The 132,850-nt window shown below is 43.1% G+C and overlaps 1 protein-coding gene across 1 annotated transcript; it reads left to right on the plus strand.

The window, feature by feature from the left end:
• The first annotated feature begins 12,271 nt into the window (after nt 1–12,271).
• DCAF5 (DDB1 and CUL4 associated factor 5) lies at nt 12,272–99,705 on the plus strand. The gene is made up of 9 exons (XM_075927343.1): nt 12,272–12,606; nt 26,388–26,531; nt 30,013–30,049; nt 33,561–33,700; nt 42,181–42,310; nt 63,087–63,300; nt 79,106–79,172; nt 84,512–84,639; nt 95,928–99,705. Exons 1-9 carry the CDS (start codon nt 12,393–12,395, stop codon nt 97,743–97,745), a joined length of 2,892 nt encoding a protein of 963 aa, XP_075783458.1. The 5' UTR covers nt 12,272–12,392; the 3' UTR covers nt 97,746–99,705.
• The last annotated feature ends 33,145 nt before the right edge of the window (nt 99,706–132,850 follow it).

Below are 132,850 nucleotides of genomic sequence, written 5' to 3' on the forward strand. Positions count from 1 at the left end.
ATGTGTGGCCTTTATGAAAGGAGGAGGGATAGCTCAGTGGTTTGAGCATTGGCCTGCTAAACCCAGGGTTGTGAGTTCAATCCTTGTGGAGTCCATTTAGGGATTTGGGGCAAAAATTTGTCTGGGATGGTACTTGGTCTTGCTATGAAGGCAGGGGACTGGACTCAATGACCTTTCAAGGTCCCTTCCAGTTCTAGGAGATAGGCTTGGGTGGTTTCCATATGCATTAATCTCACTTATAATATCCCATGGTATAAGGTAATATTTGTTTACTTTGTAACTGCAGTAAGTGTTTGCTATGAAATTGGAAACCACACAGTTAGGAGAGAAATATTTCCACATGTGAAATAATACTAGTTTACCACAAGAGGTATCATTTCCTGATCAAGAAAAGAAGGCACACAGACGTCAGACAAACCATTGTGGAACATCAGTAGACAAAAGACTTTGTGATTGCTCCCCCCGCAAACCCATGAAGTGGAGACATGCACAAACACTTGTCCCATCAGCTTAAGTTCTGGGGAAAGGAAAAATGTTGCCACTACGCTGCTTGAAATGTGGAGATGGCAATATTTCTAAGCATAAGCAAGGCAACCCCACGTTGCTTAGTTTAGGGTAGACTTCCAGGACGTAATAAAACAGTTCCCACTGTTTCCTTTTGGAACCTAAGACTAACACATTTGTATGTGTATGTTTACATGGTTTAACCTTGTAATTCTCATTCCTTTTTCCTAGTTAATAAATCTTTAGTTTAGTGAAGATTGGCTACACGTGCTGTCTCTGGCAAGAGCTCTAAAGTACAACTGACTGGGATAAGTGATTAGTTGTTTGGGATTGAGATTAACCTGAAAATTAATTTTTAGCGTAAGGGACAATCTATCACAAAGGAAGGCTTCCCTGGGTGACAAGATAGACTGGAGAGTCCAAGGGAAGTGTCTGTGGCTCCATGATAAAGTTGTTATAGTGTTTTAGGAATTCAGACTTGTTACTTTATTCTAGACATCTAATTCTAGAACAGATAATCAGTATGGGGTTTGAGCCTTTTTCCTTGACAGTTTGCTCTGAAGTTGGTACTCATGTTTGAGAGAGACTCCAGATAACTTGACAGGAGTATAAGGTGGTCCTGATATTGAGCTCTCCATGGGCTGCAGCCTGGGATTTTTGAACTTGTAGGTTCAAGTATGGTGCATTTATATTTGCTAAGAAGCCGCATTATGTCCTGATGTATCACTTTCTGCTTTTCCTGCTGGGCCTTTCTCCTCTCCATTCATTCCTTCTCCAGGCTGCCTGCAATGTTCATCCTCCAAGCCCAGTCTGAAGCAGCTCTGGCTTGCAAGGTCTCATTGACCATATCATCCTGAATCCTCTTCCACCTCTTTATCTGTCTCAGGCCTTCCATGGCTCTAGAGTGAGAGACCGTGAAGGCCGCAAAGGCAGCATCAGAAAATAAACCACACAGAGACACCATTGTCAGTATATTTCCTTGCAGAAAGCGAAACTTAAAATGCTGAATTGTTACCCAACATTCTTTGTTACCCAACATTCTTACACATTTTACATTTTTAAGCAGTTTAAATTCTCACTTCTGTTTAGGATTGCTTGTGCCAGTCACAGCAGTAGCCATGATGAGTATGGCCCACCATTGGATGGGGAAATGAGGAAGAAATTGCTCAGTTGCATGATTCTATTAATATAGGGAAATGGCACTGAATACTGGCACCATTTTCCACAGGCAGTGGTAATTTTAGCTGATTTCTCACTCTTGAGGATAACATTCTAAAGGTCCCTGGGCCCATATGCTGCTAGCCTATGTTCTGCAATAGCATCTAAGAAGTGTTTATCACTGAGTGCCATAGGCACCAACTCCATGGGTGCTCAGGTGCTGAAGCATCTACAGAAAAAAATTAGTGTGCATTTAAGCATCCACTGGCAGCCAACTCCTTTCTTTCCTGTCTGTTGGGGGAGGGGCACTCGTTTTGTTGTTGATTTTTTATGTCCTCCATTTTGTTTTCCTCTTTTAGATGGAAGCCAGCCTCCTGGTTACCATCTCCTGTCAGAAAAGAGCAGGAAAAAAGAGGAAAAGTGGGGAAAATGGGTCACATGACTCTAATCTGCCCAGTAACCAGATGGTTCTTAAGGGGAGTTGACCCTGCCCACAGGGCTCTCTGTGTCCATATCATCAGTAAACCCAGTGGTGCTAGGATGACAGCTAGCAGGCTGTTTGGCTTTCTAGGCCATCTGGGCAGAAGCCAGCCTGGTTGCTGACAGCCCTTTGTGGTGCAGCAATCCAGTTTCACAGCTGTAACGACTGCTAGCACAAAGTTTATTTGTTTTAGTTAGGAGGCTGCATCAGGGCCAGTCACACACATACACATACATACCATCTTGTCCTCCTGTCCGCATACCGCACGCAGGACAGCATGTCAAGTATAGAAGAAAAAAGACCAGAAGCAAGAAGAGTGTCCACCTACCTGGGTCTCTGCAACTCCGTCCCGTCTCTGCTTGTTCCTTTTCCTCAGCCGGAAGACATTCACCTACTTCTCTTCTCCAGACATCGAGACAGTGGTAGGACTGTTAAACCATTCCTATCTTGTGTTCTGGCCTCATGCCAGGCTTCATTTATGACAACCGGATTTTATATTTGCCTTCTAAGTTTAGTATTTTGTTAAATAAAGCAGTTGTTGTTTCAGCCATTTCTGTTTGATTTGATTAATGCCCAGTGATACAGATATGGTACAGGTGTAGAACCTGTGTTCTAAAAAGCAGGATTCAGTCCTGGTCTAACACATCCACTGGTGGCCCCATCGTCAACTCCTCTCTCCCTCCTAGTGCCTCCTATCTGCTGCAAGCAACAGTTTTGTGGTGTGTAGGAGGCTCTCAAAGGAAAGGGGAAGAGTAGGAACAGGGCATTCTCAGGGGAGAGATAGGAAGAAGCAGGGGCAGGAAGAGGCGAGGCAGTGGCAGAGACTTGAGGGAAGGGGTGGGATAGAGAAGGGATTTGTGACTTGGGCTCTGAGGAGGTACCCATGGTGCTGCATTGGAGGGACGTGACTGTCTCTGCCAAGCATGACATGCATCTCTTTGTAAAAGCTGCTGGTCTGTGTCTTAGTACCAGGTCAATTCTTGGCTTCCCTGGCCTTCTGACGTACCTGTCACAACTCCTTGGCTGTCTGGTGGCACTGCTACTATACTGGTCCCTGTTGTACCCCTTCTCCTGCATCCCCTGAGCAATCTGCTCATAGATGTCCATGTTTCTATGCCTGGTTCAAAGCTGTGCCTACATAGCCTTTTCTCCCACCAGACCCAGGAGATACAATATCTCCTGTCTACTCTAGGAGTGTGTTGCTGGGCATGGTCAGCTGGGCAATAGCACACAACAGTGAAGAGCTGCTAGGTATGCTCACCAAGCTGGGCAACAAGGAAACGGAATTTCAAAAATAAATTTGCAGAACTATAAAGGGAAACGATGGAGCTTCCAGTCTCCATGACAGTAAGGAAGTGGAATTCACAACCGTGAGCAGAGCAGTCAGTGTGGGGCATTGTGGGGCCTGAAGGAATTACTGGGGGACGGTTAGGATCTCTACATATGCACTGTGTTAACCCTAAGTACATGCACTGTCGTTCTGTGCCACTCCAGGACATGGTGTTCCTGTGCTGGTATAACAGGACACTTATTGTGGTGGATGATTGTCATGGCTCAATTCCCCAACCTGATACTTTGAGTGTAGCTATGGGGGCCGGCTAGCAGAATAAACTCTGTAAGGACCTGTCTCTGTAATTCCCCTGAGACAAACTTGTCGGGTCTCAGTTTCCCTGAGACCCCGAAGGAAGACGATCAGTCACTGCCACTACCCAAGTGAAGTGAAAAAATAAAATAAAATAAACCCTTTTCCAGGGAAGAGAACTCTTGGGAATCCCTTCCCTAAGGCAAAGCTCTCCCCCATGTCCCAATTTCCATTTTGCTTGGAATTGGGAAAACAGAGGCAATCCGCAGAGAACAATGGGGCTTTGCTCCTCCCAGGTTACAGCCACATAGGCTTAAGGACACAACAATCAGCCAATACTGGTTAATCAAAACAAAAAGGAAAACACCTTTATTATCAAAACAAAACTATTGTTGCAAGCATAATAAATGACTGGGTGTTAAAAGCCATGGAGCGAAATAGATTCAGGGGAAATCTCTGGGTTGTAAACCTTAGTTACAAAAGAGAAAAACAGTTAACCAACACTGACATGATTTTCCAACCCCCAAACAAGTAAAACAATCAAACCTGATGGACTATCTAAACTTTTCCGTACTTACACATTTCAAGGAGTCCATTCATAGGAGAGCCTAACTCCCTTGTTACCTAGGGGAAAAACTGTTCTGATCTCAAAAAAAAAGAAGAGAGGGAAAAAAAGCCCCTCTCTTGGTTTGAAATTCCTATCTGCATTTCATTGGCTTAATGCCCGAAGTCCCTTCATTCAGGTGCATTTCCAGAGTTGCTTAATCCTTTCCTCACTCTTCAGATAAGTCAGATTTTCCTTAGCAGCTCTCATTCATGACAGTGACCAATTTGACTGTGGATGTATGACTGCCAAGTTGATGTAAACCACAGGTGGTGCGTGAATCATTCATTTGGGTAGACTTGTATGCGACTGCTGGAAGCTCCCTAGAAGTAGAGGGGGCACCAATGCTTGGACAATGGCCCTGTACCACAAGGTCTTGGTGCACTTTGCCTCTTTCCTTGAGATCTGCCCCCACTTTACCCTCTCACCCACTCCTCTTTTGCCTTTTCCCTCAAAGCGCTCTCCAACCCCTTACCTGAGCCTAACCAAATGAGTAAACATTAAATACACACTCATTCTTATTTATGAGAAACCTATTTCAAGCAGTTAACTGGAACCTTTGCATCTGTAAGCAGTAGGGCTGCCTGGTTAGCTAACAGAGACTCTGTCTTTCAGTAGTCTGATCTGAGATCTCTGTGCAAAGGTTTTGGCCAAAGATCCCGGGTTTTTTTAAATAACAGTATTAGCTCATTCCTTAATGGGAGAGAAAAATGCAGTATGACTCAGTATTCAAAGGAAAATCAATGGTAACCAATAATCAAAAAGAGGCTCAAATTCAGAAATATAAAGGGCTGTTAGTAGACAATGAACAAAGAGCCATATGTAATCCCACTGGTCCACTGATAATTAAAGTACATATTGGTTGGGGCCCAATCCTGCAATCCTCATCAAAATCTCATTTTAAGAAATTGTAACTTACTTTTTAAGTCAAAATGTGAACCAAGTGTGATTACTGCAGTGATTCTTGCCTAGTGTTTAAAGAGAAAATGCCCTATTTTCCCACTGAGGAATAGATTAAAGCATCAACATTATTAACTATTTTATTGCACATGTAAGAAATGAGAGGGTTGGTCATTTTATGAAGATTTGCAACTTTTAAGTGACATTGGATCTAAGAGTCACCAATAGAAGGTGCCTGGGGGAAGACCACTTTTTCCAGCTTCCCCTGTCTGACCTGTGAAACAAACAAGCCAAACAGGAAGAATGGAGCACATCAGGGATCTGAACCCCACCAAGAAGGAAATCTGTCCCAGAAAACCCAGAGGGATAGTCAAGCTCCTTTACAAGGAATCAGTTCCACACAGCTCAATAGGGCACTGAAGCTCCTCAAGAGGAGGTGAAACCAGCAGATCTGAACTACACTAAGAGGAAGCTTAAGTTAGAAGAACCCAGCACAGAATGGGTTATCATATGTTCAACATCTGCACAATCTACTGTGAGTGACATCTTGTTCTGGCATTTCAAGTGGGTGGGGCTTCATTTACTTACAGACGCAGCCTGGGTTGCAGGCAGAATATAGAATAACACAAGCAAGCTGTTCAGCTGTCAAGATAGAAAGGAAGTGGTGGATTTTTTGTATGTTGTAAAAGAGGGAAAAGTCAAAGGATTTTGTCATTGCCCAGTAGGTGGGAACCAAGAGCAGCTCCTATGTTTTGGGTCAGAATAAATTCAGAATTACTTAAGGTAATATAAATGTGCTGTGCGATCCTCAGAAAGCTCTTGACAGTTATATAGGTGCAAGTGCTATTATTATTAGAATGATCTCCTATTTTAAAATGCCCAAGTAAGATCTAGAGATCTAAAAGTTAAAATGTTTTTTTTCCTCTTTATGAACATTTAAGAAAAAAATCCTATAACTGCTAAACTGAGCAAATCTGGTACATGATGACAGAGAAATAATAAACAGAGTCAATGTTAGTCACACTGCTTAACATATTTCTGGTTCATGCAGTTCAGATATTGCAGGCATGAAGACAGTAGAAAAACTGAATAAACTAGACTAGAATAAAACTTCACTCTGCCCTTTTTGTGGACACTTTTCAGAATGGAACTACATTTAAAAGAAACCTCTTAATATAAAATATTGTTCTGAGTTCTTTTTATTGTTTTGCTTACATACAAACTATGAAAATTAAATATGTACATCCCAATATTACAGAATTTATTAATACAATATAACAATACAGTCTGTCAGTAAAACATTCAGTATGAGATAGAAAATAGTAGGCAATTCAATCTCAATTGTCTGAAAAGTAAATCGGGTTTTGCATCCTTTGTGCAAGGCAGTGGCCATACCCATAGGTATCACTGGGTGAAATCATGCCCTGATTGAATTCAATGGGAGTTATACCTGTGAGGTCAGGACTACCCAATGAATCCAGGTCTACAAAAATGTAACTATTAGTAAGCTAACCAATTAAATCTCTTATCAAGCCTTCCCCACTTCAACTATAATTCTCTAGGCAGGCATTAAGACTCCTAAACTCAGACATGTCAAATGTAACTTGTTGGGTACAAGGCTCATTCATTAGCATGCTATCTCATTCTTGCACACATTCATAGCATCTCTCAGTCATTCTGAATAAATATATAAAGATTTTAAATATTTTTACTTGCGTGCTGAAAGAGACAACAATACCTCCAGGGTCTCAGGCACCCCTTAAAGTAAAGGTCACCAAACCATGGGACTCAGTCACCCCCCTAAGGGGGTGCAGGAAAGTAAAAGAGGGAAAGGCATGGCAGGGCCCAGGTCAGTCTCTACTGGGGGCAGGTAGTGAGTGCCACCCAACCCCATTCTACTCCCAACTCTGCTTTAGCCCCTCCTCCAGCTGCAGCACTGGCTCCTTGCCCCACACTCAGACTCAGCTCTGGCCAGCCCAGAACACCTCCAACTGTGGCTCCAGCCTTGTCCTCCTTACCCCTGTCCACATATCTCTCCCCTTCCCAGAGCCCCAGTCCTGAGTGGAAAAGGGCATGACCCTGAAAAGTTTAGAGACCATTGGCTTAGAGCTTGGAAAGCTGCTGTCCAAGCTTGTGTACTGTGGTAACCATGGAGACTACAGGCCCCTGTTTGATACACATGCAAGAGAAGAGAGAAGGCTATGTAGGATTTTTTTGTGTGTGAATATTTGATGGTCAAACAAAATATGAGTTTATCCAAAAATGAGCAGGTGTTCAAAATTGAAAACCACACTGGACAAAATTCATGGCCCTTCATTGTCCCAGTAGCCCACAAGACTTATTTTTTTAAAATATGGTCAAGTTCCCATTACTGCCCAGCTTTACCAGTTTTGCCCTAGTTTTTACCCCACTCACATGCAGGAGAAGAGAGAGCATTTAGTCTTGTTCGAAAGAATGAGACACCTTTCAGACCTAACTCTGGGCTACATGGGACACTGCTTTCTATTATCCAAGTGTCGCTGGCAAATCTTCAGCAATGATTCAAGTTTGAGCCACCAAAAGAAGTTATAAAAATAGCAAAGGGGGCTACATGACAATATAACAAAGCACATTAGAAATTAAGAGAAATGTGACATCTGAATCTTTCGTCTATGATTTGTTAGCTTCAAATTAATTACATTAAATTATTTGACATGCATTTAATATTTCATTTTAATTATTTTGTTTTAATTTATTTTGCATGTATTCATTTTGAAATCTGATTATTTTAGTTTGCTGTAAATGCAATAAATGAGCAATAATATCCAAACCAAATATTATTTGTACTAGAAAGTGTTTTCCAAATAGATGGTCACTATGACAAAGTGATGTGCAAAAATAAACATTGTATTGATAAAACACTTTTCTTTTTTTGTTAGGTTTATATAAAAACAGTTTATTATTAAATATGTATCTTGTTCTGTCCACTGACTGTGTGCCTAAACAAGGGGTTATTAACTTTGGTCGTCAGGGATCTCCAACCATCCAGACTTTTCCAACCAGCAAATAATTGGTTTTATTAAAATCCACTGGTTTCATTGCATGTGTCTTATACCTAATATGAATTAGGACATTTAAGCATTTTTATGCAATATTAAGCAGTCTAAATTTTGAAACAAACTAATAACGGCTGATTGGATTAAAAACCAGGACTACTGGATGTCATCCAAGACAGAACTCCCCTCCTGTATTAAGCAATGACCTAACACACGCCCCTGGAAACTCACTCTTTGGCCTTGAATCTCACTTGTTGAGGCTGGAAATCTCTTACAGACTGTCAAACTCTTGGCATCTCTGCAAACTATTTAAGCCATTGAAAGTTGTGCCATTTCCACAGTGGTTGCTGGAGCAGGCCTGAAATACACAAAAAGAATCTTCCCCATAGAAAACACTACCTTCTATGTTCATTATGTTAGCTGCCACTATTTCTCTAGTGTAGGGATTTGATGAATTTACAGAATATTTCAAGCCTTCAATTCTCAAAAAGATTGGTGTGTCTGTTTTGGTGACGCAGAATAAAAAGCAAAATCCCCAAACCCATCAACCAAAACACGGTGTCCTCAAATGCTTCAAGTGGTAACCTGATAAAATTCAAATGGTCTGATGCAGGAAGTTTCCCATCCTCCCCAGCCTGGCTTGCACAAGTAAGCCCTGTAATATATTCATATTGATCAGACTGAGGTAGTCAGGAATAAATACAACAGAATAATCTTCTCAAAAAGCAAAATGTGCCCTGCTCCTACTCAGCAACATAGTTAATGATAATTATTTAAAGATTATAATTCTACTTTTAAGATCATTCTCAGAGGAAATAGGGTGAAAAACAAATCTCAGCATTTTTTATCAAACAAATAATGAATTTAGACTTTGTGAGAAAAATGACCTTTAGTAGCACTGGTGAGTAGCTTTGCCATAATTTTTCTTTCAAATAAACCCATAGGTTCTCCATGTAATATTTTCCCTCTCATCACTCACAGATTGTTTTCTACAGATCAAAACTTCAATTAGGTAATACAGAAAAGTTCTGGTATATTTTGTTTTGAAGATAACCTTTACATGTGCTCATCTGTACAGAGCACAAAGCTTTTCCTTGGCATTGGTCCCAGACTGCAGAACAAACTCCCCCAGGAACTGAGAACTACCATAAAATTTACCGTCTTCCTCTCCAAATTCAAGGCACATGTACATATTTATTGTAAAAAAACCCTAAAAAGCTACCAATACTTTACTATGACCACACAATTTCCCCTTTGGGAAGAGGATGAATGAGAAAATGAACCACATCTGATATAAATGAATCATGTTGTTTACCATTTCCACTGGAAGATGCTCAGATGCTACAATGATGATAGCATTAGAATAGAATAGAATAGAATAGAATAGAATAGAATAGAATAGAATAGAATAGAATAGAATAGAAAGTGATGGAGACAGTTTTGTGCCTACAGAGGAACTGAAGTAATGTCACTAAAGGATGGCCTACTCAGGGAATCTTGGTTATTAGTGACCAACCACTAATTCAACTGTAAAAGGTGCAAATCTCTACTGTAGACAAGCAAAACTGCAATAAACTATAATTTTCATCAGTGTAGTTTATCCATGTCTGAAACTAGGGTAATTTGCACTCATGTAAATCATGACTCTTAGCAGCTTTGCTTGTCTACACTACGAATTTGCACCAGTACAGTACATTACTTAAAGCTGCAAAGAGGGAAAATTCTGGAAATTGACAAGGCCTAAGAAAAGTTAGGTATTAAATATGAAATCCTCAATATTAATATTGTTACAGTAATCACCGTTTCAAAAACATCCAGTGTTGGCTGGATGTTCTTGTCAAATTACAATTATGTGTTTATTATCTTTTGGGTTCAAACTGTATTTGGAGACATTTTCTCATACTGACATTTCATTTGTTTGGAAGAATGCTGTCATTTCATAGCACACTTTTAATAGTCCAATCTCAGATTTTATTAATATAATTGAAAGGGTTGTTGTTTTTTTTAAGTAATGCTTATAGTATTGTTGGCTAAAAAGTGTGGTTTGTAGGGTTTTGTGGTTTTTCTATAAGTCTTAGCCAAGAGGAATCCCAAAGCATTTTACTGACTTTATAGAATGAAATAATTTCATCTACTACTGCAAAGCATTCACCTTTAAGGTGGAACATGGCAGATGTTTAAGAGTATGCAATAGTGCAACACAATTTTGGTTGTGAAGTAAAGAAAGAAAACTTTTTTCTTGTTTACACTAGGATTTTGGGGACTCATAATTACTAACAAAGGCTGTTTTACCTATACAAGACTCAGACTAGGTCATGGATGTTTCCCACCTTCTTAGCCTTCCCTAAACTTCAACTTCCACAGGTTCTATAGTCTGCACCAATTGGGAATTATGCATCAAAAAATCCTAAGGCTACTTAAAGTGTATAGAAGTGACTTTGTGTGTCTCTCTGCAAGATGGGGCAGTATTGAGAATGTCTATATTGTACTTTAATTGCTGTTAGAGTTATTTTCCTCTATAAACAGAAAATAAAAATATTTCCTCCCCCCCTACTGCACATATAGATACTATAGCAAAGCAAATTGTTACACCAGATTTGAGAAACAAATCCTGCTGAATTTCACCACATCTCATAGATTCACAGCAATCCACTAGATTGGAAATGGAAATCCTTGCTGAAATGTCAGTTTTCAGGGTAGGGGAGAGGAGAGAAAGGGGCATTCCCCCCTCTCAAATATCACCATTTGTTGACAAAAGAGAGTTCTGTAGAAGTTTACATTTTGGAGGGTAGGAGGGAAAGTGAAAACCTTGCAGAAATTCACAAGCATTTTCCAGTACAAGTCCCAAAGGTTCTGCCAATTTTACCTCAAAATCTGCTTCCCAAGGAGCTTTTAACAAGTATCAGAACAGGCTGGAACTCACTTCAGAAAAGCCCCTTTCCTCATGCTCAACTCCCACAATTTCAAGGTTTTTTCTAAAAAAAATTAAAAAATTGGCACCCCCCCCTTTATTATGAGCTTCTATGAAAGCATCCCCACTAATGGTAATAAGTATCAGAGGGGTAGCCCTGTTAGTCTGAATCTGCAAAAACGAGAAGTCTTGTGGCACCTTATAGATTAACCGATTTATTGGAGCATGAGCTTTAGTGAGCAAAGACCCACTTTGTCAGATGAAGTGGGTCTTTGCCCACGAAAGCTTATGCTCCAAAAAATATGTTAGTCTGTAAGGTACCACAGGACTTCTCGGTTGTTTTTACTAATGGTAATGTTTGTCTCAAGGGGTTATTTGGCAGCTTTGTTGGAAAAAAAAATTTCTCCTCCAGGCTCATTCTGGAGCGGACCCACCTTTTCTATTCATAGCCCTGAAGCTGTATCGACACCCAAGAACTTACCATGATGTTAATATATTTTTATCCTTCCCTTCCCAAAAATTAGCTGCATTTCCGCAATTTCCCACTACTAGGAACTTCATGGAGGGGAAAAAAACCCCCTGGGCAAAGGGGAACGAATTCCAGGGACCCTAGAACCAAGTGCTGAACTCCAGGAAATGTAGTGCTTTCTGACGCTCAGCCATGCAATTGAGAGGCAACAGATTCCCGACGTCAGGCTGCCCCCTTTGACACCCTGATCACGCACTCCTGCCCCCATCCAAAGGCGCTACTAGTGCCGTCAGACAGCAACCCCCTTAAAATGGGAACCCATACGACACCTTGCTCCGTAATGGGAGAAGAACGTACTTCCGCAGAGATGTGCTGGAGGGCGGGGAGAAGGAGGAGGGTTTGAAATAAGTTCAGGAGCAAAACCAGGATGCCCTCCTAAGTAAGTCTGCGAGTAATTATAAACCAGCGTTAGGCATTAAACATCCACATACGTTGCCGCCGTCATCGCCACCAACAGTCAAACAAACCCAGGCAGCAGCAGAATTGCTTTAAGAAAAAGGCTGCAGCTGTGGATCAGCTGCTAGGGGGAGGAGGGGGAGGAGTTTAAGGGGGATCAGGAAGCAACGGAGTGTCTAACACCTCTCTCTGCTATGGCTGGCTAAAGAAAAAAATCATCATAACCATAACAGGGGGGGAGGGGAGACGGCAGAGAGTGAGGGGGGTGGGAAGCAGCAGCAGAGGCAGCAGCATGAAGAGAAGACTTGGGCTGGGGGGCAGCATGAGGTCCGTGGTGGGCTTCTTGTCCCAGCGGGGCGTGCAGGGGGACCCGCTGCTCACCCAGGACTTTCAGAGGAGACGCCTGCGGGGCTGCAGAAACCTCTACAAGAAGGACCTCCTGGGCCACTTCGGCTGTGTCAATGCCATTGAATTCTCCAACAATGGAGGCCAGTGGCTGGTCTCAGGTAAAGGAAACATTCTCTTCTCCCCCCCCCCAAATCTTTTCCAGCTCCCCTACCCCGGCATCTTGCCTCCCTCCCCCACGCTCACCCAGGGAAGCGGGGAGTGTGATGGGGTTTCCAGTCCCCCCTCCCCCCAAAAGGACTAGTGCTCCCTAAGGAGGGATCTAAAATGGTTGACAGGTTCACGTGCCATTTTTGTTTTATTTTATTTGTGGGCAGTGGGGGTGGCATGAATCCCCAACAAAGTTTGCAGGAAAGTGTTTGGTGGTGGGGGGGGGCAGCACAGGGGGGGTACATTTGCTTTATTGCGTGGTGAAGGTGTTGGGAGCCAGCTGGGCTGAAATTGTCAGAGCCCAGTGATGTGCCCCGCAAGCAGTCGGGGCAGAGGCGAGTGGGGGTGGTGCTGTGGAGCCGGTCGTTGAGTGGGGAACAGGGTGGGTCCAGTGGGCTGCTGGGGGGCAGGCACATGCTGTGTGTGCTGGGGGCCTGCCCTGGCTGAGGGGCTGCAGTGCGGGACCCTGCTGGGGTGGGTGGATCTGGGTGGCGTGGGACGCTCCTGAGGGGGGGAGGGCGCTGTTGGCTGGAAGCCCCCCCCCCCCTCCGTGGTGCCAGTGCCCGGCTGCGGGGAGGCCGGGGAGTGTGGCTGGGGAGCGGGCACTGTCAAGTAGCAGGAGAGGGCGCTGGCTTGATTTTAACTACCACTGGGAAGGGGGGAGCGGCCGCGGCGTGCCGTGTGCGGGTCCCCCCGGGGCTGCTGCAGGTGCCTCCTCCCCTGCGGTGCTTCAGCCGCTCCCCTCCGAGCGGAGGGGCAGGGAGCAAACTCCAGGCCGGGGCTTTGCTGGGAGCTGCAGGCCTCGCTCTCCTGGGCTCCTCATAGCGACAGGCCGGGGAATCGATGGCCTATTCCGCCCAGGGGAGGGGAGGCCGGTGGTTTGTAGAGAGCTGCTCCCTTGTAAGACGTGGTACCGGTAGCAGTTTCTGATTTGTAGGATGGCGAGGAACGGCTCCTATAACATATTGGTACCAGAAATAGCACAATCCTACAGGTAGCCCTTGCAAAAAGCGGTATGTGTGCAACTGCTCCCTGCAGCGACGTGCTACCCATAGCAGTTTGTGATTTGTACCATTGTAAAGCGCCTGCCACGCTCACCCGGCGCCCAAACCCTCACTGCTGGGGCGGGGGTTGCACTTCCCTTCCCTAGACCGAGACCCCCAATGCTGGGAGGGTCACAGCGCCCCGGGGAAGGAGGAGATCTGGTGCCCGTCTGGTGTAAGGAAAGGGCAGGCACCCCTCGCCTGCCCCAGCCATAGACCAGTGACTAAGAGGGTAAATGGGAAGGAGTCATGGCCCCCCACTGAAATGCAGGATCCTCCGGACTCGAGTGTGTCACAGCCCCCCACCTTTCTCCCTGTATGTGTGTTGGCAGGGGAAGGACAGAATCATCGCTTTCCTCCTTGCCAGGCAGCCAAAGTTCCCAAAATGGGGACACTGGAGACAGGAGTCACACTTCCCCTTCCTGACAGTAAGGGCCTTCCAAACAGTGCATGTTGCACAAAGTCCTCTACCCCATAGGGATGCAAAAGGGGATTATACCTTTTTTCCAGAATAAAGTTTGCCCTCCTTCAAAATGGGATAAAGGGAGAAGTTATGTTTTCCTGCCTCTCTGGCTTTCTGCTAACAATATTAGCACTAATAGCACATTGTGGGGATTTATGCCTCCGAAGTGTAAGGCCTTGCAGCCTTTGCTTTAAGAATGGATTCTGGTTTGTGAGAGTCCTAACATACTTGGTGCAAGCCAAACTGGGGAAATGTTCAGGATTCTTCCTGGGCACTACTTGATATGCTGTGAACAGTAACTGGAGACACTGGAGGGGGGGGGGGGGAAGGGTAAAAGGGGTGTTTTTTGCCTAGCCATAGTATATGGCAATAACACTTGTGCTTGAAAAACCCATTTGACTGGGCTGAGAGAATCTTTCCCAGGCAAATGCTATTAACCGCTGTGCAAATGAATTAAAAATTCTAGCCATAATGGTTGGAAAAGAGAACTTAAATATAAACAGGGTCTTGTCTACACAAGGAAATTTAGGTGCATAATTATACTGCTGTAACACCATGGTAACTCCCCATGTGGACATTTACTCTGAATTAAGTGTGTTCATGAGGCCAGTTGCTGCAATATAGTTGTTTGTAAATGTCTCTGTGTGGACAAGGCCTAAATCCACCAACAGCTCAAGTGCTGCTGCTGCTACTCTCTCATGATCTGTGTTAGAGCACAAATGACCAGTGTGTTGCTGCTGCTGCTGCTACTAAGGAGCCTATAGGTAGCAAGAGAAACTGACACACATCATATTAGTTTCACATTACTGCTGTTTGGAAAAGTCTTAGGATGTGGGTTCACAAATATTTATTAAGGCAACCCATTAATGGCATTTTGTCCTTTTGCGGGACCTCACCATTACATATATGCACCCTTCGCTCTGGCATCATAACTCTAATCATGGCCTGGTGAGGGGGTGGAGCCCAGAAGGTTGGGAGGTACATTGGAGAGTGATCTTGCCCCATATTTAGCCCACAGTAGTGGCTCCTGCTCTGTGGGGTTGGACTGGACTCCCCACTCTGGGTGTTGCCACTTGATGCATGGACTAATAACCGTAATCATTCAGGCTTTGTCTACACTAACACTTCTCATTGGTCAGGATGCTAGGGGGAAAAGCCACCCCCGACTGGCATATTTTTCATTATCAAAAGTGCAGGCATAGACTGTGCAATGTTGGCAAGAGAGCATTTCCTGATGACTTAGCTACTGTTGCTCATTGTGGATGGTATAAATGTGCCCATGAGAGAACTCTGTCCCACAGGCATAGAGTGGCTACACACTAGACCTTGCAGTGGTTCAGCTGAACTGCTCCAAGGTCCATAGTGTAGACATAGCCTTAGATTTGGACCTCTGCCACTCTGTCCTGGCCAAATTTTGAGTGAGTGGCATTACTGATGCTGGGAGATGTTCTCAACACTGTAGGACAGGAACCACTGCTGTGGGGTGAATGTAAGGCAGACTAAGTCTGTGGTGTCAGTGCATGGTAAATTTAGCCCTGGTTGTGGTGACCCTTTTTTTGGAATCTCTCTGACACACAGCATTTGGGAAACATTGCTTTAGGAGCCCCTTAAGTTTTATGGTGGAATTTATGTAGTTCCCTCAGTGTGTATCCCGTTCCTGGTTAGGGCTTCTCTTAAGTAGATATTTGTAGATTCATAGGAAAGGATAGGAATTCCTCATCTACATTGTTAATAACATTCGCAGAAGGAAATATCCTCTTTTGCACATCTTTGGAGGTCTACAGAAGTGCATAGCAATGGAGCTGTATTCTTTAGACCTCAGGAAATTATCAGGGGAAAAAATCCTTACAAGAACAATGTAAAATATTTAAAACACCAATTTTTAATTGACTGTTGTGACTCTAATGCAGTGTTTCCCAACCAGGTTTTCGCGGAACCTTGGGGTTCCACAGACCATCATCAGGGGTTCAGCGAGAAATCGTGGAATTAATAAATTTTTTTTCTTACAATGTAAGCAGATATAGCTATAGATAACAGCTCTTTACAAATAAATTTTCTTGACAGTAATTTGGCAGTAATTGAATTGCGCTCCCTGCTGTCAACTTTTTATGGCCAAGCAAATGTTTTCATTTGGGTAGGGGTTCCTCCGGATATGAAAAATTATTTTAGGGGTTCCTCCATGGGGGAAAGGTTGGGAATCACAGGTCTAATGGTTAAGGTTAAATTTACTAGAAACTCAAGATATTAGGAATTAGGATAACTTACACTAGGTGTACAAACCTACCTTAACTTTGTCTTTGTATTGGTAGTCTGAGTTTCTCATTTTTCTTGGGGTTTCATAGCCATTGTTGCAAACTGTTTCCCCTTATTAGTGACCATAAAATCAGTGTTTTACATTATCAAGTAATGGCAGACAGGTGCTCAGTTGCTCATTTAACAGTTAGATGTTAAAAGGCAAAAGCATTTATGGATTCTACATTAAATTCCATATAATTAAGTATAGACTTTATTAAAGCTAAACTAGAAAGAGCATGATTATTTTTAAAGGTATCGTTAATGTTTAAACTATGAACAACAGAAGAGGCAGGCAATGAAATTCATTGGGGAGAAGGACTCAAATGAAAGCTAAGGGAGGTTAGCTCAGGCATTTCTTCCTCTAAAGTTTAACAGTCAGGATGCTGAAGTAGAGGAGATGCTTACTGATCTAGTAGTAGCCTGGGAATGAGAACAGAGGGAATGCAAATAGTAAAATTCTGCAACTGGAAAACTGTCTTGATATAATAATTATTTTAGTTCTCCAGTTATCATAATCTGTCTCTCAATTTGGCAATTGAATTGTTTGTAACTTAGACTTCAAATGAAGCACAAATGCATTCATTCTACAGATACTGATTGTTAGCACAGTTCTCTGCTCTATTATTTGTAATGTCCTCTGGGTACACATCCCATGCTTCCTGACACAGTTATTAGAAACAGTGGGTCCTAAGGGAGTTTGCAAGGCTGCTTACTGGTTCAGTAAATGCATTTGTGATCGCCTAAACCTTGTTTACATTACAGCTCCAACTGGTTTTCCAGTTAGAATATTTGGGAAGATTTTCCACTGTGGGGACAGGGATTTGTTACCAGTAAATTTTAAAATAGGATTTCAATGAAACCATTTTACTGTTATTTTAAATCTTAATTTAAAATTTGATCATTTGTCCTGTATATGAGATTTTTATCTAGACTCATCCAGTGAAGTAAGTTCTTTCATTTTTAATATTACACATTTTTTTTTGTTGGGCTACAAAGTGTAAAAGCCAGTGAGTTTCTTGAACCCTCGTGGGACCCTCTTTCCCCTACCCCCCTTTTTTAAGGGTGACTACATTTGGAAGCTCCATGTTGAATTCACTTGAAATGTAATGGGTTTGGAGCATTGCTAGAAGTTTTCTAACTGTTAGTCTTGAGGTTCCTATTCTTTTTGTTGTGTCTTTAACTTGTTGACTTGTTTTACTGTCAGATTAATAGTGGCACTTCATAGAGAGGCAGAAGTGGAAAATACATTATATAGGGAAATGAGAGATGTAAGGGGGGGTAGAGGAAAGAAAAGAAGGACGCACACAGATTCTGAAGACCACTGCTTAGTCTATGTACATGTGGCTCTATAGTTTGGATTATGAGGGAGTAAATTGTAGCACATATGGACTAAGAATGCTAAGTAAGTAGAGATGTTAGCTAGCGTGTAATTGAATAGTCGTGTAACTGCATAAAATTGTAGTGGTTACATGACTATTCACTAGTCCCCTGGGGGCAGACCAGCAGCCAGTGCACTCTCTGCCTCACTCTTGGGGAGCCCTTTGCCACCCTGCGTTGCTGCCTCTCTATTAGAGAGGCAGCAGCGTGGGGTGACAGGTGGGAGCCAGTCCGCAAGGGGAGCTGGTTTAAAAACCAGCTCCCCACACAGAGTGGCTCTTGCTTGCTGCCCTGCACTGCTGCCTCTGATACAAAAGCTGCTCAGTGTCAGTCTCCCTGCCCCATGCAGAGCTACCCCCGTACACAGGCTTCTACCTGGCCCCCCAGCCTCTTTGGGAGGTAGCAAGGGGGTGCGGGTAGCTTTGTGGAGCCAGCTTTCAAGGTGGCGAGCCAGCTTTCAAGGTGGCGAGCCAGCTTTCAAGCTGGCTCCCCATTCATTTTGGCTCCCGCCTGCCTCCCCCAGCTGCTACTTTTCTGCTTGTGGGTGCTGATACACATGGGGAGGTGGCTTGAAAACTGGCTCCCCGCATGTACCAGTTACCACCTGCCCCCCCAACCCTCCATCCTGCTGCCTCTCTTTCAGCAGCATAAGGATGTGGGGGAGGGGAGGTATTGCCATAGGATCTGGTGCTTGTGGGGAGCTGGCTTAAATTGGCTCCTCACAGGCAACAGCTCCCGCCACCCCCACACCCCGGGTAAGGAGGGAGGTGTGGGTGTAGTCAACAGGATTAACTGATAAACCCTGGCTAATCTGTTAATCATGTAGTCATTGATTGATCATGTAATACATTGACATCCCTATAAGTACCTTTTTAATTTGCACCTGCAGCATCCACTTAGGGGAATTACAGTGCCGCATGTTCACACCCCTTATAGTTGGAACTGTGAGACCATATAGACAAGCCTTTAGACAAATGCATCATGATTTACAGTTGGAAAGACAATGCAATGTTGAATGGATAGGCCTAGCAAATAAGGAAGGGATTCAAGTGAAGAGTGGCCAAATACTATTCAGTGAAATGAGCTGAAGGATTTTGTGGGGAAAGCCCTTCCGTAACTCATCAGATATTATTTGGTAGATGTATTATTGGACCATTAAAACTGAAAATTTTCAAGCTTATTCAACCTTTAGTCTTCCTACTTTTCTAACATCTCTGAAAACATGTTGCATGTGGTCAATCAGTCAATTCTCTTACATTTAAAAGTTAAGTGTAGCACACAATAAATTATACCATTTGATTTCTTAAAATTGCAGATTGAGGTTTCTGGAGAGTGTGGCTTTAAAGTGGTGAGGTGGTAGAGACATCCTAACTAAAGAACTTTATCCTTGGCTAGTAGGTGTTACATAATGTGTTTGCAATCTTACTTTTGTGTATATTTTCTTGTTGGCGCACTTGCCCATGTGCATCCATGTTATCTTTGATAACCACAAGTATGTGTTTATCAGTGCCTCTTAGTTTCGTCTGATTTAAACCAAAAGAATTTTTGGAGGATGTTATGGTCATAAGTTTCCTTAATTCTTGTATGAGTTTTCCTGCTCTTTTTTCCCCCTTGTCTGCTGCTCTTTCTCCCTCACCAAATAATATTGAAGTGGCTCCTATGATTGTAAGTTTTAATTAGACACTTGTAGGTATATGAGTGTGTTGCTAATGTACCTCTGATTCTGTTTCCAGGCAGGTCCAAAGGGTAATTAGATTACCATAGTGACAGTAAAGCATTACCTCTTTTGTTAGGGGAACTATGACTAGGTCCTGGTGGCCCTTAATACATTTAAAAAGCAGAGGCGCAGCGTCTGGAACCAGGTGCAAGTTGGGGATCAGCTGTCCCAGCTCGTGCCCAGTTCCCCGCTATGCTTTTGCCTCCCCCAACCCTCTCAGAGACAGTGCTGGGGGGAACTGGCTTTTAAGCTGGCTCCCCCCAGCACTAGCTCCTGCTTCTCCCCACCTCTCTCTGATAGAGGCAGGAAGTTGGGGGCGAAGCAACTAGTTGAGTCACTTCTCAACTTCCCGATAAGACTAGCTGCTTACATCCCTAGTGGATACAGAGGAGTTGGGTTGTAGGGAAGAGTGACTTAACTTCCCAGAGGTGGATGTTTCTTGGGCACTCTACATAGCTGACAGCTTCATATGGGGAGTGGGGGGGGGGGGGGGGGCTGAGGCAAGAAGCCAGAGTTTGACTAGGGTTACCAGGTAGTCTCAAAAAAAAAATGCGGGACACACTTGATCGGGGGCGGGGGGGGGAGGACCGGCCAGCAGGGGAGTGGGGCTGGCCCCGAGGAAGGGGGGAATGGGAAGCAGAGTTGGCGAGGGCGGGGGGGGGAGAGGGGTCATGGGCAGCAGGGCTGGCTGGGGGAGATTGGGAGAGAGGAGGGGCGGCTGGCAACCAAAGGCTCCCAGCGTCGATTGTGCCCTGTCTCACAGCCACTCCTCCCGCCCCCGCCAGGCTTCTGTCCGGTGCCCCGCCAGAAAACACCAGACATTACACATGTCTGGTATTTTCTCAACTTTTTTACTGGACAGAGGCCCCCAAAACCAGATTGTCTGGTAGAATACTGGACACCTGGCAACTCTTGTTTGACCCATAATGAATAAAGGCCTTGTCAAAATTTAGTGTTTAACAAGGACAAGTTTAAAGAATCACTTCAAAGGCTATCTCAAAAGTGACTAAAAATGGGCATTGTGTGTGTGTGTGTGGGGGGGGGGGGGGGGAGCCTATGCCCAATCTGCAATTTTCAAACTTCGAGTCTTGCAAACATAACCCAGGATGTGAGAGTTAAACTTGAGTTCTTCCCATTGTGCACATAATTACTACTCATACAGGATCAATAGTGCAAATTAGGCCTCTGGCACCTGTTCAGTGCCTTTGTCTGTAGTGGCACAGTTATAACTGATTTGGGATTTTAGTTACTTCTTGTGGAACAAAATTGTCAAGGGAAATACACTGTATCTTAGCTGTACTGGTTCAGCAAGTGCTGAGGTGAGTAAAATGCTGTAAAGACTTGTGTACTAATTTAAACTAAATGGATGGGATATCTGGATACGCTCAGGGAGAGAAGTTCTATTGAAAATGAATGTGCCTTTGATGTCGACCCCCGCGCGTCCAGACTACCGCGCTGAGCCGACAAACAGCTGATTGGCTCAGCGTGGCAGCCATGTAAATTTAAATGAAGCAGCAATTATTTAAATCACCGCTTCATTTTCCTATGCCGGGTAGTCTAATCTACATGCCTCTGGCGACAGAGGCATGTAGTCTAGACGTACCCTTATAGTAAGGAAAGAATATGGGACATTTTAGGAGGAGGAGTTATGTATCTTTGACACCTCATTGCAACATATCTTTATAGGAGCAGTACAGTGTCACCATTCATTTCTGTCCAGGGCTTGTTCCCCCATTAAGTCCAGCCTGATAAAGTCCCTGCATATGATGTCTCACCATCTAGTTGGCCGTTTGTCTTTAGGTCAGACTGACCTCTGTTGTGCTTGCATTATTTTTTCTGGCATCCTTTCATCTGATTGTCTTCTGCATTCTCCCAACAATTGTAATATTTTCTATTGCTGTGAAGCCAGTATCACGCCTTCTCATTTGTTCTCCTCCTAACTTCATTTGTCTTAAAATCATTCCACTTCACATCTGCCATCTTCTGAAGAATTCTCATCTTTCCTGTTTCCAGCTTTCTGATAAGTTTCATTTAATACAGCTGCTTCAAAACCATAGAATAATACTGGTAGTACACTCATTTAATGAACTATCACTTTGGTACCAAATGTGCTGTTTGTATCCATTTCATGATTTCATTAATTTCTGCAGCACTTGCAGGTAAAGTAATTCTCCTTTTAACTTCTTCCTTTATGAAACCATCAGAACTCAAGTGTCCTAGGTGCATGTATGTGTGTGTTTTTGTTTTTGTTTTTTATTATGCTGCAATTTTGTTGTATTTCAATGCTTTATGTATTGTCTCTATTCCAAAATTAAACTAAACAAGTTTTCCAAGGTAAAGAATAGAATCACTAATTGAAACATATTTGCTAGACGTATGTCATCTGAATAAATAAAAAGCTTAACTATAGAGTGCCATGCCCTCGAGCTTGCTTACCGTCCTTGACATCCAATTTAAGAACATGAAGAAAAGTGATGGGATTCTAAGTCTCTTTGTCTTAATTTTCCACCAGTTTTTGTGGTACTACAGGAGTCTCAGTACATAACTTTCTTTTGCAATTGCAGTTACCGTATCTGGAATTCCATTTGATTCTACTACTTAGTGCTTTCCTCCAAACCAAATCAAATGTCTTCCTGAAGTTGATTAAAAACAGTGGACATCTTTGATCCCCATTCTTACTCTTTTTTTTTCTGTCAATTGGGTGTGACTATCTTGAGCAGTGTAACTTTGGCTTGGTTTGATGTCTCATTGTTCCTTGCCTATTAGTTTCTCTAAAACTGGCCTTACTCTGTTGACAATTACCCATTTTATTTTTCCCTGGCTAAAGGCAATAGTTACTGTTCCTGAATAAAAGATATCTTGCTGCTGCAAATAATAGAGAGCTAAGCTTACTAGGGGGTTGTGCCCTCTGCTGGTCATGTGTGCCACCCTCCTCCCCCCCACTCTCCCGGCTGCTACACCCTACCACCAGCACCCTCCCAGCTGGCCAGACACCCTGCTCTCAGCTTACTCCTGAACCCTTCCTTCTGGCCAGACTCTGCATCCTCACTCCCTCCTGCACAACACCTACCATCCAGACCCTGCACTCCTATCCCACTCACTGAAAGAGATGGGGGGGCACATGTGGCTGGGTGGGGAGACAGTGTGGCTGAGGGGGGAGAGAGGTAGGCGGCAGCGGCTGCTGGAGGGGGGGGGAGGGAGAGAGAGAGAAATTGTCAATAGAGTGATTCAATGGATGTTGGTTGGTGTGTGTTTGTTTTTTAAATAAAACTTCAGAATCCTTCCTCTTCTGTCTGAGAAACAGCATAGCAAATGTAAACTCAAAAGGAATTTTCATCAATAAATTTACATGGGTAATTCAAATCTTATCTATAATGCTATTATGATACTGTAAAACAGTGCTGGTCATGTTCTACTAGTAGTTTTTTTAACCCAATGTTTTAGATGGGAAGGGGTCAGTAATATACAAACTCCACACTTCAGCATCTATCCATCCATTCATGCCACCATAGGCTCTTCCAGATGTAACTTTGGCAATAGGTGTACAAGTCCAGCAGGGACTCTTGGACTTTCTTGTAGTGAGCCATGGGAAATTTGCCTTCAAAGAGGAGCTAAAAGCTGTATTTCTCAGGCAGCTTTACCTGTAAATATGAAATCTCTTTGCCTTTTTCCACCATGTCCTAAGGAAAGGATGGTCAAGTGGTAAGGGTGCTAGTCTGTGATTCAGACACCTGGATTCAATGTCCTGTTCTCCCAAAGACTTTGTGACTGCGGGCAAATTGATTCTTAGGCATTGTCTACACTAGAAAGTGTTTGTGGGTGTAACTTTGCTAGTAAGATACAACTTATACTGCCAAAACAGTTCTCTTGCCAGTATAACTTGTAGCAGTTTCCCAAATGAAATAAGCTTTACCAGCAAAAGGACTCTTTTGGCAGTATAGCTGCATCTACACTAAGGCTTTCATAAGCATAGAGGTGCTGGTTAGGGAGCACTGTTTCTGTTTCTCCTCTTTCTGCTAGTTGATATAACTTGAAAAACATAACTGTATGTATAAAATGATGGGTTCTAAATTAGCTATTGTACTCAATAAAGAGATCGTGGAGTCATTGTGGATAGTTCTCTGAAAATGTCCAGTCAGTGAGCAGCAGTAAAAAATGTGAGCCGAGTATTGGGAATCATTAAGAAAGGGATAGATAAGAAAACAGGTCATATTGCCTTTATTATAAATGCGTAATATGCCCATATCTTAAATACTGCATGCAGATTTGGTTACCCTATCTCAAAGATTAATTAGAATTGGAAAAGGCTCAGAAATAGACAACAAAAATGATTAGGAGTATGGAATGGCTTCCATGTGAGGAGAGATTAATAATACAGGGACTTTTCTGCTTGGAAAAGAGACCCAGTAAGTGGGGGATATCATTAAAGTCTATAAAACCATGACTGTGGAGAAAGTAAGTAAGGAAGTATATTTACTCCTCATAACACAAGAACTAGAGGTCACCAAATAAAATGAATAAACAGCAGGTTTAAAATAAGCAAAGGAAGTATTCATACAATGCATAACCTGTGGAACTCCCTGCCACAGGATGTTGTGAAGGCCAAAATTCTAACAGAGTTCAAAATAGAACTAGATAACCATTGATGGACCACCTCTCCATGAATTCATTAGCTTGGATGGGTCAGAGCTAGAAATGAGCAACAGGGAATGGATCACTTGATGATTACCTCTCTGTTCATTCCCTCTGACTCATGAGGCACTGGCCACTGTCAGAAGACAAGAAACTGATCTAGATGGATCTTTGCTCTGACTCACTATGGCTGTGGTAATTTAGGGATGTTAACAAGCATTTATTTTTGTAAACTTGCAACTGCTGAAGTTTACAGCAATTACATGTTTACACAAGGTGGGAGGGAGGCTTAAAAGCCAGCTCCCTACAAGCAATGACTTCTGCCTGTATCAGAGGTAGCAGCACGGGGAGGTGGCTCTATAGGAACTGGTGCTTGGGAGGGAGGAGCTGATTTAAGCTTGCTCCCCATGAGTATCTGCTCTTGCCTGCTCCCCATACTGCTACCTCTGTGGGAGGCAGCAGCATGGGAGGAGAGGCATCTCAGCGGGAGCCAGCATGCTCGGGGAGCTTTGGCTTGCCTCTGATAAAAAGGCAGCAAGAGGAGGGGCTGCATGTAACCATTAGTATTAACTGATGAGCTTGGGCTGTTGGCAGTCAAGGCAAATTTATTTTACAGATGAGCATTCGGTGTGTCCCTGGATATTGTGTCATGCAGGTGGTAAAATGTGAATTGAAATTGATGGAAGTGTGTGTAAATGTTGCATTAACTGTTGATTGACTTAACTCTTCAAGTTTGTATTGACAGGGAAAGCACTCTTTTAGCTGAACAGAATTTGTGGGAATACAGGGTTGCCAGGTGTCCGGTTTTCTACCAGACAGTCCGGTATCTGCACCCTCTGTCTGGTAGAAAAATTCAGAAAATTCTGGACATGAGCAATGTCGGGTATTTTCTGAATTTCCGGGTGGGCACCAGATGGAAGCCTGGTGGAGGTGGAGGAGTGACTGGGAGGTGGGATGAGATTGGCGCTGGGAGCCCTGTGATCACACGCGAAAGCCGGGTGGAGCGGGGGCAGTGGTGGGAACTCCCAACCACTCCTGCCCCCCGGCCCGGCTTCTGCACACAACCATGTTTTTAACATGTTCTTGTCATAAACACTCCACATTCAGTGGGCATTGTCACATGCTATTCAGTCGAAGTCTAATCACTACTGTTTCAGTACTGTTTTTAGAAAATCAGCTAATATTTCTTTCCTTGTCAACTTCTCTGTCTGGCAGATATTTGAGTGTGGATGTGAATGGCTTATTGCCCTTCAAAATAGTGACCAGGTTAATGGTCCAAAGTACAATGAGTTGCCCAAAAAAAGATTTTAAACCTGCATTGTTCTATTGACTATCCGTATTAACCAGCCTGTGACAGGTATTCACCATGAAAATATATTTTTTTACCCTTTACAAATATTTAACAGTAAGTTGAGAGGGCATGCTGATAATCTGGATACTGTATATCCTGTCCTATAGCCAGCCCAATTTATACAAGGTTCTTTTGGTGTCTGCAGCCTGATAGTACCTGTAAATTGGGGTGGCTTTTTTGGTTCAGGGGCTGCTGACCTACAGAAAATTCAGTTGGGGGCCACACACAAGTGAGAAGCACAAAACAAACAAACCCCAAGACAAAAAAAAACCAAACCCTCACTGACATGGCCCCCCGATTGAGGAGAAAGACACTCCCCGCATTACCCTCAGACAACTGGGGGGGGGGGGGGGAGAAGGGGGAATCTAGGCTAGTTGATTTTGTGTGCTCCAGCAGTGCAGGAGGGAGTGGGTGTGGTGTGGTGGGGGGAGAGCTGGAGCACCAGCGTGGGCTCCCCAATGCTGTTGGGGGAGCCCTGAACCTCAGGAGCCAGATCCAGGCAAGCCGGGGGCCACATCTGGGCCTTAGGTTTCCATTGCCTGCTGTAGATACAGAAAGACTCTGCCCCCCCTCCCCTGATGTCATTTTTTTTTTTAGACTTAACCTGCTGTCTTCTCTGCTTTTCATAAATTATAACCAAATGTCCAGGAGTTCTCTTGATAATATTCTTTATATCCATTAGTGTACTCAGCCAATGAGGGGGGGAGGGTAAATGGTCTGTGTGGTAAATTAATCTGGAGTCAAGCAAAGCCTATGTGAATGCTGACAGTGTTAAATACCTTATTTTTTTTTTCGTCTATCACTTTACATTTTGTTCGGTCTGTCACATGGACTTCCTTTCCTTTTTTTTATAGGAGGGGATGACCGCCGGGTTTTGCTTTGGCAGATGGAACAAGCCATCCACTCCAGAGTCAAACCAGTGCAGCTGAAAGGGGAGCATCATTCTAACATCTTTTGCTTGGCTTTCAACAGTGGTAACACAAAAGTGTTCTCTGGAGGTAAGGGAAGAAAATAAACTTGATATAAGGAGACTGTTTTTATCTTAGAGTTTATAATCCAATGAGCCAGATCCTATCCCACACACAGGCTCACTGGCCTACCAGAGCTGTTCTAAATTGGCCCCTGAGAAGTCCTCAGGATTAGGGAAATTTGTGGATGTATCTGAACTGACATCCGCTCTGTGCCATTGCTCCTGACTCTTCCCGCAACCTGGCATAGGAGGCTGTGCACTCTGAAGTTTCCAGAAGTAATCACTAGTTCCCCTCCCCTCCTTTGAATATTGGAACTTTTTTCAGAGAAGGGGAGGACGACAAACATGCTTCAGAAATTGGATATTTGCATATGTATCAAAATCCATGCAGATCATTCCTTCCATAGTCCGAGACTAGTAAAGAAGAAAGAAATGAATATCCTACATCTAACCACCCTATAGATATACAGTTAGGTTTTTGTACATTTTTTTGGAGCTCTTGACTTCCTCCTCCAATTGAGATTTTTGTTGACTTTAATCAGTGCTGTAAACCAAGTCTCTTAACATCTCTATTTTATGTCCTTTTATAAAATGGGGCTAAACATACTTTATGACGTGCTCTATCATACCTTTCAAGGATGTCAGAAGTGCAAGCGGACAAGTTTTTTCCCTGTGCATTATAGTACTGTAATTTGAATTGAAGTTCAACTACAGAAAATCAGGTAACTTTTGCAAATTGAAAAACTAAAATATGGGAACTTGAGTAAGATAAGTGGACCTGTTAGTTCATACTCCTTATCTTGAAAGTGTGTTTATTATAGATTGAGGCAGGTTGCTCTAAACAGGTATATATTTTTAGACAAAAGATTTTATATATAAAAAGTTAAGTGTGTGTGTGTGTGTGTGTGTGTGTGTGTGTGTGTGTGTATAGATAGATATCTATACACATAGATATCTATACACACACACACACACACACACACACACACACACACACACACACACGTAGAGTTTATTATATCAAGCTGCTTCTAGAATGGATGGCAGCAGCTGAATGGATGAGGAGCCAGCTGCAGAACCTACAGCGAAGCCTCCTCCGCAGGAATGGGACAGGCAGCTTTGCTGCAGGCTCTGCTGTATAACACTTAGTTATTTAAGCATTATATTGCAGAGCCTGTAGCATGTAACTGCCGAGATTTTCAGTGGTTACACGGTTACCTATTTAACCAATGTTTAACATCCCTAGTGGTGCTACTTTTTTAACAGTAAGCAACTACTATGGTGCCTTATGTAACCCAGTCAACTTGTGGTTCTGGCCTCGTCCTCATGTTTTCTTTCCACCTTTGAAACTGAACCAGAGGTAGAGGCAAGTCATGTCCATTTTACATTCCCATCTTACCCGCTCTACTCCTGCAGCTTTTGATGTGAGAGGAAAACCGGTTCCTTAATAGCGAAGGAATTGAAATTAGTCTTACGTAATGGCTTCCTCTCCCAGGTCATCTGAGACTGTTGGGTGGAGTTCGATGTCATTGGAAAAACTAGTACAAATTCATCATTGGTGTAATTTCACAGACATCAGTTGACTTTAAACTAAGTATTTCATGTGTAAATGGCTTGATTAAGGGACCATGGAAACAAGCCACTACACAGTAATCTAAAAGCATGTCTATACCTATAGCTCTGCATCACCTCTGTGAATGGCAAAAGCAGACAGTGGGAGACGGTCTCCTGCCATTATAGCCATGTGCACATGAGCGCTTATCTCGGAGTGACTTCTGTCAGTGGGTGGTTTACTCATACCCTGGAGCAACTCAAATTATGCTGATATAAACGGAAGTGTAGACACAGCTTAATGCTGGTACATGAATGATGGTTCTGTGTGTCTGTTTTCCAGGAGCCTCTACAGAGAACTTGTGGATGTAGGAAAATGCTTCTCTTGCATCCATTTAGTTACATATAAACTTCTTTCTCATTTTTGTTTCATGAGAGCAAACAGATTTTAAACATGTATAAGATAAATCAAAATTTGGAGTCCTCTTTACATTTAAAATGCATATAATAAATGGATTCTCATGCCTTTTGATCCTTTTTTGTTCTCCTGAACGTGTCACAAGCTTCAGTGCTTGACAGCTGGCATCATATTTATGGGATGGATAGATCCACTGAGACTAAGGCTAAGATCCTTAAGTTATTGTTCTATACTTTCTTCTTTCCACTGCAAACAAATGGTAATATATAATGCTGTATTGAATATTTTGTAAACAGAAGTTGCTAACCCTATATTTGCTAGTATTTAATACAGAGAATGGGGGAAGAGGAACAACTTCCAACCCTAAAGATTGTGGGTACGTGTGGGGGAGCAGGGGTTTGTATAGATGCAGTCCCCTTGGCCTGTGTTCATATAAACCGTTTGACTTGTATTTAACACACACAGCTCCTTGATTTATCTAATTTTTTTATATGAAAGTAATTGTGGTCACAGTGTCCACACCCCTGCATAACTGACTATAGCCCAATATACTATCACTCCAAGAGCACTGAGCATTGTGGTACTAACATGCAGAATGCACCAGGCTCACAACTCAAATGCTAAAATTATGATAGCATCTAGTTTGTCCTTCCTCTGTCTGTTGTGACTGCTTATGTTGTTACATCTATCTTTGTGAATTGCAGTGGAAGTATCATGGTGATGGGCATTGTCAGGTCTCATAAAGATTTCTCCACTAGGGATGTTAAGGATTAGTAGACTAGTCAATTTCCCCCCACCTTGCTGCCTCTTCAAAGTGGCAGTGCTGCACAGCTGAGCCCAGGAACAGCTGTGCGGTGCTGCCACACATGGAGCCTGGAGTCAGCTGGGGATGCCCAGCTGATCCCGGTCTCCAGCAGGGCATTTCTGCGGAACCTGGGATCAGCTGACCCTGGATTCCTCATGGCATTTCAAAGCTGGCACGCCACGTGCAGCCCAGACTCAGCAGACTTCCCGCTGGCCCCAAGCTGCACATGGAGTTCTGCATTCCTCCTTCGTTATGTACAAGAGCCCCAGCAGGGGCTTTTGTATCTTTCAAAAGAGGAATGTGCAAGTGCCTATTGACTAGTCGATGGAAATTCCATCGACTACTCTACTAGTAAATTAACTGTTATTTAACATCCTTATTCTCCATCCATGCATGCACTGAAATTTTGACTGAGACTGGTCAGAGCATTATCAGCAACACTCCTTAATTAACTGAAGTGTCTGAGCAATGTCAGCTATGCCCAATTTAAAATATATTGCCTTGATATCACTTTTCACTCCTGTGAGGTGGTGGTGTCTATAGTTAACAACCAGAAATTGACTCGGAGCCTCTGTGTAGATGTGTAGGGTGTTGACACTTGACAACCAGGTTGGTCCTCTCCTCACGGTGCTTTTGTTTTCAAAATAAAAATTGCAAAAACTTTTTTTTTTCATTATGAAGTTTTAATTACCAATATGTGAATTTTTTTACATGTTTTTGTATTTCTCTTTATAGGCAATGATGAGCAAGTTATACTCCATGATGTTGAAAGGTAAAGACATAGTTTCCATTGTTGCTTCAGCTTCCTAATCATAGTCACTGGAGGCATCCAAACTGATGTTCTAGACGACAAAGCCCATTTTAGTCTTGGTTTAGAAAAACAAACAAACCCACGGTGACATTTTGAAATAAAAATATTACATGGTGGTGCAGAGGAGTTTCCCTTTCCTTTCATGTTATTTATTGAGGGGGACAATGGTATTCTCTCAAAATCAGTAGTATGTTCCAAATGAACAATTATAGAATTGAAGGGCCACACTTTTTTTTTTTTTTTAAAGATATCTAGACCCTAGTGGGCTTTGCAAGGGCACCGAATTCTTCTGAAGTCCAGGGTAGTTAAGTGCCTAAATACCTTTTAAATATCTGGCTCCAAGAGCCCAATTTTTACAGACTTGCAGTGATACTAAGTGAGTGTGAAATCTTACAGGTGTAAATAACTAGACAAGGTTCAAGGCACTGGGGATTCACACCTGTAGGATTTTACACCCACTTTGTATCAGAACTATAAGGCTGTGGAGAATTGGGCTTTAGAAGTCCTATTGTGAGGTCTTGATAACCTTTCTGTCCATGTTTATATTTAACGTAGTGGTATCCTGTCTAAATACTAGAATTGAACAATCAGGATAGTGTATGCTTTTTCTGAGTTGGATTTGATTTCAAGCATACAACCTTGGTAGGCTAATGTTTTGGTTTATGTGTTGTTTAGCTCCCACAAAGTGTTAAATAATAAAGATTAAATAACATGAACTGATGAAAGGACGAATACAAAGTCAGAGAAGGCAGGAATGGGCCTAAGAATAGTGAGAAATATAAAACCTTAAATCTGTGTTGCCTGAGTCCTGGTTAGCATAATTTGGAAGATCTTTGTTGCTAAGGTTGTTCAAAAGTCTTTATGCTGAATAAAAGTCCCAAAATAAATGTTTCACCTGAGTGTTTTTCCTCACATTTGACTGAAGAGAAAATATAACAGCAGCTGTATGTTTTGCTGTTCACATTCATTGTTAGAACAAATACTCTACATTTTTGCTTGGTTTTGTTTTAGGTTGCCAAGTCAAAACAACTCAAATCTTACACAGCTTTCTTATATATCCTTCTTTCCACCCTAATTTTTCACAGGAAGAAGTCTTTGTCATTGGCATTTTTTTTTTCGTAGATTGTTCAAAATATAGTGCTTCCTTTATTTAGTTTTGGTATGAGCTTTTGTTACAGATTGGATTTTCTGATTAATTATGTCCAGTTGCAGCATATTTGTCCCATTCCTCCAGCACTGGACTAGTTATTTGCACCATTTTCTGTGGGGAATAAAGTCATTGTGATACTTTTGAATTCTGGTTTTAATTTTCTAAAATTTCACTCTTTAAACTTTATTTTTTATTCTGGCTGCATATAGATTGGTTCCATCAATTTTTTTTTTTTTTAATATATGCAACTGGGACTTTCAGATGGTTGGTTTCTCTCCCCTTCTCCCCCCCCCCCCCCCCCCCCCCCCCATCAAAACTGTTTTCCAAATTAGTCATAGCAAGTTAGGTACAGCAAGTCCTTCAAGGAAATCTTGTCTGAAGTTAATCAGCTAATTGTGTAGTCAATAGAACTTCCATTGATTATGCAATTAGTCGATGGGGGGGAGGGCACTTATTACTCCTGCTGTGACTCTGCATTTTAAATGTAATAAGAGCCCACTAGTAGGGTTGCCAGGTGTCCGGTATTTGAGCTTTCTGTTTGGGAAACAAATTGCGAAAATATAAACGTCCGATATTTTCTAAATAAGATGTAATGTAGATTGTGATGTCATGTCAAGTGTGTACGGTATTTTTGTTGAAACCATCTAGCAACCCTATGCACTAGGCCAGTCTACTCAACTTTGGAAGCCCCAGGGGCCACAATGATGCTCACAGCACGTGCCGAGGGCTGCAGATTAAGTGTGGTTGCATATACTTGCAAATATACATGCAAATAGCATCTTTCCCACTGACAGGCATGAATACAAAGATTAAGGCAAGAGTACACAACACACAGGCCTCATTTAAGTCTGTTCTGCTGATATTAATAAAATGCAATGTTTATCCAATTTCCATCTATATGACCACTTTTAATGAGCTATGACAGTCCAGAAATTTAACTACTAAAACACGTATCAACAGAAGACCATTATATTGACTCCTTTTTTGTTTTGGCTCCCACCCACTGGCCACATGTTGATCCCTGCTAAATCCAAACTGTACACAAATGGGCCATGGGCCACATGCAGCCCGTGGGCTACGTGTTGAGTAGCCCTGCACTAGGCTCTTACTATATTTTAAATGCAGAGCCACAGCCAGGTTAACTCCAGTGGTGCTGACTCCGGGATGCTGTGGCTCTGCCTCTCCTCCACACTGCAGAGATGGTGCTGGGGAAAACTGGCTTTTAAGTCAGCTCTACCCAGCACTGGCTTCTCTTCCTCCCCCGGCTTCCCCCGCCAGCATATCCTTATCGGGTAGTCGATTACTACCTTACATCACTATCTATACCCTGGAGTTTTTGATAGACTGCATGTAGGTTGTTCCCGAAGAAATATAGCAAATTCAGCAGCCTCCTCATATTAGCTGTTCTAACTTTTAAGTAGTTCTTCTGGCCTGTCTTTTCTTGCCTTGCTTGCTTGCTTTGTTTCAAAGTGACATTCAAAGGTAAGACAAGAGAGGAAACTCTGCTTGAGTCCTTGTTTTGCTGCTGTATGTTGGATAAAGCTCACATGTGAGGAAAGGCTGTTAGGAGTTTGGGAAGTCTTTTTTTCAGCTTGTTTTCCATGTCAGAAATTCAGGTGTAGCCTATCCTGGAAGATAACTGTCTGAAGAATTAGTGAAATGACATACCAAAAGGAAAGCTGTGTAGCTGAGACTTCTTAAAACTGTTCTTTTTAACAGTCAACTAACTCCAGTGATTGACAGATCTTTACATGAAAGCAAGCTTGTATTTAAAGAATCAAGACTCCCTACTTCCTTGTCCCTTTTTAGTTAAGAAATGAAAACTAGGTATTCCTAGGAAGTTCTTGGAATGTAATAAGCTTCAGAGCTGTTAAGAGCACAGAATGTTAGGCCAAACTCATTTCTCATCTTAAATATTATATGAATTTATCCTATTTTTAAAATATTACTTTTATCCTGTTCCCATTAGTCACAACTGAGTATTTTATATTAATCCTGTTTATAATTACTAGTATATTAGTAACTTTTAGCCTTTAAAAGACTGAAAAGAAAAAGGAACTGACTTAACATAAGTTTTGCAATAAGTAAGCTATGCAGCCTCACTCTTGTAGCCACCTGCACACTTTGAAGGCTTTTTGTGATGGATATGTAGGTATTTAGTTAGCAAATACTGTTTAATTTAATCATAAAAACTTCATATCTAGTTTGAGCAGTGTTAATCTAGTTGCTCAATATTGCCAGGTGACAAAGTTATGGCTAGCAATTGCCTCCTGAAACAATGTACAGCAAAAGGAAGGAAAATAATGTGTGTTTGTCTTGCAGCACTGAGACCTTGGATGTGTTTGCACATGAAGATGCAGTATATGGCCTTTCAGTGAGTCCAGTGAATGATAACGTTTTTGCCAGTTCATCTGATGATGGCCGGGTTCTCATTTGGGATATCAGAGAGTCTCCTCATGGAGGTGAGAACTGTAGGCTGAAGAGAGTATTACTGTATAGAAAGAGCTCTTGAATGAAGAAAATCTGCTATTTTGGGGGTGGGGAAGGTGTGTTGTACATGACTTGTGTGTGGTAGTGATTTGCTGTTCTGTCTGGGTGCCATTTGACAAGCCCTGATATCCCTCTTTTCTTTTTTCCTTCTTGGATCTGTGGAAAATGTTGTAATCCTAAGCAGAGGGAGGGAGGCAGTGCTTTGGGGTCAGCTGCTGAAGCTGGCCCCTGGGCCAAGCTACTTGTGAGGCTTGCAGGTGGTAAGCCAGGTAGTGTTGGCTGTGCTGCTGAAGACTGCAAAAGATTGGGGCAGGAACTTTGGGGGGGGAAAGTGGAGTAGGGGCAGGGCCTCAGAGTCTGGTTGCCAGCTATTAGAAAGATGCTAACCCTAATATAGCACAGGATTGCCAGCCTTCATGGTTTCAAATATCTGACCACAAAGATCATGTTTAATTTAAAACTTTTTTTTTCTACATGTATGCATTCAAGGAGCCTATCCCATCTCCTAACAATTGGAGCATGTGAACGCTCCTTTTTCTTTTCCCTCTCCTTTTGTCCATTTTTAAAAGCATGTTAGAAAAAAGAAGTGTCTTCTAAAAATCAGTTTATTCCAGTCTGAGATTAAAATGCTTTAATTATAATCATATGGTTATTGCATGGTGTTACTACACAGCTGAATAAGATTGTGTAGGTGCCCAAACTGTGCTTCCATATCTTAACGTGTTCCTAGGGTTGCCAGGCATTCTGTTTTAAAGCACAATGCCCAGTCAAAAAGGGACCCTGGTGGGTCTGGTCAGCACCACTGTCTGGGCTGTTAAAAGTGCGGCTGGTCCCAGACAGGCTGGGTGTGGGAGGGAGTTCAGAGTGTGGGTGCTGGGCAGCGTTCACCTCCAGCACGTCACAAGAAGTGGTAACATGTCCCTGTGGCAGACGTAGCCAGGGAGGCTGCACATGTTGCTTCTGAGTGTTGGCTCTGCCCCTACAGCTCCCATTGGCCATGATTCCCAGCTAGTGGGAGGGTGGAGCTGGCACTCAGTGGCAGTGCTTGGAGCTTCCCTGGCTGACCCTGCTTCTAGGAGCCTCAGGGCTTGTAATCGTTTCCCGGGAGGTGAGTGAGGAAAGCACTGCCTGGAGCCTACACCACTTCCTGCACCCAAACTCCTTGGAACCTAAACCCTAACTCCTTTACCCCTGTCCAGAGCCCCCTCACCCTCCCATACCCCAACCCACCACCTTCGTTTGGAGCCCTCTCCCTTATTTCTGGCCTCACTCAGAGGCCACACCCACAGCTTACCCCACCCCAGCCTTTTGAAAATGAGTGAGTGAGGGTGGGGGAAAGCAAGCAACAGAGGAAGGCAGGGGGTAGGAAAGAATGGGGCAGGGAAGAATGTTTTCTGCAGATAGGAAATTGGCAATGTTAGTTCTCTTTAAATTTCATTTAAATATGAATTTCTCAGTGATATAAAGATCATTTGGGAGATAATTACAATATCCTGTGGTATATCACTCTAAATGACCATTTTATATTCTCATCCTTAACTCCATTTTAAAATAGTTTGTTTGTCTGGAAATTTAATTCAGAATGTTCTACCGGCCACTGCAGTAATTATTTCCTTTGTCTCCTCCCTGATTTCACATCAATTTCCTCTTATTGCCCTCTAATATAACTTATTTTAGCATAAAGTAGGGATGTGAAAGTGTAACCATGTAGATGGTTAATGGATGAGCCTGAGTTTTAGTTAACATTCATTGTTATATTCAGGTTCCTAGCATGCACTGTCTCCCCAGGAGCTGTCTCCCTTCCTTCCCCACTGCTGCCTCTGTTTCAGAGGCAGCAGCATGGGGAGGAGGGCAGACAGGAGCTGGCACTGGTTCCCATGGAGCCAACTGCTACCCAGTATGTATCTGTGTAACCACTGAAACTTTGGGGCAGATACAAAAGTAATTTGGTTCCAGAGGGAATACACTGAACTAGTTAATCTGCTAGTGATCCTGCCCACTAAAATATCAGTGCCCCCCACTTCTGGAGTTAATGCAGCTGCCAGTGACTATCAGGGTTGCAGGCAAACCCCTCTGGCCTGCATTCTCGGGTTCTAGATTAAATTGAGTTGTTGCACTAGATAAGAGAGACCATCAAAATTACCTATACTAAATGCAGTTTCTGTATGCAACTTGAACTAAAAAATTTCCTTTTGAGATTACTGAGTCATTAATTTGACTCATAAAATGTTCTGCTTCTTTATTTACAGTTTCTTCTTTGAAAAGGTGTTTTCTGTGTATGTGTGCTTATTTTGTGTTCAGGTTCTTTCCTATATTCAATTTAATGTGATAGAACAAGTACTTGCCTGGGAAATTTTGCTTTTTATATGTATATGTGTATATATAAGTGCCTTAACATAGTACTTTTAATAGGGGTTCTTGCTTTTAAATCTTTGCTAAACAAAAATATAGGTAGTATCTCCATATATATCTTGTAGAACTGGAAGGGACCTTGAAAGGCCATCAAGTCCAGTCCCCCTGCCTTCACAGCAGGACCAGGTATCATCCCTGACAAATTTTCCCCAGATCCCTAAATGGCCCTCTCAAGGATTGAACTCACAATCCTAGGTTTATAGCAGGCCCATGCTCAAACCACTGAGCTATAAACCATGCTCAAATTAAAATCCACAACCTTTTTTGAACCCCACATAAATGTAAAAATATTCTGTGGTATATATGCTGAGTGCTCTATACAGCTTGGTTTAGTGAAGATGTCTAACATTTTGATCTAGGCTTGATTCAGTTTTCAAACTGCGTTTCCTCTCCCTTAGAGGACCTGCAAAAAGTAGTGAAGTTTGATTAAAACACTTCTACTGCATTTGGGGTTTTGTAAAACTATTTATTTTAATCTTCAATTTTGGAACTAAACTACTTGATAGTGTATCTCTAACAGTTCCACTATTGGGTAAGCATACAATTAGGCTTATTAAAATACATTATATTGAGTGTACCTCTTAATCCCTAACTAAACAGGTAGGTAAACTAACTAACCAACCAAACAAAACCCATCCTCATTTAATATCTGTTTCTGAGCAGTTAAGCCAGGTCTACATTATGCAAGAAAGTCGACCTAAAATACTTAACTCCAGCTACACGATTCTTGTAGCTGGTGTTGACGTACCTGAAGTTGACAGTTTGTGGTGCCCCACTGTGAGAGGTCAACGGACACCTTGCAACCCTGTGGAGTACTGGGGTTGACAGTGGTGCCATCAGCAGTTGATTTAGTGGGTCCTTGCTAGACCTGCCAAATCAAAACTCTGAAGATCAATCTTCTGAGCATCGTTCTCAAGGTAAGTGAAGGCAACCTCTCAGACTGTTAAGTCTTGTTTGAACTGGGAAAACTACCTGTTGCTGACAATAAGTGTTAAGAGATGAAATTGTATTTAGCATGTGGCTCAGCTCAGTTTTAACAAAGGCTTTTGAAATCATTTGTACCTGCATGTGCTTGCAATTAAACCATTAAACTTCAGCTGTACCTGTCACTGACACTCATTTAAGAGATGGCCTTTTAACCAACCTGGAGCATGATTGCACTGGAATCATTTGAGACCATTCTGGGCCCATCTCTTAAGAGACTGATTGATAAGAATGGTCTTTTGTTCAGAGGTTATTGGGTATCAGTATAAAGTCTGCATGTTTTCTAGTGGTTAAAATAGAAACAAATGGGCTGTGTCTACACTGGGCCACTTATTCCGGAAAAGCAGCTGTTTTTCCGGAATAACTTGCCAGCTGTCTACACTGGCCGCTTGCTTTTCCGGAAAAGCAATGACGATCGACTGTAAAATTGTCAGTGTTTTTCTGGGAAAAACTATGCTGCTCCCGTTTGGGCAAAAGTCCTTTTCCGGAAAAACTATTCCAGAAAAGGGCCAGTGTAGACAGCACAGTAGTCTTTTCTGCAAAAAAGCCCTGATCGCGAAAATGACTACCGGGGCTTTTTTCCGGAAAAGCGCGTCTACATTGGCCACGGACACTTTTCCGGAAAAAGTGCTTTTCCGGAAAAGCATCCTGCCAATGTAGACGCGCTTTTTCCAGAAATACTTATAACAGAAAACTGTTCCGTTTTAAGCATTCTCGGAAAAGGGTGCCAGTGTAGACGTAGCCATGGTGAACAGGAGCCTCCATACATATTTAAGTCCTGAGCCTGCAATCATTTGCTACAAGATGTAGTGCTCACCACTATAAGGAATCTCACCTGACTTCAATGGGACTACCTATGGTAGTGAGCACTATGCCTGCTAATAAATGTATGCAGTGTCAAAATGCTTAATGTCTGGAAAACTCCTTTAAAATACCATCACATATAAGCTGCTATTAAATATTCTGTTTTAGCCAACAGCCATAGAGTTGAGTTGAATTCTTCTTCCCCCTTCCTCCCCCCACCCCAATCTTTTGCATACCTTTTTCCCTTTAAAAACCTATTTCCTCGTGCTTTAGAAGGGATGGTATTAAACTTCTCATGAAAGGAACAAACCTTTTCATATTGCTATGTGTAAGAGCTGCAAGTGTGGAAATAAAGCAGAAGAGAACAATAACCAAATTAGTCGATTTAAATGAATAAAGATTTAATTTGGATGGTATAATCTGTTTTCTGTAAATTAGGAGAAAAAATACCTGTTGAAGTACAGTAGTTTGCCTTTAATGCAGGTGAAACTCCAGTGGTTAGTTATAGTAATTTGTCCAAGTGTATATTTGCCAAATGACAGGGTTTTTTTTGTTTTGTTTTAAATTTAGTAGTCTGACACTGTTCCAGTATCTCCATTCTGTGAATGGGGTCTGTGTGTCTTAGTGAGGGCTGCTGTTTTAATGATACAGCATGTAAGTGCCAGCAGGGACCAGATTTGATGATGTAAACTGAAAGGATCAGCTTCACCATTTAGTCTGCTTTTCAAACTGTCTGGACTAGAGCCAGCCTTAATGCTTTTGGATGGGCTTGCAAAACAAATGTTTGCCCCTCTTCTCTTCCTCAACATAATCCTGATTGTTCTACTAAGCACAGGATAGTCTTGGCCAGAGTGCTCCAAATATAACAGATACTCTAGAAAAATGGGAGGGAGAAATTTAGGCCTGCAGCTTAAATTGTGGACTGTGCTTAGCTGTCACCAGATTTAAAAAAAAAAAGACACTTAAGGACCGTTCTCTAGATCATATGCTTTAGAAGCTGTTAGGCCTGCAGTCACTAGAGGGTTGTGTGCACCTCCCCAGTAGGATTGCCAGGTGACCGGTTTTCACCCAGACAGTTTGGTATTTTGGCCTTCCGTCCAGTTTAAAAAAAAAAAAAAAAAAAAAAAAAAACGGAATACTAGACATGTAAAATGTCTGGTATTTTCTGTCTTCCTCAGACGAAAGGCCAGCGGCATCTGCGAGAGTAGGGGGAGCGAGGAGCGTGGCAATTTAAAGGTGCAACGGCTGAAAAAGATGGGGCTTGCCTGCCAGGGGATGGATGTGAGAGCAGAAGCAGAGGGAGATTTGGCTTCCTTGGGGGCGGGGCTCCCTTGCTCTGTCTCCCGCCCTCCCCACAGCCCTGCACCGAGTTACAAAGGGAAAAGAAACTCGGGGAGGGGGAAGGAGACTTTCCTGAAATGAAAGTGAAATTGGCTCTGCAAGACTGTGACCAGCCCAGCTGCTTGGAACTCGCCGGCCATGGCCAGGGAGGCGCCGTGCCCTTCCTGGTGCGGGTGGAGGTGGACTGGGGGGCCCAGGGCTCCCCAAGAGCCCGTGGAAGAAATTCCTGTGTGAAGCGATCTGGGGGGGAAGGGAGTGAGTGAGATCCAGGAGCGGCCCGGCCAGGTCCTGGTTTGCTTCGCCCAGCAGGAAGGTAGTGGGGGGGGGGTGAGTCCAGTCGTTTGGCTGGGTCTGTAGTTTGGGCCACAAATGCCTGATCAAACACATGTATCTGGAACCTAGGGGAGTGATTGTCCTGCAGCGCAAGAGAGTCTCTGGCTCACGGCCCATCCCTTGTCCCAGGGAATCCCTCTCAAATGTGCCTCCCACCAATCTCGCCTGGGAGCCCGAGCTACTGTCCCCGTGTTAGGAGCTGTGCGCTAGCCTGGCCTTTGACTGAGGAGATGGGTATAAGAATGGTCAGACTGGGTCTAGGCCAGTGTCCTGTCTGCCCACAGCGGCCAAATTGGGTTGCCAGGTGTCCGGTTTTTGCCCGGACAGTTCGATATTTTGGCCTTATGTCTGGTAAGAAAAAAAACCAGCATGTCTGTTTTTTTCCATTTTTCTTGGGTGTAAGGCTGGCGGCATGCGCGGGCGGAGGGAGCGAGGAGCATGGTAATTTAAAGGCGCAGTGACTTCTCTTTTTTTTGTCCCTCAACCAATTTTTCTCTGCCTGTTCAGGATTTTTTTGTGAAGGTATCTGGCAACCCTAATAAACTGTAGCACTTGTAATAGCTTTTCATAAACTTGAATCACCAGAACAACACTATAAAATAGAAACAATTCCCAGACTGTAAAATTGAAATAAGTTGGAGGCTGAGATTTGGCCTAAGCTACAAGGGAGTCTCTATTAAAATACTGGATCCGTATCTGTCCTGTGCTTGGTGAATTAGACTAGGCTCCTTTTGTATTCTGTTCACCTTTCTCCCGGTTATGGCTACAGGTTACACTAGCTGTTCAGAGGAGGCTCTTGGCTCAACTGCAGGTGTCTTACATATATCATCAATGGCAGCCATTGACGTCTGTTGGGCTGCAGAATGGTTAAAAGTATTCCCAAAAAACAAGTCCATTTTGTGAGCACCAAAGGCCTGTTATGGATAACCACTGGGTAGTACACTATGAATAATCTGATCATTTGGGATGAAATATAGCAATAATTCTCAAACCTAGTGATCAATGTTTGATATCCAGGCTTTAATGAATAGGTTTTGAAACTTCTTTTTTTTTTTTTTAAAAGCAAAACAAACCACCCCTCTGGCTTGAAAATAACTCCAATCTTTATAGCTTTCTAAAATATTTGATTGCTTGCAAATGGGAAATCCAGAAGTCAGTCTGTTTAAAGCAACTTATTCTTCCATTTCCAGTGATTTTATAATGGTGGAGTAGCTCCTCTTCAAACTGGATGGCAGAGACTTGTGTTTCTTTTAATACTACACTTCTCAAACGTCCCAAATTGGTTAGGTGCCACATTTGTAGCAGGTAGTATACAGACACTGGGGCTACATCTACACTGCAGGCGTTTTGCGCGAGAACTGCTTTGCTCAGGAGTTCTTGCGTAAAAGTACTTGCGCAAGAGCGCGTCCACACTACCATGTGCTTTTGCGCAAGAGATGTGCTTTTGCACTAGAACATCCATGGCAGTGTGGATGCTCTCTTGCGCAAGAAAGCTCTGATGGCCATTTTATCCATAAGGGTTTCTTGCTCAAGAAACCCATTACCCATCTACACTGCCTTCTTGCACAAGAGGGCTTATTCCTCATGGGGAGAGGCATAACTCTTGCACAAGAAACCCTCTTTTCCAACACTTTACTGTAAATGTACTTGCGCAAGAACACATGTGCAGTGTAGATGCTCCGCAAGTTTTTCCACAAGAACAGCCAGTTTCCCTGGCCAGCCCCACTCTCCCCGCTCCCCTCATCCCAGCTAGCCCTGCTTCCTGCCGGCCGGTTCCTTCCCCCAGTCTCCCCCGGCCAGCCCCGCTCCCCTCCTGGCTGGTCTCTTCCTCCACCCCTCATCCCCCCTCCCCCACCCCATCTGAGATCAAATGTATCCGTGGTGTGTGTGTGTGTGTGTGTGTGTGTGTGTGTGTGTGTGTGTGGTGTTTTTTTTAATCATCTGGTAACTCTAATTGTGATCTTTAGAGAATTTCTGATGTTCAGAATATGAGCTAGTAATTTGTGGAGAGATGGCTTCTCACATGGTTCTTACTCTTCCTGCATGTTTCTAGATGCTAAATTTAATTAAGTAATGTTACTTTTTCTATGTGAGCAACTACTACATCTGCTTTCTGTGAATAGGGAGGTCTCAAGGAAATCTTATTCCTTTATGTAAATATGTGGTTTGCACTGTGAAATTTTTGAGAACTGCTAATTTAAGAAGAAGCCCCTGACTTAAAAATTCTCTTATCTGATAAGCTTGTGCCTTCCATCTTAATGAGATTTGAAATTTTGGCTCTGTACAGTGTTATGGCCTTAAATGGTTCTGTTAAAATTCTCTGTGTAGGATTCTATGTGGAAAATTCTCCTAAGGGATTCTTTTCAACATTGAGCATACATGACATGTGGGAGGATTTTAAAATATCATTTACATTGTTTAGATTGTGTTTAGCTTCAGAATCTGCGGGGAAATGTTTCTATTTCCAAATAGTGATCTGAAAATACAGTATAGTGAGTTGTAAAATCATTGCAACAGAACAGTTATATGTGGTGTGTGTTCGTATGTTTGAAAACTGCATTTTTTCCCCCCCCATTAGAGCCCTTCTGCTTGGCAAACTATCCATCAGCCTTTCATAGTGTGATGTTTAATCCAGTAGAACCCAGATTACTGGCTACTGCCAACTCTAAAGAGGGTGTGGGACTTTGGGACATTCGCAAACCACAGAGGTAAGAGCTGTTTTTATTCTTATAGTATATTATGCTGTCTTTTTTTTTTTTTTTAATTTAATCCTCTTTTCCTGGGTACTGCCAAGCCATTCAGCTAGCTGTAGCCCACGCGTGGGGTGGTGAGAGGACCTGAATGAGACAATAAACATTGTAGGACATTAAGTTTAGCAATAATGAAGAATAATTTTTTGGCACACAGGTCTATAACCTATAGCTCTAGAGCCAAATATGGCTCAGTATGGAACCAAATATGGCTCTTTTGTCATACCCAAAATATATGCAACTTTTAAAAATTAACTTTTCATTTTAATTCAAAATTTTAAAAACACCATAATTACTCATGTCGAGATGGTGTTTTTCTGGTCTATTTCACCTTTAACTGTTCATTTTAACAACCATCCATCCTCTCCCCCTCATTAGGGGCCATGCATATTCTCTTTTTATTTGGTCAAGAAATCTTTCCATCATCATTCATGATGGTGAACTCAAACCCCCTAATGGTAAAAATGGAGAAGAGAAAGATATGATGAGTACTGACATTTTCAAAAGGAGCATACAGACTTGTATGCATTTGTGGTTAGGTCTGGATCTCCACACTTTCTCATTTGTAGTGAGAGACAGTAAACAAACCAACCAAGAATTTCATGACAGAACCAGCAGCATTTGCTACAAAATACCCTGAGGGTGAAGCCCGGAAAAAAGCCTGCAAGGAGCTGCAGTGAAAAATGACAACCTTTTGGCATGGTCAAAAAAGGTGGGAGCTGAAGCTCTGCAAGTTTTGCAGACTCATACAGCGTTATTTGGGGACGCCTTTCACTGACGGGTTTATGTGAAGAGATGAATGCTAAAAATTGGTCTTGAACTTTTGATTAATTTCACAAGGACAAAAATCTTACAGAATATTCAAGACATACCATTGACACAAACCGTTCATGACAGAGCTGTGAAAATGGCCCATCAAATTGACAAGGAACAAATGCAAAATTTGAGTACAGCTACTTATTTTTCATTTGCTTTGGACAAGACAACTGACATGTGACGTTAATCAGTTGTGTATTCTGGGATGATAAGTTTGTGGAAGTGCTGTGCGCAAAGAAATGATTGAGATTACCAATTAAAAAAATCAAAGAAGGGGCAAAGACATTCCTAGAACTAAAATGAACTTTGTAAACGAGAGAAATACGGTTGGATAATCTTGTGTCTGTGTGTATGGACAGTGTACCTAGCATGGGCAACACATACAGGGGATTCTTTTATCTTGTCAGAAAAGCTAAACCGCCCACGTTTGAACTTTCATTGCATTGTACATCAGGAGGCACTTCGTGTGCAATCTTGTGGAATTGACCTTGGAAATGTAATGGGACTGGTCAATCACACTGTGAATTGAATTCTTACCTAAGCCCTGATTTACCATCAATTTCAGTCACTGTTCAAGGAAGAAGATTCCAAATACCCTGATCTACTAATTCACAATGTTCGCTGATTATCTCATGGAAAAGTTTTGTCTTGTTTTGACATCTGCATTAATGAGAATAAGTCATTTTTGGATATAAAGGTTGTCAAACACGTCAGGCTTTTAGACTTTTTGACTGGTTGCTCAAGTTTTACTATCTCATCAATATTACCAGTTATTTGACTGAGAGAAACCTTAAGCTACAAGGGTAAGGAAATACAGTCCTGACCCTGCAGCAGGCAGTGTTTCGATTTTCAGTCAAAATGACTGTATTTATGAAAGATATTGAGTGGCACATTTTGGAAGATTAGAAAAGTTTCATGATTCGTATCAGAAAGAGAGAGTCCAAATAACTGCTGTGATTTGCAGGAGCTTGCCGGGTTTATTTCTGATCTCCTGATGGCATTCTAGTCTTGTTTTGTTGACTTGCAAACAACAGTGTTCTGTTTAAGTTTATGATTTGTCCACAAAGTGTCCAATGAACTGGATTCGACAGTCCATTCCAGGCATCTGTCAGCAATTTGCAAATGAAAATAGATTTCAAGGAGTCAGATATCTGGGTGGAAAAATTAATCAAGCTGAAGTCTGTTTTGGAATGCCTTGCTTGACAACGTGCAGAATTGGCAAAACTGCACAAATAGTCTGACAGAAGAAAATGGAGCACAATGATAATCTTTCTAAGTTTGCAGAATCAGAACTTCCTGTCACATACAACACCATGCAGAATGTTAGTATGGCCTTCCTTGGAATGTTTGGCTCCACCTGTGTGTGAGCAGGCTTTCTCTCATTTGAATCCCATCAAAGGTAAATTGCACTCACAACTGACAGCCTGAATGCATGGATGAAGCTGAATTTGATCAGTTATGATATAAACTTCTAAGAAGTGTGTGTGGGGGGGGAGGGAAATGCAGCAGAAGTCCCATTAAATAAAGACCTTGAGTACAATGTTTCATTTATGCTGCTATTAATAATCATGTCAATTATTAGTAATATTAAGTTGTATATTTTCAATCCTACAAATGGGCATTCTTATACTAGCTCTTTGTTGACCACTTGTTCTGAATTTTGATGTAGTTTGGCTCTTTGGCTTGAAAAAGTTGTCAACTCCTATTTTAGCGCACATAGTAGAACCTTGATTCTACAAAACTCCTTTACAGGGCTTTGTCTTGCCAGGAGTTTTGGAAAGCTTCTAGGGCTCACCAAGCTTTTACGATGGCATCTTAACTTTGATGCACTAATATACTGGTAGAATGAGCAGCCTCAGTGGAAGCTAGTTGTTTTTGATTAACTGGAGGAAAAGACATCAGTCTTCAAAGTGTCTGGTTTGGGTGTGCTGACCCAGCAGCAACTCCCATTTAGCCAAGGTTTCAGATACTCAGGAAGTCCTATGGATACAGAGAATTCTATTGTATAATTCTATCTAATTTACCATTATTTTATACTTCTAGCAAAAATCTCATTTTAAATTTGTACTTTAGGGATGTCCTTAAGATAAACTAATGTGCAGCATCTGAGTGTGGTATGTGTAGTTGGGCTTTTTCTGTTAGAGCTGCTTGTGTGTGTGTGTGTGTGTGTGTGTGTGTGTGAGAGAGAGAATGTTTTCTCCCTTTTTACGAATTTAACTTTTTTTTTTTCTTGATCAGCATAACATGAGAATTCTTTTGAGCGGTTCAAGTAAACATACAAAATTTCCATTTGTTTTTTTTTTCCTGTTTTGTTTTTGGAAATATGCAAATATCATGAGTAAGAGTAAGGAAAATTGGCACATGCAGATTAATAGAGACTTCCAAGACCATGAATTTACAGTGACTTAGTGTCTATAACCCCAGATTTACAATTTTCCACTGACAACTGCACATTTTTGTATTTGTTGCCTACTGGTAGGGCAGACCAATCTTCATCTAATGGAGTTAGATTAGGACTGCCTCTTTAGAAAACTAATTTAAGACATCCATTGTATGATAACAAATGATGGACGTGTGTGTGCGTCCGTCCGTCCGTGACCTAGATTTGATTGGGACTTTCCCAGCTATGGAGCTCTCATTTGGAAGATCTATGAGAGTCTATCATTGACTGATTGTCTTACAATGTCGTCAGTTACATACCAAATATCTAGCCAGAATAGAGTGAAATGTGCTCTCCCAAATGGATGGATGGGATGTGCAGGGCTAGCATAATGAGAAAGTAGCAAAAATTGTCATTAAGGCAACAGAAACTACCTTGAATAAATGTGCATGATCAGGTTTGGGTAAGAAGCTGCCAGCAGGCCAGATCCGGCTCACCAAGCCAGCAGAGCTGGCCCATAGCTGCCTCGCTGGGATCTTAAGCATAGCGCAGCGGCAACCGCTTTAATGTAATGGCTCTATTTTGGGAGCAAGGAGGGAGGCTTTGTACTGTCCCGCCCCTCAGCAAAATCGCTCAGCTCTCATTGGCCAGTTTCTGACCAATAGCAGCTGAGATTTTGCTGGCAGCAGGGGCAGCCTCCTCCCACCCCATCATTCTGCCGGAGCAGAGCCTCCTGGAGCAGCTTGTGACAGCTAACTTCAGGTTCCTGCAGAGCTGCTGATTGGGAGCTGCTTAGGTAAGTGCCTCCCAGGCAGAACCTGCCTCTGGTGCGCGCACACACTCCAATTACCTGCCCAAGGCCACCACCCAAACTCTCTGTATCCCCTTCACCAAGGTCACAATTCCCTTCCATCCCTTCCTAGAGCCTCTCCCTCAGGCCAGAATCCTCTCCTGTACCCATACTTCCTCCTGAACTCTGCACCCCAAGCCTCTGCCCCAGATCATAACCCCCTCCTTTACCCAAACTCCCTCTCATTCCACACCTCCTCCTGCACCCCAGTTTCCTACCCCAAGCTCCCTTCTGCATCCAACCTCTGTCCCAGACCCCAACTCCCTTGGTAGAAATGTGGCCCTTGATGACTTGCCAAAATCTTGGCGTGGCCCCCATAAATTTATTGCCCATTCCTGTGCAAGGTGGTACCATTTTTTATGCATGTATTAACTTTTTTTTCTGGCCATAATAACACACTCTTGCTGGTCATTTTCACATTTAGACATTTATTTCCATTTTGTTAGGTCTCTTAGGGTAAGTCTACACAACAGGGCTTAACTCAGAATAAGCTATGCAAACTGAGCTACATCAATTGTGTAGTTTATTTAGAAATAGCTTATTTTGAAATTGGGAGCATCTATACAGCACTTATTTCAATATAGAGCACTCTTCCTCTGACTTCCTTTATTCCTCCTACAATGAGAGTTACAGGAGTCGAAATAAGAAGTTCTCCAGCTTGACAGTATTTCGAAATAACTGTCTGCTGTGTAGACACGGACTATGATATTTCGAAATAACGTTGCTGTGTAGATATACCCTTAGTTGTTATCTAGGGATTAAATAATGACTTCCTCTGAACTTGGTGTGCTGCTTTGTCACCAACTTCTAGAATAACAAAGATCTATAATCTTAGGACACTGAACTGCCTCACTGATTAGCCTTAGTGATATGTAATTTACTGCAAATTGGAGAGGGAAGGGAAGGAATAACAACTTTGGATGTGATTTCACAGGGCACTAATTTTAATCAACACTCATACAGCTTTGCTCTTGCTGAGATCCAAAATTGTCATCTTGGAACATATTCAGATTGGTGACTGTCCTTTAGCTCCAACTTATATTGTTCTGGATTTAACAGACTATTATTTTGTTCAACTATAAAATTGTACAGGGAGAAGCTGAATCTGACACATGAAATCCTCATTTAGGATACGTTTCTGCATCCTTTCCTTAAGAAAAATTCCCATAATTGACTTCAGAGAGTTTTTTCACTGACTAAGGACTGCAGGATTGGACCTTGACTGGACTGCATATGTTAAAAGCAGAGTGTAGTAGACCAAATATTCTGTTTCGCACATGTTTAAAAAGTTAAAGTAACTCACTGAGTTAAGCATGTGTTTAAAGACAGGATGCCTTCTCTACACTAGACTCTTCTGTGTTGGCTAACTTTCTAACTACCATATTATCGCATCCTTAAACTCTAGTCTATACAAAACTTTTGTGTAATGTCAGAATTACACCTCACTTTTTCTAGTTGACTACACGGGAGCATGTTTTGTGATATAGCAACTAGGGATGTAAAAATTGTTTAAAAAGGTAAGTTCATCTGCTAAAAATCCTAGTAGTTACATGGTTATGTGTGCTGTGGGCACTGCTGTATAACTTTTTATATTTGGCTTTCTAGGAGCCGGCTGCTCCCAGGCAGCTGGTGTGTAACTGTAATGGAAATAGATAAGCTGCGGCTTATCAGTTAACTGTTTAAATGGTTACACATTGCTATCCTTAATAGCAACTCCTGCCTTCCCCCTCCCCCTTTCCCTTCTCTTTTCCCCCCTCGCCCCCCTTGACTCCCTAGCTAGCTGGGATGGTGAGAAGGAGTCAAAATAGAGTGTAAATGGATACATCTAGGAACTAAGAATGAACTCCATTCAGGATGGCGTACTCTATCCACCATCACCGCCCTCATAGATTTCTTCAGTCAGCTGAACATGAACTCTCTATGTGATGCTATGGCCAAAAGAGCTATTGCAATCTTTGGAGGTAGAAACTGGGCAAGTGTGGAAGGAATACGGTTGCTATATTACCTCCTGTACTTCTCACTAACATTACTGTCCCTAGAATACTGCATCCAGTTTTGGTGTCAACAGTTCAAGATGACTATTGAATGGACTGGTTTAGCAGGCAAAAGTATTACAAGATCCAGTGACTAGCAATTGAAGCTAGACAATTTCAGACACTAAATAAGCCATAGTTTCTTCATTACCACAAAGTTGTTCCAATAGTTAGTTGTTTCCCTATAACTGGTGATTTTAAAATACATGCTCTAGTTCAAACAACAATTACTTTGGGAAAGATCTATGGCCTATAGTATAGAAGAGATCCTAGATAATCAGGGGTCCCTTCTAGCCTTACACTCTATGAATTAGCTGGGTTATGACCACAGGTTATTTTGTTCCAAAATACAACAGTTTCCATTTCCTCTAAGGAGAAGGAAGCTTTCTGTTTGTCAGCCCCAGAGAATATAACAACCATGATGCTACAAGAAGCAGCACTCTTCACCACTTCTAACTTAATCATAAAAACTGTAAGGTATTTTTAAATTTCTGTTCTGCTGTATGAGTACAACTTGTCCTTAGCTTTGAAATAGATCGGCCTTTGATTTAGCACAAGACCATAACGGTTTTCTAACCATTGCTGTGCAGTGATAAAATGAAAAGCCAACCTTTCCTCTAAATATGTTGGGAAAGATAGGGGCAGTTACAAAGCTTGAGATAGGACTCAACAATTTCATTGGTCAAGTCTTAATTTTATTGTGTGCTGACTAAGCTAAATTAGATCCTGTGTTCCCTGTAAGCTGTGGGCTTGTGTGGCTGCTCAGCAGAGATTCCAGTGCCACCCGATGATTGGGTGAGTGCCCACAACTGGGTTTGTTTATGTCCTGGTGGTGCACATTGGCACATAGCTCAGGGCACATAAAGAATTTATTCTGCATATGAATGAAAAAAATCTGCACATAGATTGAAAAGATTATAGGGAACATTGGTTATATCCTATATGAGACTGACAAATAAGAAACCAAGAGAAAGAGCTAATCCTTTATATACAAGTCAAGTCAATTAATTGCTTTTCTTTTGGCAAACTGCTTCAACATGACAAATGCATTTAGGGAGTCTTGAGTATGGTACTTTGGCTCCTGAGTCCTAACCTGTGAAGTGCTGATAAAACACAGATAACACTGTATGAAGCGTAGCTGAGGCATAAGGTTGTTTTGTTAAAAGAAACAGATTTCCAAAATCATGGGCCTTACTTATTTTCCCTCTTAAATAATACCTTAGTACCACTGCCTTTTAGGAGTAATCAGCACTACTGTGGGACATCAGTCTAAGTGGGGGCAGGGAACCTTTTTTGAGTCAGGGGCCACTGACCCACAGAAAAATCAGTTGGACTACACACAAGTGGGAAACGGGGGCAGGCGGGGGGGGGGAGGGAAATCCTTCACTATGGCCTCCAACTGAGAAGGAAAAAGACATTCCCCTCACACACCAGAGCCTAGGGCAGGAACGAGCCTAGTAGATTGTGCGCTTTGGCCTCCAGGGGTGCAGCAGGGGGGCTGGTGCACCAGCGTGTCCTCCCCAGTGCTGGGGGGGGCGGGCGGGGCCCTGAGCCTCGGGGGCCAGATACAGGCAAGCCGAGGGCTGTATCCAGCCCCCAGGCCTGAGGTTCCCCACCCCGGTCTAAGTTATGCAGCTTCAGCTACATTATTCACATACAGTAGATGAAGTTGATGTACTTATATCTACTTACCCTAGTGCCTTCACCGCAGTGAGTCAATGGCAGATGTTCTTCCGTTGGCGCTATCTATGCTTCCCATTCTGATGGAGTACCAGAGTCAGTGAGAGAGCTCAGCAGTCGATTTATCACCTTATACTAGCTGCAATAAATTGACATCCCCCCACCCCCGAATTGGTCATTGGTGACATGCCCACAGTGAGCGCTACAGGGGAAAATGCTCCTCTGCTTTTGCAAATCCTGGAGGATGATTGTTCAGATTGAGCTGTCATAAGGTGCTTGTGCCACGAGGTGGTGTATAGAATCTATGTTGCATACCCAAAAACCATGTTTGTGTCTCTTGAAAATAAAGAAGTGTAGTGTACAGAATTGCCTGGAGTAAGTGAATAAGGCAGATTAGACCTGTCCAAAGCAGCAAATATGTAATTACACAGTGTTTTTTAAACTCTCAAGTTTTCTACTTTTTAAAACTGGAACCCAAGGATCTCCTGTTAAAAGGTTATATGTTTTTATTTCAGTTCTCTCCTTTCAGTATAGTCAGATGAGGTTTATTCTTATCTACATCAACTAATTTGGGAATCACTTAAGATCAGAATAATTTAAGCACCTCTTACTTTTGGCCATTTTCCACTTTTAAAATGATCATCAAGTAAAGTGTTTCTTAGTGCTTTGGTACTGCTGTTCATGATTTGGATGCTGAGCTTGTGTGCCTCATTCTTGAAGGGGGAATATTCTAAATGCTGTCCAGGAACAGCATGTCTCATGTAGTTGAGTGAAAGTGGGAGGAACTGACTAATTTCTTGAGGGGATTTGTTACTGAGATACGGAACTCCTCCTCTATAAGAGACTGGTTCAAATCCAACTAAGTTTGTAGTAAGTAAAAGTTACCATCTTATGGCTGTCTGTACTATGTCTTCTAGCTTGTGTCACAAGTCAGTCTTTCAGTTAGGTGGCTATTCACATTAACACAGTAGCTTTAACTACCACTTAAAAATCAAACAAAAAGCAACTCCTAAAATCAAATCCTCTCTTAATTGCTTGTAGACCACCTTTCCTCCGCTAAGAAAAAGCTGTTGGCTTAAATAATTGTTTAAATTAAGCTGAACCTGAGATGATTCAGACAACTTAAAAAATCTAAACTAAGAGTGGTGGCCTAATGAATCTAATCCAGTGGTCACCAACCAGTAGATTGGGAGCTACTGATAGATCTTAAAGCCTTTGACAGGTGATCCTGACAGGTTTGGCTAGGAGGCTGGCACTTCATTTGCCCCTCAGCACTGCTGTGCTGGTTCTGCCCTTTGCCTTGGAGCTGCCTCCTACCGCCTGGGAGCCTCCTGCTTGCTGTGCAGGGCATGGGGAAGAGGAGGGGATGCTGATATCGGGGTGCCCTTCTCCACTCTCCCTCTCGCCCCCATACCCCATCTCCACAGAGCAGAATGAGGACAGGGATGAAGAGAGTTTTCTGATTGCTTTTGGGAATGGTGCAGGGCTAGGGTAGGGGTGAGCCTATCTTAGCACTACTGTACCACCATCCAGAAGCCACCTGTGGTAAGCACCCTGAACCCCCGTTCTACACCTCAACTCTCTGCCCCAGGCTCAGCTCAGAGTCCCTCCTACACTCCAAATCCTTTAGCCCAAGATAAGAGCCTACATCCCCCTCCCTTCACCCCAGCCGTCTGCTTGCTGCCTGATAAAAGTGAATGAGGATGGGGGAGGGAAGGAGGATGGAGTGAGCAGGGGTGGGGCCTTGGAGAAAGGGTGGGAAGGGGGTGGGGCAAGGGTGTTTGGGTTTGAGGTAAATCCTGGATTAAATTTAAGCACAAGATAACTTTTTGAATTTAAAAAGGTTGGAGACCACTGATCAGGCTCCAACTCAAGATGCTAATATGGATTAGGTCTTACAGCTTCACTCATATTCCAAGCCCAGGAAGTAATTTGCAACCCTGTAGGTAGGGATTGCCTCACATGGTTCAGTAGTGATTAGTTAACTTTCCCATCAATTAAAGATCAGCTCCTTTAATTGGACTTCACAGATGTTTCTTCCTATCTGAATGTCCTGGAAAGGTGGGGGCTATCATGTGAAAATGTAACAAGTGGGGTAAAATTCAGTGTGCCTTCAGGACTCCACTGAAGTCCAAATGAGCATTTCTCATCTGGCTTTTTGAAAGAAAGTACTGAAAAAGTGGCTCTATAGCTCAAAACCAGAACCACTTGTAGAGAGAGGGGGAAGAGAGTGAAAGCATCCTCTTCAATCCCAGAATGGACTCATCCTAACGGTATTAGTGGGAGAAAGGGGAACATTACTGTCTCCTTGATCCACAGTGATAGAAATGTAGCCGTGTTAGTCTGGGGTAGTTGAAGCAAAATGCAGGACAATGTAGCACTTTAAAGACTAACAAGATGGTTTATTAGATGATGAGCTTTCGTGGGCCAGACCCACTTCCTCAGATCAAATAGTGGAAGAAAGTAGTCACAACCATATATACCAAAGGATACAATTAAAAAAATGAACAAATATGAAAAGGACAAATCACATTGCAGAACAGAAGGGGGATGAGGGGGGGCGGAGGGGGAGGAAGGAAGGTAAGTGTCTGTGAATTGATGATGATAAAGGTAGGGAGAGTGGGATGTTTGTGAGCTAATGGTATTACAGGTGATAATTGGGGAAACTGTCTTGGTAATGGGTGAGAAAGTTCAAAGTCTTGTTAAGTCCTTGTTGGCAAGTGTCGAATTTTAACATGAATGACAGTTCAGAGGATTCCCTTTCAAGTGCAGATGTAAAAGGTCTTTGTAGCAGAATGCAGGTGGTCAAGTCATTTAGAGAGTGTCCTTTCTGGTTAAAATGGCAAGAAACTGTTTTCTCTTTGTGATCTTGTCTGATATCTGTTTTGTGGGCATTAATCCTTTGGCGAAGTGTCTGAGATGTTTGTCCAATGTACATAGCAGACGGACACTTTCGGCACATGATAGCATAGATTATATTTCTGGATGCGCAGGAATATGTGTTCTTGATCTTATAACTCACTTGGTTAGGTCCAATAATGGTATCAGCAGAATGAATATGTGGACAAAGCTGGCAACGGGGTTTGTTGCAAGGGAAGGTACCAGGGTTGGTATTAGTGTGGTATGTCCTGTGGTGGTTGGTAAGAATCATCTTGAGGTTAGGTGGTTGTCTGTAGGAGACTATGGGTCTGTCTCCCAGAGCCTCTGAGTTTAGTATCCTGTTCCAGTATAGGCTGTAGTTTATTGATAATGTATTGGACAGGTTTAAGTTGGGGGTTGTAGGTGATGACAAGTGGTGTTCTATTGTTGATTTTCTTGGGTCTGTCTTGAAGTAGATGGTTTCTAGGTATTCGTCTGGCTCTTTCAATTTGCTTTTTTATTTCTCTGGGTGGGTAGTTGAGATTTATAAATGCTTGGTAGAGATCCTGAAGCTTCTGGTCTCTGTCAGTGGGATTAGAGCAGATGCGGTTGTATCAAAGGGCTTGGCTATAGACGATGGATCGTGTGGTGTGTTCTGGATGGGAGCTGGATGCATGTAGGTAACTGTATGAGTCGGTGGGTTTTCTGTAGAGAGTGGTGTCTAATTTTCCATTGTTGATTTGTACGGTGGTGTCCAGGAAGTGGATCTCTCGTATAGAATGGTCCAGGCTGAGGTTGATGGTGGGGTGTAGGTTGTTGAAATCTCTGTGGAATATCTCCAGTGTTTCTTGGCCATGCGTCCAGATCATAAAGATGTCATCGATGTACCGTAGGTAGAGGAGGGGTGAAAGGGGACGGGAGTTGAGGAAACGTTGTTCTAGGTCAGCCATAAAGATGTTAGCATACTGTGGGGCCATGCGTGTACCCATGGCTGTGCCGCTGATCTGGAGGTATAAGTTGTTCTCAAACTGGAAATAATTGTGGGTGAGAACAAAGTTACATAGGTCTGCTATCAGGTTGGCAGTAGTGTCCTCTGGGATAGTGTTTCTAATTGCTTGTAATCCGTCTTCATGTGGGATGTTGGTATATAGAGCTTCTACATCCATGGTGGCAAGGATGGTATTATTGGGGAGGTTATCGATGTTTTGTAGTTTCCTTAGGAAGTCAGTTAATCCTAGCTGTTAGAAGCCATTGGCTTTCAATTAACTGGCACACCTGGCATTAGGCTGTAGATGTGCACCTTTGCAGGGTGTCATTTGTGCATACTAAATTTGTAAGTCAGACTGTATCTTCTCTTCAATAGCTTAGTTACGCTCCTGGGAAGAGCTCTCACTGTGTGGTCCTAACAGTCAGGAAGTTCATCTGTGAAGGTATTCCTGTGAATGAAGCGACCAACTCGGACAGTTGTGCATATGAAATACTTTGGGTTAATACAGGTTGGCTCTTGATGTAGCCCAATCAGCAGTAATCTGTAACAAGCTTGCCAGAAAAATACTATTGGAAGCTGGCTTTGGTTGGCTGTCTGCAAGCTTGCACAACAGTAAACTGCCATCTCCCAGTGATGAGCAACACTGCCACCAAGTGAAATGGATGGGAACTTCAGGTGATCAGTATGTCTGAAAATCCAACCCTTAGCTCCTGATTGTTTTCCTTTTTGCCTCAGTCCTGACTACCTGGTGGCTAGGAGCTAATGGCAACTTGAAGAGTTAACTCCCATGATGCTGGATGCAGTGTAACACCTCTGCTGTACTCTGCTATGCAGTACTACATTTCCCCCCCCCCCCCCCCCCCCCCATCTGGCAAATAAGCTTACTATGGAACCTTTGTTTTGAATGCCATCCATTATATAAATGAGATGAAAGAATAATTCTGATTCCTAAGGGGAAAACCTAGTCTAGATTGTACAGACTTTTTTCCTAGTTAAAATTAATGGGGTGCTATTAATCTTTGTATTACTTTCCAATGGCTGTCTCCAGTACTTTTTTTTTTTTTTTTTCTGGTGGGCTGTAAATGACCTAAATCTCCATTGTGAAAGAGCGCTTTACGTTGGATCAGGATAACCTTAAATAAACAACAGCTGTAATGTGCACTGATTTATTTGTAGAAGTAAAAGATCTGCATATAGTCTGAATTTATGACTGTGCTGTAAGTAGAGCTTGGCTCATAAAAGGACCTATTCTGAGGAAAAGGAACTGTGTGGATTTGTTAGTGCTTCTCTGTGACCATATTGTGGCACCAACTTCATGTTCCATGGTGCCAAGTGATAAGAGCTGTGGCATTCAAATAGGGAGGAAAAAATTGCTAATCTCAAGAGCAGACAGTGTGGTACCAACAAATAAATGCTAATTTAGAAGTGTTGGGATTGCAGAAGTTCTTTCAAAAGTCCAAGAAACCCCAACCCTTTGCTTGGCTTTATATAAGTGCCGTTTACTTGGTTCAGTACAATTTTGTGAGTGAGTGAGGAAAAAAAATATGAATGAGATGTAAGAGTTTAAAGCATTAGTTTTACAGGTTAAATTTCAGGCATGCCCTTGGAGCCAACTTCACTGGCAGCCCATGGAGCATTTAACCTGTGACTGATTGAATTTCAATTGGCTACATGTTTAGTTTTGTTTAATTTTACATTCCGAATAATATATAAAGTTTGTGTTAAAATGTCTGCCAGTCTTTTTCCTAAATGAAAATTCTGCTCCTGTGTGTCTCTTCCCCCCCCTCCTTCCAAAAAAAGGCCGCATCACACCAAAACAATCCTAGCAACTATTACTCATCAACCTTTTTGACAATTTACTTCCTCCTTCCCAGTCATTGTGTCTCTTGGTGTGGGTTTGATTAATTTTGTACTTGTTGACAATCATGGTATTAGTTAGACCCAGACATAGGACAAGCTGTGTAAACTCTCACCACCACAACTTTAAAAAAGCATCTCAAATCTGACTTGTAGTCTACTCCCAGTCACACAAATGCATCTTGGGCTTTGTCTGCAATGTCAATAGAAAGATGACATTTTTGTTGTTGTTCACAGGTGCTTTAACCACTCCCGCCGCGCCCCGTGCTCCCCATTCCCCACCCCCCAAAAAAAGTTTTGTTACAGCAAGTGGCAGTGTAAAAGGCTTGTCAGCAGGAACGCTTTCGTGGGAGGGTGGAAATATTTTGTCGCCAAAAATGCTGACACAGCATTTTACTTTTAATGGCCCTTTGTTGCTAAAAATCTATGTAGTGTAGAGAGAACCTGTCCTAAATTGTAGCTTCCTTTTACTCTGTGTATTGTACCCACAAAAGCTCATGATAACATCTACATGTTTTGTTAGTCTTTAAGGTCCTTCTCTAGACTTTAAAAAAAAAAAAAAAAAAAACCTAAAGTATAGGCAGTCCCCGAGTTACGCGGATCCGACTTATGTCGGATCCGCAGTTACGAATGGGGCTTTTCTCGCCAGGGAGGATGCAAGCGGCGGGACGCCCAGATGCGCTGTGGTCCTGCCGCCCGCGTCCTCTGGGGCGAGAAAAGCTGCTCCGCGTCTCCCTGGTCTGCTGGGGGGGGAGCCGGGGCAGTGAGCCCCTCCCCCTCCAGCAGACCAGGGAAACACGGAGCAAAGCCACGGAGCACGCGGGCAATGGGACAGCCCAGACGCGCCGCGGCTGTCCCGCTGCTGGCATCTTCCGAGGCTTTGCTCCCCGTCTCCCTGGTCTTCTGGGGGGAGCCCCCCCCCAGCAGACCAGGGAGACGCGGAGCAAAGCCGCGGAGGATACGGGTGGGATCGCGGCGCGTCTTGGTGGTCCCGCCACCCGCGTCTCCCTGGTCTGCTGGGGGGGGGGGCGCAGCTAGTGCGCCCTCTCCCCCCCAGCAGACCAGGCTTTTCTCGCTGCCGCCGACACTTGGGGTAGAGCAGCTGGGGCACTGCCGGGTTGGTCCCGTAGCGCCGCTCCTCGGGACTACTGGACCAACCCGGCAGCACCCCAGCTGCTCTGCCCCAGGTGCCCCCAAGTCAGCCGCTGCTGAAACTGACAAGCGGCTGACTACAGGAAGCCCGAGGCAGAGCTGCTCCGAAATTTATTTATTTATTTTTTGCATGGTTAGAAGGGTCTCAGGCTACATCTACACTAACACAGATCCATACTCTGAGATCAATCTGCTACTGGTTGATTTAGTGAGTCTAGTGAAAACCTGTCAAATTGACTACAGCTCACTCTTCTGTCAGTTCTGATGATTTATCCAGGATGAGACAAGTAAGGGAAGTATATGCCTTCCCTCAAGTCCCTGTGGTAACTCAACTTGAGGTGTGTGGACTCAGCTACATTATTCACGTAGCTGGAGTTGTGTAGCTTAAGTTGACTTTCTGCTGTAGTGTGCCATGTAGTCTCAGGTTAGTGGTTACAGAGATGCATACAGATGGCATGTGATTGTGCATTAGGCATTTTGTTTTCCTATTAGTTATGAGCATTCAATTTTTAAAAAAATTCCTGTTAAGGTCAGTCTCTTATTACATTATCTTGTAAATAGCCTGGCCTGAAATTATCAACACTTTCTCTCCCTTCCTTCCTTCCTTCCTTCCTTCCCTCCCCCACAAATGACTCTCATTTCCTAAAGACATTGACTGTAATATATTTGTTGCTTATCAAAAGGAATGTGTATTGAATGGCTACATTGTTTATCCTAGGGCACTTTTTGTTTTAAATGTCCCCAAGGTCTTTATGCTATTCTTTCTGTATCTGTCACCACTATGTGTGGCCAAACTAATTTATGAACAACTCAGGCAAGCATATGCTGACTTTTTTTTTTTTTTTTTTTTTAATGAAATGTTTGTTTAAACAGGACTCTTATACCTGACACAAGTTGCTTTGTTAAACTTTGCACACACCACCACTCCTCCCCTTTGGAAAGGAAGCTTTGAGCTGATGCAAATACTGTGTCTGGCTCTTCTAGATCCCCCACTTCCCCTTCTGGACTCCCCACCTTCTAGCAGAAATTGATTTATTTGCACTAATGGTGCTGATTTTGGTTTGAAAGCCTTTTATATTGTTCATCTGAGCTCCGTTTGGTTAACATGTGAATGCCGCCTGTATGTAGTACATTGAGCTATGGGAGTAACATTTTTGCATGTAACTCTGTCAATCTCTCCTTTGCCCTGCCCCCAATACAATATATTGTATACTTTAGGATTAGATTAAGTTCAGAGGCAAAATACCTTTCTCTTATTTTTGCCAGACCCACTACCACTGCTAAAAAAGTTCATATGTGCGTTTCTTTGTTTCCAGAGCTGTGCAGCAATGGCCAGCATTTCAAATGTGTCTCACCTCATTGGCAGTGACAGCAGATGAATTACCAGGGTAGTTCTGAATAAATGAGTGAAGGAGTTATTGTTTATGGCAAAGAGTGTTACCTTGCTCATTCAGATATTCTCTGTCAAGGGTTGCTCTGGTTGTGTTTGGTATTACCATGGCTGCTGCTGATGATATCTGAGGGTTGACTTTAGGTATCTCATTATTGGAGATGGTCTTCATCTCTCTGAGGGATGAGGGTTGCTTCTAGCTAGTTATACTCCTAATGCTTTCCTGATGGCAGCAGGAGGATGCCACCTCTGAGAACTATTCTGTGAAGAAAAGTTGGGGGGAGAATGTAAGTGTGTGTGTGTGGAGGGAGGGGGGAATCAGTGTTAAAGTGAGCAAAAACCTGCACTCATCTAATACTCAACTTTGTATCCAGGAAGTGACACCTCTTCACTGAATACAAGTGAATAGTTTTCTGTGCCTTGTGACTGGATCCCTCTGGGACTGTGGGACCACTATACATCCGTCACTCTCACCAGGCTGGACTGTCTCTCACAATGCCTAGCTAGTGATCAGCAGCAACCCCATCCAGGTGCTGTAATCCCTAACACAACTGTATGTGAAGCTCACCACTCAGCCAGACTGCATGAATGCTCCCATGGCCACTCATGAATTTCTGAGTAATGCACCAGCCAGATCATCCCCCTCTGCTCTCAACACTATACTTCAGGGTATTACCATCTAATTTATTAATTGGCTCACCCACTTCATCAGTGGAAAGTGAACGTATGCCTGTTTTTGTGAAAATTGAGCAGATCTGTCACATACTTTATACAGACTCACTGGTAAAGATAAAAAGTAAAATAAGTTTGATTACAAAGATAGAATTTAAATAAGTTTTAGGCAAAAAGTCAGTAGTTACTGAAAGAAAAGAAAATAGAAACCTACAATCTAAACTCTCAGCCCTATTAGGTCAACTGCTAAATCAAGCTGTTTTTCTCACCCCCCTGGATATTGCAGTTCATAGTAGGGATGTTGACTATTCAGTTAACCAATATTTGAGTAACCTCATGAATTCTTATCGGTTAGTCAACTATTCTGTAGTCCCCGGGGTGGGGCTGGCAACCAGTGCACTCCGGCCGCACTCCCAAGGAGCTCCTGCCACTCTGCATGGGGTGCCAGGCAGGAGCTGGTCTGTGAGGAGAGCCAGTTTAAAGACTAGCTCCCCTTGCAGACCAGCTGCCTGTTGCCCTGTGCTGCTGCCTCTGTAGCAGCAGCCCCTGTCCGGGGAGATGCGTGTAGTCTATAGCATTAACCTATAAGCTTTTGCTTATCGGATAATGGGTTAATCAACTACACTATCACATCCCTAGGTCATAGTACACATTTCACCCTTGAAATCTAGGCCAGTTCACCTGTGTTGGAGTCTTCAGCATGTCCTTTGTTGCTTACAGCACAATGGGGACAAAGGCAAAGCAGTAGCCCCAGTGTTTATTTTTTTTAAACCCTCTGTCTATGTGCTTAGAAAACACATGTCCAGAATGTCTGGGGGCATTGTTGAGTCAACCTTGCCTGGGGACCAATTCCCTTGGTGTAGCCTCATGCAAGTGAGTGATCACATTGTAGCTCCTTTGCTGGACAATGGATGTTGACATGCCTCCTAGGCATTGGTTAGTCTCCTTGCTTTTGTCTCTGGGAAGCTAATATCTGGTTGATTTTCCCCAACTTACAGCATGTTTTAGTGACAACCAGACAACGCATTCGCATAATTTCATAAACATTGATATTACGTGTGTGAATAGAGGAAATGACTTTCAACAGATCATAACCTTTCCCCGATACCTTACAAGCTATGTTTTATATGTAAGATTACAATGGTATAAAAATGAAGAATGACAATGATGAGCATGACAGGGCACTCCCCCAGGATACGATCACCTTTCTATTACTTGGTGGCTCACATGGAGGGATGCCCAATGAGTGTGTATGGTGATCTGTTTAGTTTTGGGGGGAGACTTTTGTCTGCTCCTCTAGCTGCAGGCAAGGTTACACGATAATTAACAAGTGAGGGAAATTCAGGGTAACAGCAATGATAACCTCAAATCCTCTAAAAGCCATTTTGAAAAGTGACTCTAAAAGACTGATGTCTCTCAATAACTCCAGGACAAATGTAACAATATACAAGTAAAAACAGATGATTTTTCCCCTGCCAGTCCTTCAAATTCACTCTGGAGTCTGAGACAAATCTGAGGACTTGTCACAGATTGAGGTGTCATTAGAGGAGGTTTTGGAATTAATTGACAAACTTAACAGTAACAAGTCACCGGGACCAGATCGCATTCACCCAAGAGCTCTGAAAGAACTCAAATGTGAAATTGTGGAACTATTAACTATGGTTTGTAACCTATCCTTTATATCCGCTTCTATACCCAATGACTGGAAGATAGCTAATGTAACGCAAATATTTAAAAAGGGCTCTAGAGGCGATCCTGGCAATTACAGACTGGTAAGTCTAACGTCCATACTGGGCAAATTAGTTGAAACAATAGTAAAGAATAAAATTGTCAGACACCTAGAAGAACATAACTTGTTGGGCAAAAGTCAACGTGGTTTCTGTAAAGGGAAATCGTCTTACTAATCTATTAGAGTTCCTTGATTCTAGTACACATGCAGGTATTCTGCAAAACTGTCTCTTTTGCAGATAATTTTTTTTTCCTGGGATGTTTGTGGCTTGGATAAGTTCAATGGGCAATAGCACAGTTTAGCCAGTATAACTACATCTACCTTAGAGGCTTGTCTACATTAGAAAGTTGTACTAACTTAACAATACTGGTATAGACAAAGCAGTGCAGCTCCTCTTGGTGTAAACACCGTTATGTCAGTTGAGCTGTTGCCCTACAAGAAGAGGAATAAGCTATACTGATATAAGACATTTTTGTTTCAGTAGAACTGCATCCATACTAGAGCTTCATTGGTAAATAACTATTACATTTTTTAAATGACACTATAATGGTACAAAAATTCTGTGTAGACCCAGGCCTACAAGCTCTTTACTGATACAGTATAATGGTATAGCTATACAAGCAAAGCCTTCCAAATGTAGACTTCATCTTAGTGATGATAAAATTAATGCTTGCTACTGTATTTAAGTACCTAGAAGTGTTTTGTCTTAAAAAAAAAAATCACTTCCCCACCCCTCCCCAAAATTTGCTCCCTTCAAAGTAGGTTGAAAATGGTTTCAATTTGTTATATTAAAGTTTCCATACTACCATTGTCTTAGGCTTCATAAAGAAATTAAATACAAAGGTGACTTTCAATGATTTGTAGGTTTAATATTTAGTAGTAAAACCTATGGAAACAATTTCAAAAGGGACTGGTTATTTTTTGGGGGTGCTTAAATTGATATTCTTCAGAAAATGCTGAGCACCTGTTCTCTGAACATTAAATCCCTTTAAAGCAATTACAGTGCTAAATGTCAGAGACATTAACCACTTTTGAAAAACTGGTCTGTAGTTTCTTCATGGTAATTCAGCTCTAACCATTTAGAAAAAAAACTGAGCACATTTCAATTACATTTTAATAGGTTGTTCCTAAATCTAACTCAAGGGCAAGTATCTGTTCAGTTCTACAGTGTGTCAGGATACAAGGCATGCTTAAACCTGTGTGGAATGCAGATTCGCTTCCATGGGGAGTGACTCACTTTTATAAAGTCTTGGCAGAGAACTGTATCTGAAAAATATGATGCCTTAAAACCTAGGAGTCCACTTCCTCTGAAAATGTGAGGTTTTTGTATGCACATGCCTGTTAGATACTGAGGGTGGACAAGGTTCACAGCAGAGGATAAATCATCTGGTAGGTAAGGACTCCCCCAAATCCATGAACTAAAAAGGTCCATCTCAGATGCTGCGTCAGGAGTCATTAAATCCCTCAACATCGGACAGCGCAAACAAAAGATTTTCCCCATCAATAGAGTGATGCATTTGGAAGCACAAAGGAATCCAAGCCTCACAATCTGGATTTCAACCAAGTTTCTACTATCCTGGGCTCCTGACAGAGACAAAGAGCTTGGTCTTCCCATAAAGAAGAATCTTTGCAGTCTGGGGACACACTACTCCATTTTTTGTCTTGGACAAATACTAAGAGCTGATATGGGTACATTGATTGTGATCACAATCCTGGGTGAGGCTATGGACTTCTACTATGTCAGAATGTTAGATAATAGTGTTATGTAATATAAGCTTTTTGTCAATTTAACAGTATTTGTTGGTGACACGTGTTTGAGATTAGCTAACTCTTATCCTATGCTTTCTCATAGTAACTTTTAAAGTATTGTTTTATTTAGGATACCTGGAGCTGATGGTAGTGACTGCTAGTGGCAGAAACATTTTCTGATGTGCTGAGGATTTGTACTGAGGATTTGTCCCCATGCAGGGAATTTATCTGGGGGGGAGGGGAGGAAAGAGGAATAAAATCTGTCTAAACTGAGTACTTTTGATAGCTTGTCATTCAAGCATTGAACCAAATTTGCTGGAGAATGGGTGCCTTGAATGTTTTTCTGCAGAACTTGGACAGAGACTTTATTCAGATGTATAAAATTGTTTATATTGCAGCACGATGAAAATATTGGCACCTTGAGCAAAGATCATTCTGTAAAAATTCCTCTTCTCTCTCAAGACTCTGACTATACTGGCTGATCACATGTATTTTAAAAATTGAAACACAATTGTTACTCTTATGTACATTTTAAATCTAGGGCAGCCTGGCTGACTTGTTCTCTCTTCCCCTTCCTAGTTCACTGCTTCGTTATGGTGGAAATCTCTCCCTTCAAAGTGCCATGAGTGTCCGATTCAACAGCAACGGCACCCAGCTGCTGGCATTGCGTCGGCGCCTTCCACCGGTGCTTTATGATATCCATTCCCGACTGCCAGTCTTCCAGTTTGATAACCAAGGTTACTTCAACTCCTGTACCATGAAGAGCTGCTGTTTTGCAGGCGACCGTGACCAGGTAACGGGCAAGTGGTGCCCTCCAGGCTCACATGCTAATTACTCAGTGCAAAAATAGACACTTTCATGAGCATTTGAAAATAACATTAAGAGCCTTCTTTGATTTGGAGAGATGATTATATCCAGAACACACATGGGTGAGATGTGGGAGAATCCTTAAAAATAGTGTGGCACTGCAACAGGAAGAAATTAAGTGAAAACTAATGCACACCAAGGAATATGGTAAATTTGACATCTGAACAAAGTAATTGAATATTATAAAGTGGTGTTTTCAAAAGAAACATGTAAAAAAGCTCTCTGAAAGGTTCACTTGACTAGTTTTCAGGCCCATGAATTAGACAGTATTGTCTGGGTCAGGAAACTAAGTGAACTTGCTTTCATTTAATGTTTAAAGCCAGGAGAAATCTGTAAAATCAAACTTGGATTTTTTTTCATTCCCTTTATCTCTGTTTATATGTCAAACTTTATTATTTTACAAGTTTAAAAAATTGTTTTATAATTACTGGCATCACAAAACCTGCCCAGTATTTGAGACTTGCTATTATTGAGAAATCCGTAATAAAGATTCTGGAATCACAACTTGCATTTCCATCCTATCTCATGCAGGAGATAGAACAGAGTCTCTTGTAACTGTAAGTGGCTATGATTAAAAAGCATATGGAGTAGGTATGTTTGTGCACTTCTAATCAGAGTGCACAGAAAGCAGTACTGAAGGTAATTTAAAAATTAGGAATTTGTCCTAAGGAAACTTAAAAAGGGCAAAGAAATATATTGAAGCAAATTAACCCTTTATACATTTGGATACACCCTTTCTTATGAGTCTGTATGGAGCAAAGCTAAAGATGACATTAGTCTTTCTCCTCTAGAGGTCAGAGTAGAACTACTTGAGCTTGGTGGAAGATGGCTCACCCTCTCTCCAACTCAGGAGCCAGATAGACTTTTTAAATCTTTTTTTAATATATATATATATATAATTCATTACTTTATGGGAAGAATTGTGGGCATTCTTCACTGGGCCTGTTCTTTGCCTTGCAAAATTCTGCTTTATGTAATTAATACTTATGAATTATTGCTCTGAATCTTTTTGAAAAACCCAACTAAGAGCTTATTTGGTTCAATTGGGGAGCTGTTGTAGAAATATCATATGCACCATGAAATCTCTGAGCTATGGTAAATGCATTTCCTGATGAAACTTAGAGCAGGGAAGGAAAGAGGGAAGCTGCGATATAATATGGATCATTAAGTGGCCATTCCAAAATGCACACTTTTTGAGGGATGATTACTGAAAACCTATCACTGGTGCCAGAACATGTGCATGTAACTTAATCTTTCGTGTGGAGAAGTCTGTTAACTGCAGGAATGTATCCAGTATAAATGGCCATATTAATGTGTTTGCTTGGATGTCAATTCAACCAAATTGAGGAAAACTGCAATTACTCTCCTCCTTCCTCCCCTACCATTTATTTAGAGGACTCCAAAAATAGCTAATTGGAATATGAAAGTTCAAGAAACTATACAGCAAGGCTGTGTCTACACTGGCACCCCTTTCTGGAAAAGGGATGCTAATGAGACACTTCGGAATTGCAAATGCCACGGGGGATTTAAATATCCCCCGCGGTATTTGCATGAACATGGCTGCAGCTTTTTTCCGGCTTGGGGTTTTGCCGGAGAAAAGCGCCAGTCTAGACGGGATCTTGTGGAAAATAAACCCTTTTCCGCAAGATCCCTTATTCCTACTTTAATAAGGAATAAGTAGGAATAAGGGATCTTGCGGAAAAGGGTTTATTTTCCACAAGATCCCGTCTAGACTGGCGCTTTTCTCCGGCAAAACCCCAATCCGGAAAAAAGCTGCAGCCATGTTCATGCAAATGCCGCGGGGGATATTTAAATCCCCCGCGGCATTTGCAATTCCGAAGTGTCTCATTAGCATCCCTTTTACGGAAAAGGGTGCCAGTGTAGACACAGCCCAATAGTTAAAAGTAACTGGATATGTTTCAAAATATACAGTGATAGGAACTGGACATATAGATAGTCCAGAAGGACTGTCACTTCCAACAGGAATTGCATCCTGGTGGGGCATATCAAGACATGAAGATAAGAGCTGGAACCTGCAACCAGATCCACAAGAGGTACAGGAACAGTGTTTCCTGTTAAATTTTTGCATCCATGAGTGGAGTGAGTTTGGTCATGTGCTCCAATATTAAGGTCATGTGCACTTTTCGGAAGTGTGTCTCAAAGATTTGAACAGGGTTCAAAAAAGAACTACATAAATTCATGGAGGTTAGGTCCATCAATGGCTATTAGCCAGGATGGGTAGGAATGGTGTCCCTAGCCTGTTTCAGAGGCTGGAAATGGATGACAGGAGATGGATCGCATAATGATTACCTGTTCTGTTTACTTCCTTTAGGGCAGGGTTTCCCAACCTATGGGTCGTGACTCAAATATGAGTCGCCATTACATTTCAATAGGGTTGCCAAGTGTCTCCCCCCAGGTGGCTCTGCCCCCTTCCTTCCCCCCATTTTTGAATTGCCTTGGGTCACCAAGTCTTCCTGAATTGTCAAAATGGGTCCCCATCTGGAAAAGGTTGGAAACCACTGGTCTAGGGCATCTGGCATTGGCAACTGTTGGAAGATAGGATTTTGGGCTAGATGGAGCTTTGGGCTGACCCAATATGGTTGTTCTTATGATGTTCTTATGATTCATATTTAAACATAAGTCTGGTTGCTTCTATAAAAATAACTTTTTAATAAATTGTGTTAGGGTGAAAGTTGTGTTTCATACTGAATAGAAACTATCTTCCCTGAGTCCATGTATGTGTTTTCCTTAATACGGGCATTTTCATTAAAGTTCATTTGAAGAATACTGCTGGTAGATTTCTTAAACTCTGAAATGTTCCAGAACAAAGGAAATACATGTGGGGCTTGGACTAAAGTTATCACAAAATGAAAGTTTTAGTTTCCTCTCCTTTGTAGAGGGCTTATTTTAATTCTTGCCACTATCAACATGTTTACAGGAGATCTATAGAGTGGTCTAGAAATGTGTCTTTAAAATAGTGCTTTTAATTCGGCATAATACAGATCTATAAAACAAATATACAAGCGTCTCCCCATGGTGATTCAAAAACTCCTCAGATACAAAAGAAAAGGGGCAACACGATTTTCATGTTGTACTTTTTGATCTGAGGAAGTGGGTCTGGCCCACGAAATCTCATCACCTATTAAACCATCTTGTTAGTCTTTAAAGTGCTACACAGTCCTGTGTTTTGTTTCAGCTGCACCAGACTAACATGGCTACATTTCTACCACTATTATACAAAAGACTCTGTAGGAAGCAACCCTATGTTAGTAAGAAGAGACAATATTTGATCTAATCCCCCTTTTTCTATCTCCAAGTAAGAAGGTTCTATGGGCCTGACCCAAAATCCATTGAAACCAATTGGAAAACTTCTGTTGACTTCTGTGGGGTTTGGAACAGGGATTTAGAGCATAATTTGGATTTTTTTTTTTAAATGGGTAGGTTGACTACAATTGACTGACGTGTTAATGTAAACAAAAAAAAATCTCAACTACAATAGACATATTTGTAAAATGTCAGTTTCCCCCAAAAGCCATTTTCCATCAAAATATTTGCCCAGAACAGTCTAGTAGAGACTCGATCTGACTGAATTATTCATTGCAATATATTATTTTTCTTTCAGCTTTCAGCTTATTTGCAAACTGCTCTAATTTCTGTAAGATTACTACTTATTTGTGAGAATTCTTCAAACAGTTCAAAACACATTTTAGACTCAGATGGTCATTAAGTTTTCAAGTATGCACAATTATCTTTTAGTGGCCAGTGATTGGTCACCTAAGTAATCCATTTTTCTGCTTTCTGATTAGAAGACACTTTTTTAAAAACACGAAAATACTGAATGAGTAATCAGACAAACAACTCTGCTCCCATTGACTTTATGGGAATTTTTGCAGTGCTATCTCAATTCTGAGCTATTTTGAAAATCTCATTCTACATTTTAGACCTTCCACCTGCAAAAACTTACATAAATGGCTAACTTTACCCACGTGGTCAGTTCCTTACAAGTCAGTGGGACTATTCTCATGAGTAATGTTAAGCAGGTGCATAAGAACTGTAAAATAAGGGCTTAAATAACAACCCACTTCCCAGCCTAGTGATTGGTAATGTGATAAAACCCATGGAAGTCAGATCAGACCCTAAATAAAGCCAAGAGTTAACAACTGAAGATGTATAATTAGACGCACACAAAGGATTTGGTAGTAAGACGGGGAGCCAGAATCTTACTTTGGTGGTACTCTGCTGCTGGCCGGGGCCTCCAGAACAGCTGCTGGCCACCTGTGATGTGGCTCTGGCCCTGACCAGGGCCACTGGAGCCCTGGGGAAGGGCCACGGCTATGTGGTGGCTGCCCAGCTGAGCAGCCACTGCTGTAGCTCTGCTGAGGAGGTAGGCAAACCTCAAATTCTCGTTGCATGCCCACACAGGCGCACATTTTAGAGGGAATGCAATTTAGGAGTCTTCTGCATCTCTTTCTAAGGCAAATTCTGCACTTTTGCTGGTGTGTTGGAGTTTGTTTTGTGTGTGTGACACATGTCCATTCATGAAACCCAGAAAAATTACAGAATTTACAGAAAGAGCTTGGAAATTTGATCCCATCTGGTTAACTCAGGCCAGGTCTGTGCTACGGAGGAAGGTCAGCTGAAGCCAAATTTCGGTGCCATTTCCACAGTGGGAGGTCGACAGGAGAAATGTTCCCATCCTCTTCCCTTACTACTTGTGACAGCAAGATGTACTGGTGCTGACAGGGATGCCCACAGCATTCAATTTACTGGGTCTTTACTAGACTGGTAAATCGAATGCTAGAAGTTTGACTGCTGCAGCATCAGTCTTCCTGCAAGTCTAGACATGGTCTCAGAGTGGTGTGCTGCATCTCGTCACTATAGTATTTTAGTGCCTTCCATGTAAAATCAGCAAAGTCCGTAATGAGCTTTGTGGAGTGTCTGATACTTTTTTTCCCTTTTTTGGAGTCAGAACTCTGCTTTGGGTGCAGATTTCTTATGGGGATAAGATGTGAGGAAGGGTTTGGAAAGAAAGGGATGTAGGAAGGTTATCTCTAGCTGCACTCTTATTTCCTATCTTCTGATGTGTGCTAAGTATACAATATGAATGGTTCAGTCCTCATTTTTAATGTTCCAGACGTCTTAAGCAAGTAAATCAGGGCTTAATATTTCATATTGGACCTAGTGATTAGTACTTCATATCTTATTCCAATTTTCATTTAAAAATACTGAGTATTGTAAAAGTTGAGACCACCTGACAAAGTTGTATTTGATTTTAAAAGTTAGAGATTGGACCTCCCTGATCCTGCACCCTCTGGACTTGACAGATCCTTAATGAGGGAGTTTGATAGAACAAGGAAGGTCAATTCTGGTCCCCCTGCCACCAGCCCCCCAGCCCACTTCCTCTCCCAGCTCGGCTGCTGGTCCCTCCAACTGGCCTGATGCAGGCTGCCTAGCGCTGGCCTGCTGCATGCTGCCAATCCTGGCAGGGCTCCCAGCCATCGGTCCTCCTGCTGCTGGACTCCCAGAACCAGTTGTGGTTCTGCCGGACCTATGGAAGCATCCGAATCATTCAAGTCTGAATACTACCATAACCATTGTCCTTATGAACCTATTATAATAATAATAAACCGAATATGCAGGTTTTTTCCTCAATGTCAAACCATAAATCTAGTTTTCTCCAAATATCTGCCTCAATTTTAGCTTTTTAAATCACTCTAAATGAATTTCCATGTGTTTGGATTATAACGAATGATATTAGGATCGGATTCTGCTACACTTATTCATTAAGTGGTACACTTCTTTTTGTCAAATAGCTAGTTTCTTGTGGTGATCAAAGGTAAGCTGAAAACTTTTATGACTTGGAGCCACACACAATTCTTCCTTAGATCTAGTTGTTAAATATGAATTCAATGTTCACATATCACTTACTAAGAAACCTCTCTTCTTCTTTGTACAGGAGCTCTGATATTGATAAGTAAATGAACACAATATGGTGTCGTCTTTTGTCTTGAATTAGGAGCTCATCTTGGCCCAGCCTAGCTGCAGTCAATCACAGAAGAAAATAAGGAGATATTGGGAAGGCAGACTGAATAGGCCAAGCATTGCCCTTAATTACATCAATGTATTCTATCAACTTTAGATGTATTTGCCTAGGTTTAAATGAAAAGCACAAATTGTATCTTAATATAGGGTGGTGGTATAAAACCTGAAGATAGGTTCTCTTCCTGCTCATGAATTCCAACTACAATACATGGTACAAATGAGCAGAATGGTAATAACCAGCTTTTATTTCACACTGCATATATTTTGAACCACTCTAGAGCCTGTGGTAGTAAATATGCAAGCAACAATCAGATGTCAAAAAAGGGTTAATTTGAAGTCTGTGAATAAAACAAAAAGTGTCTTGAATCTATGGCATGCCCTCAGACATTACATCACCACTCAGCCTCTTCTGTTGACATTACACTGGAGGGGAGTTTCAGGAATGCACCACTTGCAATATTGCAGACTATTCAGTCTTCCTATAAAGCTTCAGTTTTTGGAATGTTTAACTCTGCATACTAAACTCTGGTTAGGGATAATGTGATTAGTACCGATCAACTAATCAAAATGTCAGCAATGCTCTCTTTGAAAGAGGATTAGTTGTATGGTTGCTAAGTTCCATAAATGTAGGTGTGTTGCTGTTGTATAGAAATCTAACTTTTGTACTTTTTTGCATATTTTCTAGTTAAAATGACTCTTTTCAAGGAAGTGGTACTTATTAATTAAAAGGGAAGCCTTCCTCTCTAATGAGTACATTTATGCTTTTCCTTTGTGAAAGTATTCGTGAGTATGAATGACCGCTCGCAGCAAAATATTTTCTCTTGCAGCGTCAAGCATCGAAATGTGAAGGACTTACTGTGCAAATATGGTTTAGGGGTTTTGGACAAGCTTACTTAAAGGAATGTAGTGTCTTACTATAGTTTACAGAGATAAAATTAGTGTCTGCCAGTTAGCTTTCTGAATGGCTGATCTTTATTTATTTTATTTTTTTAAGAATGCAGTTAGAAGTTAGCTTTGTATATAGAAGTTGAAGAACCCAGTTCTATAGCCAAACATTGTCACATTCAGTGTTGTCTCCTTCCCTTGTCCTCCGATCCCACACAGAAAGAAATGTCATAGAATCTGGGTTGCAGCAGAATGAAAGAGCGCCCTCTTTGATTCCGCTGTCTCCCCCATTTTCTCCCTGCAGCCATTCTGCTCTTTCTTATGTTTCCTGCAGACTGTTGTGGGAGAGATTTAACTTTCTGGGCATTGAGGTCAGCACAAAAGAAGCTGTACTCCTTCACTCTTTCTAGGCTCCACAGTCAGGGCTCCTTTTATGTGCACTTTGAGATCTTCAGAAGCAGGACTTCTCTCTTCAGCTAATGGGTGTGGTCTGGTCCATGCTTAAAAATTTTAAATGACCTGTGGCTAACAAAACAAGAGCTATCAATGCATACAGCTAAGTTGTTACTGAATGCTCTTTAACTGCAAGTGTAGACAAGGATAAACTGTGCTCAGAACCAACCTTAAAATCTGCTCTTTTCTATATAGATAGTGAAGACCAGGAATTTTGTGTTCTCCTCATTATGTAATAATTTTTTCTTATTCAGTGGGTTCCAGAAAGCAGGAAAAGCATTCAGGATGTCTGCAGCTGTACTAATGTAGAGAAATAATGTATCTCTATCTCTCTTCCTTTCTACATGCATAGAAATATCTTTGTTTTCTTTAGGACATGGTGGGAATATATATATTTCTTTTCTGCAAAAGTTTGTGGTAATAGATTTTCAGTTATTTCTTGTGGTGATTAAACATTGTCCGTTTTACTATGTAGTGAGTCTGCAAAATATTGATTTTTTTAAAGGTCTTTAAAATTGCCCGGTGTACATTCTGTTGCTTTTAAGGTTGGGGTGGGAATTGTAGTTGGTTGTTGTGAATTTTCAGTGCAGTTCTTTAGCCTTTGTTACACAGCCATCTGGCTTTTTTTGTCCAGTCAATACAGTTTTAGACCAGCATATCTCTTGCTGAGGAACAATCAATCAATTACCGCAGAAAAAGTCTTTGGGGATCTGTGTAAGTTGATCAGCACATGGCTAACAGTAGCAGCTGATGAATGTTTTTTCTTCAGCAGCTGTAATTGGATGAACATTGTATGCTGTATAAACATTTGTGTAAACGTTATAAATGGGGAAGAGTCTTCTGTGCCCTTGACTTGCTGCTTGAGGCTAGGCTAAAGGGGACGTTTTAAGTTCTATTTATGCTGCGATTTGAGTCGTGTTAAATAATTAAAGAACCAGCCCTGAAACTTTTCAGGGCAACACAATTGTGCTGGTAGGTATGAAAAAAAGTTTTCCTTTTTTCCTTTTAAACTAGCATTATGGTTCCCCCACTCTACTGGGCAATAACAGATACCGAACAGAAACATCGTCCCTGTCCTTAAAGTTTATAATATCAGTATAAAACGAGGTGAAAGATGGATACATATAGTTTGATGGAGTATAAGAATACAACAGAACTTTGTTGGCCAGCATTATGAGTAGTGGATGTCATGCACCAGTGGCCTAATCATAATCTCTCAAGTCTTGGTCATGCTATAGAGGCCTGCATGATTTTCATTATGTCTTGTGGCATGTCCACATCAGTGGCACAGCCATGTTAATTGTATTGGTTTTCATTAACCAAACTTAGAAACTATTTTAGGATGCAAGTCAAACTTGTATGGCAGGTTTGGGAAGAGGAAAGTAGCTTGTGAATTTTCAAAGGCAGGTGTTTTGAATAAACCCTGTATATCTTATCTATAAAAGGCAGAGTGCTGCTTTCTAAACTGAGTCTTGGAAGGCAAAAGTCCTCGGAGAAGAGTCATCAGACTTGTGTTCTTTTTAGTCTTAGGGTACTAGGACAGTGGGGCTATTTTGGGATACTGGAGATATCCTGAAATAGCTACCTCGCGTCTTTTTTAAATGCGCCCGTTATCTCAAAGTAACAGGTCCACTGTTCTGGCATCCCTGTAACCTTCGTTCCATGAGGGTTACGGGATGTCTCAAAATAGCGTGGTGTTTTGAAATTTGGTACTGTGTAGATATGCCAGATTTCAAAATAACCTATTTCCAAATACAATTGAAATAAGATATGCAATTTGCGTAGCACAAATTGCATATCTTATTTCGAAGTTAAGGTGCTGTGCAAACGCACACTGAGTCATACGTTTTATTTTGGTTTGTTTATGCACGCTTTACATAGAATGGCTTGCTTTATTTTTGTTTGATTTTTTTTCCAGAGGAAAGGGTAGATTTGATATCTGAATTCAGGAAAAGAGATGGTCAAGCTGGGGGAAAACCACTTGTTACCTCAGGAGTTGAGAGAAGCTTCGTTGAGTAGCAAAAGTTTGTATGTTTGCTTGGCTGGAGACTGAAACTTGTATAAATCCCTGAAGTAATGAGCAAGCGTGGAATGGAACGTTTCAAACTTTGTCAGTGTCATCATCTTGGTATTCAAATGGTACCTCTAAAAACAAGATGCCTTGTATGAAATGCCAGTGACCTTTCTTGATACATAAAGTTTGAGTCTTTTAAAACCTAGCAAAAAATTGACCGCTGAAGAGTAATGGTTTAAGCGGAAAGCTGTGGCACTACTTACAAATGATAAATTCCAGGCAGTAATAGGTATTACAAAAGTCCTTTCACAAAAAACAACAAGTAAGGGTGGGCTAGAAATTTTGTAAACCATAGAAACTCAGTTGATTAGACAACAAAATCTTAAAATTGGCAATAACGTGAATAGGGAGGAATCCTCAGTTATAGATTAAACAGAGGCAGGCCATTCAGGAATAACTGCATTTAAAGTCTATCCCCCTTCAACAAAGGAACACCGTAAGCAGCTTACTCTTTGCCTCTGTGTCAGGCAGTTGTAGATGTCCCATCCTGGCATTGAAAAACTAATAATAAACAATGCCTCAGTAATAGTCCAGTGATGTTATCTACTTCTCCCAGTCTTCTCCATAGTCTCTCTCAATTTGTTTCCTATTTTATCTTCTCTGTTTTCACTGCATCTGTCTGTTTAATATCTAATATCTATCAGTTTAATATTTAAACACTGTATGATGTGAATAACTACAGCTTTTAAACTTTTGTCATCTCACATTAGAACCTATAAAAGATACCATTAAACAATTACAATCAATATTTGATGTGGATTATATCTCAAAAGAATTCTTTCCTGAATCCCCCTTTGGCCCTTCAAACAATCCTCCAGCCTCTTCAACTTCATCACTATGCTCTCAAATGAACTCACACAGGAAAACAATAAGACAAAAATACCATATCACCTGTCGGTGAACACTTTTTCACAAAGTTATCGTGCTTTGAGAGTCCTTATTCTCAAAGGAAATCTGCACATCATCTTCTAAAGAGAAACCTAGAAGCTTAAATTCATAACTTTGCTAGTAACTTTGATTAATAACTTGGTCTATGATTTTTATTAGTGTGTCTCAATCTCCACAATAAGTGGCAGCTCTGCTGTCAACATAACACTGTCTACATAATGGGAAGGGGCAGGGGGTTAGGGTCCGTATAGCTAGGTCTTTCAGAGGTGCGAATTTTTCACATTCCTGTCAATATAGTTATCACAAAGTACATGTGTAGTGTAAGGTAGACTTGGACTTTAGATATGATGCTGAGTACGTTTCCCAGACCTGAAGAAGAGCTCTTTGTAAGCTCAAAAGCTTGTCTCTTTCATCAACCAAAGTTGATCCAATAAAAGATATTACCTCACCCACCTTGTCTTTCAAATCTCCTGGGACCAATATGGCTGCTACAACACTGCATACAGCATTCCTATTCCTAAGTCTTTCTAATTCTAAATAAATGCTTCTGGGAAAAATTTCCTCCTGCCACTCTCCATGCGTTTGAGTACATGAACTCCCCACTGAGCCAGGGTAAGAGGAATTAATAGTCTGCCCTGGATACAGGTGCTTAAATCAGCTCTGCGCTGCAATCTTAGGTGGAGGCCTTTTGGCTAGAGTTGGTAATAGGGCAGGAACGGTTTTGAGGAGGGATGCCTCGTAGAGACTGCCCTGATGAGGGAATTCCCTACTGAGAGGTGTAAAGGGAGCTGCGTTCACAGGCTTGTAGACAGTGGTCTTATGTGTGGAAGAGAAGGCTTGGTCAACAAACTGTTTGATCTAAGAGGGGAGAGACTATCTTGTCTTCTACAGGAAGATTGGAGCCTAGATATGAACTCTCGCTCATCTCAGGCAGTGGTATTTTGCTAATGGGGGGGAGAGATATTCTCAAACAGGTATTTTTAACACTGGTTGAGGCTTCTCCCCCAAACATCTGAGCATGTGAGTGCTTCCTTCAACGTCTGGCCAGATTCAAGAGTTACCATGATTTCACTAATCCTTTGGGGTCTTTTTAGTGTTTCCTACAATTCTTGTCATTCCGTCACTGCTGGCTTATCTCCATGATTCTCATCAGTGTTGTGCTACAAATCATCTGATAGAAGAGATTCTGTTAATAATTAGTCTTGCATATTCCCTCACAACCCAAGATCCTTGGACCATATGCAAGTGGAGTCTAAGCTTATATGGCTCCTTCAGTGGTTCAGCGCAGTGTGGTGGCTTTCTGCTACTTATAATCAAGGCAGCGTGTACTCCATGGCAACAACATTCTTAATTCAGCAGCAACAGCATTCATTCATTTTTATCATGAAACACACTTCTGTCCTATTCCTATTCCTCAGTACCACTTGCAGCTGTGGTTCATTTAAATACGAATGGAAGTAACATTAATTATTTCCGAAAATGGACAGGTGGCCCATTTACACATCCCAAGCTTTGGCTCCTGTGCTCTTCTTCAGATAGCACAGATCAGAACCTCATTTCCTCTCAATGTGCCAGGGATATGGGTAGTAGGAAGGCAAGCTGCTGAAGCCATTTATCACTCCAGTGTAGTAACTGAGGCATATTCTTTAGCCAGCGCAATTCACATTCCTACACTTCTGGCTGCTCCCCAGTCCCTGTCTGTAAACTAGACTCCAGCTCTGGTTCCCAGAGCTATGCTATATGGCTCCATGGAACAATGGGTGGAGCATGCCCTGTAATCCAGTTAACTCTGTTGTTGTGAGGAAAGCGGGAAAACAGGAGACAACTACAGGGAGATCCTGGAAGGGCAAGGAGACAGGGAAAAAATGTTGGCTACTGGGTTTGACAGCAGTAAAATGGTGCATTCTATGAGAAGGAATGCTGAATTTTTGGCATCTTCCAAAATGTAACTTTTCAAGTCTATGTACGCCCACTTACTAATGTGCAACTAATACCGCCACGTACATGGCTTGAGTTTTCCCTTCATTTCTAGGTTTTCAGAGAGGTTTGCTTCACACTCTTAGCTTGGCTGCAGCCTAATGTGTTTTGGAGTTTTCAGGTGGGCTGTATGCATCTGTTCTAGTCTTTACAAATGGTTTTTCTTTTGACTTTTTTTCTTCTTCTTCCCCTTAAAAACATCTGACGCCAATTCCTTCTGGTTATTCTTTTGTATTACATGTGTTATCCAAAGCAAGACATGAGATATTGCGTAAAGCAATGATTTTGGTAGAAAGGGAAATTTGAGATATAATGGTTCAGCATTAGATGTTTCCTATATAAGTATTTAAGTTAAGCTTTCTCTTAAACCATTTTTAGGGATATCTTGTCATTTTATTTTCAAGCTAGGGTAAAACTAATGGGCAGCAGGCTTAAAACAAATAAAAGGAAGTTCTTCTTCACACCGCACATAGTCAGTCTGTGGAACTCCTTGCCTGAGGAGGTTGTGAAGTCTAGGACTATAACAGGATTTAAAAGAGAACTAGATAAATTCATGGAGGTTAAGTCCATTAATGGCTATTAGCCAGTATGGGTAAGGAATGGTGTCCCTAGCCTCTGTTTGTCAGGGTGGAGATGGATGGCAGGAGAGAAATGGCTTGATCATTACCTGTTCGATTCATTCCCTCTGGGATACCTGCCATTGGTGCTGTCGGAGACAGGGTACTGGGCTGGATGGACCTTTGGTCTGACCCAGTATGGACGTTCTTATGTTCTTAGGGGCATCTTTGCCTTGTTCTGAGCATTTTCTGCTTTGATTATGATCTGGGTAACAAATGCTTTTAAGATGGTAACACTTTGTATGATTTAAATAACTATAAAAAATAAAACTTTTTGTGTAGCCTTTTCTTGTGTAACATATCTTTTGCAAAACTGCTTTGTTTCTTGAACTGATTTTTGTTTGGGAGGCTGCCTGTATAAGCCCTAATTTGTGTAGATCTGGCACAGTAGCCTAGCCTGCTGTGAGTTAACATTTATAAGCTGTCATGTGAAAGGGAACCATTTATACTCCTGGTACTACCAGGTCACTTAGGCTCTGGTAAGCTGTCCAAGTGTCTGAACATGTTGGCTTGTAGATATTACTGTTTGGAGTGCTTGGCACTGAAATGAAGTGTCTCTAAGCAATACAGAGCTAGTAGATAATTTTGTAACATAACTGGTGTCTGTTTCGTGCTCCTTTGCATCAGTAAAGGGGCAATTTGCATTTGTAGATGCTTACTCCTATCTACATAGTTTTAAAAATTGGTATAAGGAGAGAGAAGAATAGTTCGTTGCATTGTATTGATGGGGGGGAGGGGGGAGACTGTCCAGAGGTCTGATGTTGCATTGTTGTAGCAGCACACACTTTTACCTGTAAAGTAACTAGCATAGTAACACTTTTTACAAGGTTCTGTGTTTCTCCATGTAATTTGGCTCTTTGTTTCTTAGTCCTGTGTTAGGATGACAGGGCTTGTTTCTTCACAGCCCGCTTTAGCTCTGCCTGATGAATTTGTTAATCCCTAGAGAATGAAAACCAGTAACCAGTTAAACTCCGCTTGTCTTGCTTGTCTGGGTTGAGTTTATCTGCTGTTGGGGTCAAGAAAAGGCCAAATTTTATTCCATTTGGTTTTTTTCCTCTCTCTCTCCCGCTTTTTCTCTAAATAAAAGCAAGTTTGATTTTTAGGACTACATTAATCAGATTTACACCGATTTAAATTTATTCATAAATTGATAGACCCAAAAGAGCTACTTCCGATTTACATCCAGGTAACTGAGATCAAACTCTGCCCTTTTGTCCTTAGTTTACATGCTCTATTGTCCATCTTCTGAGATCAAGGTAAGAGTAACAGAGCTGGTTGCTAGTTGTTGGCACCTTAAAGACTAACAAATTCATTAGGTCATTAGGTAAAACCCACATCATCAGATGACTGGAGTGGAAATTACAGAATCCAGGAGATATATCTATATACAGGGCTCAACAAACTCTACAATCTACTCACTCTTGGCGAGTAGATTTCAGCTGCATGCCCCGTTCATTTGCGGCACATGCATGCGCAATGCGGCTCTTGTGCATGTGCAGTACGGGGCTAGCGAGTGGTTTTTGCTGCCATTTGTCAAGCTGTGTGTGTGTGTGTGTGTGTGTGTGTGTGTGTGTGTGTGTGTGTGTGCGCGCGCGCACATATACATACAGGGCTCGACAAATAATACAATCTACTCGCCGTGGTTGAGTAGATTGTAACCTGGAAGAGCCAGGTTTGGGCGATCTGCGCATGTCCAGAATGATCTGCGCATGCGCAGATCGCCGGACAGAGTGGCTGGCGAGCGGGGCTAGCTCTGTGTGTGTGTGTGTGTGTGTGTGTGTGTGTGTGTAAATAACTTCTTTTGCTGTTTGTTTATCTGTCAATTGTAGGACCAGTTTTAATGAAGCTATTCAGAGTATTTGGTGTGGAAATGTGAATATATTTTAGGCACATCCACACTGACACTTAATTGGCTTCATGAACACTGGTCTTACAATTCACAGGTAACTTCTTTTGCTGTTTGAATATATAGCCCAGATTCTGTAATTTCTACTCCAGTTCATCTGAAGTGGGTTAAAACTCATGACCTAATAAATTTGTTGGTCTCTAAGGTGTCACAGGACTGCTCATAGTTTATGAAATTGTAAAAACAAACACTGCTACTTTCAGCAATTTTTGAGTTTGGGAAAGAGTGAGAGCTCAAAGTTGACAGTGGTTGAGTCTGGAACTTTGGTTTGGACCACCTCAGTTTTGGAGGCTAGACTGTGTAACAGACCAAAAATAAAACGTGGGCAGCAGATACTTACAAATGGACAAGAGTTCTAAGCATCCAGCATTCTGTGATACCGAACTAGGGTGGCAGCCTGTCCAGACTCAAAGATAAATAAAACCTCCAAGTTCTGACAGCCCTGACCAAATTAGCGATGTGACTAGTGAACTATCTGATAAGCATATGCATATACTTCCCCTCCCCTCCCCCACCTTGCTGCCGGTATCAGAGAGAGGCAGCAGGTGGGGAAGCAGGAACCCGTCTGGGGGAACCGGATTAAAAGCTGGTTCCTCCCCAGCACCATCTCTGTGGGCACAGGGGACACAGAGGCATAGCGAGGACCTTGTGGCTCTTAATACATTTAAAAGGTAGAGCTGCAGCAGAGTTAGCTCACGGGGTTGGGAGCTTACCCTGCTGCGGCTCTGCAGTTTTCCCCCCCTTATCAACGAACAGTTGATTTGCTGATTAAATGCCATTTAACATCTCTAGACCAAACTACTAGAATTCTTTCCATTAACTTTTAAGAAAAAGAACCTACTTCAAGTGATGCCTCACCTTTAATTTGCTTTATTTTTATGTCTAATAGTACATCCTCTCTGGCTCTGATGACTTCAACTTATACATGTGGAGAATTCCTCCAGATCCAGAAGCAGGTAAGTTTTTGTATGTGGTGTCTAACAAATACTAGTGTTTAAATACTATTTTCTTCTCCGACTAGTGTCCAATATCATACTGTATTTTAGACTGAGAGCATATGGGATCCTTATTCCCTTTTGTTGCTACATCTCTATTCTTGCCCGACTTGCAAAAGGCAGGACCTAGAACTTGGCCATTCTCTCCATTATATTGAGCACAGTGACTTATGCTTAATCTAGAACATATCTTTTTAAAAGACATTGACTCTTGATTTAAAGTGTTTGGAGAATCTACTTTCTTTGATAAACTGCTTCAGTTACTAATCCTTGCTGTTAAAAATGTGTTCCTTATTTATACTGAATATAGTTGAGGTATGATCTGTTGTGCCAAGAGACATGGATTCACTTGCATTCCCCATCAGTACCTAGCCCATGATCCAATCAGTGGACTAAATTTGGTGATGAATCCTGGTCACATGCCACCTGAAGCAGGTTTCACATAAGCTAGAACTTGTGTTACAGTTACGTAGTAATTCAGCAGATAGTTTGCTGTAGGAGTAAAGTACAAAATTATTTTATTTTTAAAAGTTCTTCAGGCACAGTGAATTATGAGAGCTAGCTGCTATTGAGAGAGTAAGTCATAAAAGGCCCAGCAAACTGGAGGACTTTGAAAGAAATGAGGCCTCTTAATTTTGTACTGGTTCTTAAACTTGATTCTATAAAATAATCTATTTTATTTGCATGCAAAACTGATTACTATATTTAGAGCAGTGGTCCCCAACCTTTTTGAGGTTGTCGGGCGTCCGGGGCCCCCCCCCCCATAGCCGGGTGCCCGGGGGCGGCCCCCCCCCCCCCCATAGCCGGGCACCCGGGGGCGGGGCTCCTCCCTCCTTTCAGGTAGGAATAAGAGATCCTCCGGAAAAGGGCTTTATTCCGGAGGATCGGGCCAGTCTAGACTCTTTTTTCCGGCTTTTCCCCAAGCCGGGAAAAAAGCGACAGACATGTTTATTTAAATCTGCGGGGGATATTTAAATCCCCCGCGGATTTCCCTATGCTGACTTACCTGATTTGCATCCCTTTTCCGGAATTTGGGGCCAGTCTAGACGTAGCCCCTGTGTTTGGCATCTTTCCGAGACAATAATTGTGCAGGTTGGCCCTCCCTGGTCTGGCACCCTGGGGATCTGAGCAGTCCTGATCCAGAGTTTGCTGAACTAAGGGGAGGTCAGTGCTCCCCTGCTGGCCCACTCAGGGGCTCTTCTCCAGGCTGTAGGGCTCTCTAGGCCAGGGCTCCCCACCCTTCTGCTGGCCTGCCCAGGGTTCCCTGGAGTCTGGGCTCCCTACTCTTCTGTCAGTACCCCAGGGGGCTGGGTCTGTCCAGGCTGGACTCCCCAGCTGGTTCCTGCTCCCGGCAGGACCATAGCTGTTGCTTGCCCAAAGAGTCCTGGATTTGGGAGGTTTATCCTGTGGTACAGAGATGTTCTTCCAGTGGGCAGGCTGGGTCATTTCCCACTCTACAGTAAGCTGCCCAGTGACTTGTTCAACCCAGGTTTAAATGTTCCACACAAAAGGACTTTCATTGCTTACCTTGCAAGATTTATGTCACCAGAGAATAGTTTTTTAAAAGTTAAGAAGCTTAGAAGTGTTTTTCCATCTTCCCCCATACACTTGTTCATTTTAATAGATATATTCCTCCTTGAAGATGGTGGAACATTTGTTCCCATGCTCCCCACCCCTCACATTCTTAATTCCTATCCAGTTCTCAGTTACTTTTCAGAAATAATGATCAGTGGCTTGTGAGGTTTTTTAGCTAAATTCTCTGATTTAAGCCTTGAGCTCCTCATCGAAGGGTACAAGTGGGCAGAGTCTTGGTTTTATCTTTCTTCTGATAGCATTTCTTGTGCTGCAGGAAATGCTAGCACCATGATGGGCCATTGGCCATTTATTTGGGTAACCAAATCAAGTATATCTACCACTTTATATTGAAAGTGAGAGACTGAAGAGATTAGGTGTAGTCCCTACCCAGGCTGCTCAGCAAAGCTGTTAAAAACTGGCTTAACTATTTGTGGTTTTTAACAATATTTACTGGATGTATGTGTGTCTTTAAATTTCACTCCAAGATTCTGTTTTAGGAACAGGAATTTTATTATTTTGTAGTTGGAAAAGATGATCAGAGTTGTTTAATTGAAATGACTGTAACCAGACTTCTGAGCTGCTTAATAAATCACAACCACAAACTGCGTTTTCAGATCTCTCTGAATACTATCTTTGACTGTAACTCTGCAACAGCTGCCAGTAATCGGCCTGTCATTGTGGTCCAGTTACTAAATTAATTATGGCAATGTTCAGCATGACTTATGCAATTTTTCTTCCCTTTTTTGCATGATCATTGAGAACGCAAACAGCTCTTCATGCTTGAAGAATTACATAGCAAGATTTTATTGCATTGCAAACAAGTTCGTGTTTTTAAGCCGTCAGAAGTCCAAACATGATTGATGGAAATGAAGAATTGCCTTTTATGCTAGTCTCAAATACACCACACACACACAAATTTGTTATATATATGCCTGACTGGTATAAATCCCTTCTTTTCCAGAACAGTGGTTCAAGTTCATCTCAGATCAGTAGTGATCAAAACTTGCCCATATCACAAACTACAACCTCGTCTCTTGAGCGCACCTGTTGTTTTGAAATAAAACGGACTCGCTATTCTGACGAGTTCTACAAGGAATAAGTGGGACTCCATTTAGCGTTCCACCTTTGAAACGCACAAGAACTCTTACTGGTGCTCTTGTCTGCGTTCCACCTTTGAAACGTATGTTCTTATCAACTAATTGAGTAGTCAATAGAAATCCCATCGACTATTCAACTAGTTAATTGAAATTTAACATCCCTAGTTTTAACTACAAGAGCATTCTTCCTTTCCCCATTATATTTCTAATGTCTAATTCTAAGGGGCATTCATAATCCTCTGCAAAGCATTTCCCAATATCAGCCATGAGTTTTCTAATATAGTGTGTTCAGGTAGCCAGTGTATAGAATCCAGTAGATGCTTTAAAACGTGCCTTGCAGGCATCACTTATATTGGAAGCAATTACTGAGCAGCTTCTCTTTTTTACTTTTGAGGCTTTGTCCTAGAATATTTGTCCACTTAAAAACTTCAAGAAATGCACTTTGTATAACCTTGCCCAGGTGGCCTGATGCATGCTGGTGATTTTCAATTGTCATTTGATTGGCAAGAATGCTATAGAAGTAAGGCAAGTTGCCATGAATGAATGTGATGAATGTCTATCATAGACAAGAGCATGAAACGGGTGAAGAGTCAAATCCTTTAAATTCAGAATTTAGGATCCTTTCTTATACCTCTACCAGCTCCACTTACACCAGTGGGATTCCATTTGCAAAACGGGCATTTTCTGTGGTGACTTGCCCAAATGAGTTGAAATGTCACCCATTTCAGTCTCAGTGACTGCTCAAGGAGAGATTTGACTGCTCAAGAAGAGAGATTTTCCTTATGTAGGCAAGGGAGCAGAACTTTCCAAATTTCTCAGAAGTTACTGGGAGTCTTAAATAACTTTATAAGTTCCAAAACATTTGGCCAGCCTGTGTTTCTTACTGTTTGCTTTTTTTAATATATAATTTATGGCCTCCTCTCTTCCCTCTTTCTTGCATGCATCTCAAATATGGCATGTTCATTCTAGTTCATCCCATGTAAATTTAGTGTCTCTTTTCTCTTTTGCCATTGAGAAGTCCTTCTGCCAGAAATAAAGTATTATGAAATTGAAGTTATCGAAAGAGTTATTTACATAGAAAAAAATATACCCTACATTTAAAATCAGTTAATTTTGTGTCCCTCTCATTTTGGGTTCTTGTTATACATTATATCCCTCATTTATGCGTTGCCAGGTTGAGAGGTGAGCTTTCACTGGCAGAGGGATGCTGTAGAAATCAGCTGATAAAAGCTTTTACTAAGTGAGAAAGGTTGAGAAATTGGTAGATTACATGTTCCATGCTATTCAGGTAAGCTAACAAGGGAAGACTGTTATAAAAGCTGTATTTGAGAAGTTATCTTGTTTTGTTCTTTTCCCCTGCCTGGCTGCCGTTTAGTAGCAGTGCAGCTTTTTCCAACAGGAAATGGCCATTTGATGAAAATCTCACTACTCTCCATTTCAGGAGAAAATGTTGCTAGTTAATTAGGACAGCATAGGAATCCAACTACAGTACACCTTTTGTTCTGAAGTAGCTCAAGCATAGGGACAAAAGGGGAAAGAAACCTGATGAGCCAGAGCCTTTTGGGGGAAAGCAGTTCAGTTTAAACTTAACAAGCAAACATTGTGTGTAGAGGGGGTTTTTGTTTGTTTGTGTTTGTTTTTTAAAGTTAGGATTGCTGCAGGCATCACAGGTCAGTAAACTGCCTTTAGCTTTCAAAAAGATGTATTTTGACTTCAGGAGTTATATTTTAACACACAATTTTCACTTATCTTGTTTTCATTTTTCACTTAAAGAACAGTGCTGGTTTTGGTCGTGTTCTTCATTATGGCATTTACTTATTTAAACATGCAAATGTGTGTTCTGAAATTATAAAAAAAAGTGGGTAGTTGTGTAACCCTGTAGCCACTGAAAATCTCAGCTGTACAGGGCAGGATCCTGTGTATAACCATTAATAATAACCAATAAGCCTAAATTTATTGCTTAATCATTTAAAGAGTTATACTTTTTCCATCTCTAAATATAATGAATTTACGCTGTGGAAAGCTGTCATTGAGAAATAAACCTAATAAACTAGGCGTCTCACTCTTAAATGTGAGTTACTAATGTAGGATCTTAGAGGTACTACCTTTGTTTTCTAGCACTCCCCTTTATGTAGCCTATGTGGATTAATTCCTTTGCCTCTTGACAAGGAATCATGCCCTGTGGAATGATGCAATTTTGCCCCATTTCATTACCCACAAATTATCTTGCAATCTTTACCCACTGATAAGTGAAGGCACAATGATTGAGAAACCAACTTGTGCATTTACTTCTGCCTTAAATGTAGGTGCTAATGAGTCTTCTGCTTCCCACAAGCCAGCTTTACATGCAGTTCAATTAAATATGTTACTGCTCTTTTATATGAGATGCCTACATTTATCCCAGGGCTCTAAAATTGCCTATGTTTTTATTTGGGAGTTTGAAGTCTGTATTCTCCAAGTGCAGATTTGCTGAGAGCATAATCCTCATCAGAGCTGCATTCTTTCCACAATAATTTGATGTGCAAATTTGATATTGTTAATATAGGAATTAAAGAATATAGCTAATGTGTACTGTTCTCTATAGTATGTTGCAATTCAGTTCTCTTCTTCTTTCTTGTGTTTTCCTAGGTGGAATTGGCAGGGTTGTCAATGGTGCCTTTATGGTGTTAAAAGGTCATCGGTCAATTGTAAACCAGGTCCGATTTAATCCCCATACCTACATGATTTGCTCCTCTGGTGTTGAAAAGATTATAAAGGTAAGAGAACAGGGGTTTCATAGTATGGACTGTGATTTAATGTCTTTCTCTTTTTGTGAACACTCTCCTTTTCTTCATCCCCTACCCCCCATTTGCAATCTTGTTCCTGTAGTAGCAACAGAAATTGCATACATAGAAAAAGAAACATTAGGAAAGTGTGTGTGTGTTGTATATTTAATTTAACGTCTGGATTAGGGAAGTGAGTGGGTAGTCAAGTACTTGACTGAGGCTAAGCTTATCGGGTAGTTGAGTCGAATACTTGACTACTCACTTCCCTCCATGCCCCTTGGTACCTCTGTGTGAGAAGCAGTGGGGAGAGGACAGAAGCCAGTGCTGGGGAGAGCCAGCTTAAAAGGCAGAGGGGGAATGGGGTAGGGGAGTCTGCCTCGAAGCAGCCTCTGTCCACCTCTGACCCCCATGGACAGGGGCTGCTACTGTGAAGCAGCCCCTGTCTGTGGCAGCCTGGATTGGCCACGGGCAGAGGCTGCTTTGGACCAAGCAGTCCTGGCTCATGCCAGTCTGGGAGCTACTCATGCTGCAACTCTGCATTTTAAATATAAAAAGAGTACAACAGCTCTTACTACATTTAAAATGCAGAGCCACAGTGGTCGGGAGCCAGTTGTGAGCCAGCTCGCGGAGCTTTTCCTGCTGCAGCTCTGCAGACTCCCCTTATCGACTATTCGTGTAATTGATATAAATTGTATCAACTACACAATTAGCCAAGTACTGCAACTGCTCTTTAACATCCTTAATCTGGATACAAAAGAATAATTAGCACCATGTGACCGCAGCCCATGGCTCGGGTGGGCAAAAGGGCCTCTGCAAGCTGAAGCTGGCCTCCGGAGGCCCTGCCGCTCCCCCACTCCCAGGCCAATTAGGGTCTGGGGGGGGGGGGGGAAGCATTCAGTTTCCTCCGCCCACCTAGCAGCACGTGGCATTTAGAGTGCCAGGTGCCCCTGGCATAGCAGGAGGAGGCATCACATGCTCCCCAGGCCAATCAGGGACTGGGGGCGGGGAGCGTGCAAAATTTCCTTTGCTTTGTCCCCTCCCTGCTTAAAAGCGCCATGCACTCCTGGCATGGCTGGAGGAGGCTTTGTGCACTCCCCTACCCCCAGGCCAAACAGGGTCTGGGAATGGGGGAACATGCAAAGTTTCCTCTGCCCTGGCCCTGGCCTGCCAGGACCGTGTGGCATGTAGAAGTGCTGCGCGCTCCTGGCAGGGCAGGAGGAGACTTTGCACACTCCCCTATCCCCAGCCCTGATTGGCTGGGGGTGGGGGAGTGTGGAAAATCTCTTCCAGCCAGGGGCATGAGCAGGGGGCTGGCAAAAAATTCTGGTGCAGCCCAGGGCCACTTCAGGGATTTTTTTTTAAGTGGCCCCCAGCAAAAAATTATTGCCCACCCCTGCCTTAGCTGATCATCAGCAAGTGCTGCTGCTTGCAGCAGTGTTCTGAAGGCAGTGATTCAAGTTTGCTAGCATACCAAGTGGATATAATTTGTCTTTTACCCAACTCTTTAACTTGAGCAACCAATTTTTTTCTATGTATATGTATCCATTTTACACCAGTGCCGTGCTCATGCTGTTAGTTGTCTCTCTATACCTTTTTATAGCAGATTTTTTTCAGTTAAATATAGTGTTTTATTAAAGATTGTCAAAATAGAATTTTCAGTGTAAACCCTTTTGAATTTCAAATGTGGTGGAGCTCATAAGGTCAGATGTGAATTTGGTGGATCTGAATCTTCCCCCATTTCTCGATTCCTAGTTGGGCCTAAAGGAAAATTAACCTATTTTCCAGTTTCATTTTTGAGCATAGCTAATGTCTCATGAGATTTTTGACCCAGACTGACAAATGTAATATGATTTCTGGATGAAATTTCATGAGAACATTCTGGAGGACTTCAGTACAACTGAACCTCCACCTGTATCTGATCCAAGTACTGCCTCCTAGGCCCATTTCAGCATTTTCAGAAGGCTAGAAACTACATGGAATGTAGAGGTATATCCTATTTTGCTATATTTTGTCTTGGGGGCATAAGAAAATGGACTTCTGTTCCTGAGTCATCTTAGGTGTTTATAGACCTACCACTTTGCATGCCACTGCAACCGAAATAAGTAATTGGCTTCGCTGTTCCTGTTGACAAACTAAATTTCTAACTATGAAAACTGACCCTACCTCAAATCATTTGCTGAATGGCTTTGTAAGATTCTTGAGTGCATATGGCTATAATTGAGGTTGTTTGAGTACAAGGAAATGCTGATATTTACAAATTGACTGATCTTTACCCTGCCAAGAAATATTTTAATAGTCTGCAATTTAGGGATGAGTTGTGCCCCAGATCCTTGTGAGCACGTATAATGCCAGCAGGCGGAACCAAACCTGGAACCTCTGGAGCTTAGTGCATGAGCCTCTACTGCTTGAGCTAGAAGCTACAGCTGAAGAGCAAGCTCATTCTTTCTCTCTGTAAGTCAGTGGTCCCCAACCTTTTGGGGCTCCGGGCGCCCAAGGGCGGGGCCACTCATACGCTGGCCACCTGGGGGCGGGGCTATGCACAGCCCCGGGGGAGGGGCCAGCCATATACCGCACTCCCGGGGCCGGTGCCGCTCCTGTGCCACATGCCTAGGAGTGGGGCTGCTCATACGCCGCGCGCCCAGGGCCAGAACAGCCCATGTGCTGCATGCTTGGGGCTGGCGCCGCTCCTGTGCCGCGTGCCCAAGAGCCGGCAGCACCCATGCGCCGCATGCCTGGGGCCAGCGCTGCGCCTGTGCCATGTGCTCAGGGGTGGGGACGCCCATATGCCGCGTGCTTGGGGCCGGCACAGCTCATGCACTGAACACCTGGGGGCGGGGCCGCCCATGTGCCGTGCGCCCAGGGCCAGCCCCGATCACTCGGTGGTGCACAGGAATGGCCCGGCAGGCACCATGGCACCCGTGGGCACCGCGTTGGGGACCACTGTAAGTGGTCTAAGTGCCATTGGATGGGACAGTGAACCACACCCGGTAGATGTGTGGGTTGCAGATGGGCCTTGAGCCATGTGTATCATTCACATTCCAGCTACTATAAGCCTTTAGAATCTTATCCTAGTTCCACTTCTTCATGTCTTCTATTGACAGTTTCCTTCTCTTTCTTTCTTCTCATTTCATCAGTATTCTCATGAGAGATTTGTGTGTGTTTTTAAACAAAAAAGAGAATATCTGGATATAGTCTTAGAAGCTTATTGACTTTTCTTTTTATAACAGTCTGCCTGTTTCTATTTAAATGCAATTCTGCCAGAGGAATTTTTGGCTCTGTGAACTTAATTCAAGCAGTCTAAAGTCTCTTTTGTATTTTGGATACATTGACCCTTTACTCTGTGAATCCTTCCTGCATGACTGTGCTTAGTCTGTTGGATTAACTTTGGCATAAACACATCCCCTGTGTTGCTTTTGTGTACACTTCCCCTCCCCCCGCCTTCTTTGTCTAATGGTTAAGATTGGTTCGGTTAAGTGTCCATTCATAGGTTGCATAACTCTTTTGAAGACCACTCTGCTCCAGCGCTTCCTTTAAGAGAATTTCTGTTGTCATTGTATGTGATGGAACTTGCTTATCTGCTTTGAACAAACTGAAGTCTTTAATGTCACAAGTTGAGAACAAATCAATGTGGGGGGGGGGGGGGAAAGGTTTAATAAAATCCAGGCAACTGCATACATGCAGATGGTAGAACTTCTTGATCTTTGGTTGTTGTTCATCATCCATCTGGGTCAGCTAATTATGCTCATCATTTAGGGGCCAGCATGTCTTGAGTTCAAGTCTATTGCTACTATAGAATCATAGAATACTAGAACTGGAAGGGACCTTGAGAAGTCATCAAATCTAGTCCCCTGCCCTCATGGCAGGACCAAACACCATCTAGATCTTCCCTGACAGATTTTTGTCTAGCCTGATCTTCAATATCTCCAGTGATGGAGATTCCACAACCTCCCTAAGCAATTTATTCCAGTGTTTAACAATCCTGACAGGAAGTTTTTCCTAATGTCCAACCTAGGCCTCCCTTGCTGCAGTTTAAGCCCAATCCTCCTTGTCCTATCGCAGAGGTTAAGGAGAATAATTTTTCTCCCTTCTCCTTGTAACACTCTCTTTTAGGTACTTGAAAGCTGCTATATACCTCTCAGTCTTCTCTTTTTCCAGAATAAACAAACTCATTTATTTTTATCTTCCCTCTTGGTAATGTTTTTTAGGTGTTTAATAGTTTTTGTTGCTCTTGACTAGACTTTCTCCATTTTTCTCTGCATCTCTCCTGAAGTGTGGCATCCAGAACTGTACAAAATACTCCAGTTGAGGCATAATCAGTGCAGAGGACAAGCCTTGTGGACAAGGCTTGTTAGCCTATCAAAGAAAGCTATCCAATTGGTCTGACATGATTTGTTCTTTACAAATCCATAATGACTATTATGTATTACCTTACTATCTTCCAGATGTTTGCAGATGGATTCATTAATTACTTGCGCCATTATCTTTCCTGGCACAAAAGTTAAGCTGACTGGTCTGTAGTTTCCTGAGTGGTTCTTATTTCCCTTTTTATAGATGGAGACTATATTTGTCCTTTTCTAGTCTTCTGTATCTTCCATAACTTTTCAAAGATAGCTTCTCAATCAGCTCCTTGAGTATTCTAGAATGCATTTCATCACGTGCTGCTGACTTGAAAATATCTAACCTTTCTAAGTCATTTTTTAACTTGTTCTTTTCCTATTTTAACTTCTGAATCTACCATGTAAGCTCACTTCCAGTTCTGAGATCTGTGCTGCAGGTGAAGGTTGATCACCTGTTAGAGGTACCATCTTGTATAGCAGCAGTTATCAAACTGCTATACAGAACAATTGTTCATCATGGAAAACAGTGCTGGCTGCTTCTCCTGGTTTCCAGCTCCAGTTACGTGTCCGGGCTCTTCCTTGCAAGGAAAAGCTGCCAGTAAAAGAAGCTGCCTGTGAGAAGAAAAAAGACAGTTCAGCTGCCTCTGCTAACGGTCCATGCTATGTGTTTGGATGAGAGGATGCAGGAACTACCAGAGTGAATAATGTCCAGGAAAGAATGCAGCCAGTCTGTCCAGGGAGAAGAGGAAGAAAAGGATTGAATGGCAGAGATGCGTGTGGAGGGGAATGGCAGACAAAACAGATGGATAGAAAATATGAGATAAAGAGCAGCAGGCTTTTTTATTCCATTAAAGACAATTCAAATGCACATCCTCATGTGACTTTTTCATGTCCGAAATTGCTGTAGTTGTTCCACGGATGTCATGACACTGCACATGAGGGGGAAGATGTACAACTGACCCCAAAGCTAGTTTTCAAATCCTTTTCTTAAAAGCTCCTCTTTCCTTTCGCTGCCTCTCAAAAAAAAAAAAAATCCTTAATTTTTTTAAATGAAGATATAAAAACAACCTTGTAGTTATTGACGACTACTGTTCCATTTCCTCATCAGTAAAAAGGTCTGTGAGTCAGAAGTGGATACAAGCAATTGATTAGACTAACTTAACTAAATTTAGCACTATCTCACTTCACTAACCATCTAGGTATAATACAGACCAGCTGTTTGAGATTCCCCACACACTTCTGCCAACACACTTGCTATTTTAGTGCTGGGTCCCAAATGAAGTCCACATCAATCTCTGTCTTATAACTCTAGTAAAATCCGTGATGTTATTCCAGGGGTGACTTGGGTCCTTGACTTTTAAAATGAACCCACATGACTATAGCTTATTGGCTTGGACTTTTGGTTTTCACAGACCCGGAAATATGGCATTTAAGAACCATTCAGCTCAAATCTGGATGATTATTTTGAGGGTCTAGTTAAACCTAGAGTACAGGCAGTCCCAGGGTTACGTAAAAGATAGGGACTGTAGGTTTGTTCTTAAGTTGAATCTGTATGTAAGTCGGAACTGGCATCCAGATTCAGCTGCTGCTGAAACTGATCAGTTTCAACAGCGGCTGAATCTGTACACCAGTTCCGACTTACATACAGATTCAGCTTAAGAACCCCAGGCGTCCCCAAGTCAGCTGCTGCTGAAACTGATCAGCAGCTGATTCCAGGAAGCCCAGGGCAGAGCAACTCTGCCTCGGGCTTCCTGTAGTCAGTCGCTGGTCAGTTTCAGCAGCGGCTGACTTGGGGACGCCTGGGGCAGAGCAGCTCGGGTGCTGCTGGGTTGGTCCAGTAGCGCGGCCACTCCTCGGCGCTACTGGAGCAACCCAGCAGCACCCCAGCTGCTCTGCCCCAGGCGTCCTGATTCAGCCGCTGCTGAGACTGATCAGCAGCAGCTGAATCAGGACTCCTGGGGCAGAACAGCTGGGGTGCTGCCGGGTTGGTCCAGTAGCGCCAAGGAGCGGTGCTGCGGGACCAACCGGCAGCGCCCCACCTGCTCTACCCCAGGCCCCGGGCTTTGCTCCACATCTCCCTGGTCTGCTGGGAGGGGCACTAGCTGCATTTCCCCCCCCCCCCCCAGCAGACAAGGGAGACGCGGAGCAAAGCGGCGGAGGACCCGGGCCGGACCGCGGCGCTTCCAGATCAGCGCCGCGGTCCGGCCCCGGGTCCTCCGCCGCTTTGCTCAGCGTCTCCCTGGTCTGCTGGCTCCCCCAGCAGACCAGGGAGATGGGGAGCAGCTTTTCTCGCCCTGGAGGAGGCGGGTGGCGGGACCAGGCGTCCCGACGCTCCAGTCCTCCGGGGCGAGAAAATCCCCGTTCGTAACTGCGGATCCGACATAAGTCGGATCCACGTAACTCGGGGACTGCCTGTACTTTAAACAGCTCTGACTGAGCACTCCCATGTTCATTTTGCTTAGGATTAAAGTGTTTGAATGCATACGATGAGAGAGGAAATGTTGGATGCCTTAATCCATGGCTCTTCTCTGAGTGATTGCTCACGTGCATTCCACTGGTGGGAGTGCATGTTGTGTGCGTGATCATTGAAAGGTTTCCCTTTAGTGATACTCGTCGGGTCAGCTGTAGAGACCCCTGGAGTGGTGCCTTCATGGCATAGAATATAGGACACTGCCCCACCATCCCTTCAGTTCCTTCTTATCACTTGTGGTGGTCATTGGAGTTTCTTTGTGCTCCTACTTTGAAAGCACTGTTAGTGGTATCCATAGTTAGCTGTATGTAGTTTGCTTTATAGTTGTAGTAGCTCGATTCAGTTAGTTTCAGGGAGTCTTCCCTCCCTTCCCCACAGTCTCTTTCTGTTTCAAGGTCTCTTGGTCAGGGCATGTCACAGTCTCCAGGATGTAAGTCCTTTGAGAGCTGCAAGAAGCCTATTTGCAAGAGCGATCAACACTCTTCATGCCTCAAGTGCCGGGGATAAGGCCATCAAACTGACAAGTCCCCTATTTGCAAGAGCTGCAGGAATAGAACAAACCATCTCATCCATAGGACAAATTGGGGTGGCCCCATACTTTGGGTGGCTCTGCAGCAGCTGCTTCAACCATCTTATGGAGGGGAGGGATCTAGGAAATTACTGGGCCTGGCAAAAGGCAGCAGGAAGGGTCACTCCTGAGACGCTACAGTGCAATACAAGCGGCCCGATAGCCTGGTCCACTGTGCCCCACCACACCAGCCACTCCACACCAATGGGAAGTGGAGTGACCCAGCCAAGTAGAACGCTCCACCCATAGGGCACTCTCCTTTCTGCTGCCACAGAGAAACAAGGTGCAGTGAGCTGGGAGGACAGCGTGGCGTGGTGGGGTGGAGCAGGCTGCTAGGTTGCTCCTGCTCCCTGCTGTCGCTGTGAGGGCAGGGCGCGGGGGGGGGGGTGTCAGTCCCCTGTTGCTGCCCACACCTGCCATGTTGCTTGGGGAGGTGGAGCAAGGAAGGATGTGGGCGGAGGAGGGGCAGGGTCTGGGTATGGGAAGGGGGGGGTGGGGCAGGTGGAGCAGAGTCAGGGTGGGGGCATGGTCTGCAGCAGGGGATTTTCCGTGGGCCCCATGGCTAGGGCACTGTGGAGGGTTGACCCAGGCCTCATGTCTGCCTATGAACAGCTCTGAGGACAAAGAACGCAACCTTTACAAAAAGCGCCTGCTAATGGAGGCAACACTTCGTCCCAAACGCTGCTGGAACAGAATTTGGATTTGGCACAGCAGCAAGCAGTGTGCTGGCCTCCGTGCAGGATCCCTGGGCACCCAGAGTGCCATAAGGGAGCACCAGCATTGCTTCCCATCTCACCAAGCATGCTCGAGCATGTGGCACTGTTCTCATTCTGCGGTCACCTGCCAGGCATTCCAAAAGGGGCACATTCTGGTAGGGTCCTAAGTTAGGGCACCTGAAGTCTGGGGCAGCAAATTACAGCATCCATGTTGGGGCTCAACAAGTCTAGTGCTAGTGGATGTTTTACTCATGAGGAGCTGGAGGAGTGGGGTCTCCCTGCCACACCTGCTATCTTGAAGGCTGTCAGAGATCTTATCACCATGATGGTGCACACTCTGGTGATACAGGGGAGGGCAGTGATGTCAACTCCTGCACCGATAGCGTACCTATGCAAACTTCTGCACCACCATCTCTGGCGACTCAGTTCCTGTCCATCATCAGCGGCACCAGTAGTCCAGCACCAGACAAGCCTCCAGACCCAGACAGCACTGCTCTAGATCCTGGCATCCTAGATCACAGGATGTGCTGGCACTGATGCCATAGTGGTCACAGCATTGGCGGGTCCTTTTGGATGCCTTGGGCCTACCACCAGGCTCAGGGGCTGACTCTAGGGCCACATCTGTGGCATCCATGCCTCTTGCTCTACTTTCCACCATGCCTGACTGGCACCAGACTCTGAGAGAGGAGGTAAACTTGCCTGCACAAAGGGAACTGGGCCTGGCACTGAGACCCTATCTTGTGGATCCACCACCCAGTGCTACTTCAGCACACAAGGCTGCTATGTGGTTCTTCAAGATGTGTTGCTCTTGTCCATTCCAGTCCTGCACACTTCCCCTCTGTCAAATGCTTAGGCAAGAAGGAACTGAAGGGGTAGTGGGGTAGCAGTGTCCTATATACTGTGCTGTGAAGGTGCCACTCCAGAGGCTCTGCAATTGACCCAATGGGAACTTCTAAGAGAAATTCTTCCAGCAATTGTGAACATGCTGTGAGTACACGCTTATTGGAATGGACATGACCAACACATCTCAGAACAACAGTTCCGAGAGGTAGGCAACCATCTTGTATAGCTTCCAAGTGCAGCTATTCTGAAGAGAGGACATGGTTTTGAAAGCTACTGGCTTCATAGCTCCCTTTGCAGTTTTATTTAAACTAACACCTTTCTTACAAACTGCATTGCAAAATCCTTTAAAATTCCACGTTAAAACGAAAAAATGTTGACAGCAAAAGATGCAGATGAGAGACACTCTCACAGCACCTGTGAAACTCAGAAAAGGACCTCAGAGAGGAGGTCTGTGCAGCTGGGAAGGGGATGCAGGGAGTACAGAGAGATATCCAATGGACATAACCTAAAGCAAGTCCAAGGAGAGTTTTAAGAATGAAGGCCATTTGTATTAAATCCTAAAATGAAAGTAGCTGTGGAGTTTGAAGATGAGTGATGATATTCCACTTGCTAGAAAATTGCCAGGATATCAAATATAGGGAAATCTTTTCACCCTTGTTGCTATGGTGACATGGCTATTTGCTACTGCTTGATAGGATAATCGATGTAATCAGGTGGCTCTAATTATATTCACTTAAATTAACAGCATCACTACTTATAAAATAAGGTTTAAGGATAATTTCGAAAGAAGGGTTTTCTTTTTGAAATTACCGTGTCTAGACAGCGTTTCTTTTTTTTAAATAGGGTATTTCAAAAAAGTGATCGGACATGATTATGCAAATGAAGCATGGGAAATTCAAATCCGCACTTCATTTGCAATTTCGCTCAGCTGCATTTGCATTCCTCTCTCAAAAGAGGAATGCAGTGTAGACATACCCTCAGATTTCAGTTGCCATCCCCCAGCTTTAAAACCAAAATTTGGGATAACTGTGAGTAGTTTTCATGGCCTCTCCTCTGGCTATTGGTAGATTAAATATTTTAAGGATTGTTACCTGCCAAGCTTATTATTTTCATTTGTTCCAATCCTGTGGTGTGGTCATTGCCTGGGCCTTTTGCTTGTTCTGTCTGGGTATTTAGTTGATAAAAGAAACCCCTCTTAGGTGTCCCAATTGTTCCCAAGCCAGGAGAGACTCCTTCAGAGACACTTCTACAAGATCAGGCCGGGTCAGGGTTTTGGAGGCTCTGGGAGGTCATGGAGTCCCAGCTCTAGCCTTCATCTGAATGAAATAGTGCCGTAGCCCAAGTCACCCAGGAAGGGCCAACTGCATGAGTTTCTTGCTGTGAAGACAAACCCACAGTCCCCTGCTCCCAGTTCCAGTGGTCCTTGGCTGCTAGTAGAAGCATCTCTGGGTTGGAGCATGCTCAGTTGCTCTGTGTGGATTGGCACATATGCAGTTTGCATGGGCAGCACATGAACCATCAGCTTTGGGAGGCTAGCTCACAACTCTGCTCCTTGCACCAGAGGCCCTGCCCTTTCCACGTGTCCTCTTCCCCCACCTTCTTCCAGAAATGGCTCAAGACCATTTCTTCTATAATTTTTCCAAAAAATTCAGCCTGGGGCAGCTGCCCAGCATGGACAGCCCAAACAACTAGTTTGGTCAAGTTCTAAGGGACTGACAATTGGGCCTTTATAATAGGAAGTCCCTTGATCTCCAGGACATCAAGGAATAGGGAAGTCAATCTCTTACAGAACTTTTTAATTAAGGACTGTTTAGCAGCTGTACTAGTAAAAGCTAGCTTATTATCTCCATTCATTCAGCTTCCTGGTCACTGAGCAGGTATAAATATTCAACTGGATGAAATGGCACTGCACATCATCATTTCAAGTGATCCTAGTTTCCTGGGAAACAAGTGCCTTCGTTATTGCTTAGACTGTACTGTAGGCAACAAATTATTCTTACCCATAGTGAGTAAGCAACACCTATTTCTACAAAAATAGAACACTGATTTTTTACAATAAATATTATAGTCTGAAATTCTGAACCTATTGGGGGTTCGTGATGTGAGCTTCCAAAGTCAAGGGAGAGAACTCCCCCTTTTTTTCTTTTTTCTTTTTTTTTTTATGTGGAAAGGTGTAAAATGAACAGTTCTCCAAGTACTAAAAGTTCTTGTTTGGGGGTGGGGGATAATTAAGTCTAAAACATGATATTTGCGTTTGTATTGCTCTCACATTTGAAATGGTTTAAATTGTATATGTCTGTGTGTAGCTTTTTTAATATTAATTAATGTATTCTTCTGTTTCACAGATCTGGAGTCCTTATAAGCAGCCTGACTGCACAGGAGATCTGGATGGTAGAATTGAGGATGATTCACGTTGCCTCTACACTCATGAAGAGTACATTAGTCTTGTGCTGAACAGTGGCAGTGGCCTGTCCCACGATTATGCCAACCAATCTGTCCAAGAAGATCCACGAATGATGGCATTTTTTGACTCTCTTGTGCGCCGGGAGATTGAAGGCTGGAGTTCTGACTCGGACAGTGACCTTAGTGAAAGCACCATCCTACAGCTCCATGCTGGAGTAAGTGAACACTCGGGTTATAGTGAATCAGAATCCTCTGCCTCTCTGCATCACTCCCCACCACAAATGGCAGAAGAATCAGATGAAACGGCCTATAACTTGGGCACCTTAAGATCAACAGAATCTCCACCAGTGAGAGAAGATGTGGCTTCTCGTCAACAGAGGTTATCTGCCCTTAGAAGATATCAGGATAAACGTCTCCTGGCTCTTTCCAATGAGTCTGATTCTGATGAAAATACCTGTGAGGCAGAACTGGACACAGACCTTTTCCCACGGCCACGGTCCCCAAGTCCTGAAGAGAACGAATCTAGCAGTTCCAGCAGTAGTAGCAGCACAGACGATGAAGAGGAATTGAATGAACGGCGTGCATCGACACGTCAACGCAATGCATTGAGACGACGACAGAAAATGCAAAGGGAAGAGAGGACTAGTACAAATCCAGAAAATGTGAGCACCTACATAGGTGAGGATATCTATGATTACCCACAGATCAAAGTAGATGATCTTTCTTCTTCTCCAGCTTCTTCACCTGGAAGAAGTTCCACTAACATGGAGGTCCTCAAAGAAAGGGCTTATCCTTGCTCAGATAGTGAATCAGTAGAGAGGAAGATTTACAAGGCTTACAAATGGCTTCAGTATTCTTATATATCCTATTCAACTGGTAAAGATGGTGAATCCTCCCATGAAGAGGGGGAAAATGATGAGGGGAGACCAGGAACTAGTGGAAGACACAGTACAGCACTCTCTTTAAATAAGGAAGATGCTAGTAACTTGAGTTTATTAGTTCCTCATGGTGTCCAAGATATTTTTACTGAAAGCCACAGCAAAGAAACTTTAAAAGAATATTGTATGGTAGAAAACTCTAGTAATGGTCAGGATCATGAATGCGACAATCAGCAATGGACGGAGGATCAAGGAAGCACATCCCAAGATGTCAGCGGTGGGTCTGTGGAACATTCTTTTGAGACTAAAAAGCTCAATGGAAAAGCCATCTGCAAAGAACTAAATAGTCGCACTGAAGAGCCATGCACTCAAACTTCAGGACTTCTAGAACAGAAGAGCACCCAGAACTGTCAACCAGCATCAAGCCACCACTCATTGGCTATTTCCAAGGATTCACTGTCTGCTGCTGGCATCTGTAGTGGATCTGGTAATTACTCCAGAAACCAGACTGATGACAGTGAAGCCAGGAATGTTGAGATGTCCTGTGTAAATCACAATAATGGCCACTTTCATCCTTGCCCTTCATACTTCAACAATGGACAGAGAGTTGGAGAGCAGGAGACTGTGACCCAAGGACTACAACCATATGTAAATGCTGATAATGGCAACCTTGTACAGACAGGTGTGACCTTGCACAAAGACTGTTGTCTGTCTGAAACGGACTCCAGCAGTTACAGTGTGGTCATGAAAGAGGATATCAGCAACTTGCATCTGACAGACACTGAGAGTTCTCAAACTCTTGGAGGACTGAAAAGGCACAGAGCAGAGTTTGAAGACACAGATTCAGAGAATTCTTCATCAGAAAAGAAGTTAAAAACATGATAAATGAAAACACCTGTTGAGCACACTCCCTTGTGTGCGTGCTTGCTCTCTTGTTAAAAAACAAACAAACACAGGAAGTATTAAAGGCACCTTGAGCCTGGGTCTAAAATCTTGCATTTCTGACTCTCCATTCCATTCTTCAGTGGGTCTGTTTTAGATTGCCTATGGCTCGTGCTCTATAAATATTCAATCAACTCGCTGATAATGAGACTGAGTATAGTGTACCCATTCAAGGTTCTGTTTAAAGTAAATCCTTATTACGACGGTTGACTTATTCTTGTGTGAACGTGTGTTTGTTTAGCCAGCCACCTAATGTGACTGGTGTAAATGTAATTATTCTGCTGAAAAGGAGTTTTTGCATATTGATAGCTGTTATTCATTACAGGCTTTACAGTCTCATGAAGAAGACTGTTGAATTGGACCATGAATCTGTGTGGTGTGTATTTCAAAGAAAATGGGAGCAAATGGTATAAAGCCCTGTGGCCCTGTTTTCTGCTTCAGAAAGTAAAGAAGTGTCAGATATGTTTTGAAAATATTCTCCCTGTTTATGTATGTGGAGATATTTCATAAAGCACTTACATTGATGTACTTCAGTGAAGTAATTTTCATACAAATACAAAGGTGTAGGGAAGAGGCCTCTTTCCAAGATTGTCAGGCTGTTCCTGGTACCTTTACACTTTTTTAAAAAACAAAATACAGTGGCATCATTATGCTGAAATATTGATGTTTGGCATTAGAAGCGTGAATTGATGTAGACCCAACTCCAGTCGAAAACTAATCAAATATGGCACAGAAATATACCCTTTGTGTGTCTGGTTCAGTGTCCCTGGAACATGACCCTGAATGCAAAGCTGTATAACACACTTTACCTACCTACTTACAGGAGGCAATCAGTCAAAGAACAAAGATGATTATTGTAGATTAGAGGGAGGGAGGGATGTATAATGTATCTGATACAGCTTTTCAAGCGTTTCCCATTTTCAACAAGTGTTTTGTATGTCTGAGCTATTTTTAGAGTATTTGCTCCTAAATGTGGCTACACTGAAACTTAAGATGTCTTGTGTCAGAGCAGGGCAGGATGAAGCTAGTATATCATCCTGCAATGGTAGGTAACGTTGAGTGGGCCCTGTTTTGACTAGAATGCCATAGTCCAACAGCTTTGGCACTCTAGGTGTATTGGGGCAGTGTTACTACTGCCTACATAAGTAGATGAGAGGAATCTAGGGAGGAAAGAAAACAGATACAAAGGGAGTAAAAATTACTTGTTTGGTTCTGATAGTATTGGTTAAAAAAAGTTTTGTGTTGAATCTAGTAGTTGCTAGAAAGTGCTAGCAAAGACTGCCTGATGTTCAAGAATAAGGAACTCTGCTTGGGAAGACACTTTCGCAATACTGTTTTGTTCAGCGCATAGTTCAGCATTGGTTTCAAAAGAGTTGCCTCATGGATACACTGTACCTGGGGGACAGGTTAAAATACCCTGAAAAAAATAAAATGAAAGATGTAGTGAGCTTCAGAAAGGGTAATGGAAGGAAAGAAGAGAGAGGGAAGGAGAAGGAAAGAGAACACTTATGGGAACTGAAAAACTTGGAACTAGGAAGAGGAGGGAGGAATTCCATGCCATATATAGATGATTTCCTCTTTCTCTCCCGGTCAGCATTACTAAGGGAAAATTCAGATGGTGTGTGATGCTCGTTAAATATTGTATGTAAGAAGATTGGAGGGGGAAAATGTTTTCAAAACAAATGTAAGTAGCAACAAGAAGTTTTAATATTTTGCTGCTTGACCAGTGAAAAAACATTCTCTAACAATGGGATTCAGATTGTTGTAATTGAGATGACTCTTAAGAGTGTTCTTTGCTTATAAAACTGTTGTAAATTCTGGTTTTATAAATCCAGATCTTAAGGCTGCAAAAGCAAAAATCTATCTTTTAAAGTTCATTAAATTGGAAACTTTTATCCTTTATAGTGACTTCCCTCCCCGCCTCCTCTCTTCCTCCCTCCCCCCTCTCCTCCCCCCATGCATGTGCTATGAAATAATTTTCAGCTGAGCATTTGGTCAGGAATTCAAGGTATTACAGTAAGCCGTAGGTTTTTTTTTCTTTTTAATGTTTTACTTTCTAACTTTTCTTACTGTAAACAGAAGAAAAGATCCCCAGGACATAGAGTTCAGCTTTGTCTTATGACCTCAGGCAGTGGGGGCTCATATGGCTTCCCAAAGATGTGCACTAACAGTTCCTTAAGTCACACTTTCCTCTGAGTATCTGCATTAAGGCAAGGGGAAGTTAGGCTTTGATTTAACCCCTTGTTCACCTGGGATTAGATAGCATTGCTGTTAGTTAGAATCACTGCTTCAGTTCCAGTGTGGACAGTTCAGCTCTCCATCCTTCCAAGAGGAGCACATTTTAGTATCAGGAAGCTGCATCCTAAGAGCTTTTAAAAAACCAGGTCCTATCTGCTCTGCATGGACACTAATAAATTAAAACCCTCTGTATGAGGCTTGTTCTGGTCTCAGAACCTGCATTGGTTTGCTGCATCTCTGACTGCTGCCCTCCCCCCCCGAATTATAGTGCTATTCTGTACATATGAGAGACCTGTTCAAAACCATTTTATCCTATTTTAGTATAAAATGGAAAATATTTATGAAAATAGAACTTCAAACATTTTCATCTAAAGATTTTTTTTTTTTCATCCCTTCCAATCAGCTCTACTGTGTACTTTGGGATTAAAGGTACTGCATCAATATTTTTCTGCCTTGTTAGTAACTACTGCCCTTCACCTTTGCTGTTCATTTAGCTGCATTTTATCTCCAAGAAACTTCATGGGGGAAAGGGGCTGGTGGCAGGAATCCCCTTTCTATCTCCTCATAGCATGGGAAGACAAGGAGTACTCTTCACCTCCCGATTCTCAACTGTGAATCCACAGGATATATTTGCCGTTTTCAAATTTCCCCTTTCATAGCTTTAGTGCCAAAGCAAACCTAATTGTCAAACTAACAAAAAGGAAAGTACCAGTGAAGTTCAGTGTTCTTTAAAGCCCTGGCTACCAATTTTGATTCATGCAAATTATATTGACACAGAAAGCTGTTGCAGTTTTTATATCATATGTACATACGTGGCTTCTTGCATCCACACTGCACTTACTCAGCATGAAGTTCTTTTACCATTGTGCAGTTGACCACCATTCAGCACACTGTGTTTTGGGAAGTTTTGGCAAGACTGAATGGGGCAGAACACATTAAGCAGGAGTGACTGGAAGCAAGGAGTCAACTTCCCAGCATGCAATTTTCTCCATCCCCCATGTCCTCCATCTCTCATCCTTTTCAGGCCTTTTTTAAAACAAAAAACACAATCTCCTGCTGCTCTGTCCACTGTCTATCTCAGAAGCATGGAACTTGCACAGCTCTGCAATATGTTGGAATGATGCAAGCACAAGACTCATGATCCTCCAGTGTTTAGAGTCACAAGAAGAATCACATTGAAATAATTTTGTGGAAGACAGACTGTTGTGGGACATACCAAATTGGATTCATGGTTGTTTGTGGTGTTCACAGAGTAGCTGCTGATGGTGGGGTGCTGCTTATGGGCCGGAGCACCGACTTGGGGCATTGCATCATATTGTAGGCTTGGAACAATGAGCAGTGGCTGCAGACATTTCAGACATGCAAGCCTGTGTTCCTGGATCTACGTGCAGAGTTCACCCTGGGAGTTGCATTGACAGTGGCGGTGTGGAAATCCGCAATGGGAGCCATTGTCATATAAATGTGCAGAGCCATTAATTGTCTCCTGTTGCACAGAACTGTGACTCTTGGCAGTGGGGTTCCCACATTTGTGACATGCATATCCCTAGTTTGGCACCAGCCCATCTTGCCCCAGAGTCTATCAATAGAAAGGGCTATTTTTCTGTAATTTATTCAAACTTTGAAGCAACCCCAGTGATCTACCACCAGCATGAATGGGGACTGTTCTGGGAAAATACATCATGCTCTCACATTTAAGAACACTGGATTGTTCAGAAAATACACGCAGGGACTTTCTTTCCAAACCAGAGGATTACCATTGGTGATGATGAAATGCTAGTAGTGGTCCTGTGGGACATAGCCTATTACTTGCTTCTCTGGCTCATAATGCTGAATGCCAGCCACCTCGACAGAATAAAGGAAAGTTCAACCACCAGCTCCACAGGTGCAGAATGACCATTGAATACTCTTTTGGTAGATTTGAAGGGATGCTGGCATTGTTAGTTCCAAAGATTAAATATTGGTGAAAACTATAACCCAATGGATATAATTGCCTGCTGTCTCCTACATAATATCAGTGAAGCAAAGGGAGAAAAGTTGCTGTGGCTGTCAGACAGCCAGACTCAGAACTATCAGTAAAGCTCCACTCAACACTATACAGGTCAGGGATGCCCTGAGAGATCACTAAAACAGTGAGGAACAGTGATGAATTGAATTGGACTGTGCTCTAGCTGGCTATGCAGTTTTGGGACCCATTAAGAATTGTCCTGGGTGTATATGTGTGAATAAAACAGTCAGTGCACCTATTCACTTTATGGTGCTTGTTGTATATTTGTGACTATTAGTATGTGCTGGTCTCTGATCCTCAGAGTTGTCACACACTATGATAACAAATAAAGGGGTTATTTCAGTACTGCTAGGTATTCCAAAGCACATGTTCAAAACTAAAGATTATTTTTCCAAAAAAATAGAAACCGCTAACACAAAAAATCTGTAAGTTGAAACCAAATGATACCTTAAAAACTAATGGAACAGACCGTAAAGGGAAAGAACAGTCATGTCAATTTTGGCTACACATACAGCAATTGTGGCTCAAAGGTCAGCATATGTGAAACTCTGGTTGTTCTTTCTGTCCCCTGCTATGGCATAATAGGGATAGTAACGCAGTCCCTGAAACCATTTGGAATGTTGAGATGGGCAGGATAGAGGAAGGTGCTAAAATGGAGTCATCTGAGCTGTGATTGTTGAATCAGTAAGTCTACAAGAGTGTGCAGCATCTGTGTTTTAGTACTGGAGAAGTCCCATTATGTCCTGGTGCATCTTCCTTTTTCTGCTGGGACTGGTGGGCTTTTCTCCTGTCTGCTTTTTTTCCTTCTCTGTATAGTCTGCAGTATTTGTTCTCCAGGCCCTGTGCTCACAGTTGACACAGCACTGGCTTGAAGGATCTCACTGAACATGTCATCCCATGTCTTTTTCTTTCTTCTCTTTATTTGGTTTGGGCATTCTGTACTGGGAATCCCTGAAGGCTACAACAGCTGCAGTTCCGAATAGGACAAACAGAGATTCCACTGTCAGTCTAATCACATCAGAAAACGAAAGTTGTGATTTGAGATTTCCTTCCTCCCTATAAGTTTTAAACAAGACACATTTACTGTCTACTTTGGAACCTCTATGCACAAAACTACTCACAGCACCAGCCAAGATGAGACTAGCTCCCAAGGGAAATGAGAGAATTTCTCAGTCTCACTCAACTGAGCATGAGACAGTGGCACTGAGTACTGGCACTATACAGGTAGAGGTGACTTTAGATGTTAACTCCCTTCTGAGGATGGTTGTTCAAGGAAAGCTACCCAGGCCTTATGTGCCACTATCATATATACTACAGTGGTGCCTGCCATAGCTATCACTGATTGACACAGGAAAGTACCCAGCCATGGGTTAAGAAACAAGACTTGCCACCCTTAGAAACCCATGGAAGGGAAATGCAGACCACTTCTATGAAAATTTCATGAAGCATGCTCAGAAGGATTCAAGGGACATCCTGGTATTCATAAAGTGCTTTTTGAGAGAGCTACTGGAAGACTGCTAGGATCGCATAAGTAATATCCTGTCAACATTTGCACTGGGTTCACCTTAGTACATTGTCCAGGGCTCAGTGTTGTATGAGGAGATGGTGTTACTGTATTGGTGTAAGGGGACACTTACATCTGTGGGAGACACATACGTGTAGACACGCACAACTAAGTCAATGCATGGCGGCTTACATCTACCTAACTTTGTCATGTAGACCAGTCACACAAGGATAAATGCTACAAGAACAGCCTCATTGATTTGGGGATCTTCTTTCATTGCACAAGCGGGCCTTAAGGGTCATAATGCAAAATTTTGTGGATGTTTTCCCACTCTAAGAGAAGATAGAGTGTTTGGGGGGGGGGGGGGGCGCCAAGAGCTTGGACAAGCCTTTTTTTCAAGGACCATGAGAATTGCTTCTTTGCTACAGCATACATAGATGCTTCTGGAGGAAGGCATGTGCCAGTGCATTGATTTTGATTTTGACTGCAGACTGAACAAATGGGCAAGGCATTTGTTAATTCCATGATACCTTGTTGATGTGTGTAATTTGAGGGTGAAGAGGAATGGAGACATTTTCAGATGAGTTATTTCAGTGTCGCTTTTTCCAGACACTGTTGTGGGGAAATTTTGTGTTCTTACATATCACGTTCTTCAGTACTTTTCTGTCTATTTGTAAGCCACATCATTTAATAACTAGGGAGGAAGACACTATTCATAAACTTAAGAAAATGTATATAAAGTACCCTAGATCCCATCACAATGTGTGTGATTTTGGGGGGTGAGGGCGACATCCAAAAGTCATGGTCTTGAACCTTAGTTTTCTTTCAAAGTTGATATGATGTATACATGACCATCAAAAGGTCACGTTGCCCTCTCCCATGAATATCTTGAAACTTTTTTCATTTTTGTATGACCTAGTTATAGCACTTTCCTTCTTTACATGCCCTGAAAGGGCCAGGTATTTTAAAATGTCAAACTGAAATTGTGCATGTTAATGATTCTCTGACCGTTTCTGCAGTCAGCTTAGTCAAGAGACTCTTACGTGCCACAACCTTTCCTCCCAGGCTCTCAAATTTCCCATTTACTGATTCTCAAAATGTTTTTTTTTCCTTTCAGAACATGAAGGGCTCTATAGATTGCTGTAGATAATCTTAGCATAATAATTGAATTGTCAAAGGCATCCTTTGAAGAACTTTTTTTTAACATTCTATTGTAAAGCATGTGTAACTTTTGCATGTGCACTTTGCACACATCCACATCCCTGTGGAGTGTTTAAAACAGGCCATAGTGGACATGCAGAGATGGTCCCACAGTTCACACAGTAAGAAATGTGTTTTGAAGAATAGAAATACGATATTTCTCCAGTCATAAGTGATCCTTTCTCAAGAACTTAGGCCATATTTACACTACAGCCTCTGCCAGCAAAACTTATGACGCTCATGGGTATGAATATTCCATCCCAAGTTACACTGAAAGAAATGCTTGTGTGCACAACATTGTCAGCCAGGAGAGTTTCTGCCCCTGACCCAGCTTCTTCTGCTTGCAGTGCTATGTTTTGTTTTGTTTTGTTTTATGCCCCCAGGAGAGCTCTTTTCTGTCTGCATAGTCTCTTCACCAGGTGCGCTGCAGCACCCTCACTACAGCTGTGCCACTGAAGTACTGTAGGAATAGCCATTCAGGATCCTATGATGCTTTCTCAAAGCGTTATAGAATTGCCTTCAGCATCCTGGTTAAGTTCCAGATTGGACAATTTCATCTTCTATTGGTGCAGGAAACTAATGGAGTGACAGCCTTCAGTTATGGGTTTTATTTCCCCACTCTGTGCTATAACTATCAATGTTAATTTTATTTCACCACAGAACTGTACAAGAAGGGGCAGCTGTATTTTTCCTCCACACATCTGAGTTGCATGTTTTTTAAAAAAGAAGTTGGGAGGACCTTTGTCTCTTATCTAAGGGCATGGGGGGGATCCAACGGATTAGAATATTTTCTGTGGGAATGCTAAGAGGTGACTTAAAATGCAGATTCATGACCCAAATTGGGAGGCTTATAATATAGATGTGTTTGTAGAGCGACAAAGATCACTTACTTAAACTATAATGAGAATACAACTCTGCACACACTGGCCACTTTTATAACAAGTAATGTAATTGTCTAATTTTTTTCCTGTTCCTAAATATCGGGGCTAATGTTGGCCTTCAAAAAGGGCTAAATACAAATAGTCACTTTGGGTATGAAAGTCATTCACTCTTTTCAGATGCTGTTTATAAATGTTCTTGCACAGCTGGTCACAGAATCAAACACGGGCACAGTTTGCATATTATTGCAGAGGTATGTAATACGGGCACGGTCACCTTGAAAGTGCTCTGGTTAAGTGTAAAGAACAAAAACCCAGGTAATCATATCACAAGCCTAGCGACCCAAGAGCAAACCACACTAGCCCTATACTTGGGTTACTGTACGTGATGTATAAATGGGTTAGTACTCTTATGAGCAGGTCTGTGAGGTTTCAGTTTTCTTGCTTTGCAAAACACCCAATAAGACTATGCACGTGGAATTGCTTGTAGATATATGGGTTCAATTAGCACAAATATATCTGCATGTTTTTATGAATACGTATGCATAAATATGGCTCTCACTTTCTCATTTAGTAAATACTAGATTCTGTCTTCAGCTGTGTATACAGTGCTCCTCTTGTACAGGCCTCACGGAAGACATTCATCCATAAGCAAACTGACTTCTGCGATCATGTTGCTATAGTCTAAAGGCCTGCAGAGTTTCACTTCACAAATCAAAGCTGTTTACAGGCTTATGGCAGCGTTAATATCTGAAACCACTGATTCCTATGTATATATACACTTTGCATTCCAGGAACTTGAAGATGACCAAACCCATGTGTGTTGTGAACATATTTTGTGTGTTAAATTTCCTTCAGCTCCCAGAGCGAATACTTTCTGGACCAAATTCTGCCCTTGGAAACAAGGAAAGTGACTTCAAGGAAACGGTGTTTGGCCTTAAGTGACGAGTTTCAGCCCAAGGAGCATTTTTATGGCTGAATTCTGAAATGTAGATTTACAATGAAAATACTAAAGCAATTTGAACTGCAGTGGTCTAAATGGAATAGCAACTCTAAGCAGGACCAAGAGGTGAAGAAAGCAATTTAGTCATTGGAAAACATTTCACATACATTCTGATTTTAAATACTTTTAAATAAAAGCTCATCTGTTAGCTCTATATTCAGATTTAAATCTCTAATTGTCCATGTGTTAATATGGTGTGAGAAACGGCAGTTCAATCTTGACAGCATCGCTAGGTAGCTGTAGTGAAAAGTCACACCTCCAAAGACCATTTTCACATACTTGCAATAATGTCCCTGCAAAAGTCACTGTCACATTTAGCAATATGGGGTATATTAGTTCTTTAGGGACAGTCAGGACCTTATGGCTAAAATAGATCAGGCAAAATCAAGGAGACCTTGACCCATGCTGGAAACAGGAAATAGAAACAGGAAAAAGAATCTGAGTAAAAGCAAGTGTCGGGATCCTAACAAGGGCGCTTAGGACCAACAGTCAGATCAGGGTCAAATTTGCAGCTTGGAGTAGCAGTGGAGTTTGTAGTTTGCTTTCAAGGCTAGGGCTAATACCAAGAGACAGAACCCAAGTAGGTTTCAGGATCTGGGGCCAAAAGGGCAATCAAAATCAAGCTGAAGTCTAATGTTCAGGTGCAGGAATGGTCATGGCAGCTGCAGGTGACCCATTTTGTTGACTGGAGATTTCCTGGAATGCCCTTTGGCTCCCTTCCCTTTATAAACCTATCAGTAGCTATGCAGCTTCTGCCTGACAGAACCCTTGAGGTGGGACTGCCCAAGGTTAGTGTCCATAGTATGTCATGGGCAGTGGAGTGTGAATTTTCAGTCTTAGGGCCTACACTCAAGAGGTCTTACAAAGAGAAGGAAGCAGAAGCTACATATACTGCTCTGAGTTGCAAATGACTAGTGTGAACTTTATTTTTTTTTCTGATTATAACTTCGGTTGCTGTGACTCAAGGTTCTGCAGTAAAAGCATTATGAAATGCATTAAGCTGTTCTTTCCCTGACCAGATGTCCATGAAAGAGGAAGAAGTTCAACCTGCCTCCAGGAACAAAAAGGGGTATGTCTACAAAACACCCTAAGCCTGGGCTCTAAGTTAGGTTAAGGCCAAACCTGCTTTCCCGCCATACTGAAATCGCTCTGCTGGGAAGAGGGGGTCAGAACTTTGGCAGGAGAGTCTAACAACACTATTCCACAATCCCCCCGGGGTGTTTCCCAGCCCTTCCATGCCTAAACTTCTCACTTGCTTCCGAGGTACCAGAAGCAACCGCCTGGTTCAAATGCAGCTGCTTGGTGTTTAACCCTTCATTGCCATGCAGTCTGCTCAATTGGAAACCTATTTAACTCTCATGTAAATTAGTATGGCCAGCATTGCCACCAAAACATTCACCAGTGTGTTACAGGTGCTCTGCCTGTGTCCTGAAATAGGACTTCGAATGTGAGGCGAAGAAGTTTGTCTACTGGGTTGGGCTCCATGGTCATGGTTCTGGCTGCATGGGAACCTGCAGAAACACCAGTACTCAGCTGGATGTGTCAGTAGGCCCAAACCATCCAAAACGCTTTGAGACAACTGCACAGGACAGACAGACAAGTTCTCCCATGACCCACCATCAACAAAGCCCTGGAGCAGCTTAAAGTGGCAAGGATGCTAGAAACCCCTGGATACGATAGAATGTGTCCGCACCAGTTGGAGTTTTGCCTCGACTACATAGAGCTACAAAGCATGGTTGAGATGCCCAAGTTTCCAATGCAGTGTGGATGCTCAAGGGCAGGCTTGGAAATACTATGTTGTAGGTGCAAGTCACACAGCCCCAGGATATGAGGAGGAGTAAGAACTTTGGAGGCCTTTGTCTTTGGAAGCCTTTGTTTTTGTTTTCCTCTCTGATTTTGTACAGTCAAGCTTTAGGCTTGTGAGGGAGAAGGAGTCATTGTCTTCGGTCCACCCTCTCTGGGGCACCTGGTGCTTGCCACTGTCGGCAGACAGGATACTGGGCTAGATGGACCTTTGGTCTGACCCAGTACGGCTGTTCTTGTGTTCTTATGAGTGTCTGAGGGCAAAATGATACCTCTTCCCAGATGTCAGCTATCGAAGGTTCATTCTGCACGCTGAGTTCTAAATTAATAGTAAGTGCTAGAGACACTCGCTGGATTGTGTACTTTTGGATCTAAAGTTTTAACCAGATAATTTAGATTTTTGGTCCACTTGTATCTACTGGATAAAGAAGTTACGGTGTGTCCTTTTGCCCTGGTAGAAGGTTCTTTTCAGGGTGTCTTACTCTGTGCCACCAGAGTAACTTTTCTGCAGACTTTTAAATGGTGGATGAGGAAACTTACAGTGAGGTGGATGCATTCCCAAGAACCCCTCTCCCCTACAAGGGGATCAGGAGGCGAGGTGAAAAGCCTACTCCTTTAACTCAATCTTCCTCTTTTAAGAGGGCTATGGTGAAAACTCTACCTCCTCCTTTCAACCTGTTATGGTACCTGTATTTCTTTCCCCACTTCTGTCATGCAACTGCAAAGATTTACAGGATTTGGATGGATAGAATGAAAACGGGTGTTGTTAACCAATTCTTTGCTACTGACCAAATAACTGTTTCTCTGTGGTGCTATGCTTGCATCCTATATGTCTCTCCCATACCTGTTGCTGACAATGGCCAAGTTGAGGAGTTGCTGGTTTGGCTGCTAAGTTCTTTGACCTGGAGTTCTCCATAAGGTGAGGAAAAACATATCAGTTGTTCTGGCCTTTTGGAGACCAGTGGGAAAGTGACCTAGCATCTGACCCATTCATGAATAAAGAATATGAATAGGCACCCACTGTATACAAATTCTTCACAGGTCTACTTAAACACTGATTTTAATCAATGGCTTGTGTTTCTTAAAAGCTGACCCTTCTCTCTGATAAGTACACTAATGTGAGTGTATAAAGCTGTAATACAGCACAGCCACATTTCCTTTAATTTCCAGGCCATGATTGGTAATTCCTCCGGGAGCTTCTGCACAATCTTAAATCTGTCTTGTTTTCTTTTATCATAAAATTAACACACAAACTGCAAATGGATTTGGCAGCTCTCAGTACTAAGGTCTCTTTCTCAATTCTGATGTGTTTCTCATACCATAAGCCTTAATAAGAAGACAAGAATGTCTACAGCAATGTTTTAAATTCCCAGACCACTTACTGAGTGGGGGATAATCTATGTATCTGAAACAGAAGGAGTAATTAAAGCCTCTGTTGATAATGTTCTGATTTATTTATACACACATTTTACCATGTTATGAGTCACATAAGGCGCCTCTGTTTTTGTGGCTTACAGTCTGCAAAATGCGAGAGTTCAGAGAAATGGAGCAAGTCTTCTCCAGTGGTTAGCCCACAGACTCTGGGTTCGGTCCTGGGTGTATTGCTAATTGGTTGTGTGAGCCAGGCAAGTCACTTCTTTGCTTTTTTGCCTTAGTTTCTCCATTGCAAAATGGGAATAATATTCATCTGGCAGTGCTGTGGCACTTAATTCACATTTGTTATTGGTTTTATCTGTAGAGGGGAGCTCTTGCAGATGGGGGAAATAATTACAGTAGACATGGTAGGTGTTCAGAGGTTCTTTTTGTAGGACGGGGGAAATGTCTGGAGCTTAAGGCAGACTTTTAAATGCATCAGCTGGGCAATAGAAAATCGGCAGGGGTACTTTATCAAAAAAGGCATTACCTATTTCTGAGCCACTGGAAGCAGATCAAATATTGTTCTAACAGATTAAAGCACACGTGGGGAATTAGTTGGTATAGGCTACAGACCATCCAGTCATAAGAGAACAGGAAGTGCCTTAAACATCTATCTATAAGGTGTAGCAAAAAATGTACATTATGACACAGATGTATGCTACAAGTCTCATGTTGCCAATCTTAAACCATCCTGGGAATTTCTAAAAAAAATTACACAGACAACCTCCTACTGCAAAAAGTGTTGTATCCAACATGGTGAAAAATTGATATCCAGCCTCAGAGGAATTAACCATTGAGCAAAAAGTTAGTGGTAGCTTAGGTAGAAGTGATCATGACTTGATTTCATTTGTTTTGTACAAACAAAGTCCAAACCAGCAAAACATGCTTGTTGTTTTAAAAGGGTCAGGTTCACAAAGCTTAAAACAATTATGAAATGAAGCAGTTAGTAGAATTTTGAAATAGAAAAATGTGAATAATTGGGGATGATTTGAGGAAGTGTTTTATTAGAGCTCTAAAAAGCCCTGGCATTTCTGGTTAAACAGCCATGATGGCTTAGAAGGGAAATTTAAATTAGAAAAGGAGAATCCTGGAGCTTATAAACTAAATGAATAAAGGGTGAAGAGATAGGAAGCAGTAGAATCTCAACGTTACGCATGTATAATGGAGGCAAAGAGATTAAGTGACCTGCCTGAGCTAAACAAGAAGTCTGGGGCAGCACTGAGAACTGAACCCAACTTTAGCAAGTCTTGGCCAACTCTTAGACCCCAGAAGAACTCATGTTCTTCTCATAAGCTACGTCTACACTGCAGTGCTATTTCGGGATACCAGAGGTATCCTGAAATAGCTATTCTGCAACTATTATTTTGAAATATAACAGGCTCGCTATTCCAACATCCCTGTAAACCTCATTCCACGAGGAGTAATGGGCATTTCGGAATAGTGATTTATTTAAAAATGAGTGCTGTGTAGACAGCACCAAATTTCAAAATAAGCTATTTTGAAAGTAACTCGAAATAAGCTATGCAATTGGTGTAGGTCAAATTGTGTAGCTTATTTTGAGCTCTGGGTACAGTGTAGATGCACCTATAGGGAGCTGCTGCTTTGATTGGTAGCCAAATGCTCCATTACAAAAGGTCATGGGCAACAGGACTAGTGCTTCTACATATGCAGCAAAATGGTGTCCAGTTATTTACCAGCCTGGTGACAGAAGATGAAATGAACGTGCTAATGAATGCCATACCGTCACAAAAGTCTTATAGGAACTTGTCATCCTGAAGACACCATTCTGGGGTGGTAGGACTACTCCATTCAGTTGCTCTGTCTTGACCATAGTGGTTTTGAGTCTTTTATGCCACAGTGTATTCTGTTGTGTAATGTATTTTGTTGCTATGGCCCAAGTGCTACCAAATTTAATTTCTTGGATTTTGTTGAAATTGTAGGCAAGCCTGAGACTGAGTGTTCAAATTCACCATTATTTTTGTATAATCGTATTTTCCCTGGCGTATCATGCTGTTGCAGATTAAAATCCTATTACAATGGCTGCTCAAAGAATACTAGCACTAACTGTACTTGGGCATTAAACTAAAGCATGTGGGAGTGCTTTCCTGCTAAATTTACAAGCTCCCTTGTAGAGTTCACAAGCCCCATATCTTTTACATCACAGACCTGATAGAAAGGGCTTTATGTTTGGAAAGCTTGTGTGTTAATATTACACAGCTGAACCGTCAGAGGCTGCAATAACTCTCAAGGCGTCTCAAAAAATAACTGTCTCTCCAGGAGTCTCGGCCTGATCTGACAAAGGGAAAACGTGGAGAATGGCCATATGTGTCTACGATGAACAAGCTGACATCAGCATCTTTGATCTCTTGAACTTGGATGTCTCCTGTTTAATGTGAATCAACCATGTACAGAAGCTGAGCCAAGTCTGGGCATTGGTTCCTGACACAAAGAATGAGCTATAGTATAAATAACTAAAATATAAGAGCACTGTACAAATACCATTTGGGTTGGCTTGTTGACAGCTGAGGCTGTAGGCTAGCCATCTGGGCTTTCCTCTCAGGAACTACTTCTGCAGGTATTACTCATTTTACTAGGGGCGTAAATACAACTAATGAGCATCCAAAACCTCAAGATTATTTATCAGGCTCTGAGAGACTGTGTGGGCTAGTGGACTGTCCATGAGGCTGGCAGTTGGGGATCACTGAGTTCTGCCATTGACTTTGTGCCATTTAAGCATGTCATTTAATCTCCCTCTGCCTCAATTTTTTTTTTGGGGGGGGGGCCAGTTGAACAGGCCCCACCCTAGTCCTCTCTAGTGAATAATGCCGCCAATGTTCATCTTCTTTCAATAAATCTAATTATATTTTCAACATAGGAAACTGTGCAGATAAAATTATTCATCTGTTATTAATTCAAGCAGTGCTGACAACATTCTGCCACTGAGGGAAGCGATGTGCTAGGCCCTTGGGAAGCGGAAAGCGTTTGCCAACACTACTCCATTTTCCAAAGAAGACACTATTAAGAGGTGACACAGACTGGTTCCAAAGCTGCTTTCATCACAGCCCTTCTTAGCCATCAGGGGGAACCATGGGGGATCCTGATGGTGAAGGTGTAATTTTGTGAGAAAATAGAGAGATAGTTTGGAACACAAGGTTGTTGTCTATACAGGGACTTGGGATGCCCATAACACAGGGGTGGGGAACCTAACACTGGGGCCAAATCCAGCCCCCAGCTTTCCTGAATCTGGCCCCTGAGGTTCAGGGCTTCCCCCCCCCCCCCCGCAGCATTGGGCTATGGCCCCCTGCACTTCCCCATGCAGGGGCTCCCCACTAGAGGGGAGGGGGAAGCCCTGAGCCTCATAGGCCTGAGTCAGACAAGCTGGGACTGGATCTTACCCATGGGCTCTGTGTGGCGGGGGCAGAGGGGGGAGGAAGCAGCTCTACGTGCTGCCACTCCTCCCCCTCCCTTACCCACCCCACAGCTGGGGAAATGGCTGCCTGTAAACATCCCCCACCCCTCTGATTAGCCATAATCACGGCCAATAGGAGCAGCAGGTGGCAGTGCCTGGGAGCAGTGGTGGACAAGGAGCTGTGTGTGTCCTGGGGAGCTGTGCCAAGGAAGCGCCCCCACCCCATTGCCCAGATCCTGCACCTCCCCCCCAGCCCTCTCACCCCAAACCTGCTTCCCAGCAGCCCCTCCCACACACTGAACCCCTTGTTTTGTGAGGCAAGCATGTCCAACCTGGGCCCCCCCAGACTCTGGTGTATCAGGGAAATGTGGGGAGTATCTTTCTGCTTCTCAATTGGGTGCCACATCGATGAGGTGGGGCTGGTTTGTTTGCTTCTCATTTTTGTGTGGCCCCCAACTGACTTTTTTTCCCCAAAAGTTCCCCACCCCTGCCATAAAGGTGTATGCTTGTTACCCTACATGCCTACCTCTTGGATGCTACAGATTGTCACCAACATCTTGACTGTATTGCTTGGCCATTTGTATCTTTAGAGCTACTAGGCAGCTGTGCCTCCTGCACTCGCCAGCCCCCCTCTTGTGGGGGGTAGGAAACCCCAGCTCTCACTCCAGCCACTGGGGAGGGCCAGGCTGCAGCTGTGCCAGCCAGGGACTCTTCTCCCTCCCCCCCCCACCGTACCCCCAACCCAGGTCCCTTCTCTCTTCCCTCCAGCCAGTCCAGACCTTCCTTTTCCCTTCCCCTCTCCCCTGCCTCCTTCATCTCCCCCCCCTCCCCCACCAGCCTGGGTCCCTTCTCCCTGCTTTTCTGTCACCCTGGGCCCCTTCCCCATCCCCCCCGCCAACCCAGGTCCTTTCTATTCCCCCTCCCCCCCCCCCCACACACACACACCAAATCCTAACCCCCTCTGGCTACAATGCATGTCAGGCTTTGCTGTGACCCTGGTGGCTGGGGAGGTGCAGGGTTGCCAACCCGCATCACATGGGGTGCAGGTCGTGCCGTGTGCACGAGGCACTTCAGGTACTGTAGCCTGCTGAGGTGGGGAAAGCAGCAGTGCGGGGCCTCTGTCCCACCCTGTGCAGTTCCACCTGCACTGCTCAGTGCCCCAGCCCTGCCCATAGAGCCCAGGGCCGCCCGCCAGCTGCCCAGTGTGAGTGGAAGGGAAGGAGCTGACAGGTCAGTGAGGCGGTTCCTCTGGGTGGCTCAGGGTGAGTCTCTGCGGGAGCAGCCAGACTCCAGGTGGTCGGGCACTGCGCTCTAGCTCCCCAAGAGCCTAGGGGTGGGGGAGCCTGCTATTGGCACATAAGCCCAGGGTGTCCCTGGGCTGCTGTAAGCAACACACACACACACCCCTTGGGCTGTCACAGTTGTGATGTGGGGTCTGCTGGGTACTGTGCCATTTTTCTTGGTGTTGAAAGTCCTGTGGGGTGGTAGTGGCAGAAGGGGAATAGGGGTTTGGTTTAAAATAGCAATTCCAAGTGGCAAGGGGAAGCAGCGAGGTCAGGCTAGAGCTGGGGATGGGGAGAGAGGGAGGAGGCAGAGTGACATCATGACATCACTCCGTCCTGCAGGAAAAGGGTGGGTTTGTTTTTTAATCTAGAGCAATTATATACCTAATCTTCTTGAGCTCTTCTCTTGAACAGACCTCAGCAACACCATGGTGAACATACCTGTACTACTGAGTGTCCCTTGGTGACCAAATGCACCCTTGTATTGACTGGTCTGGATTGCACTGCAGTGTGCGCTAACCATCTATGACCTAACCCCATTCTCCTGCTCCTCCTGCACTGTGATCCATGCACAGATATCCAGCTACTTCCAAGGTGATCTGCAAAAGGTTAGTAATGCCATACGGCTTCTTACAGTGAAGGTAGTGCTGTTAAAGAAGCTGTCTTGGCCTTAGATTACAGCCAGGCATCTCTGAGGTAAACTCCTATGGATTTTCCCTGTGGGGGAATCCCCTTCCGATGGCTGTCCTTTCTTTACCTCTTGGGGGAGGGCATCCAATCAGAGGTGCTGCAGGTGTCTGGGTCCAGATTAGTGCTTCCCTCTCTGAGCTAAGGAAGGGTGGCATGTTACTGGAGTTCTGCAATCAGGTAACTCTACTGAGAGCATGTCTTCAGTACAGGCTTGATCTAGCAGGAGTTGATTTATGGTGCCTAGTGTAGACATGATAAATTGACTGCCGAGCATTCTTCCATTCTCCTCCGAAACAAAAAGTGTAAACAGAGTTGATGGGAGAGAGTCAGCTGTCGCCCTACTGTGATGAAGATACTGCAGTAAGCAGACCTAAGTACGTCGACTACAACTACGTTCAAGTTGCGTAACTTAGGCCAATGCCCACTGTAGGGTAGACAAGGCATGAGAGCCAGCAGCTAGTTTTCTGCCACTGCCACTCCAGTTCTGCTGCAACCCCATCCTGCTCGCTATGCTCTGCCGCTCCTCGAGTCTGGAAGGGAGTAGGAATCCTCTTGGCTTCTAAAGGTGAAGAAAGGAACACGAAATGGGACAGAAGGAAGCGAATTAGATCCTGATTCTGCAATAACTTAGCATGGGCTTAAATTTAAGCACTGAAATCAATGTGTCTCCTTGTGTGCTTAATGTTAAACTGCTGCTTAAGTGTTTTCAGGACTGGGGCCCTGAACGGCTACAGGAGGGAGGGGGCCAGAAGAAAAGGATTGAAATGCTGGGATTTCTCCTGCCTTCTGCCCGGCCCTCCCTCTGATGTTCTTGGACTTCTACCAAGAGTGGGTGTAAGTACTGCAGTTGTTTAGTGAGGGGCGGTGGGGGGGTTACACCAATGACTTACCTGAGTGCTATAACTGGCAGTGAAACAGGGTCACCTAGCGGAGACAGTCATGCAGTTGGAGTTGGGTCACACCTAGGAGTTTGTGCAAATCCTTTACTCTTGCACAGTTGAGACTTTTTTTTTTATCATGGCTTATTTGACAGCCCATTTTATACATTCTTGCCTCTACCTATTCGCAAAGATGTGTAAGATACACATGGCTCAAAAACACAACACCATCTTGGCCTCCAGGAATATCTTCCCCCTGACATACAGGCAAGGGGAGAGTTAATTGCACATGGAGCCTGCAGCAGAAACTTTAGAAGGATGAATACCTTGGAAGTGCAGAAAAAACCCTGGCTCTTCATTAATGGAGCCCATGCAAAGGCTGGCTGGCAGGAGGGAAGGAGCGGAAGCAGTCCATTGGCTCAACAGAAGAATCTCCAGTGTCATTTTTGTCACTCTTCCCTCTTCTATCATTTGCTTCCGACTCAAACCCAAGTGAGGGCAGGAGACCTGCCACTAGGAGTTAAACCGCCCCCCCCCCCGCCCAAAGGGGTGCTTTATAAAAATGATTTTCAGGACACGTGGGACCATGATGTGTCAGAGCTGCGGGAGGCCCTACGGGAGTGGGCGCAGAGCACAGTAACACTCTCCCGCCTTTCTTAAATTATTCTAGCTCAATCCCATCATTCACTGGAACATGTCCCGGTAGCAGCACCCCTCCACTAGTAGCAGGAGGTTGTAGGCTCTGGCAATGGCATGAGCTGTTGCCTTTGATGAGGAAGCTGGGATTAACTGCTCCCACTGCTGGAGGTGTATGTGGATTCACCATGGCAACCGTGTCCCTCTTTGAGCTGTTTCTGATTCTTCTGTCCTGTTGCCAGCTTGACTTGATTATGGTCACTGAGCCAGGCTTAAATTAATCCAGAGCTGCCCAGAATGGAGGTCCAGTCAATATTTTTAAACCCTTGGGTCTGATGCCCTGAGCCCTAGTGAATGTTGCAGGCGGCTCAGGGAAATGGCCTTTGAGAATTTAAACCCTGTGCTGCAACCAGCTGGCCCGAGAGAAACTGAGCCACCTGAACTCCGAGAAGAGTCCCTTCGAGTTTAATTTTCCTTAGCAGTTCCCAAGATCAGGCCATATAGGGTCACACTTAGTAGTGCTGGCAGCGTCAGCAAAGCCTGCATAAGCCACAGAGATTGAATTCCTCGTCTATCATAAGTGGTCAGCATAAGGTGTGCTAGCATCGGGGGAAGGCTAAGCAAAGGACTTCAATTGTGCTTCAATCTGCCAACTTGCCACCACTTTTAAATCATGACACATCCAACAAAGCTTTTCGGCTGCCTCACCCTCTGCCTCACACTGATCTTTGTCTCAAACTGCTCAGGGTGGAGCTGCTGTGAGACTGGAGAACTTCAGGCCTTGGCCCTTACGCTACCTGCTACTAGAACGTCACTGGACTCTTGGCAGCCATTTCACTCTAGGGTGCACTGGTCAACAAGTGGAACTCGGGTACAGTGCCTGCTGCGTGGCAGGAGTTCAGTCCAGGGACAACCACTCATGAGATTGTGTCTCTCTCACTCAGAAGGAAGTGGGGGGGGGGGGAGCTCTTGGTGAACTCTGCCCTGTCCCAAAATAATGTTCCCCACTTGATGTTGCCTTGTAATAGGATTTTGCTGGATTATACAAACCGGTGCACATGGGGTAAAAGTGTTTTTAAATGGGTATTGAAAACTCCTGATTGGAAAGTTTCCAATCTGTTGGTTGCTACAGATGGGAGAAGCCTGGAAGAAAGCCACATACATGCAGCAGTCTAGACATGTTTGGTTTTTTTTTTTTTCCCAGTGTTGAAGAACAGAAGTACCATAAGCCTCCCTCCCTCCCTCCCTCCCCACTTCTTCCCCCGGGGACTCTTACAAGTGGGCAATGTAAACAATTCTCTCACTGTCCTAACATTTAAAGTAACTCATGGGATGAAGCAGTGACCTATTGAATCTCTGGGAAGAGGCAAGTCTGTCTGGTTTGGTGCCTTTAATGAGCTGAGTTTGGTTATTTCGGCTTAGTTGCCTCAGTACAGCCCAAAGGCTTTGCGATGTGTCATGCAAGCCAGGGGCCTTGTGTGGCAGTTCTCCTTAACCACCAGCCAACAGTTTTACACCGGACTGCCTAAAGTTAAGGACCTAAACAACAGGCCTGCTGTTCAGAAGCACTGAGCTCCCACAGCCTCTGCTGTTTTCTGTCAGAGATGTGGGTGGGCACCTTTTCTGTAGAGCAGCAGACTGACCCAGCAGCCTTGATGTAGATTTAGGTGCTTAACATTGAACCCTCGAGCTTGAAAATGTTCGCCTCCAGGTGGGTTTTCCACCACCCACAGGCAATATTTTCACTCAGCCCAAGTGATTCATAATCATTAATCACTTCCACACTAACTCTTTTATATTTGTGACGACTCCTTCAGACGGAGAACTAGGGTTGCCAGGTGTCCAGTATTGAACCAGACGGCCTGGTATTTGCGCCTTCCGTCTGGTTAAAAAAAAATCAGAAGATACTCAGGAATTAAAGGGGCTGCAACTGCATTTTGGTCCTGGTCCTTTTTGTGAAACTACCTGGCAACCCTGCGGAGAGCTGTTCATGGACCCTAGAGCCTTTCCTAACATGCCAAGCCCTTGCCTTCCCATTTGCATTAAAAAAAATTAGGGTAGTGTTTGGAAGACAAGATTAAAAATAAGCTCACTTCAATATAACAGCTACAGCTGCTTGGGACCTTCCTTAATTTTGCTTCTGTACTGCTCCTTTGTTTCCTTTTCTAGTGTCAGGTCCCATCTCATTGCTTGCAGCCCCTCTGCTCCAACTTCTCCAGGTCACTTTACAGTTGGGTTCATCTCCTAAATCTTTTCTACTCCAGTTTTCCTTTTGGCTACACATTTGATCGTGGTTGGAATTGCACCAAAAACCCCTCTTCCCAAGGCCTGCAGCAGCTATGCACAGGGACTCTTTGTTAAAGAGGTGGGGAGAAGAAAGATGTGACCTATCCAGTGGTAGAGTCAGGGGTCTAACACTGAACATGGAAACTGGTCACAAAAATCTCACTCACTGAATAGACCTGCCCAGGAGCATGGATTTCTTCCTCCCTGGCTGGCAACAAGATGGGGGAAGTCTGCTGTAGATGATGATAGCCTGAAATCATGAGGACATGCTGATGCCCATAAATTCCTGTATGCAAAAGGGTGAATTATTTTTCAATGACCAATTGGAAAAATGAGGTAGAGATGTATCAGCTTTTTCTCAGTAGGGTGGAGTGAGCTTATGTGTAAAGAGCTGATATTTATCATGGCTACTACAGATGGGTGTAGAGAGTGATTGTCTTTGAGAAAGCTAGGCCTTTGCCTCTTAAGGGACTTCACAACAACAAACAAGCTCTAGGAATGGATCTGGAAGTGCATTGGGATTTGGGGGTGACCACGGTGCAAGGCTTTCAAAGCCTCTGGATCCATTTTGGCCTAGTCCTAGTTTGGGAGATTTCATTAGTTCACCTACCTGAGGTCTCCATGCAGTTTCAATTGCATACTGTATTCTTCCTCACTTTCCATCCCAAACGTTGCAGTGTTGCTGGCAAGGCTGGACGACTGCCGCATCCTCCCAGAGGTGGCAGCCCTTCAATGCTGGGTCAAATGACCCTCAGATAAATGAGGTTATAACATCACTTGGGAGCCTGAATGGCTGAATGGTGCTACAGCAATACTGAGGTGCTGAAAATTTTAGCATATTGAAAATGCCTCAGGTACCTCTCAGTGAGCTTCATTTCCTGTCTCACTGGCAGCATCCCCTGTTGCCATAGTGATAGTTTATTCCTTTAAATAGGTCTGATTCAGGAACAATATTGTGGTTCCTTCTCTGTTGTGATTTAGTTAAAAATAACCCTCCGCACGTCCCTGGCATCAATCTCTGCTGTGTGACTTGAGTCAAACTCCCTAATTAGCCCATTCCTATAGCTAATGGACTTGCTCCTCCCACATTCTCTACATTATCATGGCTGAGATTTTTTTTACCCTGGACCTTCATCCTTGTAAGTAATATACAGTCTCAGCTAGGTGAGCTAAAACGGCCCATGCTGAGCTGTCCTCAGCCATATACTGTGCTTTGTAGTAGTGATCTAGAATGCCAAATGGTTTGGGGCCAGTACCAATACTGTGCCTTTCCATTTGTGAATAAGATTTGGTTACCAGAAGAGGTTGGTTACCCTCCAGCCTTTCATGAAGGGTAAATGTAGAAGGTGAAGAATTGTTGTAATGGCAGCAAAAGCAAAAGTCTTGACCTCCATATTGTAGAATATGGAAGTAGGGAAGTCTGATACCTCCCATGCAGAGTATACATTCCTATGTATGAAGGTATTCCAAGCCACTGGACAGTAGGGACAAGAGGAATAAAACATATATTTGGAAAAAATACCTCTCCCCTTCCCCAACTTCTGAGTTTTAAGTGGTTTATAGATTTATACCCTTTGCTAAGTAGGAGCAGATGTTGAGCTGTTTAGGGCTCAAAAATTGGTTTCATCTTGAAAGAACTGGTAACACCGATGCTGGGTATTGTCTAGTGTAAATCATTTATTTATAACAGTTACAAATATTACCATTTCACCAAGAATGGACATGGCTAAAATTGCATGCAGCTAGAGCCCTCCCAGGAATTTATCACTGTTTATTACCACCACAACAAAAACAGGTGAAAACCAGTGCAGAAAACTTATTTTTTCTGGGTAAATATCAGGGTCTACTTTGGTAGGCAGAAAACCTAGGAATACTTTTTTCTCTTATCTAATGCTTTTAATTCTGTTCATTGATATGGTTTGCTGCAGAACGCCAAACACAATGCCAACTCTGAGTTTACAACAGTAAACTTTAGAGATATTGTTTTCTTAGACTTAAAACTATTAGCCTATAAATATTTACATTTAATAATTGGATCACCCCATTTTCAGTGCATGCACTCCATCTTTTTTCCTGTTTTGGGTTTTGTTTTCTTTTTTTAACTTTCAAGTACTTGTATCCGGAAACCTATTCTGATACAGATTTTTGTTCTCTTCACATTTTAGAATGTCAGGTCTTTAACCCATTATCTACTAACAGGTTGAAATGTGTACATGGTGAGTATGCGATTCATCAGTATGTTCAGATGTACATGCACTTCAGAGCTTATGTACATGCCTGTTTGTTTACTCTGTGCATTTTCTTATATAGCCTTACTTCAACTAGCAGTTTTGCATATACACATAGACTAATCTATTTTCATTATATATCTATTTCATACATTTATTTCATTACATTTTAGAATAAAACAAGTTAAAAATGAGTAAGATTTTTTTTTATATAAAACCCAGGAAATTTTCAGTAAAAATCAGTTTACATTGAAAATGAAGGGGCTTACACATGTTGTTGTTTTTTTCAAATGAAATTGCCCAACAATAGTTAAACCATGTTTATGACTACATAGCATTGCTGGAGTGTGAGTGTGCACTGTCAAACATCTGCCCTTTTCCACCCCAGAGAATGCTGCATTCTGGTGGTAGATGAAGGAATTTCTGTATAATCAGTGTTTACCCTGACAGTGTTTCTTTTGTGTTAAGAAGAGCTCTCATAGCATGGGGGCACCTATGGAACTATCTTAAGTAGTTTCTTACTCATCTTATGCCTTTGCCAGTATTCTGGATCTGAGTTTTGGCTTGGACTGGAAATAAAAGTTGTTAAAATACAATGCTGCCATGATCAGAGGATGATCTCTTTGGATCCAAGGTGGATCCAAAATGCATTAGATGAATTTTACTGCTGAGTCATTGGGCCAATCTGGTGAAGACTTCTAGAACTTCCAAAGCATGTTTGTTGGCTCAGCAGGACATACTTACGCCTCCCAGTTGATCATAGCTGCATGTCACCACCATTTCCAGAAGACTTGAGACAGAAGTGGCTATGGGAGCTGGAGCATCAGTGTGGGAAAGCTCACTCTGAGTCCAATTGATTGTATCAGAGAAAATTACTGTCTTTTTATGCCATGAAGAGAGTTATTTTCTGCCTGGCCATAACTACTAATTCCAGAGTTGCAGACTTTTAGAAATAAAAGCATTTGTATATGTGGTATGTAAGTTGCTTTAGGGTGAAAGGCACTAGAAATTGATACACGTGAGCTGCAGTTTCTTGGCTCTGATTTATTATGCTGCGATGGCTGTCATAGTTGAGTACTTTTTGGGTAGTGCAAGAATGACCTGTAGAATCTGAGGTGGTAACGTATCCCTCATGCCAAACTAGAGCTTGATTAGTTTTCTTTTTTATTGGGCTGAAGGGTCAAAATTCCACCACAGTATAAAGGGACCACACAGGCGTTTTGTCAACCCCAAGTTAGCTAGGCCTAAGGGAAAAGAGCAGCGCTGGTGATTCCATTGCATTCCCACAACAGACTCCTGGTTGTGAATGTTGACCCTTATTCTTTAGCATGCTTTGAAGAATAGTTGGGTGTGGGATGTTGAGACAAGGGCTCTTTGGTAACACACAGTGCTGGCAAGCAGACTGGAGGCTTTTTCACAGCACTCCACCTCTGTCTTCCCCTTCTTCCTCCTCCTTGATAGCTTGTCTGGATATCAAAGGGCCTATTCCCAGGCCTGACTGGTGTGCTACCACATGTGTTAGAGATGGAAAAGCTCTAATAGGACATTTAGTCCATCCTACTGCTACCACAGGATCGATCCATATACTTTAAGTAATAAATATTTGTCAGCTCAGCCTTCACTGTACCACTGCTTAGAATGGCCCAACTTGGGCCAGTGAGATAATCCAGAGAAAGCAGGGGGAAAGTGGAGCCTATTTTTGTGGTATTATCTTTGTATTGATTCCACGTGGGCTGGGACCAGAGCTGGAGCTGCAGCTCTCTTGAAAATGTCAGCCATGGGTTTAAAAGGAAAAGAGTGGGAAGAGTAAAAACTTTGAGGGAGGTGGCTTGGTTTTGCTGGCCCCTCTCTCTTATGCTTAAAGCTGAGAACTCTGTTTCAAGCTTTTTTCATGAGGACATTTGTAGCTGTCATGGCTTTGCCTTTTGTAGATGCTTTACTTTTGTGGAGAAAACTGCTGCTCCACAGAAACAGAAAACTTAAGGCACAGAAATAAGGAAGAGTATATGATGCTTTTGCTTTTTCTGCCAGAAATGTTAGTCTGTTGGAGATGGCTTGTTGTTATAACCTTGATTATAGACCAAACAGAAGCCTTTTACCCCGTTATTTTCAAGGCAGGTATTTTTCTAGAGATGGATAAGGATTTATGTGCTGATCTCTAGATGAAAAAATGTTAAGGCTGCTTAGTTAACAAGAATAAGATCTATACTCAGTGACTCTGTACATTGTCCATTGTACTGTCCACTTTGTTATGTAAACAGCAATATATATAAGCAACACAGTTAGGCAGAAAAGCAGGATGTGGAAAAAGCATAGCATATATATAAGCATGGTTCACTTAGGTGACTTAATTGCACAATCTTACCATTTGCATTAAGGAGGGTGCATGTAATTTTGTTCATTTTAAATGTCTGTGCTTATTTATTTAATGTATTTATTATTCAGTTTTTACTCTCCCATAGCATGTACCCTTTGCTCTGTAGGCTCTCTGACAGGCTGCAAACTGAAACCATGCAACTCCAGGAATGCCTCTTCATCCAGTTAGTAACAGCAGTGCATAACATGATCCCAAAAAACTGGGGTGTCTACTCTAATCTTGGAGGAGCAGCTTGGGGAAGATAGTGTTTAAAGTGAACTCCTGAAAGGCCCGGCTCAATGGGTTTGACCCTCCTCACTGGGACTGTCATCCCCCATATGCAACCAAACACCCTACCCTCGCTCCCTTGTTGATTATTCACATAAATTTTAACCTTAGCACATTTCAATGGACCCAGGTAAGCCCTGAGATTCACATCCCACTGCGGTGAGGGAGTCCTACGGGCAGACAAGTTCCTTCCTTCACAACTGGTGCTGTTAGCAAGGAGTCATGTTCTGCAAGGCTGGGGTAACAGCTCAGTAGTGCCATCAGTGTGTGTTGTGCTGACAGAACCTTTACAAATGCGGAAAAAGGGATGTCTTTCAAACTGGAGTAAAGTCATTTTGGTCCAGTGTAAAAACAATATTATAGGAACAGTTATCACATCACCCACCAGCTGACTGACATGATATTTGCCGGACACATTTTCTGCAATGCGCAGAGAGCCTGGTCCCTGCAAGGCAGAAAAGCTCTTGTCCCACTTTTTGAAGGCTGGAATGCTGACGTGGCAGGAATTGCTTCATACCAGCCTCTTATCTATCAGATTTCTGATAAAAGTGAAGAATTTTGTGAGCTATGGAAAGAATTTCTCTTATCTAAAGGAAACCAGAGACGTGCAAGGAAGAGTTACAATGCATGAGATGACTACATATGGGGAGCCAGAGGTGTAGAAGTCCAGGAAATAGCTTTGTAATGTGTCCATTGGTTGTCCTTACCTTGTGGTGTTCATGTCTATTATCTATAATTCTACTGGAATCAATACAATTTACATTTAAAAATGGAATGAATTTGTAGACTAGAGAAGAATTCAGCAAAAATTCTTCGGAGACCCTGGCATTGTGGCATTTCTGGTCTTGATCACACCCCCAATTCTGACCTGTTCTTGACGTTCAATTGTGTTATGAAGGGGTAGGATTTTGCTATGTGTTTCAAAGAGTTATTTGCAAATTCCCTCATGCAAGTTTTCCTGACAGCGGCAGTCCCTGTGCCTATAAAAATAGGGAGAGAGAATGTGCAGAGGAATCAAAAGGGCTTCATTCGTCTGAGCAGGCACCCACACAGTTTGCTCAGTCACTAATACTAGGAACATGTTTCCCCTGCAAAGAAGGGAACGATGCCAGTCCTCAGTGTTAACGCTGTCCATGCCAAGCTTTGAACAGCAGCCATTCAAAATGGCAGCCCCATTTTTCAAAGTGTGACTCACTTTTTCCCAACTGGACAGAAAATATTTAATCTTGCAGCATCACCTAACACCTAGAATGATTTTCCTCAGACCTTTCCAAAATATAGGCAGATGGGGGTGGGTTAGTAGGGGGCCGATAGAAGCCCTGCAATGGAAATATTGGGGGACAGTTTTATGTCTCCATCCCTATAGTGTGTTTTTCCCACACAGAATCTTTAGGAGGTGAGTGTGGGACCTAGAGGGGGGCTCAGGGACTGGAGCAGTTGTTGCAGTGAATGATAATAGGACTGGCCTCTGAGGAATAGGTAGGACTCTAAGGCCCAACCTGGGCTTGCCTTCAGGCCAGCAGTGGAGACCCCCATCCTGGGGAAGAGCAGAAGCACCGGGCACCAGCCCCCAGGGTGGGATGGGAGATGAGACAGGGCCCCAGCTCTAACATGGAATAGGGGCATTGGTGCCCAGGACACAGGAGCTGGCTTCCTGATCCCAAGTCTCAGTATCTCCCTTCGTTCCCCTTCCTATTCATCTGCCTCCCCGCCCCCATTCCTGGGATGTTTCTATCCCTCAGCCTCTGGGTAATTTCAGCTGGTGAATGTTCCAGAATAAGATCAGAACATAGAAACCTAGGTAATTTTCAAGGTGCACCTTCCTGTCCCCTGTCCCAAGGGGGCAGATGTGTAGTGCTCCTTCCTTTTCTTACTCCCTAGGACAATGGTCTCCAACCTTTGTAAGCATGAGATCTCTTTTGGAATTTAAGTGCAATCCAGGATCCACTTCAAACCCAAACACCCTTGCCCTGCTGCCTTCCCACCCCTTCTCTGAGTCCCTGCCTCTGCTCACTCCATCCTCCCTCCTCCATCCGCGCTCACTTTTATCATGCTGGGGGCAGCGGTTTGGGAGGCAGGAGGGTTCAGAACTGGGGCAGGTGTTTGGAATGCAGGCTCCAGCTGGACACCACTTACCACAGATGGCTTCTGGGTCATGGTACAGTGGAGCTAATGCACTACCCTGTCCCTGCACCACTCCCAAAAGCAGCCAGCAAACTCCCTCCATCCCTGCCTCCCTACTCTGTGGAGATAGGGTACAGGCTGAGGGGAGGGGCACCCTGACATCATCACACCCCTTCCTCTTCTTCCTGTGCCCTGCACACCAAGCAGGAGGCTCCCAGGGGTGAAGCGTACCTCCAAGGCAGGTGCAGCACGGCAGTGCTGCGAGGGGCAGATGAAGTGCCGGCCCTTGACAGCCTCCCGGCCAAACCAGTCAGGATCACCTGCCAAAGGTTCCAAGATCTACCAATAGATCCTGATCTACTAGTTGGTGACCACTGTCCTAGGAGGACACAGGGTGGGAGTCGGGTGGGGATTTTCACCTACAGGTCCCAGCTCCCTCTCACAGCTTGCTCCCCCGTGTCTCTCTCCCTCACTTCATTTTTTGCCTCCTCTCTCTCCAACGCCTTTCTGACTTGCCCCCACTGTGCACTTTTCTGTCCATCCTCTTCCTCCTACCCCCCACCCAGCTGCCTCTGCTTTCCCACAATAGCATGCAGGGGGAGGTCAGAGCAGTCTTTTCTCTTGCGCAGCTCCCAGCCAGCATCTTGCTGTTCAGCGGAGTGAGCAGGAGTCTAATTTAGTGCTGTGATGCAGTCTTCAGGCAGGGAGTGAGAAGCACTGGCCTATTAAACAATATTGGGTCAGTGTGAGGTGCAGGGACTTTGCTGTGCCACACTCAGAAGCCTGCACCGGCAGCCCTACGCATCTGCAAAGCCTGAGTCCAGCCCTGAGACCGAAGGATTTTTTTTAAAAAGAATTATACATTTTGTATTTCTTTTATATTTGTTTCTGAGCCTGTAGGGAGCACTCAGGCCACCTTTTCAAGCTTTTTGCCACAGCTAGGAGAGCTTGCAACTTTTTTTTTAATGAGAGTTGAGATTCTCACATTTTCACAGGGTTCCAGGAGCTGTGGATTTCTAAAACCCCTCACCAAATACTGTGAGACTCTCAAGAATTGGCCACGCTGAATAACATCCCTCCTCTTTCTTTGGTTCCAGCCCCACCTTCACCCTGCCATCCATCCCAGTCTTTTGGTTGGTGTCTGAGTTTCACAGAAACTCCTGTTCCCTCTCCACTGCCTTAGTGGCAAGAAGCCAAATTCCAACTCAGAGAATTCTCTTTTTAACTTCCCTCTATTGGAAGTTTCTATTGGAAGCTAAATGCTTCACTTCCTTCCCTAAACTTATGCAGTGCTGTGCATGGCTGCTACTAGAGGTGTTTGAACTTCACTAAAAACAGAAGTGAGTACTGTACATACAGTTAATACAGGGCTTTGGCCTTCTGAGTTTATTGAGGGTCACCCACCTGGGAGATGGGATTGGACATTTTTTTCAGATTTTGGGGTTCCTTAAAGCAGGGGGAAGGAGAAGGCTGTAATCCTGTTGCAACATTCCCCATGACTGTTCGTCTTTCTTCCCAAACATGTCATTCTCAACAGTTAGTGAAACAAGCTAAAAATCAAATCAAAACATGAATGTCCTTGGCAGGGGGTGGGGATCAAAATAATTTGCAAAGAGTCATCAGGTTTCATTTGCAGAGGGTCCTCAGAATCAGGAGGAAAGAAGAGTGCTGTAGCTAAAAGCATTAGACCAGAGGCAGGGAACCTAAGGCTTGGGGGCTGGATGCGGCCCCTGACTTGCCTGGATTTGGCCCCTGAGGCTTGCTCCCCCTCCCCACAGCATTGGGGAGTCTGTGCTGGTGCTCCATCCCTCTGCTGTTCCCCTGTGGGGCTGAAACACACAAAATGTACTAGCCTGAGGGGCCCCCCCAGCCTCTGGTGTGTGCGGGGAATGTGGGGAATGTTTTTCTCCTCCTCACTTGGGGGCCATGTCAGTGAGGGTTTGTTGCTGTTTTTGCTTCTCACCTGTGTGTGGCCCCCAACTGATTTTTCTGTGGGTCAGTGGCTCCTGACCCAAAAAAGGTTCCTTACCCCTCCATTAAACCATGATTCAGGCAGATGCAGGTTCAATTCCTGACTCTATCTCCAGACTCCTTGGCTGTGTCTAGACTGGCAAGTTTTTCCGCAAAAGCAGCTGCTTTTGCAGAAAAACTTGCCAGCTGTCTACACTGGCCACTTGAATTTCCGCAAGAACACTGACTTCTTACTGTCTGAAATCAGTGCTTCTTGCAGAAATACTATGCTGCTCCCGTTCGGGCAAAAGTCCTTTTGCGCAAAAGGGCCAGTGTAGACAGCTCAGATTTATTTTGTACAAAAAGCCCCGATCGCGAAAATGGCAATCGGGGCTTTTTTGCGGAAAAGCGCGTCTAGATTGGCACGGACACTTTTCCGCAAAAAGTGCTTTTGCGGAAAAGTGTCCGTGCCAATCTAGATGCTCTGTTCCGAAAATGCTTTTAACGGAAAAGTTTTCCGTTAAAAGCATTTCTGGAAAATCATGCCAGTCTAGATGTAGCCCTTGTGCAAATCACTTAATGCTCTGAGCTGTAGTTCTCCAGCTGTGAAGCCTGCAGTTAATAATGCTGTCTTTGTTTTAGCTATACAGATTGTGAGCTCTTTGATGTGTTATGTGTTTATACAGCACCCAGCACAAGGGGGCCTGATTTTTGATTGAGGCCTTTGAGTTGTTGTAATATAAAGACATGCTGAGCACCCACAATTCCCAAGTCAGTGGGAATCTGTAGGTCATTGGGAATTGCAGCACCTCTCAGGGCAGGAACTTTGCTGATTTTTTTTTTTTTTTTGTCCTGTGTTTAGTATATTATGCACAGAAATTATATATAAAAAATACATATTTCCTTGCAGGAAGGTTGCAATGTAGCTCTACTTTATCCCTTAGAATTCAGAATAACACATAGAACCCACAAACAAAGAGACACACACAAAAGAGGACACTTCTCTAGTGAGTGAGGCACAACTCATCCTACATTGCATTATGCTGGCTCATGCAAGACTGACTGGCTAGCTGCTGCATGTTTTGCTATGAGTGCTGTATGGATGTTAAATTTTGATTAACTAACTAATCGAGTAGTGGATGGGATTTCCATTGACCATTCAATTAGTTAAGCACTAGTGCAGCATTCCGCCTTTGAAATGTATATGAGGCCCAGCTGACTTTGGGCTCTATGCAGCGCTTCCACTTTGAAATGTACAAGAGCCCCAGTGGGGACTCTTGTACATTTCAAAAGGTGGAACACTGCCGCTGTGCCCCTGCTTCCCCCTTCTCCGCCCACGGAGCTGGAGCTGAGGGGAAACCGGCTTTTAAGCCAGCTCCCCCAGCACCTCCTTCTCTTCCCCCCCTCTTGCTGGGGAAGAGACTAGTTGACTAGTGAGTGGACTATATCCAATAAGCAAAAGCTTATCAGAGTCAACTAGTTGATTAGTTGCTTACATCCCTAGAGTGCTATAGTCCGCACTGAGTGGAAAGCAAGGCCGGCAGGGGCATGGCAAGGGCAGACTTGCACCCTCATAGTGACCCATCGAGGGCACTGAAACAGATGTGCAGATTATGGCTTCCCATTTGCTAGCTGAAAGATCCTTCCAGGCACCAGGGGAACAGTAAAGCTGACTAGACACATAGTGCTGCCAGAGGTACAAAGTAAATAAACAGAGGAAATGTGCTCTAATCTACAGCGGGAGTGATCTCAGATACAACAAATAACAGCAGATACAAGATGTACAGTCCAATGTGGGGTTTTTTAAGTTAATGGTGTCCCTTTATGGTTGCTTTTGTTGCTCTTTTAAAAGAAGACGGTTCAGGGAATATTTGTCTGTGTGCAAGAGACCCCCACAGAGTACCCAGTGGCTTCTTGTACACCTGCCCAAGCCCCTGCTCAGAAAGTGAGTGCATTATGGTGTCACAAAGGGGGGCAGTCACTAGGGGCATGTCTACAAAGCAGGGCAAAAGTCGAATTAAGCTACGCAACTTCAGCTGAGTCAATTGCCTACTACAGGCCACCGAATCAGGTGGATGAGGTAGATGAGGCTTTCTTCAGAAAACTGAGAGAAGCTTCCAGATTGCAGGCCCTGGTTCTCGTGGGGGACTTTAATCACCCTGACATCTGTTGGCAGACCAATATGGCAGTACATAGGCAATCGAGGAAGTTTTTGGAGAACGTTGGGGATAACTTCTTGGTACAAGTGCTGAAGGATCCAACCAGGGGCCGTGCGCAGCTTGACCTTCTGCTCACAAACAGGGAGGAACTGGGAATGTGGAGGTGGGTGACAGCCTGGGAAGCAGTGATCATGAGATGATAGATTTCAGGATCCTGACCAAAGGAAGAAAAGAGAGTAGTAAAATACACACCTTGGACTTCAGCAAAGCAGACTTTGGCTCCCTCAGGGACCTGAAGGGCAGAATCCCCTGGGATGCTAACATAAAGAGGAAAGGAGCCCAGGACAGCTGGCAGTATTTTAAAGAAGCCTTATTGAAGGCACAGAAAGAAAACAGCCTGATGCATAGCAAGAGAAGCAAACCTGGTAGGAGACCGGACTGGCTTACAGGGGAAATCCTTGGTGAACTTAAGCACAAAAAGGAAGCTTACAAAAAGTGCAAACTTGGACAAATAACCAGGGAGGAGTATAAATGTATAGCTCAAGAATGCCAGGGGGTTATCAGGAAGGCAAAAGCGCAATTGAAATTGTGACTGGCAAAGGATGAGAAGGATAACAAGAGAGGTTTCTACAGGCATGTTAGCAAAAAGAAGATGATTGGAGAGGGTGTGGGGCCTCCACTGGATGAAGGAGGTAACCTAGTGACAGATGATGTGGGGAAAGCTGAAGTACTCAATGCTTTCTTTGCCTCTGTCTTCACAGACAAGGTCCGCTCCCAGACTAATTCACTAAGTGACGCAAGATGGGATGAAGATGGACAGCCCTTGGTGGGTAAAGAACAGGTTAGGAACTATTTAGAAAAGCTAAACGTACACAAATCCATGAGTCCGGACTTAATGCATCGGAGGGTACAGAGGGATTTGGCAAATGTCATTGAGGAGCCTTTAGTCATTATCTTTGAAAAGTCGTGGAGATTGGGAGAGATCCCGGATGATTGGAAAAAGGCAAATGTAGTGCCCATCTTCAAAAAAGGGAAGAAGGATGATCCAGGGAACTATAGGCCAGTCAGACTTATAGAACCATAGAGCTGGAAGAGACCTCAGAAGGTCATCAAGTCCAGCTCCCTGCCCTTGGCAGGACCAATCCCAATTAAATCAACCCAGCCGAGACTTAAAAATCTCTAGGGATAGAGACTCCACTACTTCCCTAGGTAACCCATTCCAGTGCTTCACCACTCTCCTAGTGAAATAGTTTTTCCTAATAGCCAACCTGGTTCTCTCCCACCGCAACTTGAGACCACTGCTCCTTGTTCTGCCACCCTTCACTACTGAGAACAGCCTTTCTCCAGCCTCTTTGGAACCTCCCTTCAGGAAGTTGAAGGCTGCTATCAAATCCCCCCTCACTCTTCGCTTCTGCAGACTAAACAGACCCAACTCCCTCAGCCTCTCCTCGTAGGCTCCAGCCCCCTAATCATTTTGGTTGCCCTCTGCTGGACCCTCTCCAATGCGTCTTTAGACACTGTCTACACAGCAGGAAGTCGAAGGAAGAGCACTCTTCCTCCGACTTCCTTGACTCGAGGGCTGTGTCTACACTGGCAAGTTATTCTGGAAAATCAGCCGCTTTTCCGGAAAAACTTGCCAGCTGTCTACACTGGCCGCTTGAATTTCCGGAAAAGCACTGACAATTTAATGTAAAATCATTAGTGCTTTTCCGGAAAAACTATGCTGCTCCCGTTTGGGCAAAAGTCTTTTTCCGGAAAACTGTTCCGGAAAAGGGCCACTGTAGACAGCACAGTAGTGTTTTCCGCAAAAAAGCCCTAATCACGAAAATGACGATCAGGGCTTTTTTGCCAATCTAGACGCGCTTTTCTGAAAATGCTTTTAACGGAAAACTTTTCGGTTAAAAGCATTTCCAGAAAATCATGCCAGTGTAGACGTAGCCATTGTGAAATGAAGGTTACAGGAGCCAGAATAAGAAGTCCTCCAGCTCACCATTATTTCAAAATAATGGCTTCCTGTGTAGACTACACGCTTTGTTTTTTTGGAATAACGTCAGTTATTCCAAGATAACGCTGCTGTGTAGACAAAACCTAGGTTATCCAAGCTTCAACATATTTTGATTGCCCAGACTTTTTTTTTTATTTTTAAATTTCCCCACTGAACCCAGCAAAAGTGCTAGTACTCAATGAGCAATATGTCTATGCAAGTTTCACCATTCAAACTGGAATTTTATTGAAAGCAACAATAGCAAAATGTATGTGGTATGATCTTCTATGGTATGAGCTGTGTATTTTTCATAACTTAAGAACTGAGACCATGCCAATTTAGCTTAAGCTTTAAAAACAAACAACTTTGAGTAGAGAACAAGCATGAAAAATTTTGGACCCAAAGGTGAATGTTTCAAACAAACAGTTCTGAACATGTGGAAATGAGGAGTTATAATGGAAAATGTTTCACAACTTTAGCATCTGCTGAGAGTGAAAAAATAAAAAACAGTCTTTGGAGAGAGTTGTAAGGTCATGGTTTAACCATTCCTAACAGAAGCCGTTAGCCAGCCATGCACAATCACTGGAGTTAAGAGGGTTACATTAGAATCTTGCAAGGAGGCAACTTGTACACCCGCCATTAGCCTATAAATTCACCTATGGCTATCAGAAACAAAGGCTCCCAGTTATAGTTTTATTTTAACTTAGAGTACTAAGTACACACAGAA

Source organism: Pelodiscus sinensis, chromosome 4 (genome assembly GCF_049634645.1).
Source record: "Pelodiscus sinensis isolate JC-2024 chromosome 4, ASM4963464v1, whole genome shotgun sequence".
NCBI classification, from domain to species: Eukaryota; Metazoa; Chordata; order Testudines; family Trionychidae; genus Pelodiscus; species Pelodiscus sinensis.

Bases quoted from the DNA above. Each gene is read 5' to 3' on its own strand.
- DCAF5 (XM_075927343.1), top strand. From the start codon at position 12,393: ATGAAGAGAAGACTTGGGCTGGGGGGCAGCATGAGGTCCGTGGTGGGC. The intron at 12,607-26,387 runs GTAAAGGAAACA...TTTTTTTTATAG, and splicing joins AGGCCAGTGGCTGGTCTCAG to GAGGGGATGACCGCCGGGTT. The intron at 42,311-63,086 runs GTAAGAGCTGTT...TCCCCTTCCTAG, and splicing joins GACATTCGCAAACCACAGAG to TTCACTGCTTCGTTATGGTG.